The sequence below is a fragment of the Hemicordylus capensis genome, chromosome 6 (genome assembly GCF_027244095.1).
Source record: "Hemicordylus capensis ecotype Gifberg chromosome 6, rHemCap1.1.pri, whole genome shotgun sequence".
Lineage (NCBI taxonomy): Eukaryota > Metazoa > Chordata > Lepidosauria > Squamata > Cordylidae > Hemicordylus > Hemicordylus capensis.
The window spans coordinates 50,870,812-50,992,707 of NC_069662.1; the positions used below are offsets into that span (position 1 = coordinate 50,870,812).

General features: G+C 44.8%; 2 protein-coding genes across 12 annotated transcripts; both read right to left on the minus strand.

Moving 5' to 3' along the window:
* Nucleotides 1-17,886: 17,886 nt before the first annotated feature.
* TLK2 (tousled like kinase 2) lies at nt 17,887-102,337 on the minus strand. Of its 7 annotated transcripts, none has more exons than XM_053262932.1 (22): nt 101,950-102,337; nt 97,120-97,202; nt 92,546-92,617; nt 89,922-89,991; nt 88,563-88,606; nt 88,151-88,246; nt 75,231-75,398; nt 67,932-68,027; nt 66,750-66,842; nt 66,118-66,228; nt 63,722-63,858; nt 61,949-62,101; nt 61,012-61,078; nt 59,742-59,839; nt 58,775-58,856; nt 58,117-58,208; nt 57,168-57,257; nt 47,621-47,790; nt 46,386-46,524; nt 44,185-44,296; nt 33,910-34,017; nt 17,887-20,791 (listed from the first exon to the last, which is right to left on the minus strand). In XM_053262932.1, the coding sequence occupies exons 2-22, from the start codon at nt 97,198-97,200 to the stop codon at nt 20,618-20,620; spliced, it is 2,253 nt and encodes a 750-aa protein (XP_053118907.1). In that variant the 5' UTR covers nt 97,201-97,202; nt 101,950-102,337; the 3' UTR covers nt 17,887-20,617. The 7 variants fall into 7 exon arrangements, with proteins under 7 accessions (XP_053118907.1, XP_053118908.1, XP_053118910.1 ...); XM_053262933.1 differs by lacking the exon at nt 101,950-102,337 and adding an exon at nt 101,806-101,933; XM_053262935.1 differs by lacking the exon at nt 101,950-102,337 and adding an exon at nt 101,514-101,536.
* A 2,712-nt stretch (nt 102,338-105,049) lies between these two features.
* LOC128330250 (tRNA N(3)-methylcytidine methyltransferase METTL2-like) lies at nt 105,050-121,438 on the minus strand. Of its 5 annotated transcripts, XR_008310026.1 has the most exons (10): nt 120,336-121,436; nt 118,468-118,559; nt 112,181-112,566; nt 111,500-111,549; nt 110,983-111,043; nt 110,282-110,421; nt 109,895-110,001; nt 109,059-109,124; nt 108,609-108,783; nt 107,984-108,119 (listed from the first exon to the last, which is right to left on the minus strand). XR_008310026.1 is itself a non-coding variant. In XM_053262785.1 (9 exons), exons 1-9 carry the CDS (start codon nt 120,425-120,427, stop codon nt 107,953-107,955), a joined length of 1,161 nt encoding a protein of 386 aa, XP_053118760.1. In that variant the 5' UTR covers nt 120,428-121,429; the 3' UTR covers nt 105,050-107,952. The 5 variants fall into 5 exon arrangements, 4 of the variants coding, with proteins under 4 accessions (XP_053118760.1, XP_053118762.1, XP_053118761.1 ...); XM_053262785.1 differs by lacking the exon at nt 108,609-108,783 and having other exon boundaries at nt 105,050-108,119; nt 120,336-121,429; XM_053262787.1 differs by lacking the exons at nt 108,609-108,783; nt 118,468-118,559 and having other exon boundaries at nt 105,050-108,119; nt 120,336-121,438.
* Nucleotides 121,439-121,896: the final 458 nt, after the last annotated feature.

Here is a 121,896-nt window from a genome sequence, read left to right on the forward strand (position 1 = left end):
CTATCAGTATTGCTGATGGTTAATGGAGGCGGCGTGGGTGGGTGGAGGAGTGAGAGGTTAGGTGTGGTAGGTTCTTATACACCAAGGAAGAACAAACAAGTGTGAATAAAATATATTTATTCTGGAAGAGTATAGTTACACAGATTGTACAGCCAGGGAGGCTGGGTCCCAGTAAAATATTATAGGTCAAATAAAGCTTGTATATTCCAAATTGGCCATCTAAGAAAGCTGAAAGGAAAGCCTCTGTTAAAGTAAAGAGACAGGATAAAACTAAAAACTTGAGAACATCGTTCAAACTAAATGTTTAACAGTTGGTTTATTGTCTGTTCAGTAGATAGGATTAAGTCTGTTACTTGGTTTCTGCAACGTGTGTGACCTTACTGAGTAGAGTAAATAAAACTGCAGAAGTATATTGTACACAAATACAACTTATTTTTGGTTTGGAACTTTTAAATTGTAACAATTAAGTCTTTATTCTTCTCATGTTAGCCTTGGACACAATACCCATGCCAGATATAGAAAACTAGTTCAGGATAGAATTTAGTGGTGGCAGCATATAACATAACAGTTTTTAAATGGCCCCAAATGCATGTTCAATAGCACCACATAAATAATATAGTGCCTGCCAATCTAACCCGATTGGTTATAGGCCCATCGTCACCATTTGTCCCAGGGCCTACTCCAACCTTGCTATGCCCCTGTCAATCTCCTCTCCCCAAATTATGTAACTAAGATCCATCACCGCAGACTGAAAGGCAGTTCACAAACTTTTTGTACCAGGCCTGAGATGAGGTATGGGGTTCAGTTGTTTTACTGCCACAGAGTGGAGAACATTAACAGGGAGGATGAAGAAATAAATCAAATCTGTTCCTGGGATGATGGGGTCTCATATTTTAAAAAAATAATTCAGGGAGGAGACAGGACACAGTAAATTTTTTGGAACCGACAATTACCCAATTTCTTAATCAATAATATGTTCTCCTAATTTCTTTTGGGGCTCTATCTAGTAGGAATTTGGGCGGGAGAGAAATAGTTGTGAGAAAAACCTAACATGGGCTTCAAAATGGCTGCTGCTGCTGCTAGACACCTATGTGAAGAACAGGTGCAGAAGAGGGCAACCAAGATGATCAGGGGCCTGGAACACCTTCCTAGACAAATTCATGGAGAACAGGTCAATCACTGGCTACTAGTCTTCAGTTTCCCAACAGTAGTTCCTGTTGGGGGGAATATGTACTTGGTTAATTATTTTTATATAGCATTTATGTGCATGGTGTTTTACACAGAACAAAAGAGACAGCTTCCTATCTCAGAAAGTTGGTTGTGCTGTTGAGTTGGTGTCGACTCCTGGTGACCCGAGCGCCGCGTGGATTGCTTGGTAGAATACAGGAGGGGTTTACCATTGCCATCTCCCGCATAGTATGAGATAATGCCTTTCAGCACCTTCCTATATCATTGCTGCCCGATATAGGAATTTCCCATATAATGGGAAACACGCCAATGGGGATTTGAACCAACAGCCTTCTGCTCTCTAGGCAGGTTGCTTCCCCACTGTTGGACCATTAGACAATGAGGGAGTGAAAGGGATTATTAAGGAGGATATGGAGGTTGCAGAGAAGCTCAATGGGTTTTTTGTGTCCATCTTCACGGCAGAGGATACAGAGCATATACCTGTTCCTGAAGTAGACTTTTGGGGGATGGAGGCTAAAGAACTGGAAAATCTGAAAACTAACAAATTGCAAGGGCCAGATGGCACCCATCCAAGAGTCCTCAAAGAACTCAAATGTCAAATTGCCGACCTCCTTGCCAAAATATATAATTTATCCCTGCAATCAGGCTCTGTACCGGAGGACTGGAAGGTAGCAAATGTAACACCGATTTTGAAAAAGGGATCCAGGGGCAATCCGGGAAATTACAGGCTGGTTAGCTTAACGTCCATTTCAGGCAAATTGATGGAAAGCATCCTCAAGCATAAAATTGTAAAGCACATAGAAGAACAGGCCCTGCTGGGGGAGAACCAGCATGGCTTCTGCAAAGGTAGATCTTGCCTCACCAACCTTTTGGAGTTCTTTGAGAGTGTCAACAAGTATGTGGATCAAGGTGATCCAGTTGACATAGTATACCTGGAAGCTTTTGACAAAGTTCCTCATCAAAGTATCCTGAGGAAACTTAGCAGTCATGGGATAAGGGGACAAGTACAATTGTGGATTGCTAACTGGTTGAAAGACAGAAAACAGAAGGTAGGAATAAATGGAGTTTTCACAGTGGAGGGAAGTAAGAAGTGAGGTCCCCCAGGGATCTGTACTGGGACCAGTACTTATTAATTTATTCATAAATGATCTAGAAGTAGGAGTAAGCAGCGAGGTGGCCACATTTGCAGATGATACCAAACTCTTTTGGGTAGTGAAATCCAAAACGGATTGTGAGGAGCTCCAAAAGGATCTCTCCAAACTAGGGGAGTGGGCAACAAAATGGCAAATGCAGTTCAATGTTGGCAAGTGTAAAGTGATGCACATTGGGATGAAAAAGCCAAACTTCAAGTATACATTGATGGGATCTGAGCTGTTGGTGACTGACCAGGAGAAGGGTCTTGGGGTTGTGGTGGACAGCTCGTTGAAAGTGTCAACTCAATGTGCAGCAGCTGTGAAAAAGGCCAATTCCATGCTAGGGATCATTAGGAAGGGGACTGAAAATAAAACTGTTAATATTATAATGCCCTTATTCAAAATGATGGTGCGGCCACACCTGGAGTACTGCATACAATTCTGGTCATCACATCTCAAAAAGGACATTGTAGAACTGGAAAATGTGCAGAAGAGGGCAACCAAGATGATCAGGGGCCTAGAACACCTTTCTTATGAGGCAAGGCTACAACACATGGGGCTATTTAGTTTAGAAAAAAGACAACTGCATGGAGACATGATAGAGGTCTATAAAATCATGCATGGAGTGGAGAAAGTGGGTAGAGAGAAATTCTTCTCCCTCTGACATAACACTAGAACCAGGGGTCATCCCATGAAATTGATTGCTGGGAAATCTAGGACCAACAAACAGAAGTACCTTTTCACACAACACAAAATCCACTTGTGGAATTCTCTGCGAGATGTAGTGACAGCCAACAACCTGGATGGCTTTAAGAGGGGTTTGGATAACTTCATGGAGGAGAGGTCTATCAACGGCTACTAGTTGGAGGGCTGAAGGCCACCTCCAGCTCAAAGGCAGGATGCCTCTGAGTACCAGTTGCAGGGGAGTAACAGCAGGAGAGGGGGCATGCCCTCAACTCCTGCCTGTAGGCTTCCAGTGGCATCTGGTGGACCACTGTGTGAAACAGGATGCTGGACTAGTTGGGCCTTGGGCCTGATCCAGCAGGGCTGTTCTTATGTTCAGTGAAAGAGTTAAGGGCATGATAGTTAGGGGGGGAACTCAGTGGTGCTCCCCTTCCCTTGATGCCCTAAGCACGTGCTTGTTTTGCATTATGGTTAATCCAGGGCTGCATTATGTGACTGCACACAATCTTAAACCAACACAAGGGAGACAGAGGGAGGGGAGGAATAAACTGGGTAAGAACATGTGATCATTTCATGTACACTTATCAATGACTTGCCCCAAACCACAGAGTCGGGTCCATTATATAGATTTGAACACAGATCTCTCCAGCACCAATTAACGATCCAGCCTTTAGATTTCATTGCTTCTTTGCGGCAATTCCCAGTCGGCAGTCATGATAACTTCAAACATTAGTGTAGAAGGAGGATTTAGGAGGATCATCTGCAAGGAGGGAGCTGGGTTGGACGGGCACGCCCTAGCCCTACCCAGATTACGACCCCAGCTTTTTTCGAAGTAGGAGGGAAAGCTGTCTAACCCAGCTCCCTCCTGGCAGATGATTACACTCTCCTCCTCCTCCCTTAATGTTTGGAGTTCTCATGACTGCCAGTTGGGAGCACCTACCTGGCTGAGTGCCCCTCCTATCTAATGGTGGTTGTGTGAACTAAATCAGATATTTTTGGGGGGGTCTTAAACCAGCACAGAAACACAAACAAATAGCAACAATCAGAATGCAACAAGGCACCTTTACATTACCAAATATTTAATCTATCTAAAACTGTACAGGCAGATGGTTAGATTGAACTTAGCACACTATCTCCTGTTGAACTCTGCATGCCATGGCACAGAGCTGTGCAACATTAAAGGTGGTACCTGAAGTTTGGGTTGTGTGAACAAGCCACAATGAATGTTCCATGGGACCCAGAACTTCAATATGTGTTGTGCTTCTGCCTTGAAAGTTCTGAGGTACAGTAGATGTGTATGTTAAATCTAGAAGCATCTTGCCTCTGAGGCTGGAGGTGGCCTATAACAGTGTTTCTCAACCTTTTTGGAGTCAAGGACCGCTACATTCTTCATGCACAGTTTCCCGGACCGGCAGTTAGTAAAGGGGTTTCAAATCTATCTATCTATCTATCTATCTATCTATCTATCTATCTATCTATCTATCTATCTATCAGACTTCTATACTGCCCAAAACTTGCATCTCTGGGCAGTTTACAATTAAAATAATATAAGCATTAAAATAATTAAATTTGGAATCTTTTGCAAACATGGAATATTAGGGGTTCTCAACCTTGGGTCCCTCAGTTAAACTCCCATAACCCCCAACCACAATGGCATTTGGCCATTATGGCTGGGGATTATGGGAGTAGAAGTCCACCAATGTCTGGATACCCAAGGTTGAGAACCCCTGAATCTAAAAGCCTGGGTGAACAAATTTGTCTCCAGTATGTCTTCAGTATGTGTGGGGTGGGGGTGGAGGTGCTTGTGATTACTCAATGGAGAGGGGATGTTGGGCCATTAGAAAAATTCAAAAGCTACATGGGGGCAATGAAAACAACGCACAAGCAAGCTTTTGAATCCCCCAAAATGCTTCATCAGGCTGGATGTCAAGCAAAGCAAAAAGGAGGTGAGGAGAGGAGAGCAGGGCAAGCTCAGTAGAGCCGGAAATCTACAGTTTAACCCTCTCATGATGGAGGTGGAGTTTTAGCAGGAGTTGTGTAGTCGCAGGGCAGGATCCAGACAACGTTAGTCACGACCACCCACTGAAATTAATTTAGTCATCTCTCATTTGTGTCAATGCTGCTTGGTCATGATCACCTGACTTGATCTGGATCCTGCTCTTAGATGTGCACTTTGTGAGGTGGACCTAATGAAACCCGTGCAGCTCCTCCAAAACTCGTTAAATTCGTTACATGGCAGGTGCTGGGAATGGGGTTTTTTTAATGGTGAAAGAAAATGTGAAGAAGAGCGGTGGAGACCTGGCATTAAAAGAAAGGGGGTGATTCTGAGATGGCGGAGGGTGTGGGGCGTTGTAGTGGTAGATGCCTCATTTTCCTCGCTGGGGAGACGAGGCACTGTTCAGGGTGGGTGAGGCAATGGTGCACCGGACTGCACTCGGAAGGTCGCCTGGGTCCAAGAGCTGCCGCCACTGTGCTTGCGCACCAGAGTGTAGCAAGTGTTCCCCATCCTCTCTCACAATGTGCACTTCTGTGCCCCCCTCCCAACTCCCCTGCGGGAGCCAATCACACCAGCCTGCCTTTGGGGCCACGCAGCTCACGTGGTCCCACATGCTGCCCGCGCATACCTGCGAGGTGAGCCAAGGCGGCCCTCCTCCCTCCCTCCTCTGCTTAGCCCTCACCGCGGCATGATCCCGGCCAGAGATTGTCCCCCGCACCCGGCGAGGTCATAAAGGGGACCGCCGTCCTCCACCGGCGGTGCAGACCAGGGGGTTACAGGGGGCAGAGGGACCACAACACCCCACCGATGCAAGAGGGAAACAGCGTTCCCTCTCAAGGCGCCTCGACCACAATAGGCAGCTGGGTTTCAATCAATCAACCTTTGGCTGCAAACAATGAGCATGCAAGAACCAGCAGCCCTTCAAGTGGCAGCCCTTCAGGTGGCATACCTTCCACACCGCATACAGTTTGAAGCTGTAAAGATAGGGAATAAAATAGCTGTAGGAAGATCACAGCAGCACGTGGAGGCAAGGGACAAGAAGGTGATACTCTTCCTCTTCCGTACCATGTGCAAAATTGAGGAAGTGAGTGCCTTGATTGCAGTTGTTGTTGGGGGGGTTTGACTCCCAGTCAGGGACCGGCGCTCAACCCTTCGGGGACCGGCAGCGGTCCCCGGACCGGTGGTTGAGAAACTCTGGCCTATAACCACCAGACTAGTAGCCATTGATAAGACTTTTCCTCCATGAATTTTTCTAAGCCTCTTTTAAAGCCATCCAAGCCAGTGGCCATCACTGCATCCCCTGGCAGATAATTCCATAGATTAATTATGTGCTGTGTTAGAAAGTACTTCCTTTAGTTGGTCCTAAATTTCCTGGCCATCAGTTTCATGGAATGACCACTAGTTCTAGGGTTATGAGAGAGAGAGGGAAAAAAAAATCTCTCTGTCCATTCTCTCTACTCCATGCATACTTTTATACACCACTATCATGTCTCCCCATAGTCGCCTCTTTTCCAAACGAAAAAGCCCCAGATGCTGTAGCCTTGCCTCATAAGGAAGGTGCTCCAAGCCCCTGATCATCTTGATTGCCCTCTTCTGCACCATTTCCAGTTCTACAATATCCTTCTTAAGATACCGTGACCAGAACTGTACACAGTAATCCAAATGTGGCCACACTATAGATTTTTATAAGGGCGTTATAATCGTAGCCAATTCCCTTCCTAGTTATCCCTAGCATGGAATTTGCCTTTTTCATAGCTGCCACACACTCTCAACACTTTCAACCAGCTGTCTATCACGACTCCAAGACCTCTGTCCTGGTCAGTTACTGACAGCTCAAACCCGCTCATTGTATATGTGAAGTTGGATTTTTTCCCCTTTTCTCTAATATGTATTTATTGAACTGCATTTGCCATTTTGTCACCCACTCACCCAGTTTGGAGAGTTCATTTTGGAGCTCCTCACAATCTGTTTTGGATTTAACTACCCTAAATAGTTTAGCATCATCTGAAAATCTGGCCACCTTGCTGGTTACTTCAAATAATTTATGAACAAGGTAAAGAACATTGGTCCCAGCACAGATCCCAAGAGGACCCCACTTCTTACTCACCCCCTTGTGAAAACTGTCCCTTTATTCCTACCCTCTCCGTTTCCTGTTCTTCAACCAGTTACCAATCCACATATGAACCTGTCCCCTTATCCCATGACTGCTAGGTTTATTCGAGAGCCTTTGGTGGGGAATTTTGTCAAAAGCTTTTTGGAAGTCCACGTATATACTACAGTGTCAGCCAGATTACATTTATCCACATGCCTGTTGACACTCTCAAAGAACTCCAGAATGTTAGTGGGGTAAGACCTGCCCTTTCAGAAGCCATGCTGATTCTCTTTCAGCAAGGCCTGTTCTGGCCTTGAGTAAGGCCTACATGTTTACCAGTTTTGTCCTTAAGTATGCTTTCCATCAATTTACCCAGCTCCAAAGTTAAGCTAACTGTCCTGTAATTTCCCAGATCCCCCTGGATCCCTTTTTGAAAACTGGAATTACATTAACTATTTTCCAATCCTCTGGTACAGAGTCCGATTGTAGGGACAAGTTACATATTTTTGCTAGGAGATCAGCAATTTAACAGTTTAGTTCCTTTAGAAACCCTGGGTAAATGCCATTTGGCCCCGGCGATTTTAATATTTAATTTTTCAAGACAGTTTAGAACATCCTCTCTCGTCACCTCTAATTGGCCCAGTTCTTCAGCCTTCAAGCCTGAGAAGCTCAGTTTTGGAGTTGGTATATGGTCAGTATCTTCTGCTGTGAAGACAGATGCATTCAGCTTCTCTGCAATCTTCTATCCTCCTTAATCATCCCTTTCATACCATCATCTAAGGAGCCAAATGCTTTCCTGGCAGATTTTCTGCTTCTGATATATTTAAAGAAGTTTGGGTTATTCCCCTTGACACTTCTAGCTATATGGCCCTCAAACTCTTTTGCCAGAGCTTATGTTATTTTCTGTTCTCTTCATTTGGGCAGGAATTTCATTTTCTGAAGCAAGTCATCTTTCCTTTTATAGCTTCCATAGGAACATAGGAACTGCCATATACTGAGTCAGACCATTGGTCTATCTAGCTCAGTATTGTCTTCACAGACTGGCAGTGGCTTCTTCAAGGTTGCAGGCAGGAATCTCTTTCAGCCCTATCTTGGAGAAGCCAGGGAGGGAACTTGAAACCTTCTGCTCTTCCCAGAGTGGCTTCATCCCCTGAGGGGAATATCTTGCAGTGCTCACACATCAAGTCTTCCATTCATATGCAACCAGGGCAGACCCTGCTTAGCTATGGGGACAAGTCATGCTTGCTACCACAAGACCAGCTCTCCTCTCCTTAACTTTACTCGTTAGCCGCACTGGTATCTTCCTGAACTTGGTGGTTCCTTTCCTCCTCGTTTTACATTCCTACTGAGCTTCTGTTATTGTGGTTTTAAATATGTTCCAAGCCTTCTGGGGTGATTTGATCCTCCTGACTTTCCCTTTCAGTTTCCTTTTTACCAGTCCCATTTTTTTATAAATTTCCTCTTCTGAAGTCCAGTGCATTTGTGTTGTACTTCCTTGGCAATGTTCCACTTGCATATAAGCTCGTTGATCACCTGTTGTTCACCAACTAGATTTCAATAAATGTGCACACCAACCACTATATAGAAGTCTTTGAGATGTTGAAGGAACTTAGAATTTAATAGGCACACACTGCCACTCATTAAGAACAAGCCAGATTAGCTTTGTGCATGCAGAAGGCAAGAAAATGCACATCTCTGAGCAGTTTACATGGCTGTGCAGCTGCTAGAAGAAAAACAGCAGAAACAGAACAGCAACCATCACCTTCTCTGGGATATTATATCCTGCTCTTCCTCCAAGGAGCCCAGAGCAGTGTACTACCTACTTAGGTTTCTCCTTACAACAACCCTGTGAAGTAGGTTAGGCTGAGAGAGAGGTGACTGGCCCAGAGTCACCCAGCTAGTATCATGGCTGAATGGGGATTTGAACTCGGGTCTCCCCGATCCTAGTGCAGCACTCTAACCACTATACCACGCTAGCTAACTAAGACAAAGTACAAGGATATTATGGGATTGTGCAATGAGTAGCCTAGCTTGCTATTCTGGAGGCACCTAGTGAGTCCTTTTCTTCCAACGCAACAATCTGTTCCAGATTAATTTCTTTCTTTGTGCATCTACCTTGTATGTCCTGACACTAATGCAAGGGCGTTAGGCTAAGGCTATGCTAGTCTGAATCTTGCTCACTGTTGGCAAGGAAGGCCACCTTTCATATTTCATGTAATTCTGCATTATAACACCAGAATCAAAATGGTCTTTACAAAAGACAATTGTATGCTTCAGTTTCCACATAAGAGAAAAGCATGCCCTCACTTGATTATAATTTTCTCCTAGCCACCAACTAATTTTGATTGATCAATCAGTTTAGCCTATTAAATTTTGTAGCCCTGAAAAATTATAGAACATAGTCAGTGGAAGTAGCCATAAAAAAAAAAAAGTTTAAAAGAAGTTCAAGGCTGTTGTGTTTACTTCAAGTTCCAGTATAGCATAATTTCAACACAAGACAAATCCAAATGCCTTTTGGACTGGGAACACTTCACATTAGAGACATGACTTTGTGAGAGAAGATTAGCCGTGCAAAACCAGTGTCCGTGTTAATTATCCTGGCACGTCCTTGTCTGTTCCTTAATGCTTTTGCTGGAAGGGCTGGCATTGAGAGCGCGTTTGTCCATCTTTAACATGACCTAAGGAAGAACTAGATTAGCCTGGATAAAATTCAGGGGGCGGGGGTGGGAGGAAGAAAGAGAAGAGCTCTTGCGGACAGTGACAGATTCACCTGTCTGATTCTTAACAGTAAAGGGACCGATTTAGAAGGCTACTTAGCAGCCACTTAAAATAGCAAGACACAGTTGGGGGGCTTGTCAGCACCCAGGTACAGGGTGTATAGTCAGGGATTTGGGGAGGTCAGCTGCATTCAGAGCCTATTTATACACACGTTAACACCCCCTTTCTCAGATGATCTCCACCTTCTAAGATCAAAACTGGAGTGGAAATTTCTGGCGTCCATTAGGTGCAGACATAGCATTATGATGGCTATTAGCTGGCTAAATTCTTAGTTCACTCACACGGGATCCAATTACTTTGGGGTGCTGCAAATTAGTGGGGTTGGGGAGGAGATGCAACCAGATCATTCCTTTCCAGAGAGAGGAGTTTGCAGACCTCCTGTTCAAGTTTGCCTTTTTAAAATATAAGCAGCATCCCCACAAGATGCTTGTGGCAATTCATCGCTATGAATTGCTACACTTGAAAAGTTGTTTGTTAAGCTGCAAGCACATTCTTTTTAGAGTTGGAAGATTATTGATCCAATAGACACAACCCTGAGCATGGTCTTTGAGCAGCGACTGCATAAACTCTCCTCTGTAGAGCTGCTAGTACCACTAATGCTCAATGAACATTCATGACTCTTAGAAATTAGCAGTCACTAGATAACACATCCGATCACATACTTTAAATTATGGAGGAATTGTGTAGAAAAACTTGGGTATGGCAAACCTTTGATATCTGAGGCTATCAGACTGGAGTTCCAATTGGAGACACACTTACCGATTAGATCCCCAAGATTTACTATTAAAGTGAAGTATTATCTGCCCTCAGGAGGAGCTCACTCAGTTTTCTCTGCATGGCTCTCTGTTCTGATCATCTTTCCTGAATGGAAAGAGACAAGCCACCCCACCCCACCCCACCCCACCCCACCCCACCCCCACCGTCAATGACTCCTGTAAAGTATTGGAGTTTTTGAATGTCCAATTATATTGAGGGGTAGACCCACCTAATGGTGCAGTGGGGAAATGCTTGACTAACAAGCAGAAGGTTGCCTGTTCGAATCCCTGCTGGTACTATATTGGGCAGCAGTGATATAGCAGTGATATAGATATCATCTCATACTGTGCAGGAGGAGACAATGGTAAACCCCTCCTGTATTCTACCAAAAGAAAACCACAGGGCTCTGTGGGTGCCAGGAGTCAAAATTGATTTGACGGTACACTTTACCTTTAGACCTAGGGTAGAAGTGGACAGCAGAGGCTGATGGAAGAGACAAAGGGTAGAGCAATTAATCATGCAGACATGCAATGGGCTGCCTCGCTTGTGGGTGGGTATTTGGGCTCACAAAAAAACTTTATTGCAGGACTATAACCCTTCTCTCATCACATGCACATAAACTCTGACTCACAGTTTTTGAAGTTACAGATTTAGATATTCGTGCTCACCCTGCCCTCTAGTGACTGGAAGTAGAATCTACATGAAGCACTTTTACTGTGAACTAAAATATGAAGCGGGGAAATGACTTGACTAGCAAGCCAGAGGTTGCTGGTTCGAATCCCTGCTGGTATGTTTCCCAGACTGGGAAACACCTATATTGGGTAGCAGTGATATAGGAGGATGCTGAAAGGCATCATCTCATACTGCACGGGAGATGGCAATGGTAAACGCCTCTTGTAAGATAACCACAGGGCTCTGTGGTCGCCAGGAGTCAACATTGACTCCACGGCACACTTTACTTTACTTTGCATAATCCTTTTTGCAAGTTGAGATGCATCTGTACTGGCTGATTCAACAGATGGAGCCTTACTGGAAGAAAATTAACCTAGCCTTGGTATTTATGTATGGTAGTCCAATATCTTTCAGTTAAAGTTTCTGAACAGTCTTCACAGATAAGCTGCACATAAAGCATTTTACCATGTCCAGATTAATTATGGTAAAATGCTTTATGAGCTACCTCTGAACAGAAACTTCAATTGGTAGGCACCAAACTACTGGCCAGGTGTGCATTACATTTATTTTAAACCAGTTGCATTGTTGTTGTACACCGCCCAGAGCCTCTGGATGGGGTGGTTTATAAATGTTAATAATAATGATAATGATAATAAATAAATAAAATCCAGATTAAATTATAAAAAAACCCAAAAACCAATAAAAAAGCGGTATAAGACAATAAGAGGGGAGGCATGGGCAAGTGCAAGGTCAACCCAAAGTCATTGGGAATCAGATTATGGCTAAAAGGGCTCAAAGCCTATCATCCTCCGACGAATGCCAACTGCAGCCGCACAGTATCTGGCAATGCTATATATGATAGCAGGCTTTGTGTCAGAGAATAACCAGAAGCTGTAGAATTATCCTGAACGTCCCGGAAACTTGCTTAACAATTGGAGGATGAGAGAGGCACAAATGTCTCAATAGATTGAGCAGTATAGGAGAACATGCTCAGTAGTTTCGATCTGTCCTGAGCCACAGGGGCATAGTCGCTCTGCAAATGGGATCCTTCTGTAACGGCCCTCTAGCACTGCTGAGGGAAGGCCATGGCAGCGGGCCAAGGTGAATGCCCTTCTGTGGTTTGGGACCTCCAATTGGGTAAGATATGCTGCAGGAGAGGCAGTATATCTGAGTCCTTCACTGATATAAAATATTGGGACACTACTGAGATCAGTTTGGCGCTCAATGTCTGTAATGTGCTGCTTGATGGTTGCTTTTGCCTGATCGTAGCCCATATTGAGCAAGGTCAGTGGGGAGAGACCCAGGGTAGCTAACTTTGCCTCAATTGTCTGAGCCCAACTAGATTGGTAGTCATCATGAAGGGGGTGGTGGTGGTCATGACCTGCTCTGAAATAACCTCAGACACATTTAAGTGTTTTCTGAGGTGGCAAACAGGTCTATGGTAAGACAGTCCAGTTCTCAAAGAGTAGTGCCGTATACTCTGACTATTTCCCATTCATGTTGCTGCTGTTGAGCAAAAGTGCGACTTAGGCTATCTGCTAAGACATTGTCCAGACCCTTTATGTGAATCTCTATAGGGTAGATCTGGTGCTTGATGCACCAGTGCCAAAGTTGTAGGCTGAGGGCACAAAGGGATCGCGACACCATCCCACCCTGTCCGTTGATGTAGGCCAGGGCAGTAGTATTGTCTAGCTGTACTTGTACTATCTGGCCCTTTAGAAGTGGTAGGAAGGCTTTCATCCCATGAAACAGCTAGGAGTTAATTTTTTTTAATATGAAACTGTTTTTGTTGTGGACTCCATTTGCCTTGTATTTGATGGGAACTGAAGTGAACACCTCAACCCAGTAGGGATGCATCCGTTGTTATCCAGATAGTTGGATAACATCTGAAAAGGGGACACAGCCCCAAGAGGTTTATTTAGTTCATCCACCAATTCAAAGAGTATAGTATCTGAGTAGGGATCTCAAGACACATTTGTTGACTGTCTACATTTGGGAGGAAAACGGAAAGAAACCAAAGATGAAGTTTCCGCATTTTTAAGCGTGCATAACACACTATTGTATTGCAGGATGCCATGAGGCCTAGCAGTTTTTGTATGAGCTGAGCAGGTTGAGTTGGATGTTGTTGGAAACTTTGGATCATCTCCTTGATGCAGTCATAGCGTTCCTGGGGTAAGTACGCCTGTTTTGTTTCCATGTTTAGAATAGTACCAATGTGGCTTATAACACATACAGGCTCTAGGTGAGACTTTCCCCAATTGTCTTGGAGAAGATCCAACACATTTGATGTCTGAGAATGTAACTTGTTTTGGTCTTTTGATGTTATGAGCCAGTTGTCCAAATATGGGTAGACCACAGTGCCTTGCATTCTCAGGTGAGTCACCGCCATGCACTTGATAAATACCCTGGGGGTGGTGGAAAGGCCAAAGGGTAATACCTTGTATTGGTATACTTATTATCCCATGGTGAATCTTAGATATTTTCTGTGCACCTTCCTGATGCCAGTGTGAAAATAGGCATCCCTTAGATCCAGTGTTGCAAGCCAGTTTTCTTGATATAGAAGAGGTAAGATCTGCAACGCTATAATTCAGAATTTGTTCACATGGACAGTTCACATGGACAAATTTGTTTAAGTGGCAAAGATCCATAATTGGTTGAATTCCACCTCCCCTCTTTGGTATCTGAAAATACTGGGGAGTAAAAACCCTCCTGTCTGTGTGCTCACCCCACAGGGGCAATTATACACTTTGCTAACAGCTCCTTCACCTCTTCCCTCAGTGAAGGGGTTGGTTGAGTGAACTGTACTCTGGAGAACCTCAGAACCATCTTGAACTCTATGGCATGCCCCATGGAAACTACTTTGAGGACCCAGCGGTCTGATGTTAAGCGGTGCCATGTAGAAGCATGGTTTGCCAGCTTGATGGAATTGGTTGCTGGCATCAATGATGGGGCTACAAACCTTGTGGAGTTGGTTGCATGCTGTGATGGTATCGCCCTGATGGAGGTGGTGGTGAGGGGGATTGGGTCAGGAGCTGTAACCATGGGCAACTGCAAACCTCAAAGATGCGTCTGAGGCTCCACTTGCTTCGTTGTTTTTATTCTTGTTCTGGTAGGGACATTTGTTGTAAGGGCGGTATTGTTTCCTGAAGTCCCTTTTCTAAACATTTGCCTCTGTTTAGAATACGACTTATATTTTGAAGTGTAGGTAGACGAAGAGGCTGTAAAGGTCTTTGCCATAAACTATGATTTCTTTAACTTTGTGGAGTCCATTTCCTCACTGAAGAGGCCTTTTCCATCCAAGAGCAGACCTTCAATCTTCTCCTTAATATCTTTCTGTAATGAGGAAGAGCAAAGCCAGGCATGTCCCCTTATTGACACAGCAGTTGTCATAGATGCTTCACCGTGCTGAGTTGATGCTTTCAGCTCGATGCTTCACCGTGCTGAGTTGTTGGCACGTGAGTGTCAAAGATTTAGTCATAGTCTGTTTGAATCGTTTTTTAAAACTTCTGGTGATAAAGTGTCCAAATCTTGTTGAAATTCTTCCCACAGGCTGTAGCCATGCAGGCCAAGTAGGTTTTCCTGCCCATGAGGTCTAATTTCCTTCCTTCCTTATCTCCAGGTGTGGTGTGATGTCTTCCCAACTTTGTGGATGTTGCACAATCGATGACAAGTGAATTTGGAGCTGGGTATTTCAGAAGCTATTTTCTGATTCTTGAAACACAATACAAACTCTCTAATCTCTTAGAGGTAGGTGTGGAAGTGTTTATGGCTTCCCATGAGCATTACGCTGCTCTAGAGATTACGGGAAGTATTGGTAAAGCCACTGGTTGTGTAGATTATGACATAACCATGAAATTATAGACAGGGTCATCAGTGGTTGCCAGCTGGGACTAAGTCCAGGCCTAAGGCATCAGCGATCTCTTATTTGTTAGTAAGCCTTCATCTCTTCTGTAGGAGAGACACATGTGACAGGTGGCACGTCAATAGATGGGTCAGCTAGGCTGCCTGGGTCATCAGCATCAGACTCAAAATCTGATGAGCCATGGTGATGAGAGGAAGACCGCACAGGTAATGTAGGGATTAGTGTCTGTGTCTCAGTAGTAGTTGTTGTCATACTTGGCTTTTGTGATTGAGTTTGTGTTTCTGCAGCAGATATTTTTGGTTTAGGGTCATGGACCACTGTCTGAGTGGTATAACATACCATCAAGCATGAAGGTGGTGGAGTTCAATGGTCTGAGTTGCCATTGACTTGTTCATTGGAGCAGGTCTATGTTGAGAAATGGAGCCTCTGGTCTGAGTGTGGACAGGCTGAACCTATGCAAGAGATGAGGTTAGCAGGTAATATGATTTAGGTTGGACCATTTTCCATGTTCTGTTGTCCTAAAAATCACAGGGGAACCCTGGGGAAGATATCCCCATGCCAGTGGAAGCCAAGGTAGCCACAGCCACAGATCAGTGGAAGGAACTACATGAATGCCATGAAGAAGTACTTGCTAGGTGGGTAGCAGATAGCGCATAGCATACTGGAGGCTGAGGCACAGCGGGATGTTTTCCAGCAGGAGTAGGTACCCTAGTGACTGTCAAGTCTTCCTGTGGGTGGTCCACACTCTGGGGCAGAAGCCCCTTAAAAGTCAAAGGTGTGCTGGCACTTGAAACCAGGGTGGAGATCAGAGTTTGGGCCGTAGTTGGGACTTATCTATCTTCTACATCTGATATCGAAGGTTGGTGCCAGTGGCTGATATCAAGGCGTGACTTACTCTGATGTTGACAGCACTGGGGTATTCAAGAGCTTGACTTGTGTCAGGCAACATCAAAATTGGAATCTTCTGTGTCGACTGAACATCTCAAATTCAATCCATCAGCATCGAGTGTGCAGAAGACGGGACTGGAGTAGGTGCCGGTAAAACGACCTTGCTTTCAACGTCAGTCTTTGGCAGAGTTTGTTTGATGTCGAGAGGTTCCCTTGACATCGGTATCTTAGGGTGTCCCATCTCCATAGTTTGTAGACATGGATTGGGGGTTTGATTCTGTCAAGTCAATGTTCTTCACTTTCTTTGGTCTAGGTGCCGAAGTGGAGTCTTCCTTAGACGACCTCTTTCCTTTCAACATCAAATGCCGCAAAGAAGTGCTCCCATGTGAAATACTCAGAGGCTTAGGGCTTTTGAAAGTCTTTGAATTTGAAGAGGGTGTCGAGGGCTTCGACTGTTTCGATGGAATGGTCCTTGGTGTAGCCATCGATGATAACCTCAACGTCGATGGGAGGGGCTCAATACATCACCGTAGATTGTGGCACAAAGCCTAAGAGCTCGGTTTTTTCTTTTGCTTCAAAAAAGACAGATCTTGGACGTAGAGATGTTATGCCCTTCACCCAAGAAAATAAGCACTAGTCATAGAGATCCTTCAAGAGGAGTTTTGCGTTGCAGCCCTCACATCTCAAACTTTTTTCCTCCTCAGCCACAATCAGTTTCTGTAGCCAGTCCGTTCCATCATCAGTAGCACTGTCATCGTAGTTAAATCGGATATATATATATATATATTAGAAGACCCTGAACTCTCAGAAGAGGAACTAATCTGAATGAGGAGCGACAACATGAGGTTTGTTTGCAACAGCAGTTGGAAAAGAACTGAGGAACATGGTGTTTGGCCCGCCTTAAAATAGCACCACGCTGGAGGTGTGGAGGCGAGGTGCAGATTCTCTGAGGAGCTGTGGCATTCCACTGTGAGGATCCTGCACAGGCACAGTACCCATTCTTATGGATCTCAACGGATCACAATCCAGATCTTTTAAACATCATTTAAATGATACATTACAACCGTGGTCTTTTGAAGCACATTGGCTGAGTTCAAAGAACTCAATTCAGTGAAGGCAATCCAAGTTATGTAGAAAAAAGCTGAAATCAGAGTTCTGTTTAAATTATGCAGATTAAACACATTTGACTGTATGCATAATATAGTGTGCCATGGAGAAGCAAAGAGTTATATCAGAGACAGAAGACTTGCCCCAGCCACTAAAAATCTTGCTCAATGCTATCTCTGGCCTCTGACTTCAGCAAGTATTAGCCACAGCCTTTAAGGCTATAAACTTTTTAAATGAAAGTGAAATTGGAGACTCAGTATATGAATTCTGTCTTCTTCTCCCAAACCCCACTTGCACAGCATTACCGTGGCATGTATTATTATTATTATTATTATTATTATTAATAATTCAATTTCTATACCGCCCTTCCAAAAATGGCTCAGGGTGGTTTATGTATGGAGGCAGGTGATGCCTTGCAGTACTGTCCAGATGAATTTTCCAGAGTTCTGTGCACTTCAGAAGCTTCTTGCTCTACCCCTATTTATCAACACAAGTGAATGTACACAAACAGTTGTCGTAAGTATGATCTGGCATTACTGTTCCCTATTGTCAAGAGAAGTGAGTAGTATACCTCTTTGCAATAATCTTTTTGTGGGCTCCAAGCAGCTGCTTGCTCATTCTGTCTCTTTATAGCAAATGATGTGCTAACACAGAACTTCAGTGCCATCCACAGCCCTGGCTTGCCTAGCACAAGCACTCATCCACAGCTTAAACATAACAAGGCAAAGGATCCGTTTCTTAAAACTTGTTTAATATCCATATTTTCATCTGTTGGGTAAAGCCAAAACAGGCCTAGTTTCAAGTTACGAATCCATACATGTTTCCTGTTTTCTTTCAGTAAAATGAATGGTGTGGCAATAAAAAGGTTTAGTTACTTGAAATAAAACCAATTTCAGCAACAGCTTTTTTAAAAAAGGAAAAGACAAGGACAGTCACAGTTTGCATTTCTCATCCCAAGTTATCTAACCTGTTTCAACAATGAATGTCATGAAAAGGTAAGAGGCTGGCTTAAGGTGTCCCACCCAAGCACCAACTAGCAGGAACTGAAATATGCAACAGTTCCTATCCATGGGGGAAAAACTCCAACACTATATGGCCTTAAACCAGGCTGAGATTTAAAAAAATTAAGAATGTCTCCTTTGGGATAGTGTTCTTTATGGATGATAAACATTAACCAGATGACAAACTGACAGATGCAGATTTTAACCTGTTTAAGGTGAAAACTTGCTTTGGGTTAATTTTTAAGGAAGGAAAACAATGGCTATGATGTCAGGCCTGAGTATTCAGCATTTCACATCTTGACTTCTAACTGCAGCAAAATAAAATGTGCCCCTGCCCCCAAATGGCTGAGATTAAGGGTCCACATTTATTGCCCCCAACAAATCAGACAGCAGTTGCATTCTACCTTGGCAGTTACATCACCTGCCTCTGTGTGTTGCGTGTTTTTTAAAAGAAGCTTGGAGCCATAAGTGATGGGAAAAGTCACAACCATGGGATAAAACACAAGGCTCAAAAGGAACACACACAAGTGCTAGTTCTCTTCTAAGACAAGAGAGGAGGGTTGGAAAACAGAAAGTGACTGGGTGCACATTTTCTTTCATACACCCTCAGGAGTCAAACATGAAGGCAGGGTAGGAAAAAGAGTAAGTTTTACCAGAAGTCAAGATGAATTTGGAGATCCCAGTGATATGCCTATGGACCAAATCAAATTTTGCTGGCTTTCTGCCTAGAAGAGGGTCTCCATCTCATGCCATTTGTTTTGAGTGGCATAATGAACCCCTCTATAGAGCCTTAAGTTGTGATCATAACATATGAGGTTTCTTTGCTTCCATGCAGGACTTAATGCCATTTAAACAGAGGTCACCTACTGGCCAAAAGATACATTATCTAGTGTCTGAGCCACTGGGAGGAGAGGGAGGATATGCACACCTAAGTATCCAGATCCTACCCATCTAACTGCAGAAGAGCACCCAATGGCTCTATTTCCCCACTCTGCTCCCTTCTGGTTGCCCTACCTCTCAATATGGCTTGGTCCCCCTCACCTTGTCCCTGATGCTTCCACTTGTGTTGCTGCCTGTAGCAAGTTAAGGAGGGAGGATTGAGAAACATCAGTTGTGGATACAAAACTGAAACCTTGGCCAGAGTACCTGATATACAGTGTTTGCGTATGTTTAGCAAACATTTTGGCCACATGCAGGAACAGCATTCTGCCACACAAGTTCCAAGCAACTGGATTATTCTTTGGTTTTAATGTTTCTCTTAAGGGGTAGTGTTGGTCATGGACCAGGACTGGTATGGAGCACACCCTAAAACATACGAAGGAACTGAAATACAAATGTTAAGGATCAGAAAGTCTGCCTGTTCTTGATGCTGAGTTTTTTGTGGGATGTTAATGGAGCTGATGTATCAGAAATAGTATGGAAAACAAATCTTTATGAAAAAAGGGAGAGAAAAGGTGCTTTGACGGTTTTGCCAGAGTCGTGTGTGTGTGTGTTTAAAACCACCATAATCCAAGAGAGACCCCAAGTGAATGGGTCAGAATCAAATGAGGAAAGCCAACCTATTTTTTCTTAAAGAGAAACACTTAGATTTATTCTGAAAGGGGATAACCGTCAAGTGCCTGCCAGTAAGCAGCTTTTCTTTTCTTCGCAGAGGGAGAGAAATCTGTGCTCACAGTTGCAATGTAATCTCTGTACTTCTGTTTCACTCCTGCCTCCCACAATACAAGGCTAGACTAAAGAAAGGGGGGGGGGAGTGGCTGCCACATTGACCTGCTAGTTAGTTCACCTTATAACCAGAAAAAATAAAACTGTTACATTAAAAAATTGAAATTATTTGGGATAACACGCTAGTGCTAGTGCTGTCAACAGGCAGGATGCTTGGCTCCCTTGCAAAGGGCACAGAGTCCTATGCCAATCCCCGAGTGGAATCTCACGGCATTGAGCTCTGTGGTTTCTTCCCCTTCCCTCCAAAGAGACATAGCCTAAACTGCGTTTAAAAGCAAAGAACGTATTTTTAAATATTGACAGTGGACTAAGTCCAGCTTCTTTCCCAACCCTGCCCCAAAGTCCGCAATTCTTCACAAAGCGTGTGCACCCTGCGTCATGGATCCACACGCCGGGCCCGTGGTGTCTGGAAGTTCACAGTAAGTGGAACAGTCTTTTCCCTCTGCCGCCCAGAGCGGTTGGTGCCTTTGCAGTGGCTCAGCACGAGACTAACCAATCACCTCTTCCTTGGCCACTTAGCTTGGCTTAAGCTGCCACAGATCCTTGCTGAGAATCGACGATGCCTTGCTCTATGGATGGGACAGGAACGCAAGAGAAAAACAAAGCACCTGACACCGGTTTCTTGAGGCCATTTTTTGCATTCCTTGCCAATCCCCAAGACCACTTCTCAAAACGTCTCTCACTCTTCGCTGCTTTCTGCTGTTCCGGGTATTTATTTAGGTCTATTGTTCCTGCTCAGTTTGAAGAGCTGTTATTAGAGGATCCCGAGGTCGAGGCAATAGCAGCCCCTGCTGGACTGCTCGTCGATACAGATTTGCGGATATGAGGAAGCAAGTAGGGGTCACATGCTAACTGCTGAACATCTATCCGATCCTCCTTTCGGTACGCCAAGCAGCGCCTAATAAATGCCTGAAAGACAACCGCAAGGAAGAGAAAAGTGACATGAGAAGCTGATGGTGGTACCTTTCTAGAAAAAACAATGCTAGCAGGAACAGACCAAGTTCACTTAAAATTTTGTAAACGAACATGTGAATGAAGACTATATGTTGAAAAGCAGCGTTCCCTAGTTTCCTGTCCTTAAATGGATTACCACGGGGTGCTATTTCCTGGCAAACCACTTCTTACTTCCAACACCAGATGTGGTTCTTGAAACTTTCAGATGAAAAGTAGTAAAGGACAATGCCTGGTGTTCAGGGTGAAGTGGCAACTCTATAGCAGTGACTATAAACCCATTTTCTAGACTTGATTGCTTGCCAGCCACATTTCTGACACCGGACAGCATCCAGACTATGTTAGTCCCGTTGAAAGTAAGAGGAGTCATGACCATCTTGATTTCAATAGTATTTTATTTATTTATTTATTTATCATATTTATCATTTTGTCAAGAACAACTGGATGTTGTACAGTGTGTTCATCTGGTGGCAGCTACCATATTTTCACTGTTTGCTACTCTGCAGACACACAGTTCTGAGCCGACAAGTAGATAAGACTTATACAAGTGAGCAACTAGAAAATTACAGAATGGACTTACCATAACAATCCTTTTTGCTTGGATGGAGCAGGACACCCAGTGACAGCAGGACTTATAAAGAATTCAAACTTCCACTGGGGCTGCTCAGTTTTGAAAGTACTAGAGTTGAGGAAATATACCCCAACTGAAAATGCAACTATCATGAATGTGAAAAAGGAGAATGACAGAAAAGTGGTTCATTTCCAAGTTCTATCCAGTCTAGCCAAGGGGAAAATACTGGAAAACTGGTCCTAAGTAGAAATAAAGGCCCTATTCAGAGTGGGTCTGGATGGCCTCCTTGCTCTAAGTAAAACCTTCATGGAATGTCCAAGGTTCCAGTCGTAGAGGAGGACATAGGTGTGATCCCATCAACCCAGATGGGGATGGACTGGGTGTCCGCCACTATACAACCTACTTCAAAACCCTCTTTCCAAAAGGAAGCTTTGGCAGAGGCGCAAAACCACCCAGAGACAAAAGTAACCACTCAGAGATGAAGGTTTGGGGCGGTATACAAATTTGATAAATAAATAAATGTTGATTTTGTAATGTCTAATAAATGAGAAGGCATTGTCCAAGTAGCAGCCTGACAAACATCCAGCAGTAGAGCATTGGTAGAGAATATCACTGTGGTACTGCTGTTTGTAGGTATATACGAGCCTCCTGGGACTGATAAACCAAAATGATTCAGTCCATTATCCACCTGCTTGAAGTAGGATGAGAAACCACTTTATCTATGTTGCGTTTTAAATAAGAAACCAACAAGAAATCTGCATACCTGCTGCCAGTCTTCAGATGTGTAAAGATGCATCAATCATGTGCCATTGCTCCTCTCTAGGATGAGAAAGGTGCAGACCAGGGGCAAAGTCAAGTTTTTGAGAAAAACTTGAAATAATTATCCTCTGGAATGAAAGTTGAATTGACCCAGAAAGAAAGAAAGAAAGAAAGAAAGAAAGAAAGAAAGAAAGAAAGAAAGAAAGAAAGAAAGAAAGAAAGAAAGAAAAGCTGCAAATGGGCTCAAAGGAAACCTTGGTGAACAGTCTCAGCTCAAGAGAAGGGCCCAAGAGGGGGCTCGAGGAGACATAAGCCCCTCTGAAGTTGCTTTAAGTGAGTATGTCTAGCCAAGGAGATGGAATCTGCTTTTCTAAGCACAGAAAAGATGGCTGGTGCTCGCTGCTTCAAAATGTTAAGGTGGGGGAGCCCCCAAGCATGAATCCTAAAAGGCGAATAACTTTTGCCTTGGGTCGAATCTTCTTGCACTCACACCAAAGGCTTTTCAGGTATTTTAAAAAATAACTTCTCTGAGCAGATTCCCTGTGTAAAGCAAGAACAGAATCAACTACTTTGTGAAAGTACTCAAGTCTGGCTAGGCTGAACCTTTATGTTTGCAGGCAGTGAGGTAGGACCTTTCTAGATCCTGAGGGGAAACTGGGCCCCGAGATCACAGATCTTGAAGGACAAGCCGTCTCCAAAGACCCTCTACTGTCATATCTGCGAGGGCTGGGAATCAGAACCTCCTAGGATAGGATGAAGTTCTGAATATGACCTTCGCTGTCTCTTGCCAGACGTTTTACACAGCCTGGTGAAGTCAAGTGAGATCCCTTTGCCAGGGACTCATTAGGACATCTGCTGCATTCACAGTGCTGCTGTTGAACCTGGAACAAAAACAAGCTTATCTTGTGGTCAGATGGTGTTGTGAAGAGGTCCAGAAATGAAAAGGTTCCATATGCCCATGGATCCTGGAAAGTACCTTCAGGTAACGACTGTTGTGCTAACGACTGTACCAATCTGCCTAAATGAGTATACTGTTGACTGAACCAATCTGCCTGAATAATAAAAAACCTATCTACTCTGTCATGAAAGTGCCTACTGAAGCTGACTGGATGCTTCCAACTGGAATCTTGTAATCTTGACTTCCTGGTGATTTATACAGGGTTTGTCATTATATTATCATGAGGCCCAAGATGTACTAATTAGAAACAACGTCTTGAAAGGCTGTGAGTGCTGGATGAATTGCTCTCCGTTCTAGGAGCTTGTTGCAAGAGGATCCCCTGCTTGATCAATGACTGCGCTGCTGAGTTTGGTAATGGGATCTCCAGCCCAAATGGTCTAGTGTGTCAGCAATATCACACAAAATTGATCCGAAAGTGGGGAGCTTACCTTGACAGATAGGTCCATGACCGGAAAATAATTGGTAGGATGATAATCTAGTTCTCAGCAATGGAAACAGTAGCTACAGGAATGGAACCTTGGCTCAGGGTGCAGAGTCTATGAAGGCCATCACAGATTCTAGCACCAGAGTGAGGCTTGCTATACTGTGGTTTGGGTGTTGAACCATATAGATAGACGCCCACCAACCTAGAAATTCTGTCTTGAGGAAAAGGAGATTCTCACACTACATGGACAACCTGCTACAGTGGCTGGAGAATTTCATTTTTGAAAATTGATTAGGAACATATGGCCTCGTAAATAGGCAAAGTTTGTTTGAATGGCCTTTACCTCTACATAATAAGAGGTTCATTTGATGAGGCCGCATAAGCAGAGGTAGGTTCCTTGCAGACCTTGGTAGCCCACAAGTGCAACTGTAAAACTTTGTAAACACCCTTGTGCTGAGGCCAGGCAGATGGAGAGAACCTCAATATGCAACTGGCGCATTAAGGATATGGAGAAACAGATGGACAGAAGCCAGATAGGGGTTGACACCTATTTAGGTAATCAAACATCACTGTCTGGCCCAGCAAAATACCTTAATAAAATATTAGTACCTAGTTTCTGGAGGGCTCTGACACTGTCTCGGTGTAATGCCTTAGAAACTGCTGTCCAGGAGGGGAGATACTGTAAGATCCCCTATAAGGAGCGTGTCTGCCCTTGTGGTTCTGGGTAAGTGGAGTCAATGGCCCATGTTATCTTGAATTGTCAGTTTTATCGAACTTTGCGGGAGAGATATATAAGTACTTTTTAAATAGCATATCCCAGTTGTTGTGAACAGTTCTATCTGGAATTACTTTTGACAGACTGCTGGGATGCAGTATCTTATAACATGGCAAAGTACTGTTCTCTGGCTAATAAGACTAGGATAAGAAATGTTGAGAAGCGAGATATGGGGTTGGACTGAATTAAATTTTAGATTATTACAATGCATGGAGCCCTCTGTTTTATGTAATGGATGAACTTGGGTGTTATGGTTCTGTTTTATGTTTCAACAGTTTATTATTTTATTTGACCAAGTTCGCTTTTATGTAAAGCTTTTGTACTTTGTGTTTTGCTGGTCGAATGACCGTAACAATAAAGTGAATTTGCAGCAAGATTAGAGGATCAGCATGTGAAGATAAACTTCTGGGAGGTCTGCTGTGACAAAGTAATGATTGATGGTGTGCATCCAGAATACTTCCAAGTGCCTCCACTGAGAACTTTCTCATCCTTAAAAACTTGAGGACAAACTTGAAGACTGGACAGCAATATTTAATACTGCTCTCTAATTCCCAAGGTTCTTGAGAAGAATGTCAAGAAAATACAGCTGAAGCATTTGCGATGAGGATACTGGCTTCACTGCTGCAACAATGAGAAGATGATCTATCACAGTCCAAACTTTGCAGTGCTTTGAGGTTCTTTGAACTCTGTATCAGGAGGAATCTATAAGATGGGAGAGATGTTTGTTCTAGAGTGTAACTTTTATAATTGTATACAGAATCTGTCACCTATCTTTTCTGATGGTGGGGGAGGGAAGAGAAGGCAAAAAATGGAAATTCTATGTGGTACCTCCCAGTCACCGCTGGAGCTGTGGAACCAGATGGAAAGTGGCAGCCTCCTCAGCTGAATGGGTATGGTTAGGTTTCTTGATTGAATGTTGGTGAGTCTGGATCTATTGCCCCCTATCCTGGTAGCTTGGGCCATGGAGTTCTGAATTACTTGAGATTTGTAGGAAGATCTACAAGGCTCTAGCACATTTGTGTTCCTCTACCCCAAAGGCAGAGAACACACTCTCTCTTACTTCTACAAAGACATATCTAAGGGATTTTTCAAATAAATAAATAATAACCTAGGAATGGTGTAATGCCTACATTACACCTCAATTTTCTGTCAACATCCTAGGGTTTCACTAGAGGTTACATCTCATGACCGGGCTTGCCAGAGACTTGGTTGCAAACACAATAAAATCAGTTAAAGTCTGCCATAAAAGTGGGGGCTTTGTCCAGCTGTTAATCCCTCTTTCCAACATGCTTAAGGCCAGAATAAATTTCTGCCAGAAGGTTCTTGGCTGAAATAATGGAAGGCCCTAAATGCCAAGGAAGAAGTCTCCTGAGCAGGGGTGTAGCAAGGTTGGAGTGGGTGCTGGGACAAAAAGTGAAGACAGGCCCCTGCTCTCCCCACTTTCTTCTTCAGAGACCCTCCAGGGAGAGAACAAAGAGCAAGCTGTGACTCAGTGGGTGGCCCCCCTCTCTTAGGGGCTCACTGGCATTTGTTACCCCCTGCTCAACTGTAGCTATGCCCCTGCTCATGAATCTCAAGTTTACATTGCTACTTTATTTTTTTGTCCTGGATCCGTTGAGGTCAGTTTTATCTTTTGGGAAAATTACACCCAAACCAAAGTGGGTGTACAGCAGCATCCATTGGGGAACTTGCCAGGAATTTATGATGAAGGGGTGGGGAGAAAGCTTTCTGGCAGTATAGGGAATCTCCTTCTGGAAATGTGGATAAGCCCACTCATCCCTGAACACCTTGAACATTTCAAGAGAAGACACAGTCTGTTCAGAAGGTCTTAACCTTGAAACATCTGAGGTGTGAAAGACCAGGAGTAGCTATAATAATAAATAATTATATTGATCAATTGATTAAGTGCCATCAACTCAGTGTCGACTCTTAGCGACCACATAGATAGATTCTCTCCAGGATGATCTGTCTCTAACTTAGCCTTTTAGGTCTCTCAGTGGTGCATTCATTGCTGTCGTAATTGAGTCCATCCACCTTGCTGCTGGTTGTGCTCTTCTTCTTTTCCCTTCAACTTTTCCCAGCATTATGGACTTCTCAAGGGAGCTGGGTTTTCACATGTGTCCGAAGTATGATAGTTTGCACCTGGTCATTTGCACCTCGAGTGAAAATCCTGGATTGATTTTGTTCTATGATCCATTTGTTTGTTTTCCTGTCTGTCCATGGTATGCTCAAAAGTCTTCTCCAGCACCAAAGTTCAAAAGCGTCAATACTTTTTCTATCTTGTAAATAATTATATACAAAAAATATAAATGGATATTTTAATAATAAAATTGGATACTAAATAGAAATGCTTAAAAATTAACAAGAGCTTTTAAAATTGTAGTAAATAAAAGTATATAGACTTTTTTTCTTACAATATTCTCACAAGGACAATGTGCCTCCAACCTCCTTCTAGTACCAGGACATTTTCACCATTTTCCCAAGATCTCCCTCTTAATGGTGAAAACCTCCTGGTACTAGAAGGAGTTTGGAGGTGCATTGTTCTTGTGAGAATATTGTTGAAATATGCCTGACTGTATAAGGAATTACAAGGACCTGAACTCTTGAACCAAGAACCACAGGGGTACAAGATTCAGCCAGCATATGCCTGAGGACTTTACACAACATAAGGATTAATGAATTAACCAGCATACGTGTAAAAACCTTTTATGTATACACTACGATTTTTTAAAGCTCTTGTTAATTTTTATGCATTTCTATTGTATTATCAACTTTTATTACTAAAATATCCATTTATATTTGTGTCTGTGTGTGTGTGTATTTCTGATTCTTTGAAAGAGGCCAACGTGCACGTATACACACACACACACACACACACACACACACACACACACACACACACACACTTATAATAGCTGCTCCTGATCTTTGTCATTACTTCAATTACTTTCCAGATAAACAGGTTGCTTACCTGTAACAGATGATCTGGTAGTGGTTCCATACATTCATAAGCAGTGGGTTCTGCACCTGCGCAGATCAGCTTCGGGAAGAATTCGTTAGCTCCTCACGACGCCAACCGCCCACTGCACGTGACTGCAGTACCCTCTAGCGGCGGTTAGGCGTCTCCATATTCAGTTTCTTGAAGGCCGACATAGCAGCCTGGTCCTAACGACAGAGTGGTAAGTGCATTATGCCCAGTAGCATTGGTAAGTGCATTATGTTCAGTAGCTTGCAACTGTCGCAGCGGGGATGGACGGGCAGATTTTATGAATGTATGGAACCACTACCAGATCATCTGTTACAGGTAAGCAACCTGTTTATCTGGTTAGTGGTTCCAACATTCATAAGTAGTGGGTGAATTACGAGCTACCCAGATGGAGGTGGGTAAGCATTGCAAGTCACTGTAACACCCTTTTGAGGACCGCCCGTCCAAATTCAGCAGCCTTAGCTGTGCGTAGAAATATGGCGTAGTGTTTTACAAACGTCTGGTGAGACGACCAAGTCGCTGCTGTGCAGATATCCGGGAAACGAATGCCTGACAGATGTGACATAAGCCCTAGTCGAGTGTGCCCGAATTGACAATGGAGGGGTGACAACTTGTTGGTCATATGCCAATTTGATCAATTCCACCAGCCAGAAAGACAATTTCTGTCACGTAGGCGAATACCCTTTACACTTGCCCTGCAAGCCAACAAACAACTGAGGTGTCCTTCAAATGTCCTTAGTGGCTCGTAAGTAAAAGAGAAGGGCTCACTGAACATCCAATGAATCCATTGCCCACTCAAGTGTGGATGTAGGGTCTCTGAAAAAGGTAGGCAACACAATTTCGGTATTAAGGTGAAACTCCGTAACAATCTTTGGACGGAATTCAGGATCCAAGCGCATGATGACCCGAGGATATAAATCCTTGTATAAGGTTCATCAATGCGGAGTGCACGCAGCTCACTTACTCACCTGGCCGTGGTGATGGCCACCAAGAAGAGTGTCTTCAGAGTTAACAGTTTCATCGATGCAGATGCCAAAGGTTCAAATAGTGGCTCTGTTAGTAACAAGAGCACCAAGGAGAGACTCCACTTTTCAGCCGGCGGGCGAACTGGTGGGCACAAATTATTGATGCCTCTCAAGAAATCCTTACATCTCGGATGGGTGAAGACCGTTTTTCCATCCCACCCATCATGTTGCGCCGATATAGCTGCCATATGCACCTTAATCAAAACATTCGCTAGGCCGCTCTGCTTCAGAGTTGTTAGGTATAGAACAACAGCTTTCAGGCTTGCTTCCTTGGGGTCATAGCCCTTAGAGGCAGCATGCAATGCAAACCTGCGCCACTTTGCTCGGTAGCTGCACCTTGTCGATAGCTTACGGGTGTTTAGGAGAATCCTCCTTAGTAGCCGATCCTCCACGCTGTGAGACTTAGCACGGACAAGTTGGGGTGCATCACTTCTCCTTGGTCCTGAGTTATCAGATCTGCCCACTGCGGCAACCTCCTGTATCTGCCCTGGGACAGTCTGAGTAGCTGCGTGTACCAAGGCTGCCTTGGCCACCACGGGGCAATAACTATCGCCTGAGTCTTGTCTTGTAGAAGTTTGGCTACTACCCTGGGCAGCAATGGAGTTGGAGGATAGGCGTAAAACAGTTGTTGGTTCCACTGATACTGAAATGCATCCCCTTTTGAATCTGGGCCAATTCCCATCCTGGAGCAATAGTGGTCGCTGTTGCTGTACGTCGCGAATAGGTCCACCTTTGGTCTGCTCCAAGCCTGGAATAACTGATCCATTATCACTGGATTCAACTCCCACTCGTGCTGGTCCAGCACCAGTTCTCTGCTCAAAGAATCCGCCAAGACGTTCATGGTGCCCTTGATATGAATAGCAATGGGATAGATTCTGCGCGGAATGTACCAATTCCATAACTGCAGACCGAGACTGCACAATGACCTGGATACCGTCCTGCCTTGCTTGTTGACATACGCAATGGCCATTGTATTGTCCATCTGCAGCTGGATGGTTTGCCCCACAAGTTTCTCCTAGAAGGCTACCAAGGCCTTGTACGCAGCCAGAAGCTCGAGAAAGCTGATATGCAGAAGTCTCTCTTTTGGTGTCCATCGACCCTGAACCCTGTGGTGCAGCAGATGTGCACCCCAGCCCTGCAATGAAGCTTCCGAGGTTACCGTGGCGGATGGTCTCAACGACTGGAACTGCATGCCGTTGAGCATGTTTGACTCTTTCGTCCACCACGTCAGCAAGGCAAGCACCCTGTCTGGAAGTGTCAGTCATTTGGATTGTGGCTCCAGCCTTGGCCTGTAAGCCCTCAGAAACCAGAGCTGCAGCTTGCGCATGCGAAGTCTTGTATACAAAACCGTGGTGGTGCAGGATGCCATCAGGCCAAGAATCACCTGTATAGTCCTTGCCCTCTGTACCGGATTTCTCCGACACAAGAGGATGAGTGCCTGTAGGCGTAAAAACCGTTCTCTCGGTAGAAAAGCCCTCTGGGCCGTCATGTCTAACAGTGGCCTGATATATTGAAGGCTTTTCGCTGGTTGTAAAAAGGACTTTTCCCAATTGATGTTCACGCCCAGATCGTCCAACAAGGTTGTTACCATGTGTACATGTTCCAGCAGTTGTTCCCGCGTACTGGCTGTCAGCAGCCAGTTGTCCAAATATGGATAAATGGACAGTCGTTTTGTTCTGAGATAGGCTATTATCACCGCGACACACTTTGTGAACACCCGCAGGGCGGTGACCAAGCTGAAAGGTTGTATTGATAAACTTCGCTCTCCGTAGTGAAGCGGAGAAATTTGCGGTGGTTCTCCTGAATGCCTATATGAAAGTAAGCATCCTTCAAGTCGAGCGTTGCAATCCAATTCTCCCCATGGAGAAGAGGAAGGATGGCTTGCAACATTGTCATCCTGAATTTCTGTACCTCGATATATTGATTTAGGCCCCGGAGATACATAATTGGTCTTATGCCCCCATCACATTTGGGGACTTGGAAGTAACGAGAATAAAAGCCCGACTGGCTGAGAGCCCACTGGACCGGTGATATCGCCCCTTTCATCAAAAGCTTCTCCAACTCCTCCCTCAGGACAGGGGTTTCTGGAGTGTACTTCACGCCCAGAAACGGAGGGTACTCCTTGAACGCTAGCGCATAGCCCGTCACTATGCGCAAGACCCACCAGTCTGATGTTATATGGTGCCATGCTTGAGCATGGCTTGCCAGTTTGATGGTAACTCTGGCATAGTTCAAGGAGATGGTGTTCCTTGCTTTGATGTTGGTCAGGTTAGGGTTGCTTTGTGGGGGCGAGTTGTATGTTGGCAGTGGGCTCGCCTTTGGATCAAAGCTGCTGCTTTGATTGCGGTGTTCTCTTAGTTTGGCCAGACTGATTGGTTCTGTTCTTGCGATAATAAGGGCGCTTGTTACTGTTCTCAAACTGCTGGTAAGGCCGTCTGAAGTCTCGTTTATCAGATTGCTGGTAACTGCCCTGGCACCTCCGATACTGATTATACTGACTATATGGGCAGTATCTGTTCGTATATCGTGGGTTGGTAAAAGATCGTGCGGTGTTCCGCGATTTCTTCCATTGCTCCATATTTTCATCGGTCTTGTCTGAAAACAAGCCTGCACCATCAAACAGTAGAGTCTCAATCCTATCCCTCATATCCTGCTGTAAACCTATAGCTTGCAGCCAGGCATGTCTTCTCAGAATAATGGACAATGTCAATGTCAGGTGAGTTCCCAACACCAGTCGAGGTCACACGGACAGGTACATGGGAATGCGTTGTCTGAGTCGCTGCTTGGTGCAGGGTGGAAGTAGGAACCTGTGGCACATTAGCTTGTAGGGAAACCGAGCGCTGATGCAGTAAAGGCACCGATGCTTGAACAGTCATCTCTATGCGCTGCACTGGCGTTAAAACCGATTGCACAGCTGTCTCTTTAATAACCTGGGGGTCTGCTCCCTTTCATGTAACCATTCTCTAAATAATGCATAGTCTGCGCCAGGAATTCTCACTGTGTCACCTCAACCACCACTGAGTAAGAGACCTGAGATCGGCGTCCCCTTTGCCGATAATGAAGGTATCTTTGGTATTTGTCCAGGGAAATAAGTCACCCACCTGAAAACCCGTAAAGGTGCCCGTCAAGGGTGTACTTTCCTCAGAGTTTAGCATGCGGGCTAGTCTGTTAGCCTCCTGCTCGCCTTCCCCTGGTGTGGCTGGGGATGGCACTGGCAAAACCTGGACCACTGACGCTGGCTCATCCTCGATGTCGAAGTGCTCAAGCTCGATGTCGGGGTCAGCGTCGAGTTCTGTGTCCACAATCACTGCAACTGTAGATTCCGATGTAGCGATCGATGCCGAAGTCATTGACGTTGAGGGGTGAGCTACGAGTGTGGTCTCGTGTCGATGTCGAGTCTCAGGACTTGAAGCCTGCCTCTCAGACTCCAACCTGTATTCCTTCGATGTAGACCGTTCACGATGTCGACTGCTTCGTGACCGATGCCCAGGAGTCAGAGGAGATTGATAGGGCGTCGGTGCTGGACACAACGATGCCGCTTGATGTCGAGGAATCACATAATCCTGTAGCCCTGAAGACGAAGGGGTATGCTCCGGAACTTGGTCATGATGTTTGTGCTTCTTATGGGAAGAACCGTGCCCAGAAGCGTCACTCTTGTGCTTGCTCTTTAAGCCAGACCGATGATCCTCCGGTCGTTTAAACGTCGACGAGGGTTCTGTTGCTGAGGCACTCGATGTCGTGGCCCTCGAAGCCGAAGCGACCGATGTCGACGAGATCCCTTTCAACTTCCCTGGATGTTTAGACTGCGCTCTCGGCGCAGGACCTGGTGCCGTAGTCTTCTGAGCAGCCTCAGGCAACAATGCATCCTCCATCAAATAGACTTTAAGCCGCGCTGCCTGATTTTTAAGAGTCTGTTTGTTGAATGTAACGCAGACCAAGCAAGAAGCCGTATCGTGCATTTCCCCTAGGCAAAACAAACAGAGGGTATGGCCATCTGTTGAGGGGATCTTCCCCCGGCAATTAGTACAACGTTTAAAAGTTGTCTTGCCGGGATTACTTGCCTTACTCACGCCGCTCATCTTGCCTAGTAGCCGTTCCGTGGTTGTAGTGGGAGGTCCAAGATCGAGGCTGAATCAATTGGATTTAGAAAAGACGTCGTCAAGTCCGTTCCAGAAGGTCAAAACCGTAACAATTTAAAACCAAACCAAAGGGAAATCCGTAAGAATAGTCCAAGTCCGTTCTCCAAAGTCCAAAAAGCCGTAAAACAAATAAACTTTTCACGAGGAGCAAACAGTCTCCGAGTACTGATCGCTATGGCGGTCAGAAAGAAACTGAATATGGAGACGCCTAACCACTGCTAGAGGGTACTGCAGTCACGTGCAGTGGGCGGTTGGCGTTGCGAGGAGCTAACGAATTCTTCCCGAAGCTGATCTGCGCAGGCACAGAACCCACTACTTATGAATGTTGGAACCACTAACCAGATCAACATTATCTGTTCTTTTTAAGGTGTTAACATCTGAAGTGTTGCCTTATGCCTCAGTAGGAACAAGATGTGAAGCAAGTCCCAACTCACAAGAGGCTTTGGTTATTCCAGAAAATATTCAGTGTAGAAAAGTCTGAGAGACGGAATGAGGTGGACCTTACCCATTCCTGTTGACCCATTATGTCATGAAACTGCAGGGGAGGGGGTTTCCTGTTTTTGCAGGCTAATGAGCACTTTGACACCCTCAGTTTTGGTGCCTATCTACTTCAGCCATTTCCCTTTAGCGCCAAACCATAAGTTCCTTTTTATTGCTCAGCCCAGACAGTAGAGGTCTCCTCTTGTGAGCCTTTCACCTAGCATGGAAGCAGCTCAAGTTGGTTTCCTCCTGCAGTGGGGAGCCCATCACTGCATTAGTCAAATGACCATTTCAGCCAGTGGCCTCCTTACAGCTCTCTGAGCGGTGAGAGGTACAGCCAGCAGCAGTGAGAGTAGGCTGCTTCCAAGAATGAGTGACCAGTGAATGCCAAAGAGGTTATAGGTGCCAAGGCCCAAGCTGGCAGCTGAAGGGCACAAAGGCTGGCTTCAGAGGTTTGTAAGACAAGAGAGAGAGTGCTGCTTCTCACTGGTTGCCTCCTGAGGAGCTTAGGTTTTGAAGTAAAACTTGGCTGGCATATTTGTCAAAGTCCTTTCCCAGTCTACATATTTTTGCTACTGGGCATGAAGCAGCACATACTTTCAACCAAACTGAAAGACAGTAATCTCCCTTTTCCCTGCCATGAAAAAATGCCAAACTTCTAACTAAGAGAGAAATAGAAAAAATGTTATGTTGAAATTAACTCTAATTTCCTATAAGCCAGACACTCTCTAAGCTACAGGCAGCTCTGCAACCTTAGCAAGAGAACCACAGAAGGATACTCTTCCCTTCACCACTTCTCAGTGGAAGTTTGAAGCCTCTTCATCCTGCTTCCTTTGGGGGATGGGAGAAGTCACTTACAATGCTCCCGCCCGCCCGATCTGAACAAGAACAAAGTCAAGCCAAGTAAAGGAATGTAACCAGATTCTTCCCAGCCTTCCCAAATATAAGCCTTTCCTTACCTTTGCTTCTGGTGTGACCACTGGCTTTGGAGGAAACTGCACCTCTGTAGCTTTAAGGATTGTGTTCTCCTGCAGAATGTCTTGTTGTGACTGGTTGTGTCCAAAAGGCTAACAAGGAAGATGAAACAGTTTTTATAAAGAACTGAAAATCAGTTGGGAGAGCGAGGAAATAATTAAGGGTGTGTGTGTGTGTGTGTGTGTGTGTGTGTGTGTGTGTGTGTGTGTATACGCACACACAGCATGTTGTGTGAGAATTAATCATGTTTCAAAAAGGGGAATTCAGGTGGTTTCACAGAAACCCAGCAATGCCATCTTAAAAATATATAAAATAAAAGGGGGAAAAGATACACAAGTGATGTTTGCTAAAAATAAAAGCCAGCAAAACTGTTGAATGTTCGCTGAGAAGGTGGTGATAGTTATGGTCGATCCACATGAATCCCAGTTTTTGCTGTAATGTATCTGCTTCCTTTTCATTTTCCTAGAAGCACCAACTTTCCCTTCCCAAAGCCCAACCAAGTTACATGGCAGAACCTAGAACAATAAGTAAATGTTTAGGGGTCAATGACTGGAGTCCATGAAAGGTTAATGCAGGAAAACAAGTTGCTTACCTCTAACAGGTAATCCAGTATAATTCACAACATGGTAAGGCGCCTGTGCAGTAGCCTCCGCGGAAGGATTTCACAGCTCCCCAGGGTGTTCTGTAGCTCTGCCTTTTGCGCACAAGGCACACTTGGTATTTCTGGCAGCAGTGTGACATTTGCTCAGTTCCTGAACGATCACTGGTTGCTAGCCACTCCTCCTCTGCCAAAAGAGAGAGGATGCCATGCAGAGGCATCCAAAACTTCCTTGGAGAAATGAATTTGTTTAGATGATGCAAGTCTAGAAAGGGGCAATGGCCCCCATCCCTTTTTGGGACCTAAAAATATTTTGGGACCTTAGGTCCTTCAGTGACATGAGTTCTATGATAAACAGGTTGCTTACCTGTAACTGATGATCTGGTAGAGATCCGTCGATATCCATAAGAATGGGTTCTGCGCCTGCACAGGAGCCGCACGGTAGCTACGTCTGAGCTCGTCGAAGCGCCCAAGCCACGCCCTCACGCTGCTGCGTGCTATATAAGGTGTGGCTGAGGCACGTAGCCCCTCAGTTCTTGGACGATCGCCGTGGAGGACGATCATCTAGCAGGTAAGTTCATCCATGATGAAAGAGAAAGAGATTCCAAGAGGAGAAAGCCACACACCTGTACGCACATAGACGCAGCACTACTGCAGAAGGGAGGTCGGGAGGGTCTTATGGATATCGACGGATCTCTACCAGATCATCAGTTACAGGTAAGCAACCTGTTTATCTGGTTCGAGATCCGTCGATGCCCATAAGAATGGGTGTTTAGCAAGCTCCATTAGGAGGAGGGAGCAGTAGTAGTTAAAATAACACCTGTTTCAATACGCTTCTCCTGAAGGTAGCCTCCGCAGCACAGCGTACATCTATGGCGTAGTGTTTTACAAAGGGGGATTCTGAAGACCAGGTAGCAGCCTTACAGATGTCCCTGAACGAGACTCCGGAAAGGTGTGCAGCAGAGGAAGCCTGGGCCCTAATGTAGTAGGCTTTAATGGCCTCCGGAGGTGGTTTATCCTGCAGACGATAAGCCAGTAGAATAAGTTCCACCAACCATCTAGACAATCTTTGTCTTGAGATAGGAGAACCTTTACTCAGTCCTTTATAGGATATGAATAGTCGAGTAGACAATCTGAAGGATTTCATGCGGTCCATATAGTATAGGAGGGTGCGGCGTACATCCATAGCATGCAATGATTGCTCCAGAGCAGAAGTAGGGCTCCTGAAGAAGGTCGGTAAGATGATATCCTGGTTCAGGTGGAAGTTAGAGACAACTTTTGGCAAAGATGCAGGGTCGAGACGCATGCAGACCTTGTCTGGATGAAATATTGTATAGGGGGAGTCTACTCTGAGAGCTGTCAGTTCACTTACACGTCTAGCTGACGTGACTGCAATCAGGAAAGCTGTCTTCCGAGAAAGTAATCTTAGGGAAGAGGTGGTCATGGGCTCAAAGGGAGCTTGAGTCAGCGATGACAGAACCAATGATAGGCTTCATGGTTCCACTGGGGTCTTGATCAAAGGGTAAACCCGTGACAGGCCTTTCAGGAAGGCTTTGCTCAGTGGATGCGAAAATAATGTACTTCCATCACTTCCCGGGTGGTATGAGGACAAGGCGGCTAGATGGACCTTTAGGGATACATTAGCAAGACCCTTAGCTTTCAAAGATGTAAGGTATTGTAGAACTTCACGGACTGAAGCCCGCCTAGGAAGGAATACTTTGGTGCGTGCGTAGGACCTGAGCAGCACCACTTGTTCTTGTGGTTTTGGCGCGTAGATTCCTTTCGCTATTGAGCAGAATATGAGTTAGCAGACTATCCTCCACATGGTTAGGTGGAGGGTTTGGACGTCTGGATGTAGAATGAGACCCCCATCTTGAGTGAGAAGATCTTGACGGCGAGGTAGGTGTTTGTAGCAGTTCTTTGCCAGTCTGTGTACTTGAGGAAACCAAGACTGTCTTGGCCACCAAGGAGTCACTAGATGCAACTGGTTGGGTTGGACAGAAGATGGGCTACCACTCTGGGTATTAATGGCAGAGGGGGGAACATGTAAGGTGTTTCCAGGGACCAATCTAATTGAAAGGCATCCCCGAGTGAAAGACTGTCGTGACCCGCCCTTGAGCAGAAGCGGTCACATTTTGTATTCTCCAAGCAAGCAAAGAGGTCCACTGTAGGCATCATCCATCGGTCGAAGAAAGGGGTTATCACTTCTGTCCGGATTTCCCACTCGTGTTGGCGGTCCTGCAAGAAGACCCAGCTGAGGTTGTCCGCCAGGGTGTTGTCCAGACCTTTGATGTTCACAGCTATGGGATAAATTCGGTGTAGAATACACCAGTGCCACATCTGCACACTGAGAGCACATAGGCTGCGGGAAACTGTCGCTCCTTGGCGGTTGATATAAGCCTGTGCAGTTGTGTTGTCGAGGTGAATTTGGACAACTTTCCCCTGAAGGTTGGGCAGGAAGGACTGTAATGCCTGGAAAACAGCCAGAAGTTCCAGGAAACTGATGTGTAATCTGGCTCGTTGTGGGGACCACTTCCCCTGGATCTTGTGGTTGTCGCAATGGGTTCCCCACCCTTGGAGTGAGGCATCTGTGGCCATCCAAATTGTAGGCGAGGGGGTCTGGAAGGGCACTCCCCCGAGCAAGTTCTTGCGATTTGTCCACCAGGTAAGCGATTGAAGAACCCGTGGTGGAAGCAGAAGGCGCCTTGCTTGACTGTCCCTGATGGGATGAAACATGGACAGGAACCAGAGTTGAAGTTTTCGCATTTTGAGTCTTGCATAATGGATTACTGTATTGCAGGACGCCATCAGACCTAGGAGACGTTGAATCACGTGGGCTGGTTGAAAAGGTTGTCCCTGGATTTGAGAGATGAGATCTTGAATGCAGGCGAATCTGTCGTCCGGTAGGAACGCTCTCTGTTGTACAGTATCCAGGGTCGCCCCTATATAGGAGATTATTGGTGCTGGGTCCAGACGTGATTTCTTCCAGTTTATCTGGATACCCAAATCGTGAAGTAGGTCCACTACATATCGGATATGCGAAACTAATTCGTTTCTTTCTCTTGCAGTCAGGAGCCAATCGTCTAGATACGGATAGACCGACACACCCTTGGTCCTCAGGTGAGCAATCACCACCGCCATACACTTTGTAAAAACCCTTGGGGTGGTGGACAACCCGAAGGGCAATACATTGTACTGAAACACTTGGTGGCCGACGGTGAACCGTAGGTACTTGCGATGACAAGGGCATATGTTGATATGGAAATAGGCGTCCCTGAGATCCAGCGTCACAGCCACTTTCCCCCCTGGAGTAGCGGGAGGATCTGTTGCAACGCCATCATATGGAACTTTTTGACGTGGATGAATTTGTTCAGGCGGCGGAGATCCATAATGGGTTGGATACCCCGTCCCTTTTGGGGATCTGAAAATAACATGAATAGCACCCCGTCCGTCTGTCTGCCCATGACACTGGGGCAATAGCTCCTTTCTCCAGCAACTCCCTTGCTTCTTGAAGCAACAGCTCTGAGGGGGGAGTGAGTTTTATCCCCGTAAAGTACAGTAGAGACCTACATTCGATCGCATAGCCAGAGGTTATGATTTTCAGGACCCACCGGTCTGATGTTATGTGGTGCCATGCGGGGGCATGGCTTGCCAGCCTGATAAAGGGCTGGGATGGAAGGTTGGAGTGATCTGTCATAGCAAGCAATAGCAATAGCACTTACATTTATATACCGCTCTATAGCCGGAGCTCTCTAAGCGGTTTACAATGATTTAGCATATTGCCCCCAACATTCTGGGTACTCATTTTACCGACCTTGGAAGGATGGAAGGCTGAGTCAACCTTGAGCCCCTGGTCAGGATCGAGCTTGTAACCTTCTGGTTACAGGGCGGCAGTTTTACCACTGCGCCACCAGGGGCAGATGTTAGAGCCCCCGCTGGCAGGAAAAGGGGGATGTGTGGAGACAGGAAGTTGAAAGGTGTCAATGGGCGATCCACAACTTCAAAGACGCTTCTGGGTATCCTGTGGCTTTGTGCGTTGGGATTGAGGAGCCTTTTTCTTTTGATAGAAAGGGCGACAGTGGTAAGAAGAGTAGGGTCTCCTGAAATAATGCTTATCCTGATTTTTGTACAAGGAACGGAACTTGCCATAGTTGTTACGGTATGAGGACGAAGATGTTGAGGTGAAGGGATGGGAGGTAAAGGTCTTTGCGGTGAATTTTGATTTTTTTAGCTGCTCCATAGTTGAATCAGTTGTTTCACTGAAAAGACCAGAGCCATCGAAGGACAACCCCTCTATCTTGTCCCTCATGTCTAACTGGAGGCCAGTCGATCTTAGGCAGGCATGCCTCCTCAATGTTATTGCTGCAGTCATTGCCCGTGATTCGCTTTCAGCCAAATGCTTGGCAATACTAAGTTGTCTGCGAGTCACGTCTCCTGAGCTCTCTAGGGTATGACGGAACGTGGTTTTAAATTCCTCAAAGGAGAATGAATCCAGGTCATTTTCTAACAGTTCCCAGAGTCCATGCGTATACTTAGCAGTGCAGGCTGCATAGTTTGCTACTTTGATTGATAGGCAAGAAGTTGAATAGACTTTTCTTCCTAGCAAGTCCAGTTTCCTACCCTCCTTGTCTGGAGGAACTGTGTATCTTTTGCCAGACTTGGATGCTGTGGCGCAATCGATCACCAGAGAGTTAGGTGCTGGGTGCTTTAGAAGGTAACCATTGTCTTTGTCTTGAATTCTGTAGAGCTTTTCTAATTTTTTTGAGGTTGGGGTAGAGGTATGCAGTACCCCCCAAGCGCATTTAGCTGCTCTTGTGATGACCGGTAACATTGGTAGGGCCACAGGGGCCGTGGATTGTGATTTCAACATAAAATTATACACTGGGTCATCAATGGTGGCCAACTGCGAACGGATATCCAAACCTAGAGCATCAGCCATGGCACGAATCTGTTTATGGTATGCCTTGAGTTCATCGTTAGGAGAAATGTAGGTTACTGGCACCACATCTGTAGGTGGTTCCACAATAGAACTAGCATCCTCTGGATCAGATTCAAAGTTGGAGGATCCGTAATGCTCTGAAGGGGAAGCAGGTGGCGGATGATCATCTTCATTTTGGCGTGAAAGGGTTTGTGTTACAGACGTAGCCAGAGGTGCCGACAGTGCCGTCTGTGTGGATGCAGAAGAGAACTGAATTGCCGGAGTTTGTGTAGCCCGTTGGGCAACTGCCAGGTGGCACGTCTGAGTGGCCACCATCAGAAAGGTGGAGAGGGGCCGAGCAGGTGTAACTGGTCTCCAGGGCCTGTCACCCTCATCTCTAAATGGGCCAGCAGGAGAAGAGATGCCCAAAGAAGGGTGGCGGTAACCACAAGAATGCCAAGGCATTTGCGGGCGCAGATGGCTGGGCGATAGTGGAGCTGGATGTTGCGACGCAGGGGCCGTCACATGTTGAGGAGGTTCTAGGTCCACTGATGGGAAGCCAGTAAATGTCGAGCGTCCACTTGATGTTGAATCCAAGAATGAGAGGAGAGAATGAGTAGTCGCTGGAAGAGATTCCTCCGCATCGGCACCGATGACTTGGAAGGGTGGTAAAGGTGCTCGATACCGAGGAGTGACCTGAGTCAATGCTGAGAGGATTGGAGTATGTAACATGGATGGTACAAGTACTGTAGCCTGTGGCGTCGAAGGGGAGGCCGACGATGCTAAAGGCGTTGGAGCTGGAGAGAGAGCTCTTGCTGTCGGCATAGAAATCGGAGTTGGTGAAGAACGAGGGAGATTCAAAGCTCGATCGGCGTCGAACGAAGTTGATGTTGACTTGAGAAAAGCACTTGAGGGGTGCTCAGTGTCAATTCCTATCAATGTCAACAAGGTGATAACAGGAGGCTGGTGTGTCGAGGGGGCATCGACGTCGATGATTATTGGTGTCGAGGGAGTAACTAATACATCAGCATCTAATGTAGGTAGCGCTGTGGGGTCCCCTGCCGTTGAAGGCGCCAAAGGCGCAGGAGTGCAATCCGATGTCAATGGTTGAGCCACGGAAGGGGACGGTGCACGTTCTTGTGGGCTCTCTCGGTCTCTCTGACGTTTGGTGTCATGCAGAGTGGAGTGGTCTTCAGACCGACGTTTTGAAGCCTTATCACACTCTTTTGAGTGATGGGAAGACTTCGAGGCGGACGAGGAAGACGCAGTAGAAGACTTGGATTCCCTTGCCGATGTCAGTGTCGAAGACTTCTCACATGTCGAGCGTTTCCCCGATGTTGAATAACTTTTCGATGCCGACATTTTCTTGGTGGAATCAGTGTCAGAGGATTTCTGACCGCTCGATGCCGAAGAGAGTTTTGCCGTCTTTTGCGCTGGTGTGGAATGCGCAGCAGACGTCGAAGGTCGAGGTGTGGCCGGTGTTGAAGGGCTCAAAACTTCATCATAAATTGCCTCACGAAGGCGAAGAGCCCAGTTTTTTCGCATCTGTTTCAAGAAGGACAGACAGATCTTACATGAGTAGACGTTATGTTCCTCACCAAGGTACAACAGGCAGAGGTCGTGGAGGTCTTTGGAAGGCAATTTTGCCCTACAACCTTCGCACCATTTAAATGATTTCTTTCCGTCAGCCATAATCAAGGTCAGAGCCGTTCCGCGTTCGTCTGCCAGAAGTCACCGAAGCCAGTCCTAGTCAGAGCCAAAGAATCACCATCCGCCGTTCTGTAGTCAGATCCAACGAAGTCCGAATTTCCAGTCCGAGTCAAAGAGGGTTAATAGGATGAACGAAAGAGGAACTTTCCGACGAAGAGGCATAGACCGCAGGTCCAAGACACAAGGCGGTCGGAAAAGACCTGAGGGACTACGCGCCTCAGCCATGCTTTATATAGCACGCAGCAGCGTGAGGGCATGGCTTGGGTGCTTCGATGAGCTCAAGCATAGCTACCGTGCGGCTCCTGCGCAGGCGCAGAACCCATTCTTATGGGCATCGACGGATCTCGAACCAGATCCTTCACTTCTTTGTCTAGTGTAGGAGTCAGGTGAATGTATTTTACCCCTTGAAAAACAGGGCTGGTGGTAAATTTGATTGCGTATCTGGCAGAAAGGATACCTAACACCCCGGTGTTGGATGTAATGCAGCAAAAACTGTGGAGAAAGGGGAGAGTCCAATAGCTGAAGGGTGTCTTGAAAGGGATGACTGAGGAACAGAGTGGTCAAAAGGTGGTTTGTCCTGGATTCTTTGATTTTTGATGCTGCCTTTGTTCGAGACAGTAGGATCTTTTTCGTGCATACTGGAATTGTTTCTGGTAGTTTCTGTGGTCGAACTTACCTTCATCTGGTGTAATTTTTAAACCCATGGATGTAGGATTGTGAGTCAGAGGGAGTTGTGAATGTCTTTGCCATGTATTTAGATTTTCCCCATTGTATCATCAGTTTTAGAACTAGAACAGGCTGTCTCCCTCAAAGGACAGGCCCTATATTTTCTCTCTCATGTCCATTTGGAGAGAGGTAGAGCAAAGCCAAACATAGTGTCTTAAAGAAATAGCTCCTGCAAGCCATCAGGACTCAGTTTTCGTCAGATGTTTGGCTGTGCTTAGGTGCTGAAAGGTAACATCAGCAGAATTTACAACAATCTTGTTGAATTTGAAACAAGGGCTCTGAAGCATCTTTCATGCCCTCTAAGGTGATTCCAGCAGGGATTCCCAGTTGTTGTTAACTACAACTCTCAGAATCCCCAGCTGCAATGGCTTTTGCTTGGTGATTATGGGAGTTGTAGTCCACAACATCTGGAAATGTTAGAGGGAACACTGGATCCCAGATGGAATAGTGATATTTGGCAATTTTCAATTGAATGGAGATTTTCAAGCATCTAGAAGTGTGAGAGGAACTGAAGGGGCTTCCCAACCTGACTTAGTTGAATTGATTAGAACTGGCAGTATGGGGAATGCTGCACGTTGAATCACAGAGGAAGAAGACATAAAGTCATATAAAGGATCTTTAACTTTGGGAGCTGGGGATGTCAGCTCCAATCCCAAAACTCTAGCCATTTCAGTTATTTGTACATGGTAAAATTTAATCTCCTCCTTCGGAGAGTCAGGACATTTTTGTCTGGCAAGGGACATTCTGTTAAGAAAGAGTCTGCCTCAGAATCAGAAGATGAGGTATAGTCATTATCCAAATTTGCTTTGTCATGAAATTTGCTTTGTCCTGTTCAGCTGGGGTGGAAATGATCTGAACATCCGGCAATGTAGTGAGAATATGTACATCCCTATTAGGAACTGCTCTGCAGGAGGTTGTGGGAGAGGGGGTGGATCCAGAACCCTTTTAAAAAAGGCATCATGTCCCTTCCGTAGATAGGAACAGAATCGGCTCACAATTTCTGTAGTTTTCATATACAAAACTCATCATAGTCGTGGGGTAAGCCCGGGGAGGGGATATAGCAGGAATTCCTGCACCTCCCCATAGTATCGATAGAGTCATGGTCTAAGGCTCCAGGGAAGCTCCAGTAATGCATGTATCTTTTTGGTGAGGTTCTTCAGAAATTATAAATAACTCTGGTGAAGAAGGGAATGAAGATCTAGATGTGGCTGGCGTGATGTGTTGGACCACAGGAGAGAGAATGCGATGCTGAGCAAGAAAGGTTCTAGCCGCAGGAGCCAGGCTCAACATCTGTGATTGGGATGACAACCACGTAGCTGATGGATGGGTTTTGCTTCAATAGCCACTGATCTCGATCGATGCGCAGACTACAGCGTTGAGGTCGACAACATCTATGATGTCAAAGAAGAGGTCTTACAATGCTTGGAAGCAGAACAGGACACCAGGTCATCCTCTTGGTATTTCTTTTTTCTGGGATTTATGACAACTGCCCTCAGAAGGTCCATGGAATGGGAGGCTCTCTGTGGCAGCAACTTAGATTCTGAAGTGAACTGGGCATTTTGATGGAAGGTTGATACTGACGGGGTCGCTACTAAGGGGGAATGCAGCATAGGAGTAGCAGAGTGCAAAGTACTTTCATACAAGGCAGACCTGTCATAACTCCCTACCTTTGAGTCTGCTTAGAGAAGGAAAGACAGATCTTACAAGTAAGAATGTTGTGGTCCTCTCCTAAGTGCAGCAGACAGCGTTTGTGTCTACTGGACAATGGGAGAGGCCAAAAAACCTCTAATCAGTGAAGAACCATTAAAAGAGTCAGAGTCAAAAGTTAAAGTAATGGAAACAATTTTTTCCCTTCTCCCTAGGAACTGAACTTGAAAGAGGAGCCCGTGAACCAGCGAGGCGCATGCACTGGCAGTTGAGAAGGAACTGAGCAAATGGTCCTCTGCCACCAAAAATAGCGAGCGTGTCTTGCTCATGAATGGTGGAGACAGAGTCTTTTGAGGAGCTCTGAAATCCTTCCAGAGGCTACTGCACAGGCACATGACCCATGCTGGGAATGTTCCTGGATCACTTCAAAGATCAGTTGCTTCATTTCCCAAGTATTGGAGCCTTTGACAGCATTTAGTTCAGTATCTTGAGAAGTCCATCCAAAACCATGAGATTTTAAAAAAATTATAAAAATTTAAAGCCGGAAAATAATTTACATAGCCACACTTCTGGATAACCCCCAGTGCTGAAGAAAGTAATGGACAGCTTCTAACTATGGTTCAGTTGTCCTAAAAATAACAACTGAATTTCACCGCTTACCTTTCTGCCATAGAGGCACTGGTAGAAGATTACTCCCACAGACCAGACGTCAACTTTATTTGAAATCTTTGGAGGCTCTTTTCCAACTACAAAACACTCAGGTGGCAAATACCTAAGAAAGAGAACGATGATCAACTGTAGAGAAGTGTTCATTTACACAGAAGTCCCCCTCTTTCCCCATTCCCAATCTTTCATGCTGCGTGACAAAATTTACTCAGTGATGACCAAGGAGCTTTATATTGCCAATCACGAGAGTCACTTAGTATGTTAAAGAGTTCTTGCCAGTTACATTAAAGGATAGAATTTTCTTAGCCTACTTTCCAGTAGGCTTATGAGATCACTCGGCATTCCGTTTGTGTATGTCTTCTCCCCCGCCCATCAACTTCGCAACGCCTTGACCAATATGAACCAAATCTTGTATGGACACATCAATGGCGAAGTTTGTAATGATGATATCCACCCCGATGACCACTTGTGCCATGTTTGAGGAGCAAGAAGTCCAACTGGTGGACTGTAACCAATCCGAACCAAATTTGGTACAGTTGTAGGGATAGTGAAAGGTAAGTAGGCAGATTAATTCTTACTAGAACTTGTTTTTATGCAGCATCAGCAATGTGCATGGCACTTATCTAAAATTAACTGGTTGAAATTCAGTCTCCCCTTTTGTTTGCTAAGTCATTTCACATATTGCTTGTTTTAAAAAGGTACACGAGGACTCTTACAAGCAACTCCTGCTTTCCAGAAGTCCCTAATAAAAAAAGCTCCACTAACTTTCTACATGGAAGCAGGTCCTAAGCTGCTCTCAGATTCTCAGTCAATGTCCTTCTCTTGCAGAATACAGCACAATACAAATTACTATCCCTGCTAACTTTTAAAGTACTGGCTCCCATATTTTGCAGGGGGAGAGCAACAGTCTAGTCAGCCCCAGCAGTGTCCCTCTAGCAGTTCTTGCTGGCGTCTCCCTTATATTTATTTTTATATCGTAAGCTACTTCAGGACAGGGAACCATTTCCTCATTACTTTTGCTATGTAAATTGCTTTATGAATTTTGTTGTTGCTGTTGAGAAGTGAGAAGTGTTCTAAATAATAAATGATTTTATGGCAGGCCTCTTTCCCTGTGTTCCACTATGATCCTCAAGATCAAACATCAACATTATTATACATCCAACACTGATCAAGGACACTTAGAGATGTGTTCTCAGCAGCTGCTTTTACATACACAAAACTTTTTTCTTCAGAAGGCTGTCAGAGCCCTAGCCTGATCACATCTTGGAAGCCATGGGAAGGGATTTGGCAGCTGGAGTTAAGTAAGAAGACTAAGGTATATGCTATTTTTAAATGTTCTTAAAAAACAACTCATTATCTACTCTGGTTATCTACAATAGGGCAGGATATATGCCAAACATCCATCAGAAAAATGATTTAATGAAAGATTTAGCTCACAAGGGAGGCCCAAATAGCCAACACTCAATCGAATAAGTGTTTGCTTGTCCACTGAACATTCAGTGAATAGCTGATAGATTCATAATGCAGGGTCTAACCAAACCAATCACTGTATCTAGAGGGGGGGAAACTTACCCCCAGGTCAGAACAGCAAGTAACTGGGGGAAATACTATTTCCCCCATCAAACAGGAAATTGGCTCACTCAGTTGAACCATCTGTTCTTCTCAGTTGTTGTACTGTCATTGTATTGTACTGTCACCTCTTGCATGAGGAAAGTGTCTTCATTTGCTCCTGTTCTCTGAATAGGATTGTTTGGCAGAATGCAAATCACCATTTCCAAGCAGTTGGCTTTTGGGGAGGACAGGGGTGCAAAGAGGAAGGTGACAACTCTTTACTTCGGAACATAGGAAGCTGCCATATATTGAGTCAGACCATTGGTCTATCTAGCTCAGTATTGTCTTCACAGACTGGCAGTGGCTTCTCCAAGGTTGCAGGCAGGAATCTCGCTCAGCCCTATCTTGGAGAAGCCAGGGAGGGAACTTGAAACCTTCTGCTTTTCTCAGAGTGGCTCCATCCCCTGAGGGGAATATCTTTTAGTGCTCACACTTCTTGTCTCCCATTCATATGCAGCCAGGGCAGACCCTGCTTAGCTAAGGGGACAAGTCATGCTTGCTACCACAAGGGGCAGCAACAAATACTCTTATATTGTTCCCAGAACTATGACATGGGTGAGGCACATACAGTTCAGGGCACTCACCAGTAAGTGCCAGCCCCTTGCGATGTCAGTTCCATGCCATCAACAGAGTTGTAGCTGTCATCATCCATGATCTTGGAGAGGCCAAAGTCAGTGATCTTAATTTCACCACATGCAGTACCATTCACCAAGAGGATGTTACCTGGAGAAAGGAAAAATATTTTAGGTGAACATGTCTATTACATATTGGGAGGAAAGTGATGGGCTGGCATAAACAAGAATGCAGAAAAAAACCAGTCACACAGTTATTTTCAGCCAGCACAACAGACCACCACCCAAAAAGTGTCACTTTATTCCTATACATGCTGTGTGAGCCCCATACTTCTAAAATGTAAAAGGGTTCATTGACTCCTTTTATGGTGTTTAATGTGGCGATCAGATGTAGCTGGCTACTTCCACCTCCCCAAGTTTAGGTAGTTACAACAGAAGACAATACATGAAGTGAAGTGAAGCTGACAAAGGTGAGTTTCCCTTGGGGTGATTTTGTAAACAGCCTTATGGACTGAACCAGATCAGAAGTCACCAGACCCAATCTTCTAAACAAAAAGAACAACCTCCGTCAGTCTCCTCCGCACTTCGTTTCACCCATTTCAAACCATACAGCAGCACAACAGAGTAGAAGAACAAAAGCTGTAATACAGGTAATAGTTTCAGCTGACTCAAGTGAACCAAGCCACTTGAAATGAAGATAAAATAGATAAGACTCAAGGGATGCTAAGTTGATTTGCTTGCTAAAAGTCTTTATGTATCTCTATCACTGGCAACTAGTCTGAAGGCTATAGGCCACCTTGAGCCTCAGAGGCAGGATGCCTCTAAATACCAGTTGCAGGGGAGCAACAGCAGGAGAGAGGACATGCCCTCAGCTCTCGCCTGTGGGCTTCCCAGGGGCATCTGGTAAGCCACTGTGTGAAACAGGATTCTAGACTAGATGGGCCTGATCCTGCAGGGCTGTTCTTGTTGTTTATGTGGTATAATCAGTACTTTGCAGACTTATATACAAGAAGGGCAAATCCCTGCCCCAAGAGTTTACAAACTAAGATTTGAGAGAGAAAGGATTGAAAGCGTTCAAAGAGTGACTGTGGAAAACTCATATGCAATCATAAGGACTGGAAATTTGCTTGTCACAAAAATGATGAAAACTACAATTCCCATGACAGAAACTGTACTTGGCAAGCTTGCAGAATTACACAGTGCCCTTCCCTTCCCACACTGTGTTGCAAACCTCAGTATGAACTCACCTGGTTTGAGATCGTAGTGAATAATGGGTGGCTTGATTTCATTTAAATATTTTAATGCATTCACAATCTGCATGATTATAGACCGGGCTTCTTTCTCAGTCATTAATTTGTGCTGTTTAAGGTAGAAGTCCAGATCATTCCCTTCACAGTATTCTAGCACTGTACAAAACCTAGAGGAAGTGAAGTGAAATATAATGGCTTATGTTCTTTATAGTTAAAGAGTTTCAGTTTCCTCCCTCATCCACTCCTAAGATATTTGTAGCTGCAAGTGGGGACTGATTTATAAAACAGGCCATTTTATTCCGTCAGTGGCAACACATGTGAACATAAGAAGCTGCCAGCCATATACCAAGTCAGCCCATTGTCCATCTAGATTAGTATTGTCCACACAGACTGGCAGAGGCGTGGCATGGCTTCTCCAAGGTTACAAGCAGGAATCTCTCTCAGCCCTATCTTGGAGATGCCAGGGAAGGAACTTGGAACCTTCTGCATGCAAGCAGGCAGGTTCTCTTCCCAGAGCGGCCCCATCCCCTGAGGGGAATATCTTACCATGCTCACATGTAGTCTCCCATTTAAATGCAACCCAGGTTAGATCCTGCTTAGCAAAGGGGACAATTCATTCTTGCTACACCATAAGACCAGCTCTCCTCCCATTACTGTCCTCTCCTTGTATGGATTATTTACCTTGGAATAATCCACCCTTAACCTGCTTCAATTTGCTTATATGGATCAAAGTGTTTAGTAAAAACAAGTTGCTCCCTGAATAATGTTCCAGCTGCTTCAACGTGAGTTATTTATCTCAAATTTACATACCGCTCTTCTAGCCAAACATGGCAGCCCACAACAGAATCCATAGAACACATCATTTAACATTCAAAGAACAAGTATCTCAATTCAAAACAAAAGTAGACTGGCATACAATTGCAACTTTATTGTTCTGGTTTTTTAATCGATTATTGCCATGTTTTGACTGTAAGCCACCTTGGAACCCATTAACCAGAAGATGGGCTAAAAACATGATACACACTTGTGAGATAACATGGAAGTTCTCAAGAGCTGCATTCAATTGCCCATAAGTGACCTGAAACATTTGCACACATCACTTTGAGATGTGTCTGAAGTACTTCCCTTACAAGCTTACTCAGGAGCACCTAATGAGGTTTCCAATTGATCTTCCCCACACATTTTTGTACACCCAATAAACAGGTTGCTTACCTGTAACTGATGATCTGGAAGTGATCCGTTGATATTCATAAGCCTGGGTTCTGCATCTGTGCAGGACCTCGTGGATGGATTAGGCAAGCTCCTCATTGTGCCAAGATCCGCCTTGTGTGTCTGTTATTCTTGGCAATTAGGTACCATCTTACTCTATTCCCAGATGACTGCTCAGCAGGATGATCGACGCAAGTCTTTGGAAAGCAGGTAAGATATTTGATGGGGTGTGTGTGTTATACATAAACTAACAAACAATGCATATCCTTCAGCGTAGTGTAGCGGGGAAGATGGGAGGGTCTTATGAGTGTCAATGGATCACTCTCAGATCATCAGTTACAGTTAAGCAACCTGTTTGTCAGGCTTGTGATCCGTTGGCATTCATAAGCCTGGGTGACTAAGCTGTCCCCAGGTGGAGGGTGCAGGAAGCTATTGCAAAATGCTCTTCAAAACACGCCTCCCAAAGTCAGCTTCTGCTGCAGAGTGAAAATCCAAAGCGCTTAATAAGGGTTAGCTCTGGAGACCAAGTAGTAGCTGTACAGATATCACTTGTCTGTCTACCAGACAAATGTGCAGCCGAAGTGGCATATGCCCTAGTGGAGTGAGCCTTAATAGTGCGTGGAGGCTCAACATTCTGGTGGACATAGACTTGTGGAGCCAACACAAGTCCATAATGGGGGGGATCCCCATCTCACTTTGGTATTTGAAAATAGCAGGAGTAGAAGCCATCCCCCTTTGACATATCCACCACACAGGAGGAATTGCCCTTTTCTCCAAAAGTGTTTTCATTTCTTCCATCAACAATGGCGAGGCAGGTATGTACCTTATGCCTGTAAAGACCGGCAGGGACTTACGCACAAGGTCCAATGATTTGTTATGTGGTGCCCTGCAAGAACATGGAGGATGCGGCAGTTAGGGAGGATGTGGGTGGATGGACAGGTAGATCAGAGATGCTGCTTTGACTGGTCTTGAGGGACCCCCAGGATTTCCTGGGTTAGGACCCATAAGGTTTACGCTGGAACTTCCGATACAGTTTATCGATGTCCTTGTGCTCAGAAGACTTATAAGCAACTTGTCGCTGATTATATGGACATTATCTAGGAGGTAGTATAGGAAGTTGATGTAGACATGAAAGATTTGGCAGTGGACATTGATTTTTTTCAATTTCTCCATGGTGGAATCAGTATCATCACTAAAAAGACCATTGCCATCAAATGACAGGCTCTCAGTTTTCTCCTTAATATCTTGTTGCAAACTTACAGAGTGTAGCTATGCATGTCTGCTGATGGAAATAGCTATAGTCATTGTACTGGATTCAGTTTCTGCCAAATGTTTGGCAGTACTGAGTTGCTGGTACACTACAGATGTAGAATTCGAGTAGGCTCCACAAAGCACCACGTGAACTCATCCAGAGTTAAGGAGGTATGATCCCAGAAGAGATTATCCCCCAAAGAATGACTGTACTTAGCCATGCAAACAGCATAATTGACAATCTTTACAGACAAGCAAGCAGTTGAATATCAGGCTTTTCGTCCTAGCACATCAAGCTTATGCCCTTATCAGCCAGCATAGAATGGTGACAGCCAGACTTGGCAGCAGTAGCACAGTCTGTAACCAAAGAAACTAGTATAGGGTGCTTCAATAAGTACTCATTGTCTTCCTCCTGTACCCTATATAGGCTTTCAAAATGCTTGGATGTTGGTGTTGATATATGCAGGACCTCCCAAACAGACTGAGCTGCCTTAGAGATTACCAGTAGCATAGGAAGCGGTAATGGGAGGCTGTCATAAAACCATAACCAGATCTTTAAGGTCTGTGGTCTTTTTAAAATTTCAAGTCCTAAAGCCTCTGCCATTTCTGCAATCAGTAGGTGCTAAGATCGGAGCTCTTCATTAGGAGAGATAGATGGAATAGGTTGCGCATCTGGCAACGGATCAGATGGATGTTCCATAGAGGCAGATTCACCATTTTTATTTTTTTAATTTTACATTTTATATCCTGCTCTTCCTCCAAGGAGCCCAGAGCGGTGTACTACATACTTAGGTTTCTCCTCACAACAACCCTGTGAAGTAGGTTAGGCTGAGAGAGAAGTGACTGGCCCAGAGTCACCCAGCTAGTTTCATGGCTGAATGGGGATTTGAACTCGGGTCTCCCCGGTCCTAGTCCAGCACTCTAGCCACTACACCACGCTGGCTCCATCAGTTGAGGTAGAGTCATCATACTTCTCATCCAAAGATGGTTGACCAGTTGCCTGAGTTCCTGTGAGAGCAGAGTCAGTATAAGGAGCTGCAGCATGAATTGCAGTAACAGGAGGCTCAGAGAACTGAGTTTCCATAGGTATAATATAATTCTGAATGATGGCAGTAGCACATGTCTGTTGAGCAATCAAGGAGGTTGTCCCCCCTCCCTTTTATTGCAATAGAATTACAGTGCATAAACATCATCAAGGATAGTAATAATAATGTAATGTTCTAATATAAACCGCCCTGAGCCATTTTTGGAAGGGCTCTGTACAAACAAACATACATGAATAGAACAGAAAGAAAAATCCCTTAAACCGCTTAAACCTAATAAGCTATAACTAACACAGGAGAAAAAGGGGGGAAAGGAAACACACACCTTCAACTGTATAGTTTATGTTTCCAGGCATAAACAATTCATTAAAGTTTGACCAAATCGTGGAAAATTCCTCTTTACTTTGCCAGTGAAAACCCTCCAGTTCAAATGCTGATGGGGACACACGAGTGACCCAAAGTTGCAGTTCAGGAGTGAATTTGTCCTTCCACTGTTGTATTATTTATTTTTCTATGTAAACTGCTTTGAGAACTTTGATTGAAGAGCGGTATATACATATAGTTCGTTGTCATATTATAATCCTTTTGGCAACAACCCAAGTGCAAAGAGTCTACAGTTCTTGATGTAATGCTAGATTCCATATGCTGGGGACGAACCCCAACAAAACGTGAATACCCTTAACAGGCAATGGTAACTGCAATGTTATATTAATTACTTTATGTATTTCAAGCCAAAATGGTGCAATAACTCGACAGGACCAAGCCATATGTGTAAGTGCACCCTCATACATCTTACACCTCCAACATCTAGAAGTCTGCAGCCATCCCTATGTAAATATTCTCTGAAATGTCCAATTAATGCAGAATAAAGGTTTGTTGTATTAGCCACATTTTGAAATCACATTTCATTGCTTTCAAAGCAACCCACCATGGATTTAATAAGACAGGGTATTCAAGGCCATTGGCCCAGAGATCTCAATATAATAGATATCAATCTTATTAATATCTAAGTTTTATAGAACAAGGCTACAGGCTTAGGTGCATCTAATAGATGTTCCAGGACTAATATTAAAAATTGAGTTTCAGAACCTGCAATCCCATCAGGACCAAAGAGCTGTGATAATAAATGCTTTAGCTGAACAAACTGCTGGCTAGCATTTGAAGGCATATCAAACTCAGCTCTCAAAGTGTCAAAAGATTTTAAAAAACCAGCTTCGGAAGATATCAATTGATCTAGTATAATGACGTTGTGGGAGGCCCAGTTAGTCTAATAAAAAGATTTACGAGCAATGTGAGCTTTTCATACGAGAAAGGATCAAAACCATGTCTAGAATCCAGAGTTCTCTATATATGCCTTGCGGCTTTAACCACTGGTAATTACCCAGATCCACGAACAAATGATGAACAGAGCACCTTTCAAGATTTCATTGCAGTCAAATAATAACTCCCAAGCTGTGTCCAAGACTTGGGAATCATTGTTCCAGCTGAAGACTGAAGATAAAATAAATGCCAATGAGAAGTCTGAAAATGCGGAAAATTAGATCTGCCTTCTTCAATAGGTAGTTGATGTTTTACAAAGTGAAAATCTTGGTGGGTGTCCTTGCCGTAAGTAGTCACTGACTAATTTATAAACTTGCTTAAAATGGTAATGGTATAAGAATGGGAAGACGTCTTAAAATATATATAAGCCTTGGTGTTAGATTAATCTTAACCACATTTATTTTGCCCCAGATACTCAACAGAATTGTAGCCCACCAATCTAAGTCAATTTTTATTTGAACCAAAAGTTCAGCAGAGACAGTGGGGATCGTGATGTAGAAAGGTCCAAGCCAACCTCCAAATCAGTTGCTTTAGTGTTGACGAACGTCACCGGTGAGTGCATGAAAGGGACTCTTGACACCAAGTAGGTCCCCTTCGTGTAGACGGCGATTGTTGAGGTGTCGGGGCTGGCGATAAGGATCTTGCACAGTGATGGGAAGCTGATGTTGAAGGGTGCACAGGTGTAGGCACTGATGTCGAGGGTCTGAAACAGATAGAGTATCAAAAGCCCCGACAGAGAAGTGACCCACCACCCATCGTTGATCCCAATGCCAATAGGGATGTCAATGCATGCTGAAGGTCTGTAGGAGATGGAGTAGTGACAGACAATGGAGCTGCAATCTGTTGATAGAAGAGTGGAGCCCCAATCTCGGTGTTTTTTTTTTTTTTACAAATGGGAGCATTGTGATCCTCATCAGAAGCTTTACACTTCTTCTTATGCTTGTGCTTATGTGAAGAAGATTCTATAGATGGTGAATCCGGCCATTTGAAGACATGTTCAGATGCTGGGACTGAAGATCCAGATGTCAAGGGTTTAGACTGCACAGGTGTGGCAGCCCTGACCATGAGTGGGTGGTTGCAAGGGTGGTTCTTAGGTAGGCACCACTTGCTGTAGCACGTGGTGTCTGAAGTAGAAGTCTGCAGAGGCCAATTGCTGGATCTTGTAGTGCCTGATAAATGTGGACAAGGAAGACTAAGTAGCCACCCTACAGATGTCTACCATGGGTGCCAAGGTGGAGAAGGCAGCAGCACTCCTCATTGAGTGGGTCGTAACTCTTTTTTGAGGACGACGACCGTGGGAAGAATAGGCAAGGTTAATGCACTGTCAAATCCATCATGCTAAGCTGGAGTTAAGACACCTTCTGACCCAAGGAACAGTCCCGAAACGAAATGAAGAAAGACTCAGAATGTCGGAGTTCCCTGGTGTGACACAAGTACACCGGAACAGTTCTACGTACGTCCAGTTCATGCCAAGTCTTCTCCTTGGGGAAAGATTGTCAGGGAGAGAAAGAAGGTAACATGAGCTCCTGGGCTCTGTGAAAGAATTTACTGAGGGAATCAAAGTAGGATCAGTCCTAAACGGCACATAATCGGGATACACAAGGCAGAGCTCCTTTTGCATGGACAGCGCCACCAGCTCTGACACTTGATGTGCAGAGATAATGGATATCAAGAAGGCAACCTTGTATGTCAGAAATCTCAGGGAAATCATGGAGGCAACCCCCCCTTGTCCTCAAGTGTGCCACCAGTGCTCCCAGAAGCTTTGTGAACACTTGAGGGGCAGTCGATAAAACAAAGAGAATGACTCAAAATTGGTAATGAGCCCCATAGTACGTGAAGCAGATACACCTTCTGTCCTGTGGATGAATTGTAACATGCAAGTAGGCCTCCTTGAGAACTACTGAGGTGAGACGATCCCCCTCCTGAACGGCCATCAGGATGGACTAGAGAGTCTCTATCCGGAATCCTCTTCTCTGGAAGCGGTTCAAGTACTTGAGATCCAGAATGGCCCTTTATTCCCTGTTCTTTTTGGGGACAATGAACAGCACTGAATACACCCCATTGCTGTTCTGACGTGGGCACCGGTTTGACTGCCCATATCTGCAAAAGATGCTGAATGGCAAAATACATCAGATTGTACTTTGTCTTCCATAGGGACTTGGGTGAGGGGAGGAATCTGTCCGGAAGAGGGGACCTCAGTTCCAGGGAGTACCCCTGAGAAACTGTGTGAAGAACACAGGCATCCGTGGTTGTCTGGCGCAGGGCTTGGGCAAAATTCTGCAGGCCACCTGCCCCGTCAATGAGACTTTGCTTGTTGGGGGTGTTATTTTGAGGGTTTCTGTTGTTCCAAAAAGAGAAGCAGGACTTAGAACAGGATGTTCGGTCCTGCCTGTGCTGGTGTGGATGAAAGGAAAGCCGGGGGTTCCTGGAAGGAGCGGAAAATGTTTTACTTTCTCTGAATTCCTCTTTGGAGGAAAAATGGCATGGACTTCTTCTTGTCCTTTGATTCTACAAGGACTGGTTCCAGAGCCTGACCAAACAGTTTTCCCCCTTGGAAGGCTGATTTGGCTAGGTTGAGGCATGACTTTTGATTCACCCTCCAGTTCTTGAGCCATAGGATGCAATGAACTGATACGTCAGAGGCCAGAGGCTAAAAGTTGTGTGGTATCCAGAGAAAAATCAGCCATGAAAGCTGCGACCTTGCCTAGCTTGTTAAGACCCTGTTTGAGTTTGAGGGAATCCTGAGGGACTAGGGGAAGGAGTTCCTTGACCCACAAGATGGATGCCTTAGCGAAGATGGAATTTGCCATAGAGGCACACATGGAGAGTGCCGTGGCCTCACGGGACCTGCGGAGGGCCGTATCACATTTCCTATCATCCTGGCTTTCTATAACGGTTATCCCCTTCTTTAGGCAAAATGGCTCCCGTGACCAGAGTAGCCACCTCAGCGTTAACCAGGGGGACCTTGAGCTTATACATAACAGCCCTAGGGGCAAGTGTAACAGCTCCTGACAGTTGATGGAGGGCCCCTCCCCTCTCCTCGTTTGTCCCACTCAGCTTGGATAGTGCTGATGAATAGTTGAGGGCAGGGCAGCACCACCTCCTGGGTGCATGCGACAGAGAGCACCTCTGGGTTGCCTTCTGATTTGGTAGGAGTTGAACCAGGGCTGCCCTCCAAACTCAGGATTTTGCGTGCCTTGTGTAACAGGGCAGGGAAATATCTCAGAGAAAAAAGGCGCTGAGAGGAAACTTGAGACGCATCAGCCTCATCCTCTGATAGCTCCCCCTCCTCCCTATTTAATTTATGTTTATTTATTTTTACATTTATAGCCCGCTCTTCTTCCAAGGAGCCCAAAGCAGTGTACTACATACTTGTGGCTGGCCCTTCATGGCTTCAGCCACAGCCCATTGCCACTCCTGTTCAGAGGACAAGGCAGCCAGGGAATCTTCAGAGAGGAAAGGGGAACCTTCCTCTTGCTGCTGGGAGCATTTGCAACTGCATGTGAATGTAGCAATCTCCCAAGAGGCCCAAGACAGGGCCTTCTTCTCCACAGAGAGACTGAATGAACAGTCCCTCCTCCATCTCCTCTCTCCCCCGACTCACAGCTAATCCAGAGAGGAAGGCAAAAGGGGAGGAAGAGGCTGTCACAATACAAAAGGCACTGAGCTGCTGAAAAACACTCCTGTTCCGAGCGAAGACGGGGCTGAAACTGGAGTCCAGGAGGTAGACCCCTCCCATGGGATGACATGAGCAAATTCTTATTGGTTGGCCCCATCTCTGAGCAAGTGAAGGGATCTCCTCACTTTCAGGATACACTTCCCCTCTGAGGGAGAAGCCAAAGTTTGTGGCAGTCAGTGGATGGGTTGCCACAATTCCCACACTTCTTAAAAGTCTTTATGATGTCCATGAGGAACCAAAATGATCTAAGCCAACAGTTGAGACCAAAGAACTGTCCAATAACCAGTCCGGGTCAAGATTCAAACAAAGCTGACGTCCAAATCCAAAGAATAGCCAATAAACAGTCCAAATCAAAGCTAGAAACAGTAAAAATCAAACTCTTATTCTCTCATGCACACAACTGAACCCAAATGAAGAGCCACAGCCACTGAGGTTTTAACGCTTTGGTGGTCGGAAAGAAACTGAGTAAGATGGCGCTTAACTGCCAAAAATAATGAACATGCTGTGCACGCAAAGCGGATCTTGGCATCATGAGGAGCTTGAAGAATCCACCTGTGAGGTCCTGTGCAGGTGCAGAACCCAGCTTTATGAATGGCAACGGATCATGATCCAGATCATGGCAGTTGGTGGCACAAGGGCATGTGGTCTCCCTGCTCCTCCACCCATTGCTTTCAATTCCTTACTGCAGGGGTTCTCAAATGTGGGCCCCAAGATGTCAGACTACAACTCCCATTACCCCTGCCACATTAGCCTTCAGCCATTATGGCAGGGGATGATGGGAATTTGAGAACCCCTTGCCTTACTGCATGGAGCTCTGTTTCAGAGTGATGCAGGACACAGACATCAGGGCACAGAAGTTATTCTGGAATAAAACAACTGACGCCATTTAGATATCCTTTGTTCTGAACCTCTATCACAGAAGATGCAACTCTCCAACTCCAATGAGAAATCCAGGTGGCAAGGACACCCAAGTTGTTAGGTGGATTCAGCACATTCAGTTAGTTTGTTCTAAAGAGCTATTTGCAAAAAGGACAGCACTTACGAGTCAGTGTCCAACGAGAAGTAGTCATACAGCTTAACTATGCGAGGATGATCTAGCTCCTTATGGATTCTGTACTCTCTACATGCATGTCTGCAAGAACAAGGCAGGATTTTTTACTTTATTTCTAGCCTTCTGCTGCCCCTGTACAACTTGGGACAGGTTACAACTAAACTTGTTAAAATCCCACGTTATGGAAAGGTGTTCTCTGACTACTGAAAGTTAGTCCTTCCAAAAGCATGCCTCTTGCAATATTTCCAAAAAAGAGCTCAGGCTTGCATTCTGCTCTAACACTATGGACCAATATCAGAGAATGTCTCTATCCCAGGGCCGTTCAACTTCAGCTCTCCTGCAGATGTTGGCCTACAACTCCCATAATCCCTGGCTATTGGTCACTGTGGCTGGGGATCATGTGAGCTGTAGTCCAGAAAGAGCTGGGGGTGGGGGCTAAGTTGAGCAGGCCTGCTCTATGAGCCGTCTACAGACTGAACTTGGCAAGCAGGTTGAGTAATTGAGAGTTGTCTTGAAGATCAAAGACAGATATTAATGGGGGAGGCAGTCTTTAAGGTGTGTGGTGCACAAGCCACTATTTAGGATTTAAGGGATAAAGCTTGCACCCTGGTTCAAGGGTGATAGGGAGCCAAGGCCGATAATGAAGCACCAGACTCACCTACTTATCTCAGGGGCCCTTTCCCTGCATAGGCTGGTTGCCTCAAAACTCTTATTTCTCTCCTTTTCTGCAGCAATTTCAGTTCCCCTTCAAGGCTTTCCCCCACTGTCCCAAACCATCTATTGTGCTATTGCACTGTTGTTTATCAAAACAGAAATCGCAGTAACAAATTTTGCACAGAGATACCCATTTGCACGGATATATCCAACTCAGTTAGAAGCCTTTAACAACAAAGAATGGCTTTTCTATGCACCCTGCAAATCAAGACCCAGTTTTTCTTACTTGTGGTAGTTCTCTTTCTTCTCATCCCTCCAGTTTTTATTCAACTGGTGAATTTTTACTGCTACGTATCTTTGTTCTGTTAAATCAAATGCCTGAAAGAGAAGGAGAGCGAATTTTTTCAGGGTGCTCAGAGTTTTCTGGTATTAGTACTACACAAAAGATTTCAGAAGAAGCAGCGACAGTTAGAACATTTAGCTGTATCTATAGAGTACTCATAGTCATATTCCCATTTATTTGCAGAGGATTCTGAGTGAGCAAACTGCTCCATATAATGTTGCTTCTCAATCCAGCTACGTTTTGTCAACCTGGCTGTAGTCTCTGCCAGGTTAGCCTGATCAGAAAGCCATCACCCTGGTGGCACTTGCAAATAGCTACATCGTATCATGCAAATGTACTTGCAAACTTGGCACCTGAAACAAATATGCTAAGCTATGTTCAAATAAATGATCCATGTGTGCTGCCAGTGTAAATCTGCCTTTTAGCAAATAAGACCTTTGCTTCTGATCAAGTCCAGTACTGTCTGCTCAGACTGGAAGCAGCTCTCCAGGGTCTTGTCCAGCCCTCACACCAGATACCAGGTTAACGAAGATTGACTTCTGCACTATTTTAGTAAGGAAGGTATTATAGTAAGGCAAACTAGAAAGAAGATCCAACTTACCTTATATACCTCACTAAAGCCTCCTCTACCTAGGAGATGTAGCAACAAGTATCTGTCGTTTAGTGTTGGATGGTCTTTAAATCTGGAGAGAAGAGGAAGGACGGATATAGTGGATGTAATATTCTGGCCAAGTCTATCATTCAGCTGAATTACTCAGTAGATGATGTTCTGGCAACAGAAATTATTCCTGCCCTGAGTCAGAGAAAAGGTCTAGAAGCCAAGCTTGTTTATTTGGTAGATTTTTATTCCATTTTCTAATCCAAAAAGATCCTCACGGAGGCTCACACAGAATAAAATAGTATCTCAGAGCAGCTTTTACCTCCTCGTTGCTTTGGGATTGTATATCCTCCTTCCCCACCACCAACCCAGTTCCCTTGTAGTAGTTGTGGCCATTCACATCCCCTTCCATCCATCCGACTGTAGACATCTGGGTGGCAAGTTGCCTGGCTGTGCACTTATTCCTCCCTTCTCCCAGGGCAGCAGGTCCGGTCGCTGTCCAAGGCTGAAGAGCTATAGCAACTATGTTGCATTAGTTGGCTATTTAACAAGCAAAACTGCTTGCTATCTGGCATGACTCAGAGTTTGTATCTTATTCTAAAGAAGGTTTGGTTCACGAGGAAGCAAAACCAGATCCTGCCAATGATGTGATTTCAGCTAGCTAAGGACCACACACAAAAAATGGTGTCAAACCTTCCTCTTGGTGGCCTTGTATTTCTGCTTCCCACCTCAAACACTTTTGCTCTCTTTTTGCCCCAATTATTGTTAGCTGCTCTAAAGCTTTTAAAAAGCAGGTGGTGGGATATGAAAATTGAAATAAAATGCACAGTTAAGGCATTATATGGTTTGGTTATAACATTTACTCTTCCCAACTTCTTCAAGCCAATGCTGAGCAAGGGACACTTTCTGGTAATGCAATTGTCTTTCACAAGCTTATAAGTTGCAGCTTTCCTCCATGCTCAATACTTACTGCGAGTTATCTTCATTATGTATCCTTTTCAATTCCCTGATATGTAAATTTCTAACCCTCTCTAGTCGCTCCAGTTCTGCCTGGATCTCTGCTTCTTCCTGTAACAACAAACACACTATTTCAGCTACACTGCTAAATTCAAACCAAGTTAGTTTGACAGAGGAGGATTCGAACTCCAATAGAATCAATAGGATTTGGTTTTCTACTCCTAGAATTCTAGTCCTGTTTTATTCCCCACCCCCACCACCCATCCAGAGATTATGCAGTGTTAACCAGAATGACAGTGGCTAGAGCTATCCTCCCACCCATTACAATATACATGCATTTTTCTCATGTACAGTAGCCCTCCAGCTGAACGGTATTCCTCTGGAGTCGACTATATTGTTCACAACAAGCAAGGTAGAATGCTTCGGGCAATCAGTTCTTAGTAGACAGGATACAAAAAGAGTATATACAACCCTATATGGAAAATCATACAAAAGCATATGAAGCTGCTCTATATAGAACCAGACCACTGGTCTATCTAGGTCAGTATTGTTTACACTGACTAGCAGTAGGTCTCCAGGGTTTCAGGCAGGGGTCTTTCCCAGCCCTACTTGAAGACGCCAGGGAATCCATCTGGGAAAGCATGTGCTCTGCCACTAAGCTATCATCTCTTGCCCAGCAGTTTGTTTCACTGCTACTGGGCTAAGAAATTGCACTGGAAGTGACCAAATGTCATCGACAATCCTCACCTTTCATTGGTTATTGTGAGAAATATCTTGTTTAAATCGGTGGCTTTCAACCTACTTTCTGAGAAAGCTCAGTCAGCTGTTCGTCAATAAAAAGATGAGACAAGCTTCTCCAAAAAACCGTGCCCACCACTTTCAGTGTGCTGCCACTGGTGTGTCGATCTATCTTTTGATAGATCGTGTGCATGCATGCATGCATGCTAGGGCACAACCTTGTTTCATGCAATTCTGCAGTTGGACCCAACAGACTTGGGCAGTGTGAACTGGATATGTGTCCTATAGTGTGTCCCAGAATCCCCTGCACTATACTGGAGTTCTGTGGCAAAAAACCTCAGGCGTAAAGTATACCTTGAAGCTAGAGAAGTCTGAGAACCACTGGTTTAAACATTTCAGTCAATTCAAGGTACATCCGAGAAGAATCAATGCTGAAGTGACAACATAGACCTAAAGCATGGAACTGACCATTTAAATGGGAAAGAGGTCAGAGAGCAGCCAAAGCCAGTGCTTCTTTGAAACTATTTTGCAATGGAATAGTTTACCTTTTTAAGATGACCTAGCCGGAGTTTGAAGATTTCCTCCTGTTCATGATATTCTGCTAGCGTTAACCTGTATGCACAAGAGACTGGGTCAAAGATTAAGCTACTGAAAGCTTAAGAAGGTCAAAGGAAGGAATTAAACACACTGTCTGGGACTCCTTCCAGTCTGCTTTTCATTTCTGTAGCTCTCTCCTGAGGCTTCCTATCTCTGCTGGCCATAGTAGAAACTAGGGTCAAATACAAGTCATATAAAACCACCATATACCAGATCAGATCAGTCCACCTAGCTTGCTAACAGCACTCCATGGTATTCAGGCAGAGCACTGATATTTTATATAGAGGACCATTGTTCAGGCAACAGCCTCCCAGAACATCTACCATAAAATTAAACAGGCAAGTAAACTACTATTATTACTACTTCTACTTAAATATAATAACCAAATCAAATAAAATGACTGATCCCAGGGATTGAAGTAGGGATTTGCAAAAGACAGGCTCTACCACTGAACTAAATCCACTCCCTTAACTGGAGATAGGCAGATAGGCAATAGGAAGACATGATATTAAGCATTATGGAGCCGAGCTTGCACCCCACAGCAAGATGGAAAACTCAGTATTTACTTAGATAGCACATGCTTTTAATATGCAATCCTCAACCTCCCCAACTTTATAAAGAAGCGAAGTAAACTCCACTTTGTAGACTCTGGAGTTGAGAGCAAGTGAGCATGCATAAGCAACTTCTCAGCATGATTCAGCAGGAATCTAAACTCTGATGGCAATAAGAGCAACACTTACCAAATGGCTACTCAATAGAGGTGTGAAGGGGAGAGGAAGTTCCAATTTCATTTCACTTGGGAAGGCCTACTGGGGCAAAGTCTGAGAACTCTAGTCATTCAGTACAACTCAACTGCCCTGCAACATGAATTTTTGCATCACTTACGTCTCATTCTCTGCTCCATTGGTCTTGTTCTTGCGCTGCTTCTGCTCATTGCTTGCTAGAGGGGCCTGGCCCATGGCAGGTGGTTTCCGCTTGGCTAACATTTTCCGTTGTCTTTCTATCTCCTCCCTTTGGGAATTTATCCTCTCCTGTTGCCTGAACAAGAGAAGGTGACACACATCCACATATGTTTAGTGGGATTAAAGTACAAGCCACAGAGAGGTGGTTGATCATCTGCACCCCTGGACAGTATACTGGAATAGAGATTTCTGGTCACTTATCTTGAGACTCCTTGGAAGGAGAACACGGTTTAAAGCAGGAGCTCTGGGAATTGGGCTGATCATAATTGTATCAGGTGCTGGTCTTTGACCATAATAAAGTCATTCATCCACCCATCCATCATATCAGTGTATGCCTAACATCTAACCAAGAATCCCAAGAACCTCAATTTAGTTTAAACTTTTCTAGTTTTCATGGCTGCAAAGAAACACTGAGGAGTATCCAGATGTGGATGTTAAAAGCTCTAAGCTCTTCTTTGTCACTATAAACCATATCATCCTGCACTTAGGTTTCCCCTTTTTATCTTTTAACATGGGTTACAATCCTCGTAGGAAAGACAAACTCTAGCACAAGATTCCTAATATTGCTCTACAAAAAACAACCCCCAAATTTTCATAATTGCGCCACCTAACGTACATTAAGTCAATGTACGTAGATGTGGCCAACCCATCCACTTTCAATTACAAAATCTGGATTTTGTGGCTACAGAATTAAGGTTTTTGTTCAAGAAAAAAAACTCTATTTTAAGGAGATAGAGATGTATGTGCATCTATATTTACAGATGTAAACCGTGACATCTATATTAACAGATATACTGTAAACACCAAAAACTTCAATCCAGCTCTTTCCTTATGTTCCCACTACATGTATGCCTGCAATTACAACTGGATAGCTAGGGCAAGAAAGGCCAGGATGGTAGCAGAAATGTGAACACCACTCCTGAGTGTAGGTGTTGTAACCATGCAAATCCTACAGTCTCTGCCTGGGGCATGCATGAGTGCATATGTACAAACAGTTCAGGTACATTGTGATGCAGACGTGTCTACCCCTTGACCTACCAACTTCGGGGGCTGCAGTTTGTTGCTCCTGGACACTGCTGTGTTTTTCCTTACAATGCTGTGCATTCAAAATGGCTTGAATGATCTTCCTGAGGCAATGCAAGACATTTAGTTGGGCAAGTTGTAAAAAAAAAGATTTAACTGTCTTTTTCAGGTATGCTACTGCATGCAATTTTACACCCGATGGTTTTATGAAAAAAATATTCTTTTTTGTATATATATATATTTGTATAAGTATCTCACTTTCCTTGAGTTCACATGAACAGAATTATTAAAAGATGAATACATCTGTTAAAGAGAATCAATGCTCCTTAGATTCCATACAATTCATAAGGACAAATTAAATGTCACTAGGTAATACGATGATGAACAGGTATACATCGCTTTTCAACAAAGGTTCCTAAAGTGGTTTACATAGATATAAATATATAAAATGGCTCCCTGTCCCCAAAGGGCTCACAATCTAAAAAAGAAACATAAGATAGACACCAGCAACAGCCACTGGAGGGATGTTGTGCTGGGGATGGATAGGGGCCAGTTGCTCTCCTCCTGCTAAATAAAGCAAATCACCACTTTAGAAAGGTGCCTCTTTGTTCAGATAGCAGGGGAGATAATTCTTGTTCCAACTCAAGAGAAGACAAAAGAAAAAATTGCTTACTTGATGAGATTCTGGAAAGCATAGCCATCTGTCCACTGCTCTGTGTAAGAGGCCCCGTGCCGCACTGTGGCAAAGTGTCCTAGCCGCAACCGATCTTGCATGCTTTTATCTCGACATGCCATCTTCTCTTGTTTTGACTGGGGAGGGAAGGGTACAGAATGAAGATAATCAACTGTGGCTCATCATATTGCAGAGCGGCAAGTGAAGACTGAAATATGCACAATGCAAAGTGCCAATTCATCATCATCATCATCATCATCATCATCATCGGCTCACCATTCTAGATATCAGTATAGGCTATGTGCAAAATTGGGCCTCAGATCAAGTCACTGACATGTAGCTTAACAACTTCTCCTCCATAAAGATGGGAAAAGGCCACAGCAAAACAACTACAAACTGGCATGTGATTCTGCGGGAGAAGAAGATCTGGGAACAGATGCAGCCATCTGGGCACAAGTCACAGCAGTGCATTTAGACCAAAGTTGCTAAGGTGCTTGGACTATTTGCAGGATTAGCTTGCTTCTTTCAGCATGTCCCTACTGCAAGACAGACTGCAAGGAGGTTCTCTGCATACTAATTCTGCATAGCAAAGGATGTTCTGAACAGTTGCTCCCAAGTAGCACTATCTTCCTGAGACAACACTGACCGATTCTGAGGCTTCAAAAAGGCTCAGTTCTCATAAATGCTACCACATGTGCAACTCCCCACCCAATTTTTAGATGTGAGCATTTGTTCTGAAAGCACCTCTGTAGTGACCAGTCTCCTCATCCTCTAAAGAGTTCAGGAAGTGAACCCTGGTCTTGACTGACAGGCTGGTGAACTCCAGGGTTCAACCAATCAGTTGACCAGGTGGGTGGGACATGAGAGCTGCGGGGGGAATTCTGGGAAGAAGAAAGGAAGTCTGTGCTGGGAGTATGGAGGAGGACATGCGGCAATGGAGTCTGCTGCAGCAGGATGACTGTAGATCCTTGAAAGACAAGATTGCAGGAGGGTTGATTCTCATCAGGGAACTTGGTGAGTTCAAGGACAGGAAGCCATGGCTTTGGCTTTGGGAATTTAACATAGAAAAAGAGTATTTAGTCAGACTTCACATCAGGAATTTATATTTTGTGTGTGTGCTTTGCATTTTCCTAAATATCTGTTCTTTGCAACTGTGTAACTAAGATTTTAAGTGTGCAGCTCTAGAATCATCTGGGTGCTCTTGAAGTATTCTTGTAACCAACTAAGTATTAAAAAAGCTAAAAGCCTCAGATGGAATTAGTTTGTAGTAATTTTAATAAAAAAAGTTTCCCCCTGTTCTTTACTTTTTACAAGCCTCCAAGGGTTGCTTATTAACACAGCAGGAGAAAGCGGAGCCATAAGGGGGATTTCTCTGGTGCAAAACACATCAATAAGAGCATGGCCAAATTAACAATTAACTTCACCTGCAGGCAGATGTCTGGGAGAACAACTGGATTTATACACTTGATTGTTAGCAAGTAGGAAAAAGTGAACGGGAATCTTTGATCACTCCAATGCCCGTTCAGAGTAGACTGTAGGAGAGATCTGGTGGTAGCAGTAACCTACCAGAACATCTGGGTTTACAGAATCTCTCTCAGCTTTCAGGGTTTTGAAAGTTAAAGATATTTTCATAGGCAACTTCTCTGAGCATGCTGTGGAAATGACTCATAGCTGACAGGAGTCATTTCTGAGCTAGATGACTGAAAAGGCTACTAGGAGCTGGTTAAAACCAGTTCAGCCAGTTTATTCATTGACTGACCTGAGTCAGGAAAGGAAATTTCCACACACCAATTTGCCACAACCTTTAGGTGGCAAGGACTGGTATTCACCAATCCCTAGAGAACTTGGCAATATGTCAAGTGAGGAGAGGGGTTATAGCTAAAAGTTAGAGCAGGGGTTCTCAACTTGTGGCACTCCAGATATTGCTGAATTACAATTCCCATCATCCCCAGGCACAATAAATTGTAGCTGATGGTGATGACGAAAGGACTTGTAGTACAGCAACAACTGGAATACTACAGGTTGGGAACCTCTGGGTCAGAGCAATTGTTCTGCATGCAGAAGGTCCCAGGCTCAATCTCCTGGGACCTTGGAGAGCTACTGCCAAATAAGAGTAGACAATCCTGGGCTGGATGGACTGATGGTCTGATTTGGTATAACAGCTTCATATGTTTATAGGAATGACAATACAGTAATGCCCTTTCTAAAGCCTATTTAAGCCACTATGTTTTTGGATCTGTCATTTCAGTTGACATATTTATCAGTTGACATATTTATCATATATTACCAAATATGCAGGTAACGCATGATACAAATTCAAACAAGACAGATTTGGAGAAAAAAAAGAAGAGAAGTGGGCAAGGGCAGTATAGATGAAATCTAGAAAGTCAACTCACCTTTTCTATAAGAAGCTTCTTGCTCATTGTCACACATCTATTCAACCGTTCTTTGTATTTCTCAAGCATTTTCTGTTGTTCGTCTATCTGTCGCCGCAAGTCACAGTTTGCCTGAAGATAAAGTAATGCTCAGTAGGGGAACAAAGCAGAAACCAGCCAAAAGGTCACCTGTAAACCAGCTGCTTGCAGGCATGAGGAGGGAAAGTTGAAGACACCACAGTTACCCAAATACAGTGACAGAGAACAAAAGAGGCGCCACAAGAGTGAGCAGATGTCTCAACTGCTAGGGCTACCGATGAATTGGTGTCACTGCATATTCATACAGTATTAATCTTAGCAGCCATGAGAGTTATAGGTTTGCATTTTTATTTGAAAAGATTTTATTGAGAATTCCAAGTTCTAAGAGAACTTTGTAGGGAGAGTTACTTCTGTTTGGGGTATTAAGTATTGAGAGCTTCTGTAGGCCATACACTTGTTTATTATGGCAAGAGGCAATTTTTCTCTTATCAGAATTTTCACTTGCACAGTTTAATCTCACCATTATCCAGTTGCCAACATGCAAACACGAGAAATGGCTAAAAAGCATTTTTGAAAGTGGGATGGGATAAGAGTTTAGATGTGCAACTACTTACTCTTAATAAGTCATCTATCCTCCCTTCTTTCTTCTCCAGATCAGAGTTCTTACTGTTTTCTAGTGCAGATATTTTTTCCATTGTGAGATCAGACTGGAGGGAAAAAGAAAAAGAAAAAATACCAAGTGTTAGAAAAGATGGCTGAATGTTTCAAAGACAGAAAAACAAGTCAAGCATCAATCTTTTGCTCTTGAACAAGCCATGATGCAAATCTGGAGAAGTTTTGTTAACAATCCATCATTTTTTAGAAAAGCAAGTCCAACAGCTGGCAACTGGTATAATCAGGGCTGAGAACTCTAAAGCTTCATCATAAAATCTCTCTTTGTCCCAAGGAAATAAATGGCTTGAGGTTCTTTTAACATGCACCTGCAGGGATGCATTCCGAGTCCCTTCTTAGTTGCTGGGGGAATGAGAAGCCCTAAAGGCTAATCCCTCACATCCACAGAAGTGTGCCCCGGCACACACCCAGAATCTACTGCAATAAAGGAGTTCTACAGCAGATGCACATGGCTCTGAGAAAGCAATGTGAAGAGGTTCCCGCAGGTTAAGAATTTAGAAAGCCACAATTTTTCATGGTTGTTCTGATCTAGGAGCCCCTAGCATGCATGAAGATTTTGATAATCCACATGGAGCTTCCGCATGTATTTCCAAATCGTCCCCTTTGGGGAAGACACTGCACGTGCCCCATTGAATACTTCAATTACAGGGTGGAGGTGCCCTAATCAGGAACACCATATATGTATTACAGCATCTAGGAATCTTCGACTCAGGCTGATAAGAACACTGAGTACTCATTTTACAAATATAAACAGAAGCTGGGAAGTGACAGCCATGGATATTTTCACTCCTGAAGCAAAGTACAAGATGACCTTTGCCACAACTGTCACCAGGGCCGGAACTCTTTTCTAATTAAAACGTGACAGAGATGGGAGGCTGGGGGCAAGAAAAGTGACACAGACTCCAGAATACACTTCCCAATGGACAGTTTTACATTGCTTCAAGGCAAGGCTGTCCCTAGAACTATGTGAAATTAGTAGTGATCAATTCAGTAAGCCTGAATTCTCTTCCAACATGATTATACTGCTAACCCTTTGCCATCTTTTCTCCACCAATTCCATAATGCACTTGACCCAAGGCAGATGCAACATAGACATCGCATTATGCTGTTCATTGGTCTTATACCTGCGTCTGTTTATGCTGGACGGAGATCTGCTTCTGGGAGGCACAGGAATGCTCTGTGTTACCTGAACCTGTTGAAGAAGGACTGCCTTGTTGGGCCTGCAATAAAGAGAGTAAATATTGTAGGTGGGCTGTGAAACAGGATAGCAAAGCATTATGTCAAATACAGTCTTCCTCACTGCCATGCAAGGATCAAGAAAGCAAACATTTATTTATGTATTAAAATTTTCTTATATTTGGAGTCTCCTCCAAAGACTCTAGGCGGTTATATGATCTATTGGGCGCTGTCATAGAAGGCAACTCCAGCTCTCCAGAGTACCTTGGGTAGCAGCCTTTCCTTTCTAGTAGAAGATGCCAAAGAAAAGGGATTGAGACTCCTATGTGAAGTGGACATGCTCTGCCTTGACACCACGGAGCCACAGGTTTCCCCTTAAGTGAGAGTTAGAGATGTCGTCACTCTCTCCCACACATACAGTGTAATACAAATTATACTGGAGATTCTCATGAAGAGCTCATGAAATTTGGTGTAAGGGACGGCAATGTGGAGAGCATTCAACTTGCTGACCCTCCGAGCTGATGTTATGGCCAGGAGAAAGGCCGTCTTCAGCGTTACAGGCTTTGGAAGCGCCGTTGCCATGGGCTCAAATGGAGGCTCAGTTAGAGCAGACAAACGAGGGACAAGCTCCACTGTTCAAGTAGGATGTCTAATTGGTGGGTAGAGGTGTTGAGACCTTTAAAGAATTTCTTAGAGTCTGGGTGCGAGAAGACTGTCCTCCCATCCCATCTGGGATGTCGGGCAAATATAGCAGCCAGATGAACCTTTATAGAAACACTGGCAAACTTTTGATGTTTCAATGTCATAAGGTTAGGAGTACCTGGCGAGAAGTGGTGGAGTACAGTGGGAACATACAGGTAAAATCTCTTCCACTTGCTGTTGTAATTGACCCGAGTGGATACTTTACATTTGTTAAGGAGGTTATCATTTAAGAGCCTATCCTCCAGGCAGTCAGATTGAGAGTCTTGCGTTCAGAATGATGGATTCTGCTGCCCTCTTTGAGTTGGAAGACTTTCATGTTGAGGTAGATGCCTGTGGTGACCCCTTGACAGTCTAAGTACTTGCTGAAACCATGGCTGTTGGGGCCACCACGGATCAATATACACTTTGCACCCTCCTGCAAGATCTTGGCCAGGACTCTGTTCAGTAGAGGGTAGGGTGGAAAGAGGTACAGAAACTTCTGACCCCAGTGGAATTGGAAGGCATCTCCTTTGGAGTTGAGCTGATGCCGGCCCTCGAGCAATATTGGGTGTACTTCTTGTTTGTTGCTGTGGTGAACAAGTCAATCTCTGGGGTGCCCCAAGCCCAGGAAATTGGTCAAAGATAAGCCAAATTGATTTCCCAGTCGTGCTGACGAAGGAGTTGCGACCTGCTGAGGTGATCTACCAGAGTGTTGTCCACATCTTTGATGTGGATGGCAGTCAGGGTCATTTGTTGAGAAATGGCCGAATTCCAAATCTGTAAACTCAGCATGCACAGCGAGCGGGAGACGGCCCCTCCCTGCCAGTTTAAATATGCAATTGCCATAGTGTTGTCTAGGCTGATCTGTACAACTTTGCCAGCAAGTGATGGTTGAAAAGTCTTGAGGGCCTGGAATACAAGCAGCAGTTTTAGGAAGTTGATGTGCATTTGGCATTGACTTGGGGACCACAGTCCCCGAGCACAAAAGTTTCCACAGTGTGCCCCTGCCAGCCTGCATGGAGGCATCTGTTGTAACCCAGGCGGATGGTTGGGGTACTTGAAAGGGTACCTCCTTGAGAAGGTTGGTCTCTTTCGTCCACCACTGGAGTGACATCAGGATAGGGTCTGGAATCGTCAACCACACTTGGGCGCTATCTACGTTGGATCTGAAGACTGACAGAAACCAAAGTTGCAGCAGTAGTAGACTCAGCCTGGCAAAGTGAATAGTGGAATTGCATGAAGCCCAGAATTTCTGTATTTCGTGTGCCTTCTGCCTGGGCATCTGCATGGAGTGTGGACCCAATGTAAGCAATGTGCTTTACTGGTTAAAGTTTCGACTTTGTCCAGCTGAACTGGATGCCTAGGTGTTCCAGAAGGTGTAGCACTGTCATGACATGTGACGATAACTGATGTTCTACCCTTCCTGTCAGGAACCATTCATTGAGAAATGGGAACAGAACTACCCCCTGCAACTGGAAGTATACCACGATCACAGCCATGCACTTGGTGAACACATGGGGTACCATGGTCAGTCCGAACAGAAGAGCATTGTATTGGAAAATTTGGTGACCCACAGTGAAGTGGAGGTACTGTGTGATTTTGTTGGATCCCGATATGAAAAAATGTGTCCTGGAGATCCAGTGTCACAAACCCTTCCTCCCCGTGGAGGAGAGGAAGGATGCTCTGTAATGTTACCATGCTAAATTTGCATATGTCCACATAATGATTTAATTGTCGGAGATCCATAATCTGTCATAGGCCTCTGTCTCGTTTCAGGACTTGGAAGTAGCAGGAGTAAAACCCCCGCCACTGATCTGTCCACCCAACAGGCGATATCACCCTTTTGTCCAAGAGAGACTGAACTTCTTCCATCAGAAAAAGGGGAAGATGGGGTATACTTGATGCTGCTGAAGGGTGACTGGGACAAGAATTCTATCGCATAGCCTGTCTGGACTATCTGTAGGACCCAGTAGTCTGATGTTATGTTGTACGATACTGAGGCATGACTTGCCAGCCTGATGTTGGGGGTGGCTATAATGGAGGTTAGGAGCAGAGTTGATGGGAGAGACACTTGAACTATGGCATTCAGTGGACTGTCCTGGAAATCAAAGATGCTGCTTGCCAGTGTGGGTGGGCTTGGGGCAAGAGTTCTGGGTGTCCCTCAGCTTTTGGTTATAAGCCTTTATGTAAAAAAAAACTGGTACGGTTTATGAAAGTCCTGCTTGTCTGTCTATAAGCATATTGTCTCCTGTCACACTGGTGAATCTGTAAGTGTTAGGCTGCGAATAGGCTTAAAGAGGACCCTTGAAAAGGTCCATGCTGTAAACATGGACTTCTTAATGGATTCCATGGTGGTATCTGTAGATCCTTCCCATCAAAGGTTACATTTTCCATGTGATCCTTCATATCTGGCTAAAGTGCAATGGCATGAAGCCAAGCGTGCCTACATAATGTGACGACAGTAGTCACTGTGCGAGACTCAGTCTCCGCCAGGTGCTTAGCATTGCTGAGCTGTTGCCTGGTCAGGAGGGTAACCTTATAGCAGGCCTGCACAGCATAAGGCCTGGGGGCCGGATTCGGCCCACAAAGGCTATTTTACTGGCCCCCAGGTATCCTGCAGCAACACAGGAGCTGGAAACTGCCTTATAGCTCCATACTATGCATGTTTTCTCATAAATATGTTCCATGGTGTTCCCAGCGAGGCTTACTCCCATGTATGCATGCCTAGGATTGCAGCCTGAAAGCAACGACAATTTAGGGAGAGGAGAGGACTTGGCATTTGTTTGGGGCTCACATGCACTCCAAGGACCCCACTGATTGAGCAGGAACAGGACCTATTCTCTGGCTACTATCCAGCCCACTAGGGCATTTGAGTTGTGCAGCCCTGCCTTATAGGTATCATTACGTTTTGCAAGTAATTCCTCCGGGGAAAGAACATTTTGTTCTTGGTGCAACTCATCCCAAAGGGAGTGCAAAACAGGGAGTATAGTTTGTACGAGGTTGAGTAAAGTGTCCAATTTTTCACCCTCTTTATTCCCAGGCATAGTGTGACCCCTGCCAGTCTTGGATGGTGAAGCACAGTCCACCACAAAGGAGTTGGGTGAATGATGTTTTAGTAGAAAATCATTGTCGTCCTCTTGGATTCTGTATAAGTTTTCTAAACGTTTGGCGGTTGGGGCGGAAGTCTGAAGAGTTGTCCACACTGACTTTGCAGCTGTGGAAATTATTGGCAGGTGTACTGGCTGAAAAACTTGTAGATGGGGTTGTCTACATCCTGAGCTGCCTTCTTCAACTGCAGGCCTAGTGCAGAGACCATCTCCAAAATCTGCTTATGATAATAATGCATCTCCTCATTAGGAGATATGTAATCGCCCAGCACCACCTTAATAGGGCAGTTATTAAAGTGCTCTGAAGAGGTTGTTTCACTGGAGGTTGATCAGACTCGTAATCATCTGTCAAGGTAGAAGTGTGACTTACATCAACATCGAGACTGCAATAGGTTTCAGCAACTCTGGTGGTGGAGTCATCTGTGTAGCAGTAGGGACCATCGACATCAAGGATTGGTGAGTTTTCCCAGAGTCTTTAGTCCTGGTAGTCACAGGGGAGTCTTGAGGGACTACACTTGGTCTGTGAGGCATCACCTCCTCCCAATGTTCGAGTCAAGCCTTGGGTGGACACATAGTCAGTAGGTACTTTCCATGGGTGAGGACAAGTTTGCACTTGAAAGGGTTGAAAAGCTGATAGTGTTGAGTGGGCGAAAATTTGAGCCATAGACAGTGAGGTACCTAGAGTTCTTGGTATTGAGAAAGTCATGCCCTCCTTGTCGATGTAGAGACCTTTGCTTAAGAATCCATAGAAGTTGAGGCTGATGGTGCTCTCAGTGGAATACAGCATGTGGAACAAATGTTGTGTGGTTCCCTGTTCTAGATAAAGTTCAGTATCGTCAGCTTCCATTTTGAAAGAAACTGGAGAAGTTGTAGCCCAAAGGAGATGCTGGGCATGGAGTTTAATGGCTGGAGATGGTCTTTGCGCCAGAGTCATAGCAGGTGATAAAGAGCGATCAAGGCCTCGAGCAGTCGACATAGAAAGCGTCGGTGTCATAGCTGGACACTTAGGCACTGAAGAGGGAGAGTTGAGCATCACGACATCCGGTGTCAAAGGGTGAGACCAGGAGGCGCTCGAGACCGACTGCAGGGCTGTCAGTGAAGGAGTTGCCTGTGAAGTGGTAGATTGGTCACAATCAGTCTTGGAGCCCTTGTCACGGTGTTTCTTGGAGAGTGGCTCTCCTTCAGCACTAGCCATCCGATGTTGGGACTTTTGCTGTTTTCGGTGAGTTGAAGCAGAAGGCGTTTTCAGAGTCTTAGAAGTTGCAGGTGTGGATGTCGAGGCAAGCACTGTCGAGGTTTTAGACTGCATCGAGGCATATCCTGACGTTGACTTTTATGCTGATGTCAGCCTCGATACTGTACCCCATGTTGAGGGTACGGGGGCGTCCACCGAGGACCCTGGCATTAGTGTCCCGGAGCACAAGGCATCATCATATAATGTGGCCACAAATGAAGGGCTCTGTTCTTTCTTGTTTGGTGGGAGAAGGTGAGGCAAATTTTACAAGCAGAAAAATTGTGGCCCTCACCGAGACATAACAAACAGTGCTCATGGTTGTCTGCTGAGGGAAGTTTAGAGTTACAGCGGACAAAATGTTTGAATGTTTTCTTTTTCTCCATAATAACAGGGCACAAAAGAACAGATACTCAAGTTAGGGGAAATCTGGTGGAGATTTGGTGGTCAGAAAGGAACTGAGGAGAAAACGCTAGCCCGCCCAAACTAAGCAAGTGCACCACATGCAGGGGGTGGGGCTAAGCGCTTCGAGGAGCTACTCAATTCTGTCCAGATGGTCCTTCACAGATGCAGAACCCATTCTTATGGCTGCAACGGATCACGGCCCAGATCAACAGGACAGCAAAGCATTATGTCAAACACAATCTTCTTTACTGCCTATGCAAGGATCAAGAAAGCAAACTTATATGCTCTATTGGGTGCTATCACAGAAGTTAACTCCCAGCTCTCCGGAGTGCCTTGGGCAGCAGCCTTTCCTTTCTAATAGAAGATGCCAAAGAAAAGGGATTGAGACTCCTATATGAAGGGGACATGCTCTGCCTTGACACCATGGAGCCACAGGTTTCCCCTTAAGTGAGAGTTAGTGTGTCTCTCCCACAGATACAGTGTAAAACTGTAAAACAAATTATACTGGAGATTCCCATGAAGAGCTCAAATGCTTTCAGATAAAGTAACTCTTGAAAAACATGAGAATCATGTTTGTTTGGAAAATTGCAGGGGGTCTGGAACATAAATATTTGACTGCTTAAGGGTCTGAACAAAAATACAGAAATGCAATGTTTGTTTTGGATTTATAAAATAAAAGTTATGCATTAAGTACACATTTTAACCCACCCCTTGCCCATGAATGCACTTGATGATGAGGGTTTAGGAAACATTGCAGAAAAGAGGGAGGTGGACAAATTATGGTGGATTAGAATTCCACACCTTCCCAGAGGCAAACTATTCTGCCTGTAGTTCCAAAGTGTCAGAGCAGAAAGGTAGGCAGCTGGTTCAGAATCACTACACTGAAAGCATATAACAAGGCTGCAGCCTTTTTACACATTTTAGTTCCGTCTTATTAACGCAATCCACACTCTGTTTTCACAACCATGAACACCAAGCTCCTTCTGACAAAGAAATTGCTATTGATTGGGTTGCGCTTTGGGCAGTATACAAATACTTTAAATAAATAAATATAACTTCTATTGCCTTATTTTGAAGTAAAACTCTTAAATAATTGGTAAACTCACTTCATCCCCTGCTAATTTGGCAAAGAGGCACCTTTTAACGTGGTGATACTCTTTATTTAGCAGGGGGAGAGTAACTGGCCCTATCCACCCCCAGCACAGTACCTCCAGTGACTGTTGCTGGTTTCTATCTTATGTTTCTTTTAGACTGTGAGCCCTTTGGGGACAGGGAGCCATCTTATTTATTATTTCACTGTGTAAACCGCCCTGAGTCATTTTTGGAAGGGCAGTATAGAAATCAAATAAATAATAATTAAACAACAACAACAACAACAGATAATTATAACAACAACAACAACGCTTTAGAACACACACACATTTTGGTATATAGTTTTGAAACTGGAGAAGCCATACTTCTCTGGAGTTCTATTTGTGTTAATTTAAATAATGCACATTTGTAATAGGAACTCCATCTCTGTCACCATATGGAAAAGTGCCAAGGCAGAAATATGGAGGCAGAAAAGGATTCCTACATAGTTGAAGGAAAGAGTACATGAAGCTGACCAAGAAGCAAGGGTCTCGGGGAAGGGTAAATCTAAAATATGTAGCTCTTTTTTTCTTAACCTTTTGTTCTTTTCTCCAATTGCAACCAAAAGGAAGAAAATTGTGATTCCAACAAGGGGACCAAACATATACTGTGTATGTGTGTGCCCGCAAGAGTCTGCATGCTGTCAAGCCCATTAAGTCCCCCTTGAGTTTGGTCATTAAGACCGTGCTCACCGGAGTAAACGGAAAACAGAGGCTTGCACCCCTCTGGGCCAGCTGCTCGCCCTCTAGTCGCTGTTTCGCCAGCATCGCCGACACCAGCGTTGGCAGAGCAGAGTGCTCCTCCTGCAGTTCCTTGGCTGTGTTGCCGTCTACCCCGTAAAGCGGCTGCTCCATTCGCCGCTGTAATACATTTAAAGAAAATTGCAAGGTATTTTCAAGGGCGGGGGGAGGAGACTGTGTGGAAAAGAATAAGACAGATTCTTGCCAGACATGCTGTTGGTAAATGCAACAGCTTGGAAACAAATATATAGCATAATGGGCCAGAGGAAGAATCCAATTATCAAAAGTGATCCTGTTACCAGAGATCTCACCATTTTTAAAGGACAATCAAACTGACAACCTTGATGCTTTTTGTGTAGCACTTCCACTTCATTTTTAATTACTCAAAGTTGTGCATATCTTTCTCCCTCAACAAATGTAGAAGTCAAAAGCAAGTGTAAATTATTTATATTTACTTATTTTACATGATTTATGCAAATCACAGGGACAGACAAGGAGAAGCCCTGCCCCTTATTGAAATGTGGCACTCCCCTGCTATGCCCTCTGATTCTGCCCAAACACCTTCTACCTGATCCTTGCAACTGTAAGAGCTAGAAACCTTCTTAAATAGTACAATTCTCATGAATGGAAAATTAGTACAAATTCTCAAGAAAAAGGGAGAAAAAGTACAAATTCTCATGAATTGGTACTTGATGTGAAGGTTACTTCTTGTTGGCGGAACAAGAGCATCCACAGTATGGTCATCTTCTCCCATTCACTCTAGAGGCAGCACTTATAATTAGCAAAGGGTTCAAGAGCCACTCAGAGGAGATCCTTCCCATTTTTCAGAATGCACTGTAACCAAGTCTTAAATTGGGCATTAAACTTGAGAGAGAAAACAAAACTTTAACAAGTATGCATTGAGTAGTAACTACCTCCTATAAAAAGAATAAAAGGGGAGCGGGGAGGCCTTCAGGCTCCATGTTGCCACTCTAACATTTCTTCAAGAGGGACATTGGTGCTCAATACCACCCTAGTTGAATGTGCCATAATGTAATCAAGAACTGGGAGACATTGGGCTTCACAGGCCATCACAATACAGGCCTTGATTCATCCAGCTATAAGTTTTCCATAAAGCAGCATTGTGGAGGTTCCAGAACAGGAATGCGTGCTCTGTTGGAAAATCTGGCAGTATGGCATCCTGCAGGAACCATGGGGTGAATGAGACACTAGTGGCCTGTGTCCAGGTTTGCTCAGAATTGTTGATGGGCAGTTGCATCTTGATGTGGCAGGAACAGCCTTTGCAGGTCTCATGTCAAGATGTGCTCAGAGAAATGTGGTTATGCAGGCTTACTGGTCCTCTTGGTCTGGAAGGAAGGCACTGATCAGTCCCAATACAGGAATTATTTCCATGTGGGGAGGGGGACGTTTCTCCCCCCACTCTGGAAAGGGAATGTGGAATGAACTCCAACTAAGTGTCTGTTTCAAGAGTGGGCAGAACAGGAAACTGGGAGGGATCTCCTCTAAAGGGTTCTTAAAGATTTTGCTAATTAACATAACATCTATTTCCAGAATAAGGTAGAAGAAAGAATCCACTCTGGATGTCCTACTCCACCAGAGGATAGGGATGTGTGAACCGGCTGGAGATTTGGGTCAAGGGTTTGTCCTCGGGCTGGATTGGGCCTGGTTTGGCACCAGTCCGGGGTTTGAAATCTTTTAAAAATATATATATATATTTTAAAACACACTCCTGGGTCTGGGTTAACTCTGCTGCCGCGGGGGTGGGGTGGGGGTTGCTGCTGCTGCGGGGTCTCTAAGGTTTTCCCCTGCTGGCCTCCCTCCAGACTTTATGGGGCCAATTAGGCCCATTTTCAGGCTTTCCTGGCCCTCTCCCGGCTCATGGTGGCCATTTTGAAGGCCGCTGCACACGCGTATAAGTTATTTGCATACCCAGACAGGCGGGGGAAGCTTTAGAGACACACACACACCCGTTGGCCTCAGCAGCAGCCCTCTGAGGCAGCAGAGTTAACCTGGACCCAGGGGTGCGTTCTAAAAAAAAAATAAAAAAAAATGGAAACCCCGGACCAGCTTGAACCCGAGCTGAACCGGGGTGGGTAGGTTTGGGGGGTGTACAAAACCAAACATGCCCGGTTTGGTTCAAGTCCAGTCCGGACTCAAACCGAACACCAGTTTTTTGCACACCCCTACCATAGGACTCGTTCTACATCCAATACCATATTTCATGCTTGTCTTGAATGCAGTTTCAGCTCTACTATCCTCAAAAGCTTGCTTCGCTTCAGTCACCTTGTATGACTGAGGCACTATTCCTACTCTCAGATAAGAAAAACCAAGAACTTTTGCTGAAGCACAAGTGGATCACTACTAAGAATGAAAAAAAAACAACACCCCATAATTGTGGATCTGACTTGATTATTTTTAAAAAATGGAGCATTGGTTCACTTCCCGTGAAGACTTCTTCTTGCTGCTGCATCCAAGGGCATCTCCTTGAGCGGGTTATGATTCTCCATGTGACTCCTAAGGCAGGACTATGCAAATTAGAGTCTTTAAAAGGTGGAGAAACATGACCCCACCCAGTTCTTTTAGGACAAGAAATCCAAGAGTAAACGAAGAAGAGAAACACGTACTGAAAGTATCTATAACAAAAATACTTAACTAGGAGCAAAAAACTTCCAACAATTTGGAAAAAATGATTGTGCCCACCAAAAAGGTGGATCATACGAAAGCCTTCATTGTTTTTAGGCAAATAATTTAGAGATACCTCCCCCCGAGGGACTACTGACTAGGCACGGGTACTAAGAAAGGTGGGTTGAGACGCCCTTGGATGCAGCAGCAAGAAGCAGCCTTCACGGTAAGTGAACCAATGCTCCATTCTCTGCTGCTGGCATCCAAGGATGTCTCCTTGAGTGGGGACATACCACAGCCCTCGGCCCAACTGGGGGCGGGGAGCACCCGTGCCTCCTCCAAGTCAAGGACCTGCTGGAGGACCCACCTTCCCAATGCTGCTTGAGCTGAGGTGAAGGTATCCACTTTGTAGTGCCTGGTAAAAGTTTAAGGGGCACCCCAGGTAGCCACCCTGAAAGTGTCTGGGACCAGAGCATTAGTAGAAAAAACACTGCCAAGGTGGTGGCCGCTCTGGTCGAATGAGCAAAAACCTTAGTGGTTCTGAGATTCATATGCTAGGGTTATGCACACTTTGAGCCACTGAGCTATGGTGGCGGAGGTCACAGCCTGACCCATGTTTTGAGGCAAAAAGGAAATGAACAACTCTGTAGGCCAGATGGACTTTGTGCACTTCATGTAGGTCTTCAGGCACCTACGGACATCCAGCTTGTGCCAAGCCTTTTCTGCTGGATGAAACAGTTTTGGGCAAAAGGATGGTAATACCACAACCTGGGACATATGAAAAGGTGAGGACACCTTGGGTTGAAAGAAGGTGTCAGGGATGAGTTTCACTGAAATAATGCAGAGGTTTTTGTGAACTGAAAGAGTTCGGAGCTCAAACACCCTCTGTGCTGATGTGACTGACGGCAATCCAAAAGGCAAGCTTTAGAGTTTAAGAGGATAGATTTTATTTGACCAAAGGAAGGGCTCTGTAGAGCCTTTAGGACCATGTGTAGGTTCCATGTAGGGAAACAGTGAACTGCTGGTGGAGCTAGTAGGGTTGCAACTTTGAGGAGATGTCTTAGCTTGGAGTGCCTCGATCCCCCAGAAATAAGATCTACTAGGGTGGCGACATGTCATTTTAGTTTGTTTGTGGCAAGCCTTTGGTCTTGAAGAAATTGCAGTAAATGCTTCATGGTAGCTGCCCCTTTTAGAACTCTATGTCTTACAGGCCACTGGAAAAATGCCTGCCAAGTATATTGATAGATATATTGATAGATTCTGTTAGTGGAAGGGTGTCTAGAGGTCAGCATCGTATCAAACATCTTTGAAGAATAGCCATGCTTTTCCAAGAAGCACTGTTCAGTCTCCATGCAGCTAGCTGTAACCAGCCTAGATCTGGATGGTGCACTGGGCTCTGCAGGAGTAGGTCCGCCATGACTGGAAGTGTCAAGTGATCTGCTGTTGCCATGTTTTCGATTTCTGAACACCAGGGTCTTTGAGGCTTGAATGGAGCTACTAGTATGACCTGGGCCTTGAGGAGTTTCACCCGTCGTAGAAGCTGGGCAGGGAGCGGCATCGGTGGGAAAGCGTGCAGGAGATCCTCTGGCCATGGAGATGAGAAGGCATCTGCCGATTCCGCTTGCGGGGAGGGGAATCAGGTGAAGAACCGTGGTACCGGAGTGTTCTCTGGAGTCGTGAAAAGAATCACAGGTGGGCGGCCAAAGTGGTCCGATATGACTCTGAAGGTGTTTGGTTTCTGCCTCCATTCTCCTGGGAGAATTTCCTTCCTGCTGAGCCAGTCTGCCACAGTGTTCAGGTCGCCTTGCAGGTGGTGCATTGTTATTGAAGCCACATTTTGTTCAGCCCATTGGAAAAGAAGAGCTGCTTCAGCCAGCAGAGATTTCTACCTAGTGCCTCCCTGGTGCCTGACATGCACTTTTGCTGTGGTATTGTCCGTGCAGACCAGTATGTGTTGATTCTGGACCATATGGTGTAATGTCCGAAGCGCCAAGTCAGACTGCTTGGAGATTCAGCCAGTTGCTTTTCGTCTGCCACCCACTTTCCTTGTGCCAACTAGTGGAGACAGTGGGCGCCCCAACCATGCTTGCTTGCATCTGTGGCGATGACAACTCACAGAGGGTCCAGGAACTCCTTCCCCACGGAGAGATGTGGGGGTGTCTAGAGGTCAGCATCATGTCAAGCACCTTTGAAGAACAGCCATGCTTTCCCACCATCTCAGAGATTGTAGTACATGGGGTGGAAGGTCCACCTGTTTGGTGGATTTCATGACAATCTCTGGGTGGTGGGGTAGCAGAAACCACTGCAAGGGCCGCAGGTAGAAAACACACTCAAGGTACAGATTCCAGGGTTGCCACTATCAGTCTCAGGATCCTGGAAAGAGAGCAACGACATGTGCTTCTGTGCTAAGGTCTGGTGGACTTCTGTCTCCCGGGTGGCTCTGCACTCTGGTGGCAAGAAGAGCTTGTTCTGTACTGTGTCTATCATGACCCGCAGGCACAGCAGTTGGTGGGAAGAACGTAGCTGGCTTTTCTCCCTGTTGATCAGGAAGCCGTGATCCTGGAGGACCTGTAGCGTGGTGTTGAGGTCCTTCTGGGCAGCCTGTAGAGACAGAGATTGAAGGAGCAGGTCGAGCAGGCAAGCAAAAATCCTGACCTGTAGGAGGTGCTATGACTGGTGCCATGATCTTTGTGAATATGTGAGGTTCTGAGGAGAGGCAGAAAAGGAAACGTTCTGTATTGGTAGTGTGTTCTGGAATAGTGGAGGGCGGCTGCTTTGATGTATAGGTATGTGTAGATAAGCCTCCTTCAGGTCTCTGGAGGATAGTAAGTCCCAATGGTGTAGGGCCTCTATAATCGACCTGAGAGATTCCATGCGGAACTTCCTCTTTTTTACGAAGTGGCTGAGGTATTTTAAGTCCAGAACTGCCCAGAGGGAGCTGTCCTTCTTGGGTACAGTGAAGATGGGGTAGACGTGCACTCCCTGTTGGTCTGCTGGCACAAGTTCTATCTCTCCGATTGCTAGATGGTGTTGTATCACCTCTTGGAGACCTCTGTGTTTGGAGGGTAGGTGGGAGATTGGGGTGGGTAGAAGGTGGTGAGGGAAGTTTTCGGTCAATTTTATGCAGTAGCCCCCCTTTATTAAGTTGAGAACCCAACAATCTGAGGTGGAGTCCTCCCAAGTGTGTAAGTGAGAGGAGAGGAAACCACCCATGGGCAGCCCACCCGAATCAGGATGGCTGTTTTGGCCTGTTTGTCCTGTTCTCAAACCCCTGTCTTGAAGGTCTGGATCTGCCCCAGAAGGGACGTTGGGACCTGAAACCCTGCTCCCTGCCAGCAAAGGGGGACCGAAACAGGTGAGAGGAGTGGAAAAAAGTCTCCCTTGTGGGCAGACTAGTTTATGCGATGAGAAGGGTATAGCCTTATTCGCATCTTTTTACTCCACCAGGATGTCTTTAAGAGCTGCATCTCCAAAGAGCTTTTTCCACATCAAAGCGAACTGTGGCCAGATTGGTCTCTGATGCAGTGTCTACACGCCAGTATTTTAACCATAGGTTCTGGCGGCCCAGTACTGAAGCAAACCTCATGGAATCAAGGGTGAAGTCAGAGATAAAGGCCAGAGCCTTGTGTAATTTTAACAGTGTTTAGCGCAATCTTGCTGGGTTAAAAATGGGGTCCTGGATTAGATCATCCAGCCATATGTGACACGCTCTGGCTACCATGGAGGCGGCTGCTGAGGCTCTCATTGCAAAGGCAGCAGCATCATATGACCTTTTCATATTAGATGCAGAAAAAAGTCCATCCCCCCTTAGCAGATTCAATGAAGTGCATGGGGAGACTGATTGTCATAGTGTTTTATTTGGGCCCAGGAAAAAACCATCACACTTTTACTTATAGGCTATGATTCCTGTGGGTTAGGCTGGGTCAGACTCAGAGTATGAATATTCTTGGATATTAATGGGGCAAAGTCCACTGATTGGAAAAAAGTATCTGGGGGGCTTCAGCATCCCCTGGTTCTTGACCATATGGCCACTCCTCCCTCCTCATCTGGTTGGTCAGGGTCTTCTGGAGTGTCTCATTTTGGAATTGGGCTGGAGTTTTGTTTGGGGCAAGTTGAGGGTTCCCGCCTGGAGGATGGACAGGAGTCCTGGGTGTGGGCCCCCTGGGGTCTGGTGAATCGTGACCTGAGATTTCAGAGGAACGGTTACTCCTTTCACTCTGCTTAGATCTAGACCTCCCTTTCTTTGCCTTTTCAATGTGCTTGCACTTTTTTTTTTTGGCGTGCCTTCGTAGGGGTTGGGGTCTCAGAAACAGCAGATGCAGTGCTTGAGGAGGGTGACTGATCCTCGCTGTGCCTTTTTTGTTATTCTTAGTTTTAATTTAATTGACCACAGTGGTCAAAGGAATGCACTAATAGAGCCTCAAACCATGAATGCCATGTAGGTGGCATATCAGATGGCATTTGATCAAGGAATTGCAGGGTATGAGCGGGCTGGGCAAGGCTAGATCCCCGAGGGCCCCGTGGGGGATACAAGAATCAGGCCCAACATGGTCTGAGTTCACCAATTGAGTGTCTGTTCCAGCTGCAGTGCTCCTGGTCACCACGGTTCTGGTGGATGCTGTTTTTGCTGCCCCCTGGCCTGATCCTGCGCCCCCAGAAACCATCCATTTCTGAGAGGCTGCATTTTTCTGGGGCTGTGCCCTGCAGACCACTGGTAGGAGGCCACCATTGCTTGTGGGGGGCAGATATCAGCAGCCATGTGCTCTGCAAGGCTTCGGGGAGCAAGTGGAAGCTGCAGCGTTGGATAAAACAATGGCCCTCGGCCCTGGAAGCTGGCAGTGGGTGGGAATAAGACTGGAGGTCGATTTGCCGTCCCCGTCAAGAAAAACTACCAATTGAGTGGGCGGGAGCCTCGGAGTGCTGCCCAAAAGCTGTTTGGCAGGGTGTGCTCTCTATTCCACTTCCTCTGTCGTGCCCCAAATGCAAGATTGAGCGAGCGAAAACTCTGGAGTGCCGCCCATTAGCTGTGCAGTGGGGCATGCGTTCTGCTGTGTGTGTGTTTTTTAACCAAACGCCTGGTTCAGCGGGCCAAGTTCAGGAACGCCACCCATCAGCTAAGCCATAGGGTGAGCGTCCTGCTGGGAGGCCTCTGCTCCTGAAAGCGAAACTCAGCTTTGCGGCCCTTGGGGTGGCTTGCCAGCTGCTTGGAGGGGCTTCGGAAGGCCTTGCTGTAGTTTTCATTTTTCTCATCCGTATGTGGATGGGAATACACATACCTAGCGTGCTCCCTACACAGACAGAGATAGTAAGAGGGCTAGGAGCCCAGTCAAGATAGAGGAGGGAGAATGGAGGAAGGGTGGGGGGGACAGATGAAAAGTTTAGAGAGAAATTCTTTTTTTTTTTTTAAGCGAAAGGAAGGACAAACAATCAAATAGCAAGCAAAGAGAACCTATGAACAAATGTATGATCCAGAAATGAAAGTGATAGAAGATCTGAGCAGAAGCTGAGGAGAACTGCCTTGGATTTTGTATTTTATTTTCAGCTTTTTGTGTCCTGTTATGATTTAATGTGTTTTTATTGTATGTTTTTAATCCTCTGTTGTGAGCCACCCAGAGAACAATTTGTTATGGTGTGGCTAACAAATAAAGATGATGATGATTATTATTATTATTGGAGCCACACAGGACTAAAAGAACTGGGTGGGGTCATGTTTCTCCACCTTTTAAAGACTAATTTGCATAGTCCTGCCTTAGAAGTCACATGGAGAATCATAACCCACTCAAGGTGATGACTTTGGATGTCAGCAGCAGAGAAAATTGCCCAACCTATTTCACATGTGTGCCCTCCTCTCACTCACATACAACTGAAGGAAATAAAATTTCTTTCCATGGATTAAATGAGTAATGTAATCTACAGGACTACTCAGGGGCTGTGAAGGCAGCATTTGCTTGAAAAATACTAAATCCTAACCACCAATCTTAATTCAAGTGCATGTTAAACATTTTAAACATTTCAAACATGTTAAACGTTTAGTACTTGTCACTAGACCTCCATAAACTATTCCCACTTTTCCTATTTCTTTGTAATGTCTGAAGAGACTAAAATATCTTTTAGTTTTCTAGAAAACTACTGGTACATGCACCCAGAAATAGGAACAAAGAATGAAAAGTCAGGAAGGAGCAGAGGTCCTTCCAAGTGCATTCATAATTCTGTATTTGGATCTCGTTGTCCTTGGGCGAGATGCCAAGTCAGGGAAGAAGATTCTGTTAAATTCCATCATTGAAAAAACAAACAATACACATGACCACTTTAGTGTGGGAAAGCTTAATGTAGTCCCAACAAAATGCTGTGGAAGCATGCTTAACATGACAAGTGACATAATATATGTTAGGACAGATGCTCCTGATCAGCAACTTAATTAGAATGTGGGGATTCTTCAGGTACTGAGGTGTCGGTTCTGCTCTGCTTTTGTCCACCTGCACCTCAGACTAGTAAGAAGGGAGTTCCCTGCCAATCACACTCCCACCCCCTGCTCCATTCTCCTCTGCTCAGGGATGTGCTCTTCCAATTGGGTTCCTCTTGGGGAGTTCTACAGCAACTGCCTCCCCTTTTGGTGATGCCTGTCCTAACTAGACCTGTGCAGTGACTGCAGTCTTGTGAAAGGTTGACACTGCCTCCTGGGGTAGCGTAGATTTCCCACCAGACCACCCAACAGCCAGAACTGTCCCCGCACGGTTCCCTCTGCAGCCATGCTGCTTACCAGTTCCTCCCCTCATTGTCATTGGGCACCTTTTGGCCAGCCTTTCTGACTGGCATTTGCCCATCCCTGTTCTCCTCTGGAAAGTGCCCCATTCCTTCCTATCTGAGTACAGCTCTAAACGCCAGTGTAGGCTTATTCTATATTGATACCGTTCACTATTTTAAAACAAAGTAATATTTTATAACCCGAGAGATCCCCATTGGTTGTACCCTAGATAACCAATGGGGTTGGTTTTTAGATGAGAGTGGGGGCTCTCTTGTGTATGTGGCTTTGTAACATCCATCTAAACCATGCCAAACAAAAAGCTCAGAGGAGAGAAAGATGTTCTCAAAACTGAAGTGAAGAAAATATAGGGTGTCTGTCTTCCTATATGTAAATAAGGACATAAGGACAGCCCTACTGGATAGGGTTCAAGGCCCATCTAGTCCAGCATCCTGTTTCCCACAGTGACCCACCAGATGCCTCTGGGAAGCCCACAGGCAAGAGATGAAATCATGGCCTCTCTCCTGCTATTGCTCCCCTGCAACTGGTATTTAGAGGAGGCTGGAGGTGGCCTATAGGCATCAGACTAGTAGCGATTGATAGACCTGTCCTCCATGAATTTGTCAAACTCCCTTTTAAACCTATCCAGGCTGATAGCCATCACATTGTGTGGCAGATAATTCCATAGGTTAATTATGCACTGTGTGAAAAGGTGTTTCCTTTTCTTGGCCCTAAACTTCTGGGCAATCAGTTTCATGGGATGACCCCTGGTTCTAGTGCTGTGAGAGAGGGAGAAAAAATTCTATGCACTCTTTCGACACCATGCATAATTTTGTAGACCTCTATCATGTCTCCTTGTAGTCTTTTTTCCTAAATGAAAGCCCCAGGTGTTGTAGCCTTGCTTCATAGGGAAGGTGCTCTAGGCCTCTGTTCATCTTGGTTGCCCTCTTCTGCACCTTCTAAATTTCTACAATGGCCCTTTTGAGACATGGTGATCAGAAGTGTATACAGTACGCCAAATGTGGCCGCACCATAGATTTGTATAAGAGCATTATAATATTAGCAGTTTTATTTTCAATCCCTTTTAAAGTAACCCAGTTCCTATGCAATTTGATGCAGACCTGTGAAGGTAATCAGTTTACCTGTGGAAAACACACTTCAATTTCATAATCCTGTGGGAGGCACAGTTAAATAAGCAGAATCAGAAAGGAAACCTGGAAGATCAGAAGTCCTTGACTTGGGGTCTCTCTCTCATTCTGTGATGATTTTAAAACATCAGCAAGGGGTGGAAGGAAGAGAAAGTAAGCAGTGGTAGAAACAGAAAGGAAAGTAGATCTTCCTCCCTCCCAAACAAGTGTTGCCTAAATGACTTGATATAGTAATCAAGCAGGTGCAACACACCTGGGAATTCCTTGTTTGTGAAGAGAGGTTACAAGTTTAGCTATGTTGAGTGAACAGGCATCCAGCCACTTTATAATTATTCCAAGAACACTTCCTCAAGCCTACTCCATCCCACACTGCTTGTTCCTGCTCCTCCTACTTTACCTCCCTATCACATCTTTCCAGTTGCTACCCAGTACTGCCTCATGTCTTTCCCAATCGTACAACCACAGCGATCCTTAAAAGGGTCCGTCTAGGCTTCCTATCCTAAGGAGGAACAAATGCTGTTTGTCATCCAACTGCTTGCTTAAGTGAGTAGCAAATTGTATTAATGATGCTTGGTATTCCCAATGGTATTAATGAATCCTAAAATAAAATAGATGATTCTTTTGAGAATAAGCTAACCAAACGACACTGACACTGAAAGGGAGTGCAGGGACCACTGTATGTTAGAAACCCACGGGGAAGGAGAAACCATCGGCCAAGGAAGATTTCTCCGAATCTGGCAAAAACTTGTAACAGTCCTCCCCACCTGCCACGCCACCCTCAAAACTGAAGGACTGACTAGTGTCTGTTAGCTACTTTCAGTCCCCTTTGTTTAGACTACTTACACTTCTAACCACCTGATTTGTATTTTTTAAAGCTATTTTATTTCACAGATATAACAAGATACAAACAAAAAACCTGAACAGGTGTTGGAAAATTTGAAGGAGCCCTAGATCCAATTAAGAAGGAATGTCCAAAATTGAAAAGTCCAAGCATTACAACACAGACACCTCCTATATAGCATCACTTCTTCTATGCACTCTGGAGACCAGAAGTGTTAACTTATGTAAGCTCCTGGGCCTCCAATTCATATCAGTATCACTGACTCCCACAGTCCCTGGGATTTCAATGCCTTCGATTATGGTCCGTCCCCATGGCTGCCTGTCAGCTGCCACACTTTCTTGGCTCCTCCTGCATCAGTGCAGGGAGTAAGGACTCTGTGATCGTAGTTTTTGAAAATGCATCATATAGCACACTTGTAAAAATAAAACATTCTAGTGGTGTATGCGTTTGTTTTCTCATGGAGTGCCTAAGCCAGTACTTCACTGTTCTTGTTCTACTCCCAACACTGCTTCTGATTGGCTCCAGCAATTCTTACAAAGTCAGCACACCATGCATATACTCACAGATCTATGGAAATAAGGTTCTCGCAATACCCTCAAGCATGATCTTCAGTTTAGTCTCAATTATTTTCTTAGAGTAATAGCTTGCAGCCTAGAACGGGCCCTGGACCTCAGTAAAGTGTACCTGCTCCTGGCTTCCCCATATTTCATGCTTGGGTCTCAAGAGAAACCAGAATTCTAACAGCAACAGAGTGCTGATCCTTCTGCATGTATCCCAGAAAATAGAATGCCTCTCTAACAGTACTTCCTGTCTGGAAGGCAGGAGACCATGCAGCACACACACCTTATGACATCCAAAAAGGACATCTTCAATATGAGAGTTAAGAACTAGCCATTTTTGAATCAATGCATACAAATGTTATAGCAAGTACACACGAGTTCACTCCCTCATGTGCAGAGTGGCTTGTTGAGGACATTGTGTCCTGTATGAGGCAGATATGCTGCCGGAGGCTTTGATGAACAGACTTCTCCAGTTCTGCTATCCAAATAAACTGTGAAGACATTTCTGCATTTTGTTTTCAAGGTTTGTGTTTTCAAGCAAGCCAGACATATTTCTTTTTTTTAGAGACAGAGAAAGTTATGGAGATTATAGTCAGACCAGCCCCACAGTTACTCACGCTGGGGACAAGTACTGGCCCCTTCTGGCTCCAGCCATCCTTTGACAAGCTACATATATGTGGGTGCACTTCTAGAGTCTACATATTCATTTGCAGTGCTCAGTGCTGAACACAGGCAGTAAGGTCAGGGAATAATTATGAAAAGGCATTCAGGTCCCACCACCTTACTCCTGGAAGTCTTGGACTGATATCCACTCCCTGGGGCTTCTGAACAACCACCTGCATGTATGTAAGCTTCCCCTAGAAGAAAAGCATGCCAGAAACATGCTTTTTAAAAGAAAGCAAAGAATTTTCAGGGTGCCACATTGCTCACAACATGAAACCTACACCATGAAAACTTACAGGTAAGGGATTTGATAAGGAATGCTGCGGTGAGGAACGTGCAACAGGTGGCACACTTCTTCCAGGGCTTGTTCCTGGACCACTTCCCCCAGCAAACTAATCAAGGAAGGAGAGGGAGAAAAACAGATCAGAGATTTCACAAGAACACTGAACAAATTTCATAAAGTGCACCAGATTGCATAGGAACTGGGTTATACAAAATATGCATGAAAGGGGACAGCAAGAATCAAGACCTATACTTTGTCCCAAACTCACCTGAAAAGATGGGAAGCACCGTAGTCCTGAACGTTAAGGTGCCTGACTGCAAGCCCCCACTGAGAAGTTTATATGGCTATTACAGCCACTAACTGAACATGCACCCATAGGATTTGAAAGAACAGAATTTGATTATTCACACATGAAGTTAGCTCACCTCAAAATAATCACTAATTTTATGTCCCCTTGGAGTGACTTTGCCTGCAAGAAAAAAAAACAGAAGTCATCATGTGGCATTAAGCCTTCACAACCATCTTGAAAATATTATTAAGCTTTGGGGTCTGTTTATTCTTGTAATTGCTGTGGCTTTGCAACAGGAAAGAAACCAAATAGTACTTAGGTTTGAGTATGCCTGCTTATTTTGAGACATTTCAAATCTTGGAGATCTGCTGCAGCTCACTCTGGTCCTCTGCCAATCAACACTGCTAATGGGACAATATTGTAGGGAACAACATGAACACTGAAAGGGGGAAGCCAGCTATGCAATGTGTACAAGTTATGTATGAATGGGGGCTGCCTTTGTGAAGGACTCACTTCCTTCATTTCAGGTGGTGTGCCAGAGTGGACTTGAAAGACAAACAGCTGTCGTGTGGATTGTGATAATTAGCAGCAAAGACCAAATGGCAACTCTGGAGCTACATGCAGTGGCTCCCAAGAGAAAGAGGGGATTGCTTTTGCAGACTTGCCCGCTTTTCTCTTAGAAGCATGCCGAGCGAAAATGTGACACATGCAGACAACAGGAAAAAGCAACAGAAGGGTACATGCCATGAGGGCCTGAAGAATGTGGGCACACTGGAGTATTTTTGGGAATTCCAAGCCAGGAAGGCAGAAAAGAGAAATGTAATATGAGCAGGAAAGGAATTAGAGAAGTGACTGGATAAAGAGCAAAAATGGTGGGACCAGTGGAGGAAGTGGCATCATTTGGGGTTATGGTTTCTGATTGACTAGATGAGCACAGTCTACCCACACAAGGATCATGCATGTTGTTGCTGTTCCTTGGGATCAGGAAATTTGGGTTGCTCTTTCCCAAAGTTATGGACAAATCATAAAAACAGGAGGAGGAAGTTTATTTCTGATACTGCTCTGTTAGGTTAGCATCCCCAATATACCATCTTCAAAATGAGTTTAAGGACTGCTTCAGTTTTCATATGTTCCCTATATGGATGTGCTTCAGTGTTCAAAACAGTAGGAAAATTTGTGGGAGACAGATCATTCCCTGAGACTACTAGAAGTGTTCAAGAAGCCATGCCCAACTGCAGCACAAACATGCAGTGACATAAATGCAGATAAATGTTACAATACGTTTGTTACAGAGCTAAAAATGTTTTTCTTATAACGGGGACAACAAATTGTCCCTGAAGGGCAGGGCACAACACAAACGCCAGGATCATAACAAGCTGCCTGACACACTCTAGAGACAGATGCACATTCTCAGGGGACAAGAAAATTCTCTAACAACTGGACTCATTACTGCATGTTTGGAGATCCTAATTAGAGGGCCTGGAACACAGGTTACCTTGAGTGGTCTCAAAGGGTTCCGCTTTCCTCTTCCTGTTGCGCTGGTCATTCTGTTTTTTTTCCGGAGTCTTAAAGGGAAAGAGGGGGGAAAAATCCCAAAACAATTTCTATCGACATCGCAGGTTTTAAGGACACACCAAGACATCCAAAGATTAGATTGTCTACAGCTCTTCAACAGAGCTTGTAAATAGCTTGTGCGTGTCACTATTTCAGTATCTGTATAACTTGGACAAAAAGGGAAGATGGGCCCCTGCCCTGATTTCTTCTCTTTCTGCACTCCCTCCCCCATGTCTTTGCTACAGAAGAACTGTAAGGACATGGTGAAAAACACAAAACATTCTTGGCACAACCCCTCTCTCGTACCTGTGCAAATAATACACACCCGCCACACATGCAGACACTTTCACACACTTACATGTGTGCATTCTCCTCACTCAAACACTTTTAAACATGTATACTTGCTATCATCGCCTTGAAGGAGCAGGGGGCTTGCACTTTTCCACATAAACATATATGCATATATGTATACCATATGTATTCATAATATTTCAATCCTTTATCACACAAGGGCTTCTATGCTTTTTAACCATGGATTCATATATCAATTTGATCTGATTCTGTTTGAACTTTATACAGACTTGTAGCTTGCTGATTGTTGCACCAGCTATGTGCTGAGAGAATTCTTGGCAGAAGGTGGGAAAGCTGGAGCTGGCTTTAGGTCACCATGTACCAGATACATGGTCAGATACATTAGAACATGTAAGCAAATTTGTTATTGTAAGATGGCTTATGTTCTAATGAACAAACTACAAGTGGGAGTGTTCAAATGTACAAAACCGCAGTGAGGTCATATAATCCAACTATACAAGCTATGTAAATTAGCAATTCATGATTTTTGCACACAAGGCAGTATCTATCAATACCTAATTATTCGAAACTGATGTCTTTCTAATCAAGATGGGTGGTACCCTGTAATTAGACGTGGCCTATCAGAACTTAACAAGTACTCCAAGCCATCCTCTTGGGAGGGAAAGACACTCCTTTATGATAAGGGATTATAAAAGTTTGGATCACTGATAGATTTTATGAGATTTTTTCCTTGTTGACTGCTTATGATTTTCTAACTTGTGTGCACCTTTAAAAAAAATCTTGTCCATAACTTTGGGCTTTAAGCCCTAGCTATAGTAAGATTTCTTATTTTGATTTTTCTGTAGCTCCAGGCTTTAAGATCTATAATTCTGAGATTTTCCTTTTGATTTCCATTGAATCTCCTATTTTTGAGTTCTATCCTGTGTGTTGCTGAGAAAGCTTTGCAGACTGATTCAACTTATTTGGTGATACGCCTACTGAATTATTTTAATATGTTTAAACTTTTCAGATTAGCTCTTCTACCTTATTTCCTCTGTAACTCAAATAAAAAGCTAATTTGATCCCTGGAATTTGCTTCATTTTTCTGGACAGTGGGCAAAAAAGCTGGTCAGGACCCAATAAACCCACAGCTAGATCTGGGTACTGGGGAAAGTCAGGAATAGAAAAATTCCTACAGCCTCAAAATCAATCAAACACACTCATTCACACTCATACAGTGTCAAGGTTTTCCACAGGAAACAAGAGTCCAAAATTTCACCCGAGAATTTAAGAGTAAACTGATTTCAGTTGCTAAGGAATGTTTTTGTGAGGGGGACTTCCAGAAGGAATGGGAGGAGTGTCAGGCAGCATTTCTCCCTCCTGCTCTCCTTGTAACTAGCTGGCTGATGCTCAGTGACAGTTCCCTCGCTCTTGAGCCTGTCAATAAGGTGTGTGTGGCGGGGGGGGGGGGGGGTGCGCGGCTGAACCTACACACTAGCCAAGCAATAAGGAGGAGAATAGGAAGAGGTGGGGAATGTTGCCTGACATTCTTCCCACCCCACTCCTGGAGAGGACTCCTCTCTCTTCAAAGCTGAGGTGAGTTCTCTGATCAGGAGCTAGTAGTGTGCCAATGTGCCAGTGAGCTGGGGAAGCAGAAGAGGGAGAGCAAAGAGTGAGCTGTTGTCCAGCTGGCATCCCTCGCTCCATCAGGGCCAGGGATATGTGTCCTGCCTTGTTCAATTATAGCTACGCCCCAGTAATTTAAGGGCTACTGATCAGTGGCTACTATATGCTCACTAACATCTAGTACTGGGCTAACATGAATTAGTTCTGTTTAGCAAAGTCTTCAAAGCATTTGAGAATTAAGATCACTGGTTTTCCCCTCACTGAAGGTTTAATGATTTGTGATTTTTAGATCCTTTTTTAATGGAGGTTATTTGTAACAGAGCAAACTAAACAGCTCAAAAAGTGGGTCTATTTTTCCCTGCTGAAATACATACATGTAACTATTTTCACAAAGGCAACCAGTCTTGATAACCTGAACATTTTTGCTCTGATAGCCTTCTCATATCAGAGGCAAGATTATACTGTCAATGAAGGGAATGTTTGCCAGTGATAAACCATTTTTCATGTGGACACCAGCATGTGGTGCACAACTCCCTCTATAGACATCTTCCAGAAGAAAATGCTTCCCACTTTCCCTTACTACACTCTTCTGGTTTGACTCCTAAGATTGGCTGAGGCTCAGGGTGTGTGTTAAACAGGTTCACTTACCTCCAACTCCTTGTCACTTAGAGAGCCCACACTGCACAAACTCTGATTGGAAGATTCACTGTTTAATGGACCCTGGTGCAGAGGGAAGGAAGAGAAGAATGTTATCACCAATAGGCAAACTGCCTTTGTATGCATTTGGAGGAGGTTGTATCCAACCATAAGAGCATACTATACACTCATGCAGACTTGTTACATCACTTTTCAGTCAGCCCACAAGCCATCTTCTCCTCCTTTGATGCATTTAGAAAATTCTCAACTAGTTGCTGAATGAAGTGCCAAGTAGTAAATTCTATTAAGACTAGTTAGCTGCAGGTTTATTTGCACAGGTGTGGAGTTTTCTTCCATGTACATTTTTAGCATGGGATGCAGAAAGATTTGGAAGCATTTCCCAAATTACATATAGCACTAATCAAAGTCTACAAGTTCAGAATGAATACATCTTGTGTTATACTTTCTTAGGTCTGCTTTACAGTTGGGGAAGCCCTGATGCAAGTGTTTCTGGAGCCACAGAGGTAACCCAAGACACTGGCATCCTAGTACTATGTTGGGTATACCTGCTAGCATACCTATCATACACGCAGCAGACAGGAAGGGGAGAAGGGATGTACGTCAACCATATCTATGCTGAAAACATAGGAACTGGGGTTCCATGCCTTTCAAGGATGCAGCAGGCTGGGAAAAATAGGAATCTCCATCTCTGGGTTGCCATCTCATCATGTGTACATGTCGCGTTACAAATAGCAGTCCTAATCACCAGCAATATTCCCTCAGAACTACCAAGTCCTATCTGCACGCTTAAAGAGGAAGTCTGCTTAGCTATGATCACATAGAGAACAGAACTACATACACTGCCCATCAAATCTGAACACTCTAAAAAGAGAGAGAAAGAGCTCCTATGGTTGCAGAGGTAGGGGAAAAATCTAAACAAGTGAACATTTTGAGATGGTGCATCGGGGTTACAGTCCAGATAACCTCTTTAGGCTTATGCAAGGGCTTGCACATGTACAGTGATGCTTCTGACCTCTCTTGCAAACAGCAGCCCTCTGTCCTGCATCATAACACCACTCTTAAATATGTTTCAAAGTCAGGTTGCAATGCAACAAAAAGCGCTCCTGTTTGAAAGGGGACAGTTATAAACCCAATTGCCTGTGTGCAGCTAGTCACACTGCTCTCTGGGATCACAACCAAAAGATTATTTAGGGGGCACCCTAGATGAAGCTTTGAAAAGTCAGAGGTCAGAATTCAAATATGAAGAACAGTTCTTCACAAACTGTGCATAGGCCTGTTCTCAATGATCTGGTTACTCATATGTAGGACATGTACAACCGCACAGCTATTGCTTTCAGATTATCATGCCTGATTGTGTCCTGGACTTTGGATCTGGAGACATCCATATACGTTCAGAGGGCCTGACAACAGGCAGACTTTTTCTAAAAAGATGATGAAGAAAGCACAATGCTTCCACAATACCATAGTGCCTTTTGAAATATTCAAGGAATATAATGACCTGCCCTATAGAACTTGCTGGCAATTTTAATTATTATGCCAAGTTTAATTATTATGCCAACTACTAATTATTAGTAGTAGTTGCAAAGAAACGGAAACCAGTACATAGATCAACAGAAAAGTACTAAGATTTGAAAGACTGTGCATGTGAACAAACAGCAATGAGACACCAGAAACAGTCCAAAAATCCAACACCAATCAATCAGAAAAAACTTTGTTTTTTACAAAAAGCTTTTTTGTAAGCTTTTCTTACAGAACTGAGTTCAACAAGGCCAATGCTAAGGCAATCGGAAAGGAACAGGGAGTTGTTGCTCTAACCACTAAATAAACGGTTGTGCTAAGCGCATGATGCACTTTGAGCGCCACAAGGAGATCGAGCATTCTACCCGCGAGGTCCTGTGCAGGCACAGAACCCAGGATTATGGATACATTAGAGATCACGTTAAAGATAAAGAAATTAGTATTCTGTTTTTAAAACACTATATAGAAACATGAAGCTTCAAGCAATACTGTGCTTCTGCTGCTTTGGATTATGTATGGCAGTTTATACTCTTGTATATTAATTCACTGAATAGTGTGCATACCTTAATCTTGATATAATGCAAATTAAAAATACAAGTCAATTTGTTCTCCATTATAATTACAACTCCCATCATCCTTAGCCACAATGTATTGTGGCTGGAGATGATGTGAGTTGCAATTCAACAACAGCCAGAGGGTCAAGATTGCCCTCCCCTGCCATATATGAATCCACCTGTACAAAACTGGAGCAGACCAATAGCTCTTTTTAGAAGTACTGACGTTCCCATGTAGGAAGCTCATCTGACAGTCCAAATGGATATTGCATATTCTTTTGAGGGACATCATCAAACTCACTGGATCTCAGAATTTCTAGTCCTCTAGCAGCTATTGTTACTAAGAGACACAAGGGCACAAATCAACAATAATGAAGTCTGGACTTTTCAATTCTCATCCCACAAAATGGAGTATATTTTTCTGAACACAGTGGTCTTGGGCTGGCAGATTTATGGATCAATTTTCATGGTTATGTTGCTTGGTGAGAAAAAAAACCAAAAAACCAGACCTACCACCAGTATTTCAGAAATTCTAGCTTTCAAATCTGGATCTCTCTCAGAGTAGTCATAGTGCTTAACCTTTAACACACTATATAGAACACCCAACTAATGTTCCCTGTAAGAGGGTGACTACAGCTCCCAGAATCCCTAGCTACAGGAGGATTTTGAGTAAGGATGCTGGGAGTTGTAGTCAACAACATCTGGGATATTCTGTTACAGGTATTATTATTATTTACATTTATATCCCGCTCTTCCTCCAAGGAGCCCAGAGCGGTGTACTACATTCTTAAGTTTCTCCTCACAACAACCCTGTGAAGTACGTTAGGCTGAGAGAGAAGTGATTGGCCCAGAGTCACCCAGCAAGTATCATGGCTGAATGGGGATTTGAACTCGGGTCTCCCCGGTCCTAGTCCTGCATTCCACTACACCACGCTGGCTCACTAGAGAACACTGTACCCTACCCTCACTTTCTCAATCATTAAACATGCCAGAAAAATACTAGACCCTCCCCAATGTCACAGATTAATGAAAATACATCTTGCCAATCAAATTTAGTTAGCACAGACTTGTCATATTCGCTTTCCCTGATCCAATTTGTACAATGTTTTCTAACAAGAACAAATACTTCCAAAATCTCTGCACTATTTAAAAAGGATTGTCACATCATCAAAGTCCTATTTGCACATGCTTTTAAGATCCATTAGTGGTAAGGTTTCCACACGGATGTACATATTTTAATTAGTATCTAAAAGGGCATTAGGCACTGTTCAAAATTATAAAGAAAGAAACCCTTGCCCAAAGTTCTCAATCTATTAAAACAAGAAGAAAAAAAGGGGTGGTGGTGGTGGTGGAGAAAAGAGCAAAAAAGAATGATGAATGGCAGAAGGTAAAAAGGAAGCAAGCAACCAAAGATGAATAAATGAAGATATTTGAGGATTAATGAGAAGAGTCTTGAGGAATGAAGGAGACATGCAGAAGAGTAGATAACAAAGACAAGCAAGGAGGCTCTAAAGCATACCAAGATTTAAAATGGTGAGAAAAAGCTTATATTGAACAGAAAAAGAAATGAGCTACCCATATAATAGGCCATAAAGAGTACTGACTGTATGAGAAAGTGAAAATAAGGCTAGCAATGATTTTGCCTGAACCAGGCCCAGGGTGGAAAAAGAAGAGGAGACAAGACATTGCTAACGTTGTGAGAGGAAGTGAAATAAGAGAAGGCTGAGGTAGTATCCAGAGAAAACCAGTTGTTAGAACTGCATTTCAGATGACTACATGACATCCAAGTGAAGACTACAGAGAGAACAGCAGAAATATGAGAAAGAACAGAGTAAAACTGGATTCTGAATGTGTGTGATACCTAAAATCACTAGTTTAAATAGAGAGGATGGATAGATACATGAGAAAGGTGACACTACCTGAATCTTGGGGAAAACAAAATCTTGGGGAAAACAAAAGCAACAATGATTGGGCAACCAAGAAGAATCACCAAGTTGACTGGCATAAAACAGAGCGAACAGGCCCAGAAAATCCCAAACCAATGAGAGAACCTAAATAGGTGATGAACTATACTAAACACAGGAGACAGATCTTGCAAATATGAGGGCAGAAAAGAGATCTTAGTTTTTAGCCAGAAGAATGAATGCTATAAAGGAAAAAACTGGAGCAAGGGAACTTGCCACACTTCCCAGCTGACAGAAAGCATTACGCTGCTCAGAAATAATGAGTTTTACATATAAAAACCAAAACTGGCTTTAGACATCATGAGATTTGAGGTTATTTTTGTAGGAATTCTGTTTCCAAACATTGTTACACAGACATCATGTTTTGGTAGCTTTCTCCCACCACCATGAAGGTTAGCAACATTAAAGAGACACACACAGCAAAAGCTGACACTGAAGATTCTTACAGTCCACCTGGACTTCTAATAAGACACTGTTACTAATGCACAGAGCTTTAAAAAATTGATTACATGCCCATGCTCATACTAACCTTTGCAACACCTGCTCCGGTGAACCTGGCCTCCAGTAGTTCTTGTCGCCGCGGATCCAGGCTATGCAATTCTTCCATCATATCTGTTAACAAAAAGACAACAGACCATAAGAATATGAAGCACTCTTACAGCTTGCCATATCTCTGATTGTAAATAGAGCTGACCAACCACACAAAAAGTGGTGTGTAGCATTAAAATATTGTCATTTTAAGTGGTATAATTACCATCAGAACTATACCTATCAAGGTAGCACTCATTTTTTCCTTCTCAAAGAATTTCAGTTAATCCTTGGTTGAGATTTAGCAAATGAAAAAACCCAAATAGTGCTCATTTCTCCCTCCTCATACAGTCAAATGTAATTTAGTTATCCCTCTCCACCTTGTCAGAAAGAACAGTTTGAGAGTGCTTTTCTACCCAATTCCCACTCCAAAAGATTACAGGTCAAGAACTTTAATACACCCTATCAAGAATAAAGAAGCTGAGATAGTAATAGAAAAGCAGTGACAAAAGTTGTGTAGTTATTGCTAGGGTACTCCAGAAATAACCTACTTTGCCTGATGCTGACATACTGAGAGGTTTCTATGTTGACTGTGTTACACACACACTCACTCATCCACCCCCTTAAAATTAAATGTAGCATTGATGCCTTCTTCTATAGCACACATGAGAAATGGGAAAGTTCATTTTCAAAGGACTTGTTTGATGCCAAAATGATCTTTATCTCATGAACAATGCTGAGGCTACCTCACTCTCTATGCAAGTATTAAAATGCATTTCCATAGGCAGCCCAAAATTACTTGTCCATCTGCCACTATTTAATGACACTTGACATTGAATGGGAACAAGACCCAGGGACAGCCTTTGCCACCAGGAGAAATTATTATAATTCCATTCTCTTCTGCATTGGAGATACTGGATCTGGCAGCTGTTTCACCAATCTTGCCTGTCCCTCCAGTTTGCTGATGGATCCTTCTCTACCCCTGAACACAGATATGCCAGCCAATCAGCCTTCTTCTGATGCCCCTCCACCATTCCTTTTCATCTGGTACAAACCCCTTGGCACTCTAGGTTCTTTATTCAAAATCATACAACTAAAAGGAATGGAGGGTTCAAACCCCTATATCAATCTCCCCACCATAGCCCACCAGATGGGGCTCCCTACCGGAGACCTCTTGGTTCTTTTAAAATGAAACAAGCCTTTCTAGACAGCACTGCTGAGCTCCCCTTCAATGACGATTCCAACAGTGGTAAAGTTCTGCTAACACACAATGAATGAGCAATTTAGAAACAACTTTTAAATTTTGTTCAGCTATCCATTCTTAGCAGCAGCAAGTGCATCTCCAGTTATTGTACATTCATTATCTCATACATTTTAAGAGATGGAACATACAAAGAAAAGTTTTTGGATGGATTTACAGACTACCATGCTGTATTTCCTCTACACATGCAAGGACAACTTTCAGACTAAGTCAGCCTTCTTAAGGTGGTCACCCAGCTCAACCCATTCCTTCTCACTTGACGTGAATGACAATTTATCAGCACAATACTGAAAAGCAGCCTTATCTGTGTTTTCCGAGGCATGTTATCACATGTTATCACGTAGGTTACCTTTCACTGATGCAATACGCCAGGGCTGAACAACTTTGGCCCTCTGACTGATGTTGGATTACTACTTCCATAACCCCCAACTACCGGCAACCGTGGCTGGGGATGATGGGAGTTCTAGTCTAAAAACAATTGGAGGACTGAAGCTGTGCAGCCCTGCAACAGGTTGTTTGTGCTAGTATGAGGTAGGCCTGCACAGGTTTTACCTGCACAGAAAAATAGCAGCAGTTTATAGCGTTTGTGTGAATCCCCATTTAGTCACTCTCCTCTGCAGCCAGTTATCAATATTGTGTCCACAATGAACTGAACATAGCAAGCATACACAACAAACTGAAGCACAGTGTTTAAACAGACAGCACAATCAAAATAAGTACTAGTGAAGCCGAGCAAACATTTCAACCTTTTTTCACTCCCATTTCCTTTTTGAAACCTCAGAAATACATAGGCATTCGTGGACAAAAATCACCACTCCTCACTGTACAGTAGGGCCTTCACCATACATTCCTGCATGCTACAGTTCCTAGTCAACCCTCCAAAGCGCTACAAAGTTAAAAATGCCACAAATAAAACATGAATGGATTGGAAGCAGTAACAAGAAAAGGATAATTTTCTCCTCCTCATTTTCCTTAAACAATGTCCCAGACAGATCCACATTCCTGAAGGATACCAACACACACAAAGGTGGAATCAAGAGGCTATTAGGATTTTTAAAAACAAGGAAGCATGGGAAGTACGAAGTATCCCCAAATAGTTTCCACTTGCCTCATACAACTTGAACAGGAGGCTTTTAGCAGAATTTAATGGAAAAAAGTTCATCTGGCCTTATTATTCACATCTTCCCAAATGCATTGTTCCCAGAAGTACTACTTTCATTTCCCCAACTAAAATACAAAGTACTGAATCATTCTGCATAAAAAGCACATGACAAGGAATATTCCTGAAGGGCAGCAGATGCCCTTTAGAAAGAGAAACACACACTGACATCACCCCAATTGTGTTTGCTCTCCATTTTGTTCTCATCACTACTCCTCTAGAAGACTGATAGGCAAGAAATGGCATCAGTAGCATTTTCCCGGCCAGTCAAAAGCAAAGCATCAACCTGACCTATAATAGTAAAATGACCACACTTGTGTATTGCTGGTGACATTCATGGGATGTTCTTCTTCCAACTAGGCTACAAGCTTCACCATGCTTTGCTTTGATAAGTTCTACTGCAAGTAACGGGACTTCCAAATAAGTGTGTTTAGGGTCAGGGTGACTGCAACAGAAAAGAATGGTTCTAATTGAAAACACATACCTATTCCTAAATCCCCCAACAAGGCTGCTGAACCCAACAAGCTGCAGAAACTGATTAAAAGCCTCTTGTTTCTGTAACTAAAAGTTAAAGCTCAATAAGTTACAAAAGAACAAACAGGGGAGACCTTAACATTGGTGGAATCATCAGAAGCATTTGAGTTGTCACCCCAGGGACTTCTGAACCCCACAAAATTGGCTGGCATCTGAGAAAAGCATGTGTGTATGTTTTAAACAGACATCTGATCTCTTCTCTCCCAAGGCATGTGGAATTCCCTGAAGTGGGAATTGAGAATCTCAAGCTAAGACTCTGATTTGTGTTTGAGGGGAGTGATGGCAGAGGAAGCAGTTTATTCACCTATATGGAATTATTAAAAAATGCATAACCCACCCTCCATTTTTAAGCCTAACATCTGCAAGCTGCCCCACTAACTTTGAATTAAAGTAGTAGAGACCCCATGTCTATTTGGCTTTCAGAATGACCTGTGAGAACAATCTCTACTGTCCTCAAGAGCAAATTTACTTCTCTTTTGTAACCTCCATGCCAACCCTCAGGCTTCCCAAGAGATGCTCCTACATTTTAAAGGGAACATTAGAATTACACATTAGAATTAACCCACTTTAAAACGAGAGGTGATGTATCCCCCATCTCACAAAGTGTTCTCTACAGAGACAAGCTACCATGAGATAGAAGCACCCAGATGTTAAAGTCAATAGTCACCTCCCCAGTTCTCTCCACTTGTTCTTGGGAATAAATGGAAGTCACCCATGATACCCTGCAAGTGGGGAGTGGCAGATCAGGAATCCCCCCCCCCCATGCAACCCCTCAACCACCTCCCTAGAAAAAAAAACCTACCCAAAATTCCAGCTGTGGCGTCTCCCACCCGTGCTGGCCACCCCTCCCTCGAGATCGCTGCCATCTCACTCTCCCCTCCCCACAACACACACTCGAAAATTCCCATACGCCCAGGCCGAGGATCCAACCCCTGGGACTAGGCCCTGCCGGTGCCTTCTTCCGACACACCCCCGTTCACTCGCGATGTGGGGCGCGCGCGCGACCCCCACCCCCTCCCACAGAACGATACCATGGCAACCCACGTTTCTCCTCCCCCCGCGGCCTACAGTCGTAGGGGGGCAGCTCTTCTCCCCTCCCTAACTGACCAGAACGTCCCCATAGCAACAACTCTGGCGCTCGCCCCTCCCCCCCGCTCCCCACAACTCGCCCCCTTTAAGGCCTTAGACGCACCCCATTTAACTTAGCAAAGCAGGCCTGCCCCGAGGCCTACACAGCAGGCAGCAAGTCTCGTTGCCATATGCACAGATCAGCCCCCCACCCCCGCCGCACTGGATAATAGTAATAAAAACGAACCCCCGACAGGTGTTTTGGGGGTTTCCTTTAACACCACAGAAAGCCGAGAAACTGACTCCCCCCTCCCCATCGTCCAAGGCCTCCATGTACACATCCCCGAGTGTGTGGGTTCCCCCACCACGTTACCATAGCAACCTAGGCCCCTTTCCCGAGGCCTACAGATGGGGGGTAGGCTCCCCCCTCTTCCTCCACAAGTGACTACAGCAACCAACGGCGGGGGGCAGGGTGGGCCTCCGAGGCCTACACGGAAGGAGACCGAGAACCCGCAAAGTGTTCCTACAGCAATCGAGGGGTGGGGATGGCAGGCAGGCACCCCCGCCGCAGCACGAAGGCCTCCACACCCCTGCCCCGAGAAAGAGAAAGACAAAACACACCCACCCCAGAGGGCTGCCTCGGCAGTTTCAGGGGCATCTCTTACCCGAGCCTCGGGGCCTGGGAGGGAGGCAAAGAAACCGGCCTCCTCCTCACCCGGCGCGGCCTTGGAGGACGACGGAGAGAAGGGAGTCTTTTCCCCCAACAGCAACGTGGGAACGGGGGAGGGAAACACGGGACTCGGTCTCACCTGTGGTGGCTCGGCTGGGCTCCACTCCTACCCGCGGGGCCTTTTGGCGACAAGGAGAAGATGGGGAGGGAGGGACCGCAGGGAGGGGGGGCAGCAGCTGCGGCGGCGCCTTCTTAGTGGAGACCGAGAGGGGTGCAGGCCGCAAAATCCTCGGCCTCGCGTAGCCTCCGCGCCCGGCAGAGATGGCTTCGCCCCCGGGAGGCTCAAGGGCCCCTCCCCCCAGGGACTGATTAGAGAGAAAGGGAAGGAGAGTGGGTGGGTGATATAGGGGGAGGGGGGCTTACAAAAAAAAAGCCACTCAGGTGTGTATAGGGTTTTTTTTGCAAGTTGCGATCAATGGGGGCGGGGCAGCCCCCCACCTTTCACTTTTTCTCCCCCTCTCCCTTTTGTCTATGCACCCCCCTCTCCCCCGCCCCCCTTTACTTAGTAATTTTTTTTAAGCCCGGCCCCCGGATCGATTGGTGCAAAAATAAAAAAAAAGACACTTGTGAAAGCGCGTATTGTCTCGCGAGATTTGCACGGATGGGAGGGGGGAATGTGGTGGTGGTGAGAAAAGGTGGGGGGAGGGAGGGGGTAGGTCAGCGCAAGGAGGGGCTAAAAACACGGGGTGGGGCGATAGTGTGGGGGCGGAGCCAAGGGAGGGGGGAGGGAAATAGGATGCCAGCATGTGTTGTGTGTGTTAAACTTTGTAGTGCGTGAGGGAATGAGGCGAAGACAGAGAAGGGCATTTTACGCATCAGTGGAGTTCTTGCAGGGTGGGAGGACCTGTGGCTTTCAGAGGGAGCCTTGCATAGGGATGCTTTGGCATTAAGGGAATCTTGGTCCCGTGCATCAGGTAGAGGGTGAGAATCCTCTGTGCATCAAGGGTCGTGGGCTGAGGGAGGGTGTCTTGTCTTTGCAACAAGGAGGTCGTTGCAAGAGGGGCGTCTCTTACTCAAGTGAGAAGAGTGGTGCGTCAGGAGGATGTGTAAGAAGTGGGACCTTTTATATTTTATAGAGGGAGGGATCGCTGTGCAGTGAAGGCACCGTGGCTTGTAAGAGTCTTGGCATCAGAGAAGCGAAGTACTCATGTCTATGTATGGGCCGGATCGTGGCCTGGGGGTCGTTTTTTATTCGTGAGGATCGCTGCAGGACGAGAGATGGTTTGGGCATCATCGGGGGAGAAAAACATCAAGGGTCAATTTGTGCATCAAGGGTCCCATGGCTTGGGGATGCTTTTGCATGGAGCAGGCTAAAGTGTGTGTCTGGGATCGTGGCCTGGGGGTGGCTTTCAAAGAAGGAAGCGGGGAACAGGGCATGTTGATCAATGGGCGCACTGCATGGGGTGTTCTGTTAAGTGCAAAAGGGGAAGAGGCTCCTGTGTATTCAACTGCAGGGAGTCTTCTAAGCTTCAAGAGGGAGGTTGGGGTGTCTTGTGTCTGCACTAAAGAAGCTGAGAGTTGAACAAGTACATCAAAAGGGTTATTAGGTGAAGCTGCACTGGCAGAGAGAGCAAGCATATGGGAGTACAGTACTTGAACTAATTTGGGAAACTTTACAAACGTCATGATCTAGAGATCCTAGACAGAAAGAAAGAAAGCATGAGTGAGAGGAGTCAGAGATATGAGGTGGGGGAGCTGTGCTTATGAGGGAGGGGGTAGTTCAATGGGGCAGGGCTCATTTGGCAAATGGAGGGATAGCTCAAAGAGGGGGTAGTTGCTGGAAGTATGCATTATTAATGCACAGCAAAGAAATCCTGACAACTTTATTTTGAGATAAAGTGCACCATGGGGATTGATTTATATCAACCCCATCTGTTGCTTTTTGTGTTAACTGGAGGCTGACCAGTTCTCAAATAATGGGGAAAGGTAGCTGCACCCTTAATGAAACCCACAAGCCCCACCTGATCCCATTTAGCCAAATCATGTACCGGTATCCTTAAAGTGGTAGTTAAGGAGGGCATCACAAAAGTTAAAGCAGCCAGATCCCCTCTGGCTACTTTGTAATTTGAGCACTGGTAAGCACTCATAGCATCCCACATTTCTTTACCAAATGCCACATTTTCTGGGAGCAGTAACTGAACCAGCAAAAGTGAAGGGGAGGGCATAATAACAAAAATTCCCTTTTCTGTTTCATTCCTTTTCCCTTGAGAGAAACCCTCCCTCTAGCAGGAAGAAGCCATTTTTGTAAATGCACACACACACCTGCCACATGCCTTATTTCTCCAGAGAATGATGCTGTCCCCTCTCATAAAGCTGTAAGAGGATCTGTCAAGTTGGGTTTTGTTGTGCATAACAGCCCATTTCTCAGTGTTATCAGGGTGCAGCTCCCTGAAGTGTCATGAAAAATGCAGGAGAAATACCCAGGCTTGACTATCCCCTGCAGCCCAAGATGGATGCACAGTTGTTGCTTAGTTTAAAAAAGTGCTGCAAGAGAGAGAGAGAGAGACAGACAGACACACACACACACACACTCTCTCTCTCTCTCTCTCTCTAGGTCTAGGAAACAGAAAGCAGCTTCAATGAGATTTGGGCCACTCCAGTGCTGCTTTTCCTCCTAGAAAAGTATGCATTGGATTCAGTGTTCCCTCTAAGGCGTGCATGCATGGTTTCTGATGTTCACTCAGTTAATTTTAGATCCCACTCAGGTTGAATCAGGAAGGCCCCACTTTGAAAGCACATGCAAGCACACTGCCTTGATACTGCCACTCAGAACAAAACTCATTCCGCAAACAGGTGAAAGAAATTAACACTGAATTTGGATTGCAGCTTTTTAGCCTGAATCTACCCAATTTTAATCACTTAATTCTTCAACTGTATGTTTAGGAATGCTTGTCTTGTTATGACAAATTCAAGAGGTTTTGCTCATGATTCTCAACTGATCTACAAATGACGCAAACCCACACTGTGGAGCATGGACCCTGGATTCCCATCTAAAATGGACATCTCACATGTCATGCTTTTGAGTGCAGTATGCTAGAAGGCATTTTAGAAATTGCCTAGTCATTTCAGTGTGTGCAATATATACTTAAGAGCATGGATCTTCTTGCCTCGATCAGTGATGGCTATATTCAACCCAATCTTAGGCAAACTTACACAGAAACAAGACCCCCTGAGGAGGAGTTATTTAAAATATTTATAGACCACTTTTCAACAAAAAGTTCTCAAAGCAGTTTACAAAGCAAAATATATGAAAAAATGGTCCCCCATCCTGAAGACTCAAACTTTTTTTTTTTTACAAAAAGAAAACACATGCAAGATATGCCAGCAACAGCCACTGGAGAGTCACTATGCTGGGCTGTATTGGGACAGTTGGTCTCCTCCTGCTAAAAAGAAGAGAACCACCACTTTAGAAGTTGTCTCTCTGCCAGTTTAGCAAGGAGACGTCAGTGGAGTTTACTCATATCTGCTTGTTATAGGATTGCAGCCTCTAAGCCTTTTACTGGCTATATTATGTGGGAGATTATTTTCTTACCTGGAAGTAAGTTCCATTGAACTCAGCGGGACTTCTAAGTAAACATGAACATGGACAGGTGGCACAAAAGACATAGAGCTTGTTTTCAAAGATGGGATATTCCCACTGGGGACTGCCCAACAAAGCCAGCCTCCATGCCCTCAAGGGCTAGGGTCTGGATTTGTGCCCCCTTGCCCTTATCCAGGGCTTGAACAAATAGAGCTAGTGTATGTTGCTGTTGCCATCAGGTCTAGGCAAAAGTATAAGACATCTGAAGTAGGTAGACTAGTGAACAGCTGCCATCATCCTGCCCAACAGGATGGAAGTTTCCCATTTTGAAATTCATGTATCTCCTGTACATGCCTAGTGATTGTTACAATTAGTTAAAACATTGATTTCTAGCTAAATAGAGGCTTTAAACAATCTAAAAGCATAAGCCAAAATCTTTGGTCATGCAGCCCACATGTGTTTTGCATGGCAGAATTATATCTGTTTTAGAGACAAGAGATAGATTTGTTTGGATCTCTCTGCATACATGCAAGGATAAGAAACAAGTTCACTTACACGATGACTAAGGCTGCATTCCTGTGTATGCAAGACTCTGTACACTTAATTGGAAGTCCCACTTAACAAGATGGAACTTGTTTCCAAGTAAACATGTTTATGATTAGGCTGCAAGAAGTGTCCAGAACTTTCAAAAACCAAGAGATCATAGTCACAGGACAAAAACAGCATTTCTTCATGAGACCAAACATCTATGCATGCTGTTTGGTTGGTAGATTCACACATATGCATAATTTGAGAATTGAAAACACTCAGATATTTGGAGGGCATACAATAGGAATACAGGATCACTCTTATCAGCTCAGCAGATGACCGTACCAAGATACTGAAAGGCATCTTCTGGATTCTAGTGCCTGTGATGATCTACTTGTTTGCTGAGTCTGGTGGAGAGCCCATAAAGATAAAGATAACACATAGCTTGTATCATTTGTAATGCCCGCCCTTAGAAGTTAGATCTGTCCCCCAGTGTTCTCATGATTAGGTTTTTGGAGATTATACACATAGGCTTTACTGTGTCTGCTTGTATTAAATTCAGGTTTACCTTTAAACTAGGCCAATTAAAAAATTCTAAGTAAATTTTTGAGAAATCACCCCCCCCATGAAAAATAGTTATTTACCCTGCTGTTGGAGCAGCAAGATTACCAAATTCCTCGGGTGCATTTGGGGCTTAATGCAATATGCATTTTGGCAGCTTGCTGTTTTGTTGTGGAAGATGATGAAGGCAACAACTTGTTTCATTTGATGCCAGGTAAGTAGTTAAGTGATCTCTGTTGAGATCCATTTCCACTGGTATGGGTCATGCAAACTCTGCATTTTCACAGAACTACTCATGAGGTAGATTATGAAGGGCTCTGCTGAACGCGAAAAGAGATGCTGAACGTGAAAAGAGATGTCTATCTGCAGAAGTCATCCGAAACAGCCTTGCTCTACCTATTATGGTGTGCCTCTCGGCCTCCTCTAGAGTTGCACTCAGATTATGGAACTCCCTCCCTCAGAAAGCTAGCCCCCTTGGCTGCTGGCTCTACGATAGCTAAAATTGCTGATTGGGTAGCTTTAGTCTGTGTCTGCTGATCTTGATTTCTATGGTTTTATAGAATTTTGTTTCTAGGCTGTGAGCTCACTTGGGACCGGGAAACATCTAATTCCTTTTGCTATTTAGATTGCTTTGAAAACTGTTGTTGTTGAAAAGCATATATAATATTGTAAATAAAAAGTTATTTGTTATTGTTTTGAGATTGTATACGATCTTGGATGGTTTTAAACAGAAAGGCAGTTTGTTGTTGTTGTTTTTAAAGATGCTTTTGCTAAGAGAAGTTTGGTCCAGCAATAACTGCCAATTCTATTCAATTTTTTTGTTTAAATATTGTTCTAGAAGCCCACAAGCTTCCCAGTACATTTTCACAATCACTATTCACACACCCTCCCAGATGAAATGGTTATCTTGGAGCACAAGAAGTCTCAGCTCTCTGTTTTAGAAACAGCCAGCTGATCAGCTCCTTGAAGCAACCGACAACTCATGCAGGACCCTAAACCAATGGTAATGATCTTTTTAGATCTCTGAGACAGATGCAGGCATTAAAAACACCAACAAACACACACAAAAATAATGGAGATGCAATTAGTCTGATAGCCATCCTTCATCTGAAAAAATCTTGTTCAAGCAGAACAGAAAAAGGCAGCAGCCAAACTGGGATTTGAGTAGTTACCCTGCAGGAATGGTTAATGAAATTAACTAATTTAGAGGAAGGCCTGTGAATTAGGAGACTCGAGGAACAACTCTGCAGGTCATGCAGCTGTATGCAAATCCATGAGAAGTATTCAGCATTGTGAGAAGTGTCTGTTCCCCTCCACTCTCTGTTTAAAATGTTCAAGAAGTGTTGGGAGGCTAGTGCCAAATGGTGTGCCTCTGACACAAGCACCATGGAGTCCTGTAGCTGGACCAAGGGGGCAATCTCCAAGGAGGGCCTCAAGTCCAGCCACAGTGCTGAAAAAGTGTCAGGCCATTTCTTATAGAGGCTCCACGTCTCCCCTTGGCCTGTGGGGCTTGCGGTATTTGCACTGGATCCACACTCTGTACATGGTGACTTGCTTTCCCCTGTTCACTTGGAGACGGCGATCCACCAGATTTTGGACTTTCTCCAAGCCAGCAGTAGTGAAGAGCGAATCCAGCTCATCTGAGGAACAATGCAGAGAAAGTTAAATCTCACCGTTGTAAAGAACTACAAGGCCATCAAGTTCAAGCTTCAAGCAGCAGTAGAGGTCCCCTGCTACCTTGACTCATCAGCTCTATACTATACAAACCAGAGTCTACCACAACAGAGAAAAATCCAAGGTCAATAGGGAAAGAAAGGAAGAGCCTTTTCCAGCAGGCAATAATAGAAGCAGAAAAACAGAAACCATTCAGAATTTTCCTGCTGACACCAGAATCAGAAACACATTGGTTTAGAGGCAAACTATGGTTCACAGTAACCTTTGTTTGCCCAATTTGAATATCATGGCGAGCTGGTTACCAAAATCCACAATGTGAATAAGGGAGGGAACAGGGTATAAAGCAGGGCAAACCTGGCCCTCCAGCTGTTGTTGAACTACAACTCCCATCATCCTCAGCCACAATAAATTATTCAATAAAGTTCAACTGCAGCTGGAAGGCTAAGTTTGCTCACCTCTGGTGTAAAGCCTAAGCACTTCTCCAACAGCCAATTGGCGGTGACATCTGGATTAAGCCTATGTAAGCATTTAATCCACCATCCTGAAGCTTCTCTTCATCTCCTTGTTTCTGATTCGTGACTATTTTTGCCATCATGTTTTAGTTCTTGTTTTGTAGTTTTTAGTTTTGGGCTGGGGAAGCAAATATACAAAGGAAATGTATTTATTTATTTAATTTGTATACTGCCCACTACCGAAGTCTCTAGGTGGTTTACAACAAATGCCTCAGGAGTACCAAACTGTGGAAGTCGTTCTACTCACTGCCATCCAGGAACACCCCTCGTACAAAACCACTTCCCACCCTCTTCATACGAGGCACCAAGCCAAGTTCTCAAACTAGTGACCCTCCAGGTGGCAAATGGAAGCTGAACCTCTACAGCCTGTGGCTGGACTTGCCAGCTGGTTACCTTGCGTGAAGAAATACACCCTGGTGCCATCTCCTCTTACATAGAAGTTGTCAGCCAGACATTGACCTGGGAGAGAGGAAGGAGGGTTCTGACCACAGCTCAGACTCCTCCAATCGTGTTGCCCCCGCCCCCCGCAAAAGGTAACGAGCAGTTGCAATCTGCAGCACTCTCTGCACCCCCCACAAAACACTTCATTTCTTGCCAGTTAAGCCACTGAAAATGCAGATTTTTCCATTCTCCCCCCTTTCAGGTATATTTTTCTTTGTCGCTCTTTCTTCCATAAACATATAAAAGCCCTTCCCAGAAAGCATGTGTTTTAAATACCTGGCCATCAAGCAACCTCTCCCTTCTCCCTCTGATATATTCTTGATTTCTCCTCTCCCAGCTCCCACCAGAAGCTCAGTTGTGTGTTACAGTACAGCAGAGGGAGAGTATACATCTCGCCCAAGAAATGAAAACCACAAACCCAGCTATTGCCTACCAGAAGTGACCCCCCTGCCGTCAGTGACATTAGGATAAGCATTACTGGCTGAGAGCTAAAAGTGTTAGCTCATGTGAAAACAACTCCTTCCCCCTTTTATCTAAAAAGATTCAGAAAAATGTGCTCCCTCATTCACATACAAATGCTACCTGCACTTTCAGCAGCCTCTCCTCCTAATTCTGCTTTTGCCTATGGAGGAGAGGAAGAGCCTTCATTTTCTTAGAACTAGTTTAGGGGCTCTGCTCAATAATGAAGTGCAGACACTTAAAAAAAGAAGAGTACTGAATTTCAGAGGGAGTGATCACGTCCCACACAGACTGTCATATCCTGGTCCCACCACCTTACCCCAACATACCTTTCTTAAAACGGAGCTGGGCCAAATCATAACGGCCATAATCACGTAAAAGAATCATACCACCAGGTTTTAGAAGCCGGCTAAGTCTGCTGATGACGCCCTGCATTCTGGAGAAAAGAAACACATTTTGAGAGTGAGAATATCTGGCAGCCAAAGATAAATGCTGGTAAAGTTCCCCTGGGCAACAATCAAGGAAGAAGGTAAATCTTGGTATTAACTATTTCCACTGCTCACCCACAGTATAGTTAACATTTGCCTTAGTCCCACTTGTTCCCTGCTTCTCACAATAATCCAATTGTGCAGTGCAAATCCGACACCCACCCCCCACCCCGCCCTTGCATTACTATCTGGATAATGCAGGCAGATCATGTAGCAAGAGTTCCATACTTTTCTGGAAGAAGAGCTGAAAGGACAAAGATGAGGACCACCACATCCAGACTCTCATCTGGCATTGGAAAGGGGGTCTGATTCTCACACAGGTCGTGAATGAAGGCAAAGCAACGAGACTGGTCGTATTCTGGATGGGTCTGTATGGGCACAGAATTATCTTTTTTATAGTACAGGTCTTATTCCCCCCCACCCCCACAGCCCAGTGGAATAGCTTAGGCTAAGAGAGAGCAACTTGTCCGAGGCCTACTCTGTCAGCCTTATGGCCAGCTAGAGATTTGAACCTGGGTCTCCTCCATGTCTAAGACCAACATTTAATGCATTGCACCACATGCCCCCACATTTCTGCACCAGTACACCTCAAACATTGCATCTTAAATAAAGGATGCTTTTGCAGAAATTAATTCTGCATAAGCAATTGCAGAATTCTCACATGTGCAGTGGCCCAAGTGATGTGACGCTGTATTGCTCACACACACTTCTTTACCTTTGCAAACAGTTAATCTTACTCTAAAGCAAACAGTTCCTTTTTTAGTTTGAATCAGTTTTTAAGATTGTGGAACCCCCGGGGACAGGACTATTAACATTTTTTTAAAAATCTGTAAGTGGCTCTGAGCTCATGGGCAAGAATGGGATATAAATCAAATAAATCAGCAAACAAACAAACAAATCAGCAAACAAACAAACAAATTGGTTTTTACCTGGACAAGGTCCACTGCTGTAGTGCAGAAGTCACAGCAATACACAAACAAGCCTGGATCACTGAAATGAACCCGAGAAGCCTGGTAAGTAATGCTTAATATCATTTTCAGAATGAGGGCAGCTGCAGGGGAGTTTTCAAAGATGGTGCCCTTTGGCAGGAAGGGCCATATGAAGGCTATGTGTGGAAGGCAAGCTGTCACCTTCATCTGCTGCAGAACTGTATGAAAATAAGGCAGGCTGTGAATGCATGGCAATAAAGCACAATCTAGCCAGGTCTGCCATTTGATTTAAAAATCTTGGTCCCTTGGCTGAGGCCAATGGTTAGGCAGAGCTAAAATAGAGCCAGAACTGAATCTGGTAGCTAGGGACAGAGAAAGGACAGAGTCCTTTTGTCGTTGTAAGGATGTTAAGGTCCACCCAACGTTAATGTTAAGGACCACCCAAAATATGAACTGTAAAAAAAAATGCCAGTGGTTGACAAGCCCAGGCTTATAATTTACTTGAAGTCTCTCTTACTTGTTGGTCTGAAGGATGGGGAAGACTGTGTTTCCTGCACCGCAGCCCACCTGCCCCAAAAAACAGATAATTAGTGAATATTTTCAGTGATTATACATTTGGTAGGAAGCTGTTATGAAGCAAACAGCCTCTCCTCTCCTGCCCTCCTTTATTGCCCAAAACAAAACAAAACTCTTCCCCTGGGATAGTACTTACAAGAAGGCTGCCCTAAAGAGGAGATATGAGTTTATGAAAATCATGGCAATTAACACTGAATTATGGATTGATGGATATTTATATACTGCTTATAAACAAAATGTTCTCAAAACAGTTTACAAAGCAAAAGAAATATGATGGCTCAGTGTCCCCAAACAGATCACCATCTACAAAAAGCACAAGGGAGACAACAGCAACAATCACTGAGTGTGTGTGTGTGTGTGTGTGTGTGTGTGTGTGAGACATGCAGTGTTCCCTCTAACGGGGATTCCCAGATGTTGTGGACTACAACTCGCATAATCCCCAAGCAAAGGCCATTGCAGCTGGGGATTCTGGGAGTTGTAGTACATAACATCTGGGAATCCCTGTTAGAGGGAATACTGATTATATGGCTTCAAAGAGTAACATGGTCAATGTTTAGTAGCCACCAGTAGATCAAGTGACCCTTTAATTTCTTTGAGCTTTTCTGATTTACCATGCTGTTACCTCTAGTATTCGGTAAGTAGCAGAGGACCCCGGGAAGTCACGATCACTTAATTGTAGTTCTGCCAGCTTCTGCAATGCCATTTCCTCTTCTTTATGCAATTGGTGAACAGTGTCAAAACTGCTTGTCTCCGAGTCCAACAGATGCTCTGAGACTCCAGTCTCCATTGAACCGAGTCCGTTGCCACAACAGCCTCCGGGGCCTGAGTTCTTGGCATTTCTCACAATGTCACTGTCCTCAGAGGTGCTTTTGTCAATCTGATTAACATTTTGGTTTGGAGCCAACTCAGGAAATTCAGTAAACAGCCAGTGTCGGTCCTTGAAAAACCCATTATCATGGGTTTTGTAGAAGTCGTTCCAATACTTGTTAGCATTGAGCTCATATGCATCTGCAAAGAAGATTAACCAAAGTCAAGCCCAAAGTCTTTGCCAGAAAAGTGGTTCCCATGCCATACTCAGCATACAGCAGTTTAGAAAAGCACATCTTATATCTAGAAGCAACTCTCAGAGGTCTCCTAACCCAACATATTGCCCTTGTAACAGGTACTTTGAATCTAAGGCAGTGGTCCTTAACCTGGGGTCCATAGACCTCCTGGGGATCCATTGGGTGGGTCCCAGGCAGTGTTTCCTCTAACAGGGCTTCCCAGATGTTGTTGACTACAACTCCCATAATCCCCAGCCAAAGGTGATTACAGCTAGGGATGCTGAGAGTTGTAGTGAATAACATCTGGGAATCCCTGTTAGTCCTAGGTGGTCTCCAGAAAACATTTGCTGCACTGAATATAATTTGTTTCCTGGTAAACCAGAATAATGTTCTTGAAAATAACTACCCTGAATACTTATCCCCCCGCCCAATTCTTACAGGATCCTTATAGGTGGGGGGTTCACGAGTAAAACTTGAGGATCTTGGTGTGCAAGAGTTTGTAGTTGCAAAAAACTTAAGAACCCTTGATCTAAGTCATCTGCTTAGATCAAAACACCAAGCCAGGATTTCCTTGAAACTCTGTTCAGGAAAGGAAATCCCACAGTCTACTGAAATAGCATCTTTCACTGATTAAATGTTTACAATGTGAAGATTTCTTCTTGTTAGACAAGAATCTACCTTCCTGCAGTTAAAGGCATTGATTCTTGTCCTATCCTCAATGGATACGGCGGATGCTGTTCCTGTTTCTAACATTCTTTGAAAACCATCAATTTGTTTCCATCTCAACACTTTATAGGAGCTCCAGTGTAATCTTCAGCCTCCCTTCATTTCACTTACTTGCCAGATCTTTCATCTCCCCCATAGGTCTCCTCTAATGCCTTCCCAATTTGATAATATTCTTCATGGAGCCACCTCCTCCCTTATACGACACCATCGTAGCTGAGATGGATTGGGAAACCACTTTTCAATTTCCCATATCCGTGTCAAGTTCTGCAGTGAGTTCAGGCAATCTTGGTAGATGTCTCGCACTTTTGAACCCTTCCCCGGGAGATGTGCCAGATCCCAAATTATTTTTGCCGCCAAGAAGACCGACAACTTGTTTTAAATCGACCTTAAGCTCATATAAGTATATTGTTGTCAGGCTAACAGTTTATAGTGCACACGTCTAAAGAAGGATCCCTTAAAGGTTAACTTGACATATAGAGTATCCAGTTCCCAGGCTAGCAGCTGGAGCAGACAACACTGTGGCCCCCACTTCCAACTGATTCTCTAGCAACCCAGGCTAAATTAGGCATGATGACATCAACTATATTATTTAAACATGTGTCTGCTTTATTAACATAATCTGATTTTAACAACAAAAGAAGTGCATCTCCCCAGCATGGCATACAGGGCTGCTCAACTTCGGCCCTCCTGAAGATGTTGGCCTACGATTCCCATAATCTCTGGCTATTGGTCATTGTGGCTGGGGATTATGGGAGTTGTAGTCTGAAAACAGCTGGGGGGGGGTTCTAAATTGAGCAGGTTAGAGTGCTGGACTAGGACTGGGAAGACCCAAGTTCAAATCCCCATTCAGCCATGAAAATCACTGGGTGACTCTGGGCCAGTCATGTATCTCTTAGCTTAACCTCTCTCACAGCCTTGTTGTGAGGATAAACATAATCATGTAGTTTGCTCTGGGCTCTTGGAAGAAGAGTGGGATATACATGTTTAAAAAAAAAATAGAATTGTCAGGGGAGATAAACCCTCCCTTGCCTTCTCTTCTCAAGGTCTGTAGCCTCAGGCACTTTTCTCTCAGCCGCATTCATTTCTGTTATCAGAACCATCCTTTTTTTGATATGAAAAGCAGACCCACCCCACTTTATGCATGAAAGGGGAAGATGTGATCAAACACTGGTGGCTACCATTGCCATATCTAATTGGAGACACACACGCCAGAACCTGTAAAGTCTTTAGCTAAACATCTGGATATTAGGTTGTTCAAAGCTTTTTACCAGAACCTGTGGAGGGCGAGGGGGGATGTTGCACCAAAGAAAGTGAGACTCTGCACCAATTTAGAGCTTATTCAAATATCCAGGAGGATCCAAAGTCCAGGCTTGTCACAGGACTGCAGGACCATCTCAAATGCTTAGACAGAAGTACCGTCTTAAGAGCATACACACCAAGGAGAAGGTGAGCTAGAGAATTCTTCCTCTAGTCTGCAAGCTTTCCTCATACAGACGCAGGGGAGATTTCATCCAATCTGTGTGCGTCATGAGTGGCGTGTCGTGCATGAGGACTGTGCCATGCATCACCCACATGTTTGAATCAGCTCTCACTTTAACATTGTTTGCTCTTCTTCCAATATCCAGGTATTTAAAAAGAAATTGAAGCTGTGGCCCATTCAACTGAGTGGGCAATTGAGCACAAGACCCAATTTGGACACAGATTCCGTGAGCAAGGCAGTCTCTTCTTTCATGTGTTCAGAAAAAAAGTTCTCAGAAAGTTGAACTGAACAGATCAGCATAACCACACGTCAAAGTGATAAATGATAATGAATTATGTGTTCTGAACCCAATTTCCCATGGCACAAAAAAGAAATGTTGGACTTACTGTGAATTGCTCTTTCTACACAGTGTCCTAAGGTCATTCATTGCAATGGGCTGTTTCCTCCCACTTGCGCCAGAAAACAGGATTGTTCACAGGAAAATGGCTCAGGTGAGTAAGAAGCTAGCCCAGCCTCCTTACCCAGCAGGCAGTGAGAGGAGGGACCTCCGTTCAGTAAATGATGCAGCTTCAGGAGACAGATCAGATGAGGAGATAGATCAGAGACAGGATAGAAGCAGAGAATAGCGAAGTGGCCTACCGAGGGATACCTGTTTGTGGTCTCTGATTGATCCGGGGGTGGGCTGAATGTACACTGTGCTGTAAGAACCATTCGCAGTAAGTCTGACATTTCTTTCGCACACAGTCCAGGAGGTCATTCATTACAATGGGACATACCAGGGTGGTAAAGTGTTGGGGGCAGGGTGTCCATTGATCAAATCGCTGCTACCTGCTAGAGCACTGTGCGCCCAGAGGCCGCTCGAGGGGGAGAGGTAGGTTTTATTTTGTAGTGCTTCATGAAAGGTGAAATGGATGGCCAGGGGGCCACCCTGCAGATCTTGGCCAGTGGAGGGTGTGCGGAGAAGGCGGCTGAAGTGGAGGTGTTGCGTGTTGGATGAGCTGAGATGGTATGCGGAGCCGGTAAGGATAAGGCTTCATATGCCCTTGAGATGCACGCTTTGATCCAGCGTGCTAGAGTGGCCTTGGAGGCCTTGGAAGCTAGGGAGCTTGGATGGAAGGAGACAAAGAGAGTCTCTGACTTCGGAATCTCTTTAGTTCTGCCTGTATACGCAGGGCTCTATGAACGTCTAGTTTGTGCCAGGCTCTAGGAATGTGCACGAACCGGTCCGGAGACCACTGAGGCCATTCTAAAGGCCTCTGAACTGGTTCGAAGGCGGCGCTGGCTCGAAGGTTTGACGCCGGGGCGGGGTGCCTCTTTAAGGGCGGGGGAGGGCGCACTTACCCCTCCCGCCGCTTCCCCCCACACTGGCACTCCATTTTTAGTGAAATTCATGCGGCGGCGGCATACCTCCCTGCTGCCCCTTCCTCCGTTCTTGGCCGGAAGTATTGCCTGCGCATGTGCCCATTGTGTGCCCCTGATGTACATGCGACGGGCACACGTGATACTTCTGGCCACCAACGGGGGGAAGGGGCAGCATGGAGGTGCGCTGCAGCCCCACGGATTTCACTTAAAACAGAGCGCTGGAGGGGGGAAAGCAGCGGGAGGGGTAAGTGCGCCCTCCCCCGCCCTTACAGAGGCACCCCCGCCAGCATCGAACCGCACCTCCGCGGTTCCGTGCACATTCACTACCAGGCTTGCTCCTTCCGAGGAGATGCGGATGGGCAGAAAGATAGGAGAATGACATCCTGGGAGCAGTGAAAGGAAGACTTGACCTTAAGTAGGAAGGGAGGATCAATCCTTAGAACCACTGCATCCTGCCGGAAGATGCAGAGTTCTTTATGGACTGATAGCGGTCCCAGCTTGGACACCCGCCAAGCAGTTGTGACAGCGACAAGGAAGAGGACCTTGCAGGAGAGAAGCTTCAGGGCAATGGAGTGCATGGGGCTCAAAAGGAGGACGTCTGAGGGGGTTAAGGACCCTGTGAAGGTTCCCTATGGGGAACCTGTGAACAGGGGGAGGAGCCATGTTAGAAGCCCCTCGCAGGAAATGTGTGATGTGGTGATGCAGTGAGATGGAGTTTGAAAGCCTGAGTTTAAGGACCGAGGAGAGAGCTGATGCTTGGCGTTTGAGGGTGCTGGGACCAAGTCCCTGGTCAGGTCTGGCCTGTGTAAAGGCTAGGACCTTTGCGACCTTGGCAGAGAAGAGGTCGATGTGCTTTCTCCTTGTCCAGCATAGGAAAGCTGCCCAGGTGGCCTGGTAAGTGCAATTGGTGGAAGGCCAGCATAAGGCTAATATAGTATCTGGGATTGCCCTGGAGTAGCCCTTCTTTTCTAGGAGGGAGTGTTCAACCTCCAGGTGTAGAACTGTAGCCAGTCTGAGTCTGAGTGCAAGAGGGGGCCTTGGGATAGAAGGTTTGGCTGGCTGGGGAGACGCAAGGGTCTGGAGGTAGAGAGGGCTAGGAAATTGGAGAACCACGGTCTCCTGTATCAGTGTGGGGTGACTAGGACTAGTTCCGCCCTTTTGGCATACATCTTTGCCAGCAACCTTGCTATGAAGGCTATTGGAGGGAAGGCATACAGGAGGCCCCGGGGGGCATGAGTGCGCCCTCTTCCAGGGGAGACTGGTACCTGGTGGAAAATTGGAGAAGTTTGTGATTGGCTGGCGAAGAGGTTGACTAGCAGAATACCCAGGTGGTGGGTAATGAGATGGCATGTGTTGGGGTGGAGGCTCTACTCAGCTGGGTCTACAGTCTGTCGGCTGAGCCAATTGGACTGGAGTTGGCTGTGCCCTAGAGGTGTTCTGCTCTAATGCAGGCTAGGTACATTTTGGTCCAACTGAGGAGGAGACTGGATTCCGCTATCAGTGATCTGGACTTGGAGCCCCCCTGGCAGCTGAGATGGGATTTGGTGGTTGTGTTGTCCATTTGCATTAGAACATGATGGTGGAGTGTGAGAGTTCAAAATTGAACCAGAGCCAGTCTGACTGTGTGCAGCTCCAACCAACTGAAGCTGTGGTGGCACTCTGACCAGTTCCACCTTCCTTGGGTGACCTCTTTGTTGCACAGTTGCCCTCAGGCCAGGAGACTGGTATCTGACGTGACTGCTACCAGGGATGGCAGTCTCTGAAACAAAGACCCTTGGCAATGGCTGGAGAGATCCACCAATGCAGAGACTTTTGGATGGGTGGGAAGGTGTACTGTCTTGAGAGCATGTGCCTTGATCTGGGTCTGAAAGGGAAGCAGGAACCACTGGAAGGGGAGGAGAAGCAGCAAGGATTGTTCTCACCAAAAACCCGTGGAGAGTTCAGGCAAAAAGATGGATGGGAGCAGGAGCTCCTCAGTTTCCTTGTCTGTGGGAGCAAGACAGTAAAGGAATTGGGGATCCTGTTCCTGCTGCCTGTCATTCACCTAAGAACAATCCTGTCTACTAGAGCAAGTGGTGGAAAATAGCCCATTGTAATGAATGGCCTCCTTATACTCTGAGAGAAAGTGTCTATGAAGAGTCCCATAGAAACTATAGTCATGATCCAGAGGAAAGTAAACTACTAATGTTATCTTACACTGGCGTGTAATAGCTAATTTACTCTGGGTTGGGGTTAAAATATTATCACTAGAGTTCCCACCTACAGAAGAGATGAGACCAGGTTTTTACAAAGTTGTACCTTGTTGCTCTTGAGATACAAAGTGTATACTGTTCTCTTGGACCTTTGCTCGTGCAGCTGCTTCCTGCTCTTCAGACCACTCCACATTATCCCTGCAGGGCAGAAGAACGTGTCAATCCAACCTAGATGTCAGAATCACATTGTTCTGAGTGATGCCAACAGCAGATGCCAGCAAACAAGCTGGTCTGAGATATACATGCCCAAGAAAAATGATGTTTTCAGTAACGGGGGGAGGGGGAAGATGGAGTAATGAACAAGACCCTAGCCAAAAGTAAATGAGTTCAGCAACATAAGCCAAAGTGACAATGCAGCTAAAATGAAACACCAAAGTAATCCACAATGGGTTGGGGGATCCATATAAGGCAGGGCTGCTCAACTTCGGCCCTCCTGCAGATGTTGGCCTACAACCCTCATAACCCCTGGCTATTGGCCACTCTGGCTGGGGATTATGGGAGTTGTAGTCTAAAAACAGTAGTGGGGCAAAAGTTGAGCAGGCCTGATATAAGGTGAGATTTACTTCCTTCAAACCCCTTTTCATGTCCCATCTTTTCCATGAAGACTTTGTTTTAACACCTTCATCCTCGTCCCATCTTTGCAGTCTGGGAGTACTTCTGGATCCACACCTCTCCTTGATTTCTCAGGTTGAGGCGGTGGCCAGGGGTGCTTTCTATCAGCTTTGGCTGATATGGCAGCTGCACCCTTTTCTCGAGATCAATGACCTCAAAACAGTGGTACATTTGTTGGTAACCTCCAGACTTGATTGTTGTAATGCGCTCTATGTGAGGCTGCCTTTGTACGTAGTCTGGAAACTCAGTTTGTTCAGAATGTGGCAGCCAGGTTGGTCTCTGGGTCATCTTGGAGAGACCACATTACTCCTCTGCTGATAGAGCTTCACTGGCTGCCAATAGGTTTCCAGGCAAAATACAAACTGCTAGTTGTAACTTAGAAAGCCCTAAACGGCTTAGGCCCTAGGTATTTAAGAGAGTGTCTTCTTCACTATGACCCACACCGCCCATTGAGGTCATCTGAGGAGGTCCGTCTCCAGTTACCACCAAGTCGCCTGCTGGTCGCTGCCCGAGATTGTGAAATGCGCTCCCTGCTGAGATGCAATCTCTGGCAATTTTTAAAAAACACCTGAAAACCCATCTTTTCACTCAAGCTTTCTCAGCTTTTTCAAACTATGTTTTTATTATTATTATTATTTTACATTTTAAATCCCACTCTTCCTCCAAGGAGCCCAGAGCAGTCTACTACATACTTAAGTTTCTCCTCACAACAACCCTGTGAGTAGGTTAGGCTGAAAGAGAAGTGACTGGCCCAAAGTCACCCAGTAAGTCTCATGGCTGAATGGGGATTTGAACTGGGGTCTCCCCGGTCCTAGTCCAGCACTCTAGCCACTACACCACGCTGGCTCTTTTTAATGTTATAGTTGTTTTAAAATTTTTGCATTGTTTTAACTTTTATATGTGTTTTAATTGTTTTTATGTTAACCGCCCAGAGACGAAAGTTTGGGAGGTATAGAAGTCTAATAAATAAATAAATAAATCTGAAACAATTGTTCATGCATTGTAAGTTTCACGGACCATTGACCGCTCTTCTTGACTGTTACTCTGCAAACCACCATGCATATTAATAACACTGTGACTATACACATAATTACTCCAGACGTTCATGGCCTGAGGCTTCAGCACAGAAAAGACTGAAGGATAGGGTGTAGAGGAAACCGAAAAGAGAATCTGATTTGTTTCAGGCTGGATCAGACTACAAAATAGCTGAAACGGGCCAATACTCTCTGCAGAAAAAGAACTTGCAGAAGGATTGAGACAGGTTATTTGGGGTCTGCTTCACAACTCATTTATCCTCCTTACCAGGCGTTGTGTTGAAAAAGACGAGCCGGATCGGTGAGGAAACGATTCCCAAATTGCTTCCTTTTCCTTCCATCTCCGGTGGGCGCCGCCATAAGAGAATTACAAAAACGTGGTGATTGTGGGGGAAAAGAAGACCCGGAAGCAGACTGCAAGTGAGAACAGAGCTCCCCACTGCAGAGATATGAAACTGCTAGAATAACTCGACTTGTTTGGTGAGGCAACTGCCGGATTCCCGTCACCACTATTGTCTGCCCTGGAATTCACAATCCAAAGTACCTAATGCTTTTATTAGAACCAACACCACTAAAATAAATAGATAAATAAACAAACAAACAAACAAAGGAGCATAATCAACAGCGAGCTTTTACGTCCTACAGAATTGTTCATTAGGCCAACATAGACTCGATGTTGTTGAACAAAAATGCCCTCTTCTCCCGCGGCTCATTCTTTTGCTTACCTTCTACCCCAATTAAGAGCTCTGTGAGAATCGGGTTGCTGTTTGCTTTGTTACTTTTTGGTCGTAATAAAAACATTTATTTACCCAACTCTGGATTGTGGATTTTTCTTCTAATGACTCAACACAACCACCTATGATTTCATATCAAAAAAATCATTATAAAATTGTTATACCTTACACCTATAGCTGGGAGCAAACAGCAAATGGAAGTCCTGAAATACTAATATTACAGGTTAGGTGTGCAAATAGGCTATAAGAGCCGAGTTAGAAAAAGCAGGTATTCCTGTAATTGCCGTTAACATTGGGGTGGGGAAAACACGTAGAAGCTGCTGTACAGTCATAGCTACACCAAAACCCTGGCTTTTTCGATCGTTTCCTTTGGACAGCTTTCACTTCAAGAACAGTGGAGGAAGAAAAAGCGCCTAAAGGAATCAGAAGGCGGATGAACTGTATGTCTGCTGAGTGTATTTCTTAGGTCTATGCTTTCAACAGCATCCTCGAAGCCTCTGATAGGTTTCCTACGGGATAAAAAGATGACCTCACAACACGCATGTGCAGAAGTGCACGCTTTAACTTAATAGTGGAGATAGTCGGCTTCCTTATTGTGCGGACTCGGGTGAAAACTTCGAGGTTCCCTCAATCTCTCCACCGGCGTTGAGTCACGTGCTCGAAGGGAAGCGGAGTGGTTTGGATATAGGTGATGTCGCCGTATCCGCCTAGCCATACTCTGTCCAATTGGATTTGCGCGCATGCAGGCATTAAGTTGTGGCTGGAGGACCGCCAGGTCACTGATGACGAGCATACTTAAAGTTGCTTTGAAGACTAGCGGATGTATTGTGACAGCAGCTTTTTTGAATCTTGTAATTTAGTATGGAGCTAATATTAATTTTTGTTTGAACCGGATCTAAAGCTTTGAAGGCTGTTTGCATATATTCAGCCCTGGAATATAGGAAGGAATCATATAAAGAGAGCCTCTCGTGTGTATGGAGAAGTGGTATTTCGGTTTCAGGAGGGGTATTTCTATTTCCAGGAGGGGATGGGGCCACTCTGGGAAGAGCACCTGCCTGCTTGCATGTAGAGAAGGTTCCAAGTTCCCTCCCTGGC

Excerpts from the sequence above, each read along its gene's own strand:
- TLK2 (XM_053262928.1), bottom strand. The coding sequence starts at position 100,980 with ATGGGAATTTTCGAGTGTGTGTTGTGGGGAGGGGAGAGTGAGATGGCA. Across the intron at positions 75,399-88,150 it reads CCTTATCAAATCCCTTACCT|CGGCGAATGGAGCAGCCGCT; the intron begins GTAAGTTTTCAT and ends AATGTATTACAG. Across the intron at positions 20,792-33,909 it reads TGGTCACACCAGAAGCAAAG|GCATTTATTAGGCGCTGCTT; the intron begins GTAAGGAAAGGC and ends GTTGTCTTTCAG.
- LOC128330250 (XM_053262785.1), bottom strand. The coding sequence starts at position 120,427 with ATGGCGGCGCCCACCGGAGATGGAAGGAAAAGGAAGCAATTTGGGAAT. Across the intron at positions 112,567-118,467 it reads TGTATCTCAAGAGCAACAAG|ATGCATATGAGCTCAATGCT; the intron begins GTACAACTTTGT and ends TCTTCTTTGCAG. Across the intron at positions 110,002-110,281 it reads TCAGCTCTTCTTCCAGAAAA|AATGCAGGGCGTCATCAGCA; the intron begins GTATGGAACTCT and ends TCTTTTCTCCAG.